At 43.9% G+C, this 144,179-nt stretch overlaps 2 protein-coding genes and 1 pseudogene across 2 annotated transcripts in view; 1 reads left to right on the forward strand and 2 right to left on the reverse strand.

Annotated features, from left to right (window-relative positions):
* Positions 1–35,861: 35,861 nt before the first annotated feature.
* SP100 (SP100 nuclear antigen) lies at positions 35,862–110,500 on the reverse strand. Its single transcript, XM_054570869.1, has 25 exons — positions 110,369–110,500; positions 85,260–85,422; positions 84,908–85,076; positions 83,195–83,278; positions 81,796–81,858; positions 78,732–78,878; positions 78,214–78,297; positions 75,508–75,654; positions 74,614–74,697; positions 71,925–71,978; positions 71,188–71,280; positions 69,997–70,050; positions 69,296–69,376; positions 65,238–65,351; positions 64,037–64,090; positions 52,555–52,602; positions 50,536–50,640; positions 48,177–48,319; positions 45,994–46,032; positions 42,960–43,001; positions 39,667–39,782; positions 37,885–38,005; positions 37,547–37,618; positions 36,848–36,991; positions 35,862–36,062 (listed from the first exon to the last, which is right to left on the reverse strand). The coding sequence occupies exons 1-25, from the start codon at positions 110,398–110,400 to the stop codon at positions 35,940–35,942; spliced, it is 2,376 nt and encodes a 791-aa protein (XP_054426844.1). The 5' UTR covers positions 110,401–110,500; the 3' UTR covers positions 35,862–35,939.
* LOC129068491 (V-type proton ATPase subunit D-like) lies at positions 101,286–102,318 on the forward strand (annotated as a pseudogene).
* A 14,632-nt stretch (positions 110,501–125,132) lies between the features above and the next one.
* Positions 125,133–144,179, reverse strand: part of LOC129069137 (nuclear body protein SP140-like protein) — a 43,210-nt gene continuing 24,163 nt past the window's right edge. Inside the window, exons 10-17 of the mRNA XM_054571660.1 lie at positions 135,376–135,480; positions 133,442–133,584; positions 132,257–132,304; positions 127,757–127,872; positions 126,968–127,076; positions 126,585–126,662; positions 126,230–126,361; positions 125,133–125,472 (exon numbers count right to left, since the gene is read on the reverse strand). Of these exons, the coding sequence (XP_054427635.1) occupies positions 125,395–125,472; positions 126,230–126,361; positions 126,585–126,662; positions 126,968–127,076; positions 127,757–127,872; positions 132,257–132,304; positions 133,442–133,584; positions 135,376–135,480 (809 nt within the window). The 3' untranslated portion in view covers positions 125,133–125,394. The remainder of the gene's footprint in view (positions 125,473–126,229; positions 126,362–126,584; positions 126,663–126,967; positions 127,077–127,756; positions 127,873–132,256; positions 132,305–133,441; positions 133,585–135,375; positions 135,481–144,179) is intronic.

The raw sequence follows: 144,179 nt of genomic DNA on the forward strand, positions 1-144,179 counted from the left end.
CTTCAAGGCCCCCCCCACCTTCATGTCAGCCGCGTTCCTGGGGGAGATGAAGGTGCTCCCTGCCCTCAGCTCTTTGTCGCCGGCAGCTGGTCATGAAGCAGCCTGGTCGAGCCCAGCAGAGCAGGGAGAGGAGACCCCCTGGGGCTGGGGTGGCCCAGGCCCTTCCTGGAGGAAGGTGGAGGAGCCAGGGGGACGTGCGCCTGGTCCCAGCCTGCCCCTTCGCCTGTGGGCGCTGGGCGGCCAGCTGCCTGAGCCCTGCTCTCAGGACCACTTCCCTCTGGCCAGCGGGCCCTTCCTTTCCTCATCAGCACCAGTGGGGGGCCGTTTCCCCTTTGTGCTGAAAAAGCCCCGAGGAGGCACCGTGGGACCAGCCGCCAGGCTCCCAGAGTCTGTCCAGGAGCCTCTTCCTTCCCCTGCCAGCCTCGCAGCCCCGAGGCCCTCTGCAGGGCAGAGTCCAGGTGAAGGCGAGCCAGCAGGCCCTTCTCCACGCCCTCCCCAGGCCCACCTGTGCCCTGTGTGAGTGCGGCCATCCAGGTGGGGGTGGCATGCCCCCTGTGTCTGACGTGTCGCCTGCGTGTGGGGGGTGCAGGGGTGAGCGTGTGTGAGGGGGAGGGCACACATGCCGCGAGCACCACCTGTGCTGGTTAGTGAGTCTGCCCCCTGTCATAGTCCCCAGGGGGCCGGCGGGAAGGTGGTTGGCAAAGGAAGAGGGCAGTGATGTCAAAAGCCTGGGACACAGAGGCAGGTGGCCTGGGAGGCCTTGCTGGGAAGACAGAGGGCCCGAGGAGGCTGCCCAAGGCCACGCCAACTCGCTGGGGTGAGGAAGTAAGTGGCAGGGCCCCAGCTCCAAAGCTTGCCAGCCACAGCCAGGCCGAAGCCTCTGGCTGCACACCCAGGGGCCTCTCGGGTGGTCCACGGGGCCTGGGCTTGGCACCGGCAGATGCAGGAGGGTCACATGGAGGGAGTGTCCCTGCATGTCCCGGTATGGCTCCCCTGGCAAAGTTCTCGCCTCCCACCCACACTTATCCTCCTTTGTGGGCCGGTTTCTGGGCTCTTCTGAAGAAAAGTTCGTGGGATTGCCTTCCCTGCCGTTCCCTCCCCTCCCCCCGCCAACCTGCGACCTCTCTAAACCCCTATCTTCACTTATCAGACACCCAACACCTTATTTCTCATTTTCTGAATGACTCTGCAGTTCTAGAAACTAGAACCTGCTGTGTTCTGAGAAGGTGCTTTCTGCCGCCCCTGGGAAGCGGGTGACACAGACCTCGTGACCGCTGGCTGCCTCTGGCAACCTGCAGCAGAGAAGGGTGGAATGAGAGGACTCAAGGCCTGAAGTCGATTAGCTCAGCAGGTTGGGGTTACTGACAACCGTGGGGCGCTTTGAGAAAGCTGGGTGGGCAGGTGGTGTGGGGTGGGGGGTGGGGGGTGGAGGAGAGTGGGAGGGGTCCGGAGGGGAGTCTGGAGGGGGGCCTGGCTGTATTCGTGCCTGGGAGGGGGGGACTGGTAGAAGAGAGATGGGAAACAAGGACTGGGGGGGGCGGTGGGCTCCAGGGAGGGCAGCAGAGGCCTGGCCAGATATGCAAGGGACACGCCGGGCCAGGCAGAGCTAGTCTTAATGGGAGCTGGAGAGGGGCCAGTTTCTGAGGCGTGGCTGTGGCCGCCAGCACCGTGGCCAAGGCTCTCGGGGGCACACCTGTGACAGCCTCTGAAAGGCCTGCTCAGTGCAGGTGCTGTTTGCTCCACTTCGAGACTGTTGAGGGATCACTGGAGACCTGGGAGGAAGCAGGTGGCCCGAGCCTCTCCCTGCCAGGCAGGTGTGCAGGTCAGGTGTGCAGGTCACAGGAGGGTCAGACAGAGGAGGAAGCGCTGCTTTTAGAAGAGACTGGAGAGGACATTGCTGTTGCAGGGCCCTGAGCCTGTGCCGGGAGCCACGCCTGGAGGGCAGCGGGCGGCCTGGGGAGAGATGACCGGCATGCCCCGGAAAGGGGCCTTGGGGCATCTCGTCTGGTCGCCACCGGCTGTGGCAGAGAACTGTGCTTTGGGCACAAAGGCCACTGTGAGGACAGAGGCCCCAGTGTGGGGAGCAGAGGCTACCACTACCCCGCTGCTCTCTTTTGGGGACCCTCCCCAGCAGAAGGCTGGCTTCTTCCCTTCACAGAGCGGTTCCTCCCAGAGGCCCAGCTGGACCCTGCCACAGGCAGGAGAGGAAGGGGAACAAGGCAGGAGCTCTATTTTCACCCCAGCAGGAAGCAGAAAGGCCCTTGCACCCAAAGAAGCAATGGCAATGAGTGTGGGCCCTGGAATCCTTGGTGCAAGTGACCCTGAGCAGGGCTGTGTGAGCCGCGGACAGGGACACCGGGGGCAGGGATGGAGGGCAGGGCGGGAATGGCCTGAGGAGTCAGAGTGAAAACGACAACAGCTAATAGTAGTTAGGGACTGGTAACTGCCCCTCCGGTCACTACGGTCATGAAATAGGATGTTGGGAAGAGTTGGCCCTGTCCTGGCAGCGGGCCAGGGTTCCGTCGGCCGAAGCTGTCACCACGGTGGGAGTGGACCTCCAGCCGGCTGTGCCAGGGGCTCTGAGGTTTGAGTGCCAGCCTATTTTGGAGTGCAACTAGATGGCTTTTTGTACCCTTTCTGTCCCCTTCCCTTCCCTGCCCCTCTGGGCAGGGCTGGAACCCAGCGGACCCGCCCTCCATAGCCCGCTGCCCAGAGCCGGGACCCTGTGTGGTGGAGGGTGGCCCTGCTGCCTTCCACTCTCGCTCCGTGGACGCCACTGTGTCGGCCCCGCCCAGCCACAGGGGATCAAGATGAATTTTCACTTTGTCTGCGTGTTTGCACCAGGGGAGAAACCAGGAGATTATGGTCAGGGACACAGTTTCCCTCAAGGGGGCTGCTCTGGCCAAATGCCTTCATTGCTCAGTGAGGGGATCTCGGAGTCGCCTCGGTTACTTAGGGGTGTCCGGGGCACTTTGGAGATTCCTAATTCCTTAGCAAAGCTGCACACCTTCCCCCTGTGCTCCGCTTATTCGCTCTCACTCCCACCTGTCCCTGCCTCAGGCCTCGGGGCCCAGGCCCTGGGAAGCCTCCACGAGAGAGCCCTGGACTTTGCTTTCGTGGAACCCCACTGCTTTGTGCCTGCTCTCTCTCCTGGGAACACCTTCCTGCCTTAAACCTTTTTTTTTTCTCCTAACAACTACTCTGCCCGAATTTTTTCAATGTTTATGTCACTATCTTCTAGTTTCCTTTCTCTTTTTCTCTCCCTCCCTCCCTTTTTCTTTCTGGAAATGTTTATTGTGTTTTCCGCACAGGGTCACACCCTGGGGATACCTTCTGTGACTTCCCACCTGGGAACCTTCACGTGGCCATGTCATCGTCTGTTCCTATCTGTCATTTCCTCAGCGTTGTATCTTCAGTACTCAGCAGTTCCTGAATTATGTTAGATGCTTCATAAAGATTAATGAAAACATCTTTAATTCGTATAGCAGCAAATCCTATTTCAAAGCTAGATTCAAGTGTGTGAATCAAAAATGAGTCAAGTCATTCTACAACTCAGCCTCTCTCTCAAGCCCCACTTCGGCCTCATGGCGGACACTTTAGCAGGTCCAGGGAATCCACCATTTCTGCTACCGCCCTCCTTCACAGTCCAATTTATGTCTGATGTATTCTGTTTTCCTCTTCTCCTTCACGTCTCTAGAAGCATCCAACATGATGTGCCTCTCTAAAGGGTCTGGACATCGGGGAAGAGGCGAGTCCTTGCGGGGACATCCACTCTGTCCTTTGGCAGTCAGCATCGGACCCCAGCCTTTGCTGAGATGCGTTCTTAACATGTCACAGAAGGTAGAAGGGGACAACCACTGAGTATATGTGGGGGCTGGTGGCTTCAGGCATATCGAAGAATCACTTCCCCCTTGCAAATGGCAAACCTCAAGATCCTATCAAGAGAACTGGGGTCTTACAGGAGAAGAGGGTGCATGTGCGTTAGTGTCTGTGCCCGTCCCCCACCTCCTTCCTCAAAAGTGGGGCGGGGCCAGAAGAGAGGGCTCACTTGACTTGGATACCACACCCTTTACTGGAAGAGCACAGCAATGGGTCTTTGAATATGCAAAGCAGGCTGGTGGCAGGAAGTAAAGCACAGAATTGCTCTGCATAATAAAGCAGGGGAAATATTTTTTGGAGTTGGGGGTGGGTCAGGGCATCAGCAAAGGGGGTGAAGGGCGAGTCTAAAGTACCTGCTGGCTGAATGGCCAAGAAACTTTTGGAGAACAGGGATGCCTACTTTGTCATTGGGGTGGGGTGGGTCATCTGTCTTCTCAAACTTTCAGAAAAGTAGGCTCTACTCAAATTAGAGTGTTCACCCTGGAAATGGAAGGGGAGTTCTTTTATTCCCAAGTTCACCCTCCCCTTGCCTTTGGGAAGGCCCTGGGGGTTGTCGCCATGCTTACCCTGAGTCTGCGATCCTGGCGTGACCAACAGTGATCAGTGGTCCCAGTGGAGCAGAAAGTTCTGGGAAAGGGGTCACGTGGACAAACCTGGGGTGTGGAGGGGGTCTACTCCCCCCCTCCTTTGTGATTTTTATGTATGCCAACAATCTGTAAAAGAAAAATTGTTCCCAGACTGGTCTGGGAGAGAACTATTTTTGTGTGATGCAATTAACAATCTCCTTTTTGGGAGAGACCAGCATTCTCGACAAAATGCATAAGCACATTTCTGATGAGCTTTAATGGAATTAAGACCAGTGGGAAACCAGCGTCCAGCCCACCCAGCTGCCCTGTAAAAAGGAGCAGGGGACATGCCTGTGTTCATGTAAGGAGCCGTGGAAATGTCTCTTCCCCCTCTCCTTCCACAAAGACAGACTATAACACATAAAAATGCCCTAAAATAAGTTAAATATGTGGTAGAGGGTCCACTTGAGTCTAAGCTGGGTCTTCGACAGACACAGACTCATCAAGACCTGTCTGGTCGGACAGGTCTTAGGAGGGAGCTGGACATCAGGCATGTGGCCCTTGGTTTCCTTGTCCATACTGTGGGAGGCTGCCCCGTGCCCCTCAAAGTCTGTGTTCATCCAATAAGATTTGGAAAAGTAGAAATCGGCTTGCAAGTTAGACATTGCTGTCACCACCCTCTGATTCAGAGAGAATCTGCCTTAGGCTGGAAAAGCTCAGGAGCCCGTTTCTACAGTGGGCGCCCTACCATGGCCCTTCCTTTTAATGGCAACTTTTCAATCACCCGCCTTCCAAACGCACCTCACCCTGCGCATTTTCTCTCATTGTGATTGCTCCTTTGAAGCCCTGAGAAGGGCTTGGCCTCCCTCCTCCCGGCCACAGCTTCCTGGTTCTCCTTGGGGGCCTCCTACCCAGACTCCCCCACATTGAACCCAGCACGGGTGCTTCGTTTACAGCAAAGCCAAGGCCACCGGAGCTGGAGGTAGGAGAAAAGAGTTAGTCACCTTTCCAACCCATGGCTGTCCCTGCCCAGCCTCTCCCCCCTCTCCCCACCCCCAGCCCAGGCACAACGACGCCTGTCTCTCTGCTGATTATGAGAGAGCTCATGGCTGTCAGATCTGCTTGAATAAGCTCTTTTGTCTCAGAGAATTTTCCCATGTCAAACATTTAGTCTGTTGTGTTATGGGTCAGTGAGCAGGGAGATAAGTCTGAATTCTTAAATAACCTTGTGAACACATGACATCTGTCTGAAAGGCAATCAAACAACATCTGTCACACTGCCCCAACTTTCAAGACCCTTTTCTTAAAAAAAAATCATTATTTCATGTTTTACATCCTAAAGAAATACATTGTCTTTTAAAAATTCAAAAACTACAGAAACCTATATTTTGAAAGATGAAAATGTCTCATAAATCTGCACCCCACCCTGCCAGAAATTAATTGTTAATATAGTACTTTGATATATATTGCCCAGATTTTTTTCTCTGTACCTATTAACACAGGTAACATTATCATTATCATCCTTATCGCTCTTACCATAAATATGGTTTTGCAACTTGCTTTTCAAATTAAACATATTTTGAACTGGTTTCAGTATTTAGGATCTCATTTTTTAAGCAATTGTACAGTATTCATTGCATATGAGGTCTGTCCAGAAGGTATCCGGCCGTATACTATGAAAAATAGGGACATTTACTGAAGAAGCTACAAGATACGAGAAACACTGTACATAGGAGAATGACGCCTCAGCCCCCTTCAAAGTGGGCACCTGGGGACCTCACACAGTTCTCTCAATCACCATCAGTTGCCTGTTGTATTTTCCTGAATCTCATCGATGGCCTGAAATCTCTTCCCTTTCAAAGGTGACTTTTGTTTTGGGAAAAGCCAGAAGTCACAGGGCACCAAATCTGGATTGTAGGGGGGCTGAGTCACCTGGGTAGTTTGATGTTTTGCCAAAATACTCTGCATGAGACATGATATGTGAACAGGGGCATGTTGTCAGGATGAAGCTGCCAATCACCAGTTGCCCATCGCTGTGGCCTTCTGAATCTTCTGAATAGTTTCTGCAGAGGAATATTCAAGCTTAAAACAAAATTTGATGCAGATTCTTTGCTCTTCTTGCTCAGTCATTTTGAACATCACGGCCATACAGTACACACGCTCACTCAACAGCATCTACCACCCCCCAGTGACTAGTACAGTGAAGTCGTCATTGTTCATGCATGCATATTCCAGTCCATTCTCCTTGGCTGCCAGGTTACATCAATGTCATGCAGGCCATTCTTGTGATATTAACAATGGCTGGCCTTTTGTCAGACAGACCTAGTATATGAGTCATCATTTATGCAATAAGTTTCCAATTAGTAGATACTTGGAATTCAACCCCTTTCAACATCGTTTTTCCTTTATATAAACAATACTGCAATGGATAGCCTTACACATATGTTTTTGTATACTTGTGAGTATTTCTATGAGTATAGAAGCAGAAATGCTGGGTCAAAGATACAAACACTTAACATTTAGTAGGCATTGCCAAATTGACTGAACCAAGCATTGTTACGGTTCAGTTTGTGGATTTCTTAAAGGTAGAAAATGCTACTGGGCACAAGAAGCAGCTGTTCATCTTGAATATATACCCAAGAGAGTGTTTCCCAAGCTGCCTGTGAGACTCGAGGCATCTTTGCAATGCGAGGACTAACCTAGGAGAGGACAGAGGTGTAAACTGTTAGCCTGGGAAGCACGGAAGTCATCAGCTGAGTGAATTCCAGGAAAAGAGGGGCCTGCATGGCATGCTTATCTATGAAATTGTCTGTCTACAGTCCCTCTGTCTTTTGGAAACAGCATATCCCCTTGGGAGAAACCTCTCCCCACTCCTCAACTCCAGCTACTGGGTTCTAGCAAGGGCTGCCTACCTATGCGACTGTTTGCGTGACAAGGCGGGAGTCAGTAAATGCAGTCTCCAGCTGATTAGAAGCCTTTCCCAGCACTTTCTGAATGGGAAGCCAGGGGAGAGAGGCTGTGTTTCAGGTGAGGGGGGTGGAAATGTGTGTGTCCAGAGTGGGCCAGGGCTGTGATTCCTGTACTATAAGGAAGCACGTTTGGAGCGACTAGAGCTGACTTCTAAATAGAAGCCGAGACAAGAGGCAAGGAAAGCCCGGTGGTGCTGCTGCCTCTCGCCGTCCCCCAGGCCTGCGGGCTTCCAGGCCTTTCCCTACCTCTGATATAGGCCGAAACATTAGTTTTGCCTATTTTTGACGTTTGCATAAATGGAATCCTATGTTTGTATCCATTTGTCCTGGTTCCTTTGATGCAACACTGTATGAGAGCCATCCATGTTGCAGACAGCAGCAGGTTTTCCCGTTCATGGCATTAGGGTGTCCCAATGATTTTGAGTAGTTACCCATGAGCAGAACTGCAAGGTCACGTGGTAACTCACGTTAAGGTTTTGAGGAACTGCCAAACTGTCTCCCAAAGCGATTGCACCATTTTACGTTCCCACGAGCAGAGTAGGTGGGTTCCAGCTTCTCCACGTCCACCTCAGTACTTGCTCTCGCCTGTCTTTGGGATCGGTCATCCCAGTGGGTACGAGGGGGCATCCCTGGGTAGATGGGATTTGCTTTCCCCTGATGGCTAATGCGGTTGAGCATCGTTTCATGGGCTTAGTGGCCATTTGTAGTTTTTCTTTGGAGAAAAGTCTGTTTCCCATTTTAAACTGGGTTGTCTTTATTAATGAGTTGTAAGTGTACTTTAAATATTTTGGATATTAGGCCTTTATCACAGGAATGATTTGCAGATGTTTTTGGCCGTTCTAGGTTTCAGTTGGGTTTTCAAAAGGTCACTCTGTCGCTCTCTGGAGAGCAGATGGTAGGGCATGGGGAGGGCTGGTGCTGGGAGAACAGAAAGGCCAACGCAGCCGTCCAGGTGGGAGAGGAAGGTGGGCGGAGCCAATGCGGACCCTTGAAGGCCCCTCAGCGCCAAAACCTCGGTCTGCCTCGGGCCTTGGCGTTGCCTTTGGCTGTCCCTGGCTCTGACCTGCTTTTCTGCCCAGTTTTGCTCACCTCTGCCTGATTTCAGTTTATGTCCATACCCCGTTTCCCCTTCAATTCCCTTATATAGTAATGCCATCTTACCGGATTGCAGGCAGTGCCGTGAACCCCTCGCTTCCCCTTTGTACAGAGCACAAACCTAGGGAAGATGAGGAGGTGGCAGACGGGAAGTGGGTGAAGAGGCTCCTGGCTTCCGTGGCCTCGGAGGAGCAGGCTCCCAGTCCTCCTCCTCCTGCCTTTCCCCTACTGTCTTGCTCTGACTTCTGGTTCCACTTCCTGGATTCCCAGTTGCCCGGGATGCGCTGAGAACCAGAGGAGTGACTCAGAGGGATGTGATAAGAGCTTTGGGGGCCAGGGCACACAACCCTGAAAACACAGACACTCCATTCGTTTTCAGTCTGTGGAGCTGCACCTTCTGAATCTGCCTGTCGCTGAGCTTCCAAGTCATGGGTGCCCCACTCCCGTCTCTGGGAGGTAAGAGTCGGGGCTCCAAGGCTTGCTGGATACTAAGTCTGTATATAAGAATAAACTGAACTTTTACCCACTAGAAACAAATGAATAAAGATAAAAAATTTAAATTAGCATCATGTAGAACAGGGCTTACAGTAGAACAGGGTTGGGAGAAGGGAGAAGCAAGAGAAGAGGCCCGTGCAAAATTTAAGGAAGTATTCATTCACTCTCCCCCTCTCCTGCCTCACTCTAGTCCTGGCTATAAGAAACGATCAGAAAATATCAAATAGCAAGGAATAAGTCTGATGAAAGATGTTAAAATTTCTACAGTGAAAACATTGAACATGACTGCGAAAATTTAAAGAATGCTAAAACAAGTGAGGATCTATACATCGTTTATGGGTTGGAAGACTAAATGTCATTTCTTCCTAAATTAACCTATACATTCAGGGCAATTCCAGGGAAAACCCTAGTTGGTTATTTTGTGATCGTTGAGAAGATAATCCTTAAATTTGTATGGAAATTCAAATGATTTACAATAGTCAAGACAATTCTAAATAAGAACAAAGTGGGAGGACTTGTGCTACCTGATTTCAAGATTTCCTATAGAGCTACAGCAGGTAAGACAGCCTGGTAGTGGTACAAGAATAAACAGACAGACAGATGGAACAGAAAGAGAGTCAAGAAACTGTCCTCAAGTTAGTAAGGGACAACTGTTTTTCAGTAAAGGATGTAGGTCAATTGAGCATTCATATAGAAAGATTAACCTTGACCCCACTTCACACAATATACATTAATTAACTTGAGACAACTCCTAGTCCTAAATGTGAAAGTTAAAACAGTAAACATGACGGGCTGGAATATCTTGACTTTAGTGGTGGTTATGTGACTGAATGAATGTGTTAAAAGTTGGTCTACCTTGTGACAATTATCCAGCTATCTATTTGTTTTATGTCTTTTAATCTAAAAATTATACTTCACATAGGTGCCTCGTTAGTGCAGTAGGTAGCCTGTCAGTCTCATAAAAATTGTACTTCAAAATAAAATTTATTTAAAAAGCAAAACAGCCCTGACTTGGGGCTCAGTTGGTTGGGCATTGGCCTGCAGAGCTAAAGGTCACCGGTTCGATTCCGGGTCAGAGCACATGCCCAGGTGGTAGATTCAGTCCCTGGTCAGGGTGTGCACAGGAGGCAACCGATCAATGTTTCTTGCTCACATGGATGTCTCTCTCCCACATGGACGTTTCTCTCCCTCCATTCCCCTCTCTCTAAAAATAAATAACAATAATAATAAAAAAACAAAACAAGTGTCAGAACTGTATATGAAAATGATTGAGTTTTACTGTCTATACATTACACTTTCATAAGAAAATATAAAAACAAAGTAAGTAAGGCTACTGGGCTGTTGGGAACTCGTTACCCGGACGTAGATTAGCCACCAGCCCCAACTCTGTGAGCTGTGAATCGGGCAACCTGTGCCCCACTGTGCAACTCATTCCAACCCAGGGGCACCATGGGAGGAAGTGGAAAGTTCACTAGGCAGGAAGAAGCCAGAGCAGTTGTGTGATGAGTATCTGATCTATTTAGATTTCATTTCAAGGTGTGATGAGCATGCAGAAGGGAATGGAAAACCCTGCTGCCACCAGCCCCTGGGTTTTAGGCAGAAAACTCAGTTATGAGTAAAAACCAGAATGCCAGTGTGAGTCACAGGCTGAGTGGATGAGCAGGAAGAAAACAATCTTTCTCCTAATGCCAACTCCAGCCTGCTCTTTGAAACCAGCTTATCTTTTCCGGCTGTTTTGGTTTGGGTCTCCCTGGAGACATGAATCTGAGCAGAAGCAGTTTATACGGAGGCAACCCCAGTTCACACAGGTAGGGAGTGAGGAAGTGAGATAGGGAACGCACGCCCATGTCCCTAGAAACCCGAAACACTAATTCGAAAGAATATAAGCACCCCTATGTTCGTTGCAGCATTATTCACAATAGCCAAGCTGTGGAAGCAACCCAAGCGCCCATCAGTAGATGAGTGGATGAAAAAGCTGTGTATGGATAAAAATACATGTATGGAATGGAATTCTACTTGGCCATAATAAAAGAATGAAATCTTACCATTTGTGACAGCATAGATAGACCTAGAGGGCATTATGCTCAGTGAAATAAGTCAGTCAGAAAAAGACAAATACCATATGATTTCACTTACATGCGGAATCTAAAGCACACAACAAACATATAGACGCAGACTCATAGATACAGGGAACAGAATGACAGTTGTCAGAGGGTAGGGGCGATGGAGGGCTGGGTGAAAAACGTGAAGGGACGGAGGAGTACAAATTGGTAGCTACAGAACAGTCACGGGGACATAAAGTACAGCACAGGGAATATAATCAATAAAATCACAACTATGTGTGGGGCCAGGTGGCTACTTGAAAGGGGGGACTACTCAGTAAAGTACACGAGCTTCTAACCACTATCCTGTACATCAGAATTCAGTAGAGACTAACATTGAATGCAAATTGTAATTGAAAAATTAAAAAATATATTTTAAAAAGAAAAGCAAGTTTTCAGGCATCACAGAGCCTCCCCCACGGTGGGTGGCTGGCCAGGGAGCCGCGGCACTTAACCCACACCCTCCTGTGCCTTGTTGGTGGAGGACCGCTTCCCCACGCGTGAGCTCTGCAGCACCTCCTGCTTGCCTGGCTCCGGGGGTGGGCACCCTCCCCTGCCAGATAAAAGCCGTAGCCAGAGTCACAGGTGTGCCAAACCATGGCCTTCCTCACGGCAGGGGGCACGGGTATGACAGTGTCTGCTACCACTGCTTAGGGTCCAGGGGGGCTCAGTGTTCCAGGCTATTTTAGTCATGAGAAAAAAACTCCTTTTAGCAACCAGTAAAAGTCTCATTGGCTCTAATATTTGATATGTTATTGTATTTACTCTCGAGCCTACTTCAGCCGGGGCCTGCCTTAGACTGGGGACCAGCAGGGGAATGGTCTGATTGATTTTCTTTCCAACTCAGTCTTTTTCTTCCTTTACTACTTGCTCTCTTTGGTCTCTGCAGGGCTAGACTGGTCAGCGGAGGGGAGGTAATTAGGGGCAGGAAAGGCTTTGCTTGACGGATTGCATTGTGACTCGGCCCCAGTGTTCTCTGCATGGGGCAGAGGCTCAGTTGCTGCATTATTTTCTCAGGAACATTTGTTGGGGAGCTTTTCAGGGGTTCTGCCATTGCTGGGTTTCTTGCGCCCACAGCGGACTTGAAGTAGGCAATGACTCCTCCTGCTGGCCAGCTGATCACCAGCACAGGGCTCCCTCTTCTGCTTCCATCTGCTCCCCTGCTAGACTTCCCTGTGGTTCTCTTGGGCAGCCTCCCTCAAGAGGATCTGTCTGGCTCCCTTCAGCAAGCCCGCTTCTGGCCAGTGGGAGATGCATATCCATCCTTGTCCCATCTGATTCTTGAAGTTGGCCATTCCCATTATACTCATATCATTTCCTGAAGTTCCCAGGTTCCTACAACTCACAGCATTTAGATTCTCTGGCTGTGGTTCCAGCTCGATGTCCTTCATGTCTAATCTCCAAGGGGTTCTCTTCAAGCCCCTCTCACTAGCTTGAGGTGGTGCATGCTGCCTTGCGATACCAGCTTGTCAGCTAGGAAGCATTAGGTCACAAGTGGCGCTTCAAACCCCCAGAAATGTTATAGGAAAGAAGTGAGCCAAGGCGGGGCTGCTGTTGGCCCACTGAAAAGTCAGAGAAAAGGGGACCTCGGAGACAGGTTCGGGGGGTGAGCCTGGGACGAGCTGCTGCTGCCTACTGCTTTCCTGGTTGCAAGTCCCATGGGGGCCTTTAGAGTTTAGGAGAAAGAAAGCCCAAGTACGTGCCTGAGAAAAGGTAGACCTTTTAGGGGAGGTGTTGGGGGAGATTTCAATAAATAGTTGTCAGCTTTCCAGCTATGCCCTTTAATATGCTGATTCATCAAAATGAGTGTATAGAGGGGTCAGGGTCCTGCAAAGAATATCACCAAAAAGAAACTGGGACCAAGGCAGGTCTGCCCTTGTAGGATCTGGAATGTGTAAAACATTTGCGCCTAGGTGTGCTTGGTTAGGGAAGATAAGACATTGCAATTTATTTTCTGGCTGTAAATTGCTCGACCTGTTTGTTTAGCTGTCTCAGTTTCCCCACTCCACTTGCCATGGAATTTCCCTAGCTTCTTGCCATCCTCCCTCATGTCCACTGCTCTTGTGCATGTAGGTTAGCCCGTCTTTTACATACCAGAAGTAATCAGCTCTCAAGAGAGTACATAATCTGGTTCACTATCCAGTCCTTACCCTGCTTTCTCCCACCTTTATGTATGTTCCCGCCTTAATTTCAAAGGCATCAAAGAAGCTGCAAAAAGTTACTCTCCGGAGCATTTGAGGTATCGCTCCCTGCCCTGTGTGTCAGCTTGGCTCAGATAGATGCAAATATTCTCTCCAGGTTTGGACATTTCTTATATCGACAATGACAGCCGAGAAGCAGCGGCCCCAGCAGCCCTGCAGGGCCCTTTGTCCTGTGGTGTGATTCTCCACGATCCTGTGAACGACATGGTTCAGACTTGTGAAGTGCCCACAATACGTAATGCAGTTGGCAAGAGGTTATATCTGACTTTTTTTTTTTTTTTAAAGCAAACTATAAAGACAATCATAATTCAGAAGCCTCACTGCTGTATAAACTGGCAAGGACATGGCTAGAATCTCTAAAGGGTGGCAGCAGCCGAGAACAGCCATGACAACGGGGGAGCAACAGGCACAAGGGAGAAGGTGGCAGAGAAGCAAATAAGGACGGTGTAGAGGCGCAGATGGGGCTCCTGGGCATTTAGCAGAAGAAAGGCCAGCGAGAGCAAGAGGGAGAAGCTGGGACGGAGCGAATGATCCTGGGAAAGAAGAGACAGCGTCTTGTGCTGGGCAGAGTCCCTGCCCTCTGGGAACCGGCCGGGCTGCAGGCTGGAGGACTCAGATATTCTGGGCAGTTACTGTCCCCAGGGACGACCCAAGCCGGGCGGGCGCCGGGGGACCTCAGGGCGCTGCCACCGCCCCACCCCCACCCCATGTTGGGCCGGTTCTGAAGCACCAGGGGTAGTTTCTCTGAGTTCCCAGCAGGATGGAGCCTCGGAGGCCCGCTCCCTCGGGAGCAGGCCACATGCTGGCGGTTTCCTCCCTCCCCTGTCCCAGTGTGAATCCTAGACTGCCGCTCAAATAACTGCCCTGTCCCCAAGTTCTTGCCTCTCTCCTGCCAAGGGGATGCAAAACCTTACTTTTTTACCCATCTTAGGTTTGAAGCTGGGGCTCTTTAGCAACAGATTATGGAGAGAGAGAAAACCAGGTTGTTAGCTCAGGCAGTGCACGAAACCCCAGCGGAGGGTAACGTGAGCAGGTGGCTAAGAATCCTGTTTTATGAGCATCTTCAACAAAGAACGAAATCCTGCAGGGGAGCGACAGGACAAAGGAGCACAGTTTTCAGCCTGGGAGGGTGGCCTGCTGTGGGAAGGTAAATACACAGGAGGTCACCGACCAGGGAGGTCTGTTTGCAGATTCCTCTGGTGCAGTTAAGAGGCCAGGCGGATCAGAGTCTGTCTCCAGGACAAGAATTTCTATCCTGTAGGCAGAAAAGGGGAGGGCAGACAGAATTTTTCCTGTGTCTGCTGCTGCTTACGGTCCTCTAGCTCAAGATAATTTTTTTATGTCAAAGCAGTGTAGAGGTTCAGAGTGAGTCACCTCCACTGTGCCTGTGATATGTGGATAATTTTGAGTTACAGGCAAAAGACCCCGTGGGCTCAAAACACTACCCCCACCCCCCAACCCCGCATGCCAATCCCCTTAACTACCTAGAAGAATTTAAATTAGGGGCCTTGCCCACAATAATAGTTATCAGAAATGACTTTTTATGACCTATCAGGGCAGGGCAAACAACTAACTACTAAACATTTACTTTTCTTATCCTGTAAGGAACTTCCTTCTTCGCCTCTGAGACCCCAAGGCATCTTATCTCATCCTTAGCTCAGAATGTCGCCTATGACTTGTGGATGAAAAAGGGGATCTATGGAAGTCAGTCACCTCAAAGGGTGGTCTGGTTATAAATCCTTACCCGCGCAGGTCAGGGTGCGTAGTCATGCTTCAGGCATATACCTTCTAAATAAAAGGTTTATCTTTGCCTTAATTTCAAACACATAAAAAACCCCACTTCAAACGGTTATTCCTGGAAGCACGTACCTCAGTCTGTTGAGATCTTGATTCCAGGTGTATTCTCTTCTTGGGTCCAATAAGCTTTAATAATTTTCTACAGGTTTGGACATTCTTACCTCGACATTCGTTTTCTCCTTCTATCTCAGAACCTCTCATGTACGTGGGGTTCCCACGCATAGGTATGTAATCAAATTCGGTAATTTTCGCTTGTTACTTTGTCTCATGTACAGTTAATTTTTACACCGGCTGGAAGAACCTGGGACGGCAGAGGGACGTTCCGTCCTCCCCGCCACCGGCTGGGCCCTACGCGCCCCGAACCTGCCTGGGAACGGCATCCTGGGACGGCTCCCAGGAGTGGGGGAAAACGCGAATTTTTGACAGGTCAGACTCTGGGGTCTCTGCCGGCAGAGTGGTGAGAGTCCTTCTTTCTTTTAAACTTCAGATTATGTGGATAACAAGGGGTTCCGTAACACAGCGGACGGGAGGGCCAGCGACAGAAAGTCGCCTCACGGGGCGACCTGACCATAAATTCCTGACCGGGCAGGTCAGGGTGGGTCGTCACGCCCTGGACACACAACTTTCCGGGGAAAAGGTTTATCTTGGCTTAAACGAGCCCTGCCCGTTGTTCTTGTGCGTCTAGAGTGACACACATTGGAAACGCGCGTGTAATCCTCTATTTGAAGCTTCAAGAGATCATTAAAAATATCTTTCCTATGTATTCGGACTTATTTTATAGCTGGCTTTTTTTTTTCTTCTCTTCTAATTGTGTGTGCAGAAGAGTCACGTGGAAGTATCCAAGAGCCCTCCTCTCAGCCATCGTAGTACAAACAGGAGGCCGCCTGTCCCGGCGCTCGTCGCCCCGAGGCACGATTTCCCACGTTAATTCTGAGACCTGCAGAGTCTGAACGAACTTCGAGGGAAAGCCAGCCTTTGCACGCACGTCTGCGGATGAGCCCGATGCGGTGGAAATCCCTACTGGACTGCTTCCTGCACGAGAGGAAAACTCTCCTCAGGCCACCCCTCAAAGATTCTGGGTCACCTAACAATGCCGGAGCGAGGGCCAGCGAGGCTCACCGACGCCACCGAACTGCGACGCCCTGCGCAGCACGGGACCCCTGGGGTGAGCCCACCAGGGCGCCTGCGCTGCGCAGAGGCTCCTCCCCGGGGCTGCCCCCCGCCCCGTCCCCCCAGGATCGGTTGCCCGGCCGCGCTGGACGCCCCCCTGCCCGAGCCCATCTCCGCCAGTCCGGATTCGGGGGCCTGCAAGCACCGTCGTCACCCCAGTGCTCTTCGGGTTGGGGAAGCAAGTGTCCTTTCTCTTGAGGAGCTAAAGAGAGTCTGTCTCTCATTTAATCAGCAAAGATTTGTTCAGATACTCAATCAGCAAACCAATAAAATGCCAAAATGAAAAGCAGTCGTCCGTTTTTCTTGTCCTCTTCCTTCGCAGCCCTTACGCGCCCCAGGGGTGTTCTGTCCCATGGGAGGCGGGGAGACGCTGGGGCACAACCGGCCCGCGCGGGCACCCAGCGCCGGCTCCGGGTCTGGCTTCGTTCGCTAGGTGGTCCAGGAAGGGCTGACTGCACCAAGTGACTGTTGATTTTGTTTTTCTCTGTCGGGTGGATCTCCTTTTGTCTTGTTAGGTCCTGAGAGCTTAGACTTCGTGATCAAAACCCACTGATAAAGTCCTAATGGAGGCTGTAGTTAAGAGTGTAAGAGTTGATGGCATTAAGATAAAACCTATTTTGAATAGGCTTTACAAGAAGTGATTACATTTCTTTTACCTGACTGTTGCGGAAGGGACTCTGGGTCTCACCAGGGAACGTTCCCTCGACTCATATTGTAAACAGAAAACATAAATCCACCCTTCCAGTAATATTAATTAGGTATAATTAGATATGCTAAATAAAAAAATTAAATAGCTTCATTGAAAGATAAAAGGTGTCTAGGACAAAAGACTCTAAAACTGATCTTCCCCCTTAGAGGTGATTGTCCTTTGATATCTTTCACTCCTTGTTCTGAGGCCAACCTAAGGGCAATAATTCCTGGATTTCTTAAACCCAAGGAGGATCCTGCCTCCTCCCCCAGAGGAAATAAAAGTGCATATCCAGAGGGAAAGATGCAAATCAGAGATGGTGTAGTTAGACAGGTAGGTCAACCTATGATACCATTAAGTCACAACCCAATTTTGAGAGCCATTATTTATATCTTGCAAATCTTGGCAAAACCAGGTAGTACGTTCTAGAAGCAGTTCAAAGCCTGCCTCCCACTTTATCATTCCCAATTCCTAACATTAAAGAAAAAAAAAAAAAGGAAGACAAGGATTATTTTGAAAGAATGAACTGCTTCTCTGGCTCCAAGGACAAAAACAAATCTTAATTGTCTTCTCCACAAATATTAATATAAAAAGGCCTTAACTGTCTGGGTGGGTAGACTTATTACTTGTCTCATGGCAGCAATTTTTAAGTGAAGGCTGAGAGGTCTCTGTGTTGTCTATGTGTTCATGTGTGTTGTGTGGTATTTCCTACCTCTGGATGATAGTGCTGATTTGTTAAAAACCTCTAGTCAATCAACTTAAACAAGTGTCTATAAAAAAATTCTCAAAAATGTGACGGAAACTAACCTAAATGCCTTTCAGGACCATGTAACCTGGGAAAATACTTGATATTAAAGCTGGTTTGAGAATGGTTTGGTTAAATAGAAATATCTTTAGAGTTATGAAAGTTAAATATAATACTTTTATTCTACCTGGCTTTATTAGTTAAATAAATTCTTGCTATCTGTGTTGCAAAATATGTCAGCAGAAAAAAAAATACCTTGGAATAATAACTGACTAATGTCTCATGAAATTTTCATAAGTAATCTAAACATCATTGTTAAGAACTAATAAATTAAGTAAATGTTAATGGGATAAGAATTCTTTAGGTGGACTCTTTAGCAAATTATATTTTATGATATGCATACCTTAAAAATAGTTTCCCAAATCTTTTGCTAATCTGAAAATTTAGTTTTCTTAAATTAAATTAAATGCTAGAGATTAAATGATAGAGTTAAATTCTAGAGATTAAAATATCTAGATGATTTTCTAATAAGAAAAAAATGAAACATTAATTATTAAATGTAAGTTTATTACTTTTGTTTCCCTATCGCAAAAAAACTAAAAAGATAAATTTGGATCTATTAACATTTTATACCATGCTGAGAAATTTTCTATGAAAAAGCACTTGTTCATAGCAATTATAAGTAGTACTTATATATTTGATAAGGTAAAAGAGAGTTCATAATTGTTTACTTAGTTTTTACTAGAATTTAAGGTTTTTAAAAGTTAAAAATGCTAATATCTTCTACTAGAAATAATCCAAGGGGTAACTCAACTGCATGCAAGAACAGTTGAATATGTTTTTAGCTAAGAAAAGGTAAGAGGAACGAGGATGTATTTTTGCTAAGGAAAATGAGAGTAACTTTGTTTAAACTAGAACTTCTGGTTCCAAAGGGGAAACTAAAGGTACATAAAAAGTGGGAGAACACATTTTACGCTGTGTGATCAAGCTGACTACAAACAAATGGCTACTATGAGGGTTTTAAAAATTAAACTTTAATATCAAAGCTGTGCTTGTGTAAAGCTAACACTTGATTTTTCTTTTATCTGCTAAAAGATTTGTCTTTTCTAGTTGTCTGCGGAGAAAGCAATGATTCTGCATTTTGTCAAAATACTTTTTTTGTGAGTGTTTTCTGTTGTCTTAATCGGGTCCTTGATTACTTAAGAAAACTGAATCTTAATAGTAAGACCTAAGTTTTTTTGATAACAATTATGTGTTTGTCTTTGAAATCTTTTGTTGTTACTTTGGAATAGCCAATGATTAATTATTTTATAAGGACATGATTCTATTTAGTCAGATGTGCAAGCCTTTTGATATATTTTGACAAACTTCCCCAAAATTCAAATTATAAGTAGTCTTTTCTTCACTGGGAAATAACTCTGGAACACCTCAGAATATTTGTTTTCTCTCCTTATAAAAGAGAAACTGAAAACTAATTAGGCTTGTTAGGTGTGTTACGCTGCATTTGTCCAATAACAGTCACATCACCGGAGGCTGCCCAGTGACGTCTAGCGTCCTTAGGGTGGGGCAAAAGTAGGCTGACAGCTGTCCGTACGGAAAATAATACAATGACTAATACATAATAATACAAGGATCAGCTCTGAGTGCTGTGTCCTCACAGCTGTCAACCTAATTTTGCCCCGCCCTGTCCTGTGTGGGTAAACAATGGCTATAAACTAAATGACTGGTTGGGGCAATGGGAAACCTAGGATGGCCATTGACTTCTTCCAAGCTCCCTGGTAAATGCCATCCCCCCCTTTTTTTCTTTTTCTTTCTTTTTTTTTTTCATTCCTTCATCCACCATAGCGCATTTAAGCTGGGATTAAAATATCTAGATGATTTTCTAATAAGAAAAAAATGAAACATTAATTATGAAATGTAAGTTTATTACTTTTGTTTCCCTATTGCAAAAAAATTAATAAGATAAATTTGGATCTATTAACAGCTGCCACTTAGTATGGTTTATCAATACGTTCTTGTCGTCGCATGCATGCTTTCGGGATGGGTTGAAGCCTTCCCCTGCCACAAGGCGGGTGCCCTCACAGTGACCAAGAAACTGGTGGAAGGTGTGTTTCCCTCTTGGGGTGTGCCTTGCACAATTCCAGCGATTGAGGCGCCCACTGCACTGAGCAAATCACAGGAGCCTTGACGAGGGACGGCCCTGCAGGCTTCTGGGAGTTATCACCAACCCCATCAGCCTCAGCTATCAGGCAAGGTCGCGAGAACGAATAAAAAACAGTAAACTGGGTTTGAGGCAGTGGAGGGGAGTTCTCTCAGGCCCCAACCCTGGGAGCATCTGCCCATTTGTCCCTCTGCACAGGGCCCCTGCTGGCAGCGTTAGTTTATACTCCTATCTTTTCCTCCCCATCAGCTGCTTCTTTAGAAACTATACATTTTCCTCCAATTCAACTCTTTTCAGGCCCATTAGACTAAGCTTGGAGACCACCTTCCAGGGCCAAACACTCATTAATGCATTCCCTTACCCTTGGAGCATTGCCGTGCGCCAGGAGAAACCCTGTGCAGTTTCTTTCTGTAACGGGCAGGCTGAAATTTGTCGGCAGAGCTGCTCTTCTGGCCCCCACCTCTTCGCTCCTCCCCAACAACCTTACACATCTTAGAGGGCAAAAATGGCTTCAGTGAAGTTATTTTTTCCTTCCCTGTAAAAAGCCTTTTCTCACAGGAAGAAAGAGTTGTACATGGGTAGAGAAAGACAATTGCAAAGCCATCTATGGGGATCAGGTTGAAATGATTCTGCAGTTTTGAGGGCAAGCGCCTCTGGTCAGCATGGCTGTCTTAGATCCTACCCCGTGCGTTCTCTGGCTCGGGATTTCAGAAAGACAGCAAAAGAATTTAGGAACACGGGGAGGCCGAAGATGAGCTTCCGGTTCCTCTCCTTCAATGAAACTTCCCCGAGCAGGGCTCTGGAAATTTCCGCATCTCTGGTCCCGCCTGGATTTCCCTTTGGTTCTGTTCGGTTCAGCCGGTTCTGCTTGATTGCCCTGCCGGTTGCTGTCCTGCTGTGTCCTGCCCTGCGTGGTAGCTGCTTCCGTCCACCGGGGGCTCCATGACTCAGCGGCAGGAATGTCTTCATCTCTGGCCTTGCAGCTGCTCCAAATGGGCAGAGAGATGAAGAGTGTTTGGCTCCAGTGTGCGCTGTGAAAAGACCTGTTATTTAAACATTTGGAAACGGTTTCCCCCTATTTATTCCTTTTTTGGAAACCATAACATAAATATTCACCTGTCCGTGGACTGTGTTGGGGTCAGCTGGGCAGCAAGGGCCTCGTGACACACAGGTTAGGGAGATACGACCTAGTGACACTTAACATGGGGTGGGGAGGTGCAACATGGTGCTCACAGTTGACACTCTTCAAAAAGTCCTCTGGAAAGAGTACTGATAAAACACGTTTGAAAGCCACAGTGCTTGTCCAGGAAAACACGTACGATAATAAAGCGTTCTCAGTGTTTGCGCAGGGGAGGGACATAGTAAGGATTCCTTAGTCCCTTGGGATTTTAACCTTGAGGATTTGCGACACGAAGCTCTTTTGTTTACAGGCTGCTTTCTCTCCACAGGGCGGGGAAGCCGGCACTGCTGCCTGGTTGCCCCTGGTGGATGCTCTCTGTGGATATTATTTCCTGGGGTCACAGCCATCATGCCCTCTTAGTTCTGGTTGTGAGTCCGACAAGAGCTGCCTCATTCTCTGTACAGGACCCTCAGGACCACACAAAGTTCGGGTTCTGTCCGCTAGCTGCACAGTCCACAGAGAGAGCCCCCACGGGTAGGGAAGACCCTCTTTCTGTCCCCTCTGGTGTGGAGCCACTTCGGTCCACGTCTCCTCCAGAACAACGGTCAGCCACTGGGTGTTAACTCAGGTGAGAATATAAGCCTGTGGGGTGGTGCCCTCCCCACAGCGGTGGCCATTTATAACAACCCACCTCATGTCTCCCCTTAGAGGACAGCTGTCTGCTGTGGTCAGGTTCCCCTTAACGCCCAGCTTGTCCTTCTCTGTCCAAGCCTCCTTGCAGGAAGTGCTCACAGAGTGGAGAATCTGTAGGGCCAGCCCGTGGAAGCCACCAGGCTCTGCCCTGGGGAGGCTGTGCACGCGGGTGTCTGGGCACCCGCTTACTGCTCTGCAACCTCGGATTCCGGCTGTGCGCTGCGCAAGTCCGCGGAGGGGAGCTCATCTTAGCTGAGCACCGAGCTTGAGCGGACATCCAGAGGGCGCAGTGTCTTGTTCTGGGGGAGACCTACGCCCAGTGTAGGTCTCAGGTACCTGGGAAGATGGACAGCTCAGAAAGGGGGCTGGAAAGAGTCAAGGACACAGGGCCTCCCTCACAATTTGAAAGGAAACTTCTCTGTCTAGGTCATAACTCTGCTCACGAGCATACGAACTGCTAAACAGGAAAACCGTCTCATGCACGAATCGTTTCTGTTATTCCACCCTTAAACAGAAGGAAATAATTCTACTTCCAATCTTGATTTGGAACTATTTGGTTAGAGAGCTGAGAAGAGAGTTCTATTTTCCCCCCAAGACGGACAACAGGATGAATGGAGAGGGGGAAAAAAATGCAAGATACTTCGAAAGGGGACTGTGCAATAGCAACATTATGCCACCGGAGGGCAGTGTAGACCACCGTAGAACCCGGAGAGAAGGCGGGCTACCCAGTGATGCATTCGTTAAAATGCAAATTTAAAATGAAGTTTCACCTGCTAAAATTAGAATAAAAAAAATCACCGGGTAGTAAAGTTTTTCCTTTCATTCTGCTCTGTGTGCTCTTGATGAGGACGAACCCCTACCGAAGGCTGTTGGAGCCCGTTCCTTGGAGGACCCCCTGCCATCAGGTCGCTGATTGGGGTGGGGTGGGGGGTGAAGCAGAGGTGGGGGGCGGGGCCCTTGAAGGGGCTCGAGGCAGCGGCTCTTTACCCACTGGGTCAAAATCATGTTCATACTTTCGTAAAGCGGATAGGTAGCTTTTTGAGAATCCCGGCTGAGGTCGGCCCATAAGGCGGAGGGTGCTTTGGGAAAGCGGCTGGGCGCCCGGCCACCTGACACGGTGCCAGCCGCTGACTTCCAGTAAGAGCGCTTGTGCAAGAAGGAGGGGCCCGCCCGATTTCCTGTCCCCTGTTTACTGGGTCAGCTCTCCTCGGGCCTGACCTTTGGGTTGTTACCCAGGAGCTGGTTCAGTGGCTCGGCCAGGGTCCCGGGAGGGGACTGGGCCAGGTCGCGAGTCCTTGCTGCAAAGAAAAAGCGAGGAGCCAGAGACGGGAGTTTCTCCTCCTTCTGAACCTCTTCACTTTTGCTGCCTGATAACACCATTCAGTGTAACAGCCGAGCCTCGATCTCGCCGGCTGCGGCCGGATATAAGCTGCGGAGGAACAGAGCGCGGGAAGCCTGGCGCCAGGCGGACAGCGCGGGCTCCTGCCACCGAGTCTCTGCGCTGGGCAGAGGGAAAAGCTCAGATGCGGCTCCGAAAAGCGGCTGCTATTTGTCATGACACCAGTTATCTACGAGCGCGCACTCCCGGCAAAAATGAGCGCTTCCCCCACCCCCACTAAACTTTCTGTTCCCAATCACGCTCAGCTCTCCGGAAAACACAATGCGACAGCGTAGTTGAAACAATGAGCACAAATCTACAAATTCAAATAATGAGCCCCCTCCCATTACCATTTAAAAAATTGTGGTAGAATATATATAACAGTATTTATCATTTTAATCATTTTTAAGTGGCCAGTTCAGTGGTATTAAATACATTCATGAGCCTGTGTAACCATCACATCAACAAACCTTTTTTGTCATTCCCAGTATTACGCTCCCACCCCCTCGCATCCCCGCCCCACAAGACCTTGATAATCTATATTGTACTGTGTTTCTAGGAATTTGCCTATTCTAAATACCTTATATAAGTGGAATCACACATTTGCCCTGTGTCTTGCTTATTTAGCATGTTTTCAAGGTTCATCCATGCAGTGGCATATATTAAAAGTTTATTCCTTTTACGGGTGAATAATGTTCCATTGTATGTATACACATTTTGTTTATCCATTCAGGTGCCCCTGGACACTTGGGTTGCTTCCACTTTCTGGCTATTGTGAATAATGCTACTGTAAATATTCATTTACAAACATCTGTTTGAATCTTTGCTTTCCTTTGGATTTGTATTTAGAAGTGGAATTGCTAGGTCATATGGTAGTTCTATGTTTAATTTTTTGAGGTGCTACCAAGCTGTTTTCCACAGCGGCTGCACCACTGTACATTCCACCAGCAACACATGAGATTCCAACTTCTCAGCATCCTCACCAATACTTGTTACTTTTTGTGTGTGTGGGATAAAAATGTAAAACCATTTTTATTATAGCCATGCTAATAGAAATGAAATAATATCTTGTCGTGGTTTTGATTTACATTTTCATAATGACTCACGGCGGTGAGCATCTTTTCATGTGTTTACCGGCCCTTTTGTATGTTTTCGGAGAAATGTCTACTTCGTTCAAAAAAAAGTCCTTTGTCCATTTTTTGAATTGAATTGTTTGTGGTTTTTGTTGTTATTGAGCTTTGGGAGTTCTTTATACATTCTGTTCTATGTACGTTTATATAATCCCCTATCAGATACATGAATTGCAAGCTTTTCCTCTCATTCTGTAGGTCGTCTTTTCACTTTCTTGATCATGTCTTTTGATGCACAAAAGTTCTTAATTTTGATGAAGTCCAAGTTATCTAATTTTCCTTTTGCTATCTGCGCTGTTGGTGTCATACTTGTGAAATCATTGCCAACTCTAGTGTCATGAAGATTTTCCCCAGTGTTTTCCTCTAAAGGTTTTATATTTTTGCCTCTTCATGTGAGGTCTGTGATCAGTTTTGAGTTAATTTTTGTATATGGCATCCATCCATGGGTCCAAACTTACTCTTTTGCATGTCGAGATCCATTTTCACCAGCATCATTTGTTGAAAAGACTATCCTTTACTCATTGAACGGTCTTGGCATCCTTGTTGCAAATCAGTTGGCTATATACATGAAGGTTTATTTCTGGCCTTTATACTCCATTTCATAGATCTATACATCTGTCCTGTGATGAGTACCATACTTTTTAAATTACTATAGCTTTTTAACTACATTTTAAAGCTGAGAAGTGTGAGTCTTCCAAATGCTCCCCCTTTGCCTCCCTCCTCCCATTCCCCACCCCCTTTCCCACTCTGGCCCTCCAGACGGTACTGTGTGTCTCTGGGTCAGGTGTCTTTGCTCCCGGCCAATCCCTTCCCTTTCTTTCATCCAGCACTCCCTCCCCATCCCCCCCCCCCCCCCAGCCAGAAGGAAGAGCTGTCAGTCTGTTCTTGCAACCATGCCTCTGTTGTTATTTTGTTTGTCACTTCTCATTCTATTTTTTCCCTTAGGATGTGTTCAGTAGCCCCGAGTAAGAAGTTGATTTTCCATGAAGCCCTTTTGAATCACTTCAAGGAAAATAAGGTGGAGATAGCGAATGCAATAACAAAGCCATTTCCTTTCCTTGAGAGCCTCAGAGACCGCTCCTTCATCACCGAGACAATCTATAATGTAAGAGAAGCGGACTGTGTCTCCCCTTGATAACCTGGCCTCATGTTAATTTATGTTTAGCATCCTAGATTCAACATTGAGCCCTTTATGCTTTTCATTGGAAGCCTCTTTTAAGTTAGGTCATTATCTAGTAAGGCTGAGAATGACAGGGCACGAAGACATCACTAAGGACACTTGTCCCCTAACTGAAGCCCTTCTGCGGGGCATCCTGGCCTGTGTGTGTGGGGGGGGGGTGCTGGAGGGTAACCCTGATATGGCTGGATTGAAACCCCGACATGCTTTGCAAATGCACAACAACTTGCACAATATAACAAAATTACATAAAATTAAAACAAGGGAAAGAACTGGGACAACATTCCATGATAATACCCACTCAACTCAAATGAAGTCCTCAGGGAATTTGTGCCATTAGAAATCAAATTTTGGCCTTGTTGTTGTCTCCTCCAGAGTGTTTAAATTTTATTAGGTGGTTCTGGAGTCTTGGGATTCAAGCAGATTTGGTTAGTGGGTCCTCCCAGGGACACAGAGGAGGAAGCCTCTCTTCCAGGCGTGACTGGGCTTCGCGCCCTTTGCAGCAAGGCAGGGCCATCGGCCTGCTTCCTGAGGCCCCGTCAGGGCTGTTCACCCCGGGCTGCTGTGGAGCCAAAAGAGCTCCTGTAAGACCTACCCTTGAAACGGCCCAGGCAGGATGAGAGTGAGGAAGTCGAGAGGAAGGGCTCATGTACGACTTTAAGCAGCTGATCAAGTGTTTTAGAAGTTCTAAAATGGTACATGAAAAATGGTTATCTACACTGAGAAAGTGGAATAGGCATTCTAGGCAATGACTTCCTCGATGTCTGTGTAACTTTTAAAACAATTACTTTATATATATTTTTTCCACTGCACTTTTTTTAAAGGAATGTCAAGAAGCCTGTAAAAACTTGGTTCCTGTAGGGAGAGTGGTGTACCATGTTCTTTGCCAACTTGAGAAGACGTTTGATAGGTCACTTCTGCATACTCTGTTTAGTTGCGCGCATCTGAAGGAGTATCCTGATTTAGTCCATATTTATAGAAGCTTTGAAAATGGTAATTTTCTCTCTTCCCTTTTGGGGTTAAGTCTACTTTTCATACATTCATTCTCCCAGTCACTCATTTCACAAGCATTTATGAAACATTTACCATGTCCCGAGCCCTGGACTAGGCAATGTGAACAAAACTGACCTGTTCTCAGGTTTCATCATTAAAATAATCTGCCAAATGACTACTGTGCTAGGGCCTGATTTGTGTTTAATTGTGTCCTTTTTTCTTCTGGGAATATCTAGCCCCTTTACAAAGAAAATCCCTCCGTTCTTCCCTAAGGATTGTACAGTTCACAGACACGTTCCACTAGATAGAATTTATACTGATGTAGCTTTCATACCTCTCTGGTATCTTGTTGGGTGATTAATTACTTTTGTAACTTTTCTACTTACTCCACCATCTTTAAAACCCCAGAAGCTTATCACCTGTAGAATTTCAGTGGTTGTTGTTTTGCTTTTTCTTTTCACTTTCCCAGGGAAATGGACAATCAACACCAAGTCAGGAGCCACTGAGATTCAGTGACCCAAGGGCTAGAAGTTCCCCCACTGAGGGACGTGGATTCATGGGTGGGCTACATGTATAATTATGTACATGAGTGGGCTACATGAGGTGGTGTCCCTGATCACTTACCTGCAACCTCTAATATATTTTCCTCTGTTCAGTGATCCAAGGCAAATCTACTTCCTGGAAAAGAGACCAAGAAAAGACATACAAAATGCCCAGCATTCAGCCAAGCTGTGAACAAGGTAATTATGACAAGATACAAAGTCTTCTTTCTGCTTACTAAGAGGACAAGCAGGCAACGGAACCAGGAGGAGACCGTGGTGCTGGGAAAGGAATACCAGAGGAACGTGGGGTGGAGAGATGAGCGTTCCTCTGAGTTGATTCCCGAGTGACTCACCTCTGTATGAAATTCAGGGGTCCTAGCAAGAGGCGGCAGAGAGACTCTCTGATCAGTAACCTGGAGGGTGGAATAAGAATCTATGTGTAAATTGCGAGTTTCCACAGGAGACCGTCAGTGAGAATCTGTGAAGGGCTAAGAACTATGGGCCCAAGGTTAGCATCAGAGAGGAGACACTTGATGATGGAAGGAAGGTCTGATTTCAATGTGGGGGATGTTATTGAAGAGCAGAAATATCCAAGAAGAAAGGCAGTCATATAGAAAAAAGAGAGAAAGTGGTAGAGGTGTGGGGAAGGGGGTATGGGTGCTTTAAGAGAGAGAGGAAGAAAGAGGGGAAATAAAAGTCAGCAGACAGTGGTCAAAAGCACAGTGCAAACAATATTATTAAGAGCTCACTTGACTGAACGTCTGGCAGTTGTAGGCTTAGGGCTCATGGCTGCATTTAGAGGTTAGAATCACTTACATGCCTGTTATGCAGAAAAGGAGACGGAAATCGAGGGAGACTGCGTGTGTAGTTGACCTGGGGTCAAATAAGCAAGGATGAACCCAGGCATTCTGAACCCAGAGCCTGTGTTCCTTTTTCTTCTTTAGATGGAGGTAAAATTCACATAACATAAAATTAACCATTTAAAAATATACAGCGTTGTGCAAGCATAACCTCAGCCTAGCTCTAAAATACTTTGAGCCCCTCAAAAGGAAACCCCATACCCTTGAAGTCGTCACTTCCCATTCCCCTCTTCCCAGAAGACACTGATACAACTAAAAAGTGTATCTTTTAGTTTCTGTGGGCCGAGTGGGGAAAATCACAGATGGAGAGAACAGGAGGGGAGCCTGAAATATAGGCTGGGGGAGGTGCAGGGGCAGGGAGCTGGGAAGGAAAATAGATATCAAGGACTGAGCCAGAAAGTGTCCTAGAAAGAAGAGAGGCAGGAATGTGTGACAGGAGAAGCCAGGGACCAGAGGCCAATGGAGCCCAGGATGCAGAAATCCCTCCCAACGTGACAAGCAGCAATGCCCAGAAATTAGATCCTGGTAGAAAATTGAGAAGGGGAGAGAAGGAGAACAAGGTCTAACAAGACGGAAAGAGGCAGAGCATCCGAGGTGGTGTTCTAGTGGCAGGAGTATTTCTTTACCAGGAGGAGCTGACGTTGGTTTCTGCCTCAGAGATCAGTATGGTCACATAGTTATGTTTTTCCTGGCCACTGGCTCTGGTCTCTTCTTTCCTTTGATGTCTCTTTAGTGCCCAGTAAACCCAAAGCTCTTGGAATAAAAAAGGAGAAAGAGTCAGAAGAGTTGCCCAGCCTACTGCTGAATGGACAAGGTAACTGTGATTGAGTCCTACATTTTAAATAATCAGTTACCTGGTTAGGTTAGGTAGAGGGAGGAGGGGCCACACACACACACACACACACACACACACACACACACACGTTCAGTCTCTGGCTACTTTGTAAGGTGTGAAGGAGGCTAGCAGTCTGAGGCATGTGAGAGGCTTAGGGTACAAATTTTTTTTTTTTAATTAAGGAGATGGTTTTATTCAGGCTTTTACAATGAGGAGAACATTCATTAATGAGGAACATCTCAAAGAAAAGGAAGGAAACCTGGGGGTTCGCAGAGGCAGGTAAACAAGGGAGTCACCTTAGAGTCTTGTGGGCGCCATGAGGAAGGATGGAGAGGACACTTCTTGCGGAAACTCTGAGGACAGTGTGGTCCTTTGTGGTTGGCTGGTTTGTCGTTTTTGAAGCACAGAAGGGTGGGGAGACTTCTTAACCATCACTCTGAAGATTTCCGGGGTTCCCATCAAGTTCAACCTCGTCCGTCCGCCCGTTTGTTTAGGGCGGATATTATTTGTCACCGAACAACTCAGAGGTGAGCAGAAACCTCCCCGCAGGATGGAGCAGGGCCCAAGAAACAGGCCCTCCCGGATTCTTGCCCGTGTCGTTCCTATAAAGCTAGTTCAACCACCTGTTGAGACGGGGTGGCAAAGGTCAGCTGTTTTAGTGCTGTGGAGATGAGACATCTGAAAGAGGGATGCCTGAAATAGGGAAATAATAGTCCAAAAGTTGTATTAAAGTAAAGAGCCAGGCGTGGAACCTTGAAATTAACCAGTCCAGTGGCTACTAGAGTTGAGCAGTAGAAAACTGTGTTGCACCACTTCATGAGTTCCTTGTCTTGTGCTTGTTTCTTGTGGAATCAAGTCTTCGCAGCTCAGTGTAATTTACACTTAGAGAACTTCCGTGAGTTCCTCAAAGACGTCCGTGTTCTTGGTGATGTGGTGCATAGTCTTGGCTACCTCCCACCCAAGGGCATGCGTGACCCATCTTGTTGGACTTCCTTAGCGGCGCAGCAGCAGCTTTTCCAGGGAGATTTCTAACCCTGTGCATAGTCTGCTGCGGCGCTGGTTCCTTCAAGGGCAAGGCCAAGTCCCCAGGCTTCGGCTCACAGGGCTTCTTCGTGTTCTGGGGGGAAGGCCACCTGCAAAGCATCCCGGAGTCTGATGAGGATCTGAGCAGTCAAGTTTGAGTTTGTGGTGATGCTGAGTGAGGTGAGTGGCAGAGAAATTTGAAACAGCAGATTGGAAGATTGTAGTTGGATTAAAGAAAACTGTAAGGCTGGGCACATTGCAAGCCCGGTACCAGGCCAGTTCTCCCAACAGGGCTGGTACCTGTTTCCCATTGGCTCCAGAAAGTCAACCTTAGTTCCTTAAAAGTATCAGGTCATTTCTGAGAAAACGAGCCTCATTCCCAAACATAATATTCTAGGCAAAGCCGTGGGTTTGTAATCAACGTTTCTAATTACATCCTCCACTGCCTTTGTGTTGAAACTCAGTCTTCTTAAGGTACAAAATTTAAAGAGGCCTTCACTTGCACAAACCTAAGAGTAAGTGCCTCCTTAAATTTGGCAGCTCAGGTCTCCTGGCTGCCTCACGCTAGCCCTGACCTGGAGGCAAGAGAGAAAAGAAAGCTGAATTCCTCAGTGGAGGAAGGCACTCTGGGTAGAAAATGTGAGGAAAGCGAGTGTAGAAGAGGAAGTTAGAGTGGGCCACTGAGTCGGGAGTCATCAGAGTGGGTCCACTTTTACCGAAACAGATATGCGATCCAAAATTTTCTAGGTTGGTGGAGGGTTGGCAACGAGATAATTTTGTATCTTACTCATCAGAAGTTGTCATGTGAACATTTAAATAATATGTGTAACCGTAAGACTTGCAAGTAAGAGAGACGATTGGGGAAGACCTTTAGAGGGAAGAGGTAGCCGGAAGGGGCGCTGGTGTCATGGCCAAAGGCAAAAGACGAGACTTACGGCGACGGAGGGGCAAGGACAGTCCACAGGCAGACAATGATTGCGAGGGGAGAGGCAGGCAGGAGGTCAAGGTAAACCTTAGAGAAGCAGAGACGAAGGGGAGGAAGTGAGAGAGAGAGAGAGAGAGCAGAGAGGAGATCAACTGACAATTCTTACACCAGACAGTGGCAAAAATTATACCCAGAGAGAAACATTGCGGGAAAGGGAAATGCCAAGAAAAGAGAAAGTGGGGGAGACGCACAAAGGGGCCATGAAGAAAGAGCGTTCAGTGAGGTGAATGTAAAAATGGTAGAGGTCAGCGGGACAGGGAGGAAGGAGGCCCTGAAATACTTGGGATTTGAGGGAGGGTCACGGGACACAAGCTTCTGGTACAGGGCGTTGGCCCCTTTAGCAGTGAGTTTTCAGGGTAAAGTGTCCGCATTTTTCCAAGTGACTTTTGTAACTTGTTCAGATTAAATAAGTCTCTCCAGACTGTCTCATCTGTCATCCGTGTATGGCTTTTGTCAACATTTATAGCCAACTGACCCCAAGTACATATGGCCAGACCAGACCTGTCTCCTCAGCCTATTCATCTAAGAGCCCAAAAGACATTTCCAGGGAAATCTTCCAGGAACCTCAAATTTAGTGCTTCCCAAACTGACCTCATCGTCTTCTTCCATGAAGCCAGATCCTTGTTCGCCTTCTTTGCCAGATCCCCTCTTCAGTAATGCTGCCATTGCTGTCCCGTTCGCTCAAGCAGGAAACTCAGGGGACTCAGGGCGGTCTCCTCCCGAGTCCTCCTCTCCCTCACACCCCCACACCCCGTCGATCACCAGCCCTGCAGCTTGACCTTGGCAGTATTTTCTTCCTTCCTTTTTTTTTTTTTGTTAAGATTCTTTATTTATTGAACTTTAGAGAGGGGGACGGGAGGGAGAAAGAGTGGGAGAGAAACATCTCTCTGTTGCCTTTTGCACATCCCCAGCTGGGGACCTGGATCGCAACCCAGGCAGAGGCCCTGACTGGGAATCAAACTGGTGACCTTTTGGTTTGCAGGTCAGCCCTCAGTCCACTGAGCCACACCAGCCAGGGATTGACCTTGGCAGTATTTTCAACCTGACCATTTCTCATCGCAAATGCCGTCACACTAATCAGTTCTCTGACAACTTTCCCTTGCACTTTAGCCGGTAGAGGTTATAGAAGTGCGGGGGTGTCCACGCTGCTGTCCTGTCTAAACCCCAGTGACGTTCACAACACTTGGGACTAAGTCGATCCTCTTCCTGCAGCTCCCAAACCCTCCTCTGCCCCAGCCTCTGTTCTCTCACTCCAAGTCTCAGTCATGCCGGCTGCATTTAGTTGCTTGACTTGCCTTTGTCCGCGCTCTGACCTCTTTGTGGGTCTATTTTCTTTCCCCTGACCCCCTCCCTAATCTGGCTTCTTCCTGTTTACAGGACAGTCCCTCCCGAAAGCCATTTTCTGTTTCTTGAATGGGACTGGTTCCTCTGTGTGTGTGTCCCCAGAGCACGCTGGACTGGCTGGGGGACAGCATTCACACTTCGTCATCATAACGTGGCTCGTTTGTGCCGTCCCCGGGAGACTGTGATTACGAGGCAGGGACTATCTGTCCTACTCTTGCTGTGTCTTCTGACCTAGCACGGTGTCTGGCACGTAATAAGAGCTCAGTGAATATGTGTCAGGAAATGCCCTGACTGGTGTGGCTCAGTAGGCTGGGCATTGTCCTGCAGAGGGAAAGGTTGCCGGTTCAGTTCTGGGTCAGGGCACAGGCTTGGGTTGTAGGTTTGGTCCCCGGGTTGGTCGGGGCGCGTAGGAGAGGCAACCAATCCCTGTTTCTCTCCTTCTCTTTCTCCCTCCCTTCCCTTCTCGCTAAACATAAGTAAATAAAGTCTTTAAAAAATTGTCAGGAAATGAAAGTGCTCATATTTCTGTGCTCTAAAGGCTGAACACATGTTTTGGCAAACATTACATTACGGATGTATTTATTGGGAAAGTTTTACAAAACAGTTCTAAAAAAATCACACTTATGTATATATGTAATAAGCTACTTTTGTGGAAAGGAACATAAATTGGGAATAAACAGAAAATTCAGCCAAGATGATTATCAGTTAGTGAGTGAGAATAGCTGGTAAAGGGAAAAGAGAAAAACCAAAAGGTAGAAGTCAAGGTAAGAGGAAAAGCACTTAAGAAATAAAGAAGGAAAAACATGGATACATAGATTCAGCATAAGAGTGAGCCTCACAAGTGACCTGGGAAGGGAGCCACGAGGCTCTTTGAGGGGGACAGGTGACGATTCTTCACGAATCATTACTTATTCTAGGGGCAGCACTCTCCACGTATGAAAATCTAGTACAACCTTGTGCTGTGTGTCTGGTGTCTTGTCGCCCCAAAATGAACAAGGAAGTCCAGCAAGCAAGGCCCGCATGCGACCAAGCACCTGGAATAATCAGTAAGGCTGGCTAAGGGAGTCTGTCATGCGATGACACAGCATCAGTGTGTCACAGCAGAGGTGACCGGAGGTGGCCCGGGGAGCCTGGGGCGGGGGGGGGGGGGGGGGGGGGGGGGGGGGTGGAGGAGGGGGAGGCCATGGTGCTCCGTGCAGGGAGCTTCTGGTTCACAGGGGAAAGTGGAGGAGAAATGGACAAGTACTGTGAGACCTGGGAGGGGAGAAATACTTAAGAGCAGCAGATAGCAACCGGGCACAAGGAGACAAAAGACACATCATGAAGTGCTGAAGGGAGGAAATGCGGAGATCAGGACAGAGACGCAGGCGCCACAAGAAAGAGAAGCAGAGGCAGAGAGGTGGGGAGAGAGAGAGCGGGGAGGGGAAGAAGAGACTGAGCAGTCAGGAAACGGAGAGCAAAACAAGCAAAGCCGGCCCCTGGCGCCATCCGTCCTCACCCCAGCGTCCTGTGACTGACCGAAGCTCCGGCCACCGCAGGCCACAGGACTCCGCGGCGGGACTCGGCCGCCCGGAGCAGGGACCCTGCCTAGAAGCTTTGCACGCTGCCGGGCCTCTCCTGACATCCCCGTATCGGGGGTGTCCTGCCGGCTTTCAGATTGTGTTCCTTTGTGCAGGGATCAGCAGCGAATCCAGGGCGGAGGAGGAGGCGCCTCAGGAAGCCCAGAGCCCAGCGCCGGGGCGTGGGCCGGGTGAGGAGGATGAGGACGGCCGGCCTGGCACGTGTCTGGATGAAACAGGTAGAATAAAATGTTCCCCAAAATTGCTCCGTCGCGTCAAGCCCTACCAGAATGATGGCAGTCATAAAACAACGGCCCAGGGAACTAACGTGACACCTTTTGTTTTTCAGATCCAAGCCACGAATCATAGAGATAAACTAAATACCTGGTTGGGCAAGTCCCTTCCAGCATCCCATAATAAGTCTGCCCAATCCCAGAATGCTTTGCCTCACTGATGGATACCAGGACATCAGTGTTCCAAAAAAGGAAAAAGCCTGCTAAAATGCACCCTGACTGGTGAACTTCAGCGACATCGTGTTCCCACCAATAAAAAACTCCTAAGCCCCGCATTTGGGGTCCAGAACCTGAGGCCTTACCTCAGTGTTCTCGCCCTCTGCCAACCCTCGATAAACCTGGCTTTGCTTTTATCAGTGCCCCTGGTCTAAATTCTTTTATATCAGGAGACAAGAACCCAAGCTCCACAGCAACATGGATTTAGAGTTCTTCCTTCTTGGTGTGTTTTCCTTGGGGTGCACTCCCCGGCCAAGGGTCCACGTAACCCTGGGATTCCGCTCCTGGCGAATGTGGGAGGCAAGGCCCTATACACTGGCCATGCATTTATCTAGTGACCCCAGAGCAGAAACAAGATCGCATGCCTATAGTGGTGTAATAAAAATCTGTATTTGGCTTTTGTCCCTAGTTCCTGGCAGGGAGCTCCCAAAACCCTTAGAATATCCCCAGTGATAATAGTGACTTTTAAAAACCAACCGCATGATCAGAGGATTAGAACTTTCAGCTCCACCCCCTGACATCTGGGGAGAAATGGGAGGTGAAAGATTAAGTTCAGTCACGGATGGCCAATAATTTAATCAATCATGCTTATGTATTGCAGCCTTGATGAGGTCCCTAAACAACTGGGCTTGGGCGCCTTTGAGTTGGGGAATATATGGACGCGCTGGAGACGATGTGGAAGGTCTGGGCTGCTCCCCCAAGCCTTGTCCTCTGCGTCTCTTTCCTTTGGCTGCTCCTGAGTTGTTCCCTTTATAATAAAACTGTAATTGTAAGTAGAGCATATTCCTAAATTCAGTGAGGCTTTCTAGCAAATTATTGAACCTAAGGGAAGGCGCCCTGGGCACCCCAAATCTGTAGTGTGCTGGGTAGAAATGTGGGTAGCTTGGGGACCCCATTTATGGCTGGTATCTGAAGTGGGGGAACAAACCCTTGACCTGTGGGGTCTGTGATAATTCTGGGCAGTTAGTGTCAGAAGTGAATTGTTGACTATGACAAGTTTGAGCTTTTAGAAATTATAAATTGTTAATCAGATATGTTGTGCAAAGGCAAAGGGGGGTAGGATTGAGGGTGGGAAGTGGGAATGGGCGGGGAGGGGGGCAATGGAGACAACTGTACTTGAACAACAATAAAAAAATAAATAACATGAGTTGCGAACACCACACACACACACACAAAGATACATTGTGTATCTTTCTATAAGATACACATAAATTCTATAAGAGTGGCAGATTAAGGTCAATCATGCTATTAGGACAAAAGGCAATAAGGCAAAAGGATAACTACGTGTCCTGACTCATAATTTACTATAAATTAGGGCCTGACTTTGTGAAACTACATGTTAATTTATAGATGTTTGTCTAGTAGAGATGCAAATGATTTGTTTAGTAGAAAGATAACCCCAAAGATTGTGATTTAATTGGCTTGTAGGGAGGACATGAGCTGGTTTTGGCTCTAATGTGGGAAACTTGTTTCAGCCAGCTTGGTTTTCCTGGCTAACTTTACAAGCCTGCTGTTTTTTTTAGTCCTGTGTTAGTAGTTCACACACATTGCAATAAATAAGGAAAAAAAGGAAAGAAAAAAGAAAAAAGAGAAATCAATGAATGTTTTATGTGGGGAGGAGGAAAGAAGAGAAAACTTTACTTACGAACATAATAAATAAGTCAAATAAGTAGAAGCACATGATATGATCCTTTACAGAAAGACTCAATATTTTCTATTGTGAACTTCACTCCCAATTATTCAATAAGAGAACTGGACAAGGCAATTTTAAATTTTATTTAGAAAAATAAATGAGCCGAAATGGTGACAAAAAAATTGAAATAAGTGTGATATGATGTTTGTAGGGTAGCAGGTGGCGTGGGGCCACGGGCACAGGGCCGCCCCCTGCTGGCGGCTCTAGAGGGGAAGCCAACAGGGACAGTATCACGACATGGTGGGCGTGGACTGAGAGCTGTCCTTGCTAGTTTTCTGAACTCCAAAAATGTTTCTGAAATCATCCTCAAATTTGGCCTCCAGTTGAAGTCCCAGCCTGATGAACTTATGGCCCTGAAAAAGCAAAGGTGGAAACAGTAAGAGCCACTGCTAATGAGCTTGGACTCCCAAGGTTTCAGACCACCCAGATCTTCGTTTTAGGCTGCCCCCAAACATTAAGTGAGCCTTCGTCCAGTGAAGAAGACCTTACGCTCCCTGACAGCGTGATCATTTCTCTTTATCTGGAAGACAGAGAAGCAAAAATAGTGCTGCACTGCAGCCTAATTCTTCATCAGAAGATGACTGATTGATTTAATCTGACAAAATTCTAGTTATTTGAGTTTTGAGCACAGCACATATGACTTGCAACAATGGGATAGCATGGAAGGGTCTGTGGCAAATTCACGGTGCCTTTTCCCTTTATTCTCACCTCTTGTTATTTAATCCTCCTTAACTTTTTGATGCGGCACTAGGGGATTTGGATGTAAAGAAATCCAGGATTTTGAAATTTGAGGAAGCTGATTTGGTATCTCCCTTTAGAGAAGAGAAACACTAGTGCCTTTGACGTGCACTCTGCTGTGCAAGGGATGGGGTCTGCAGTCCCCTGCTGGCTGCAGGAGGAGATCGGCTGCTGGGCCGTGAGCAGACTCTGAGGCCCTAAGGCTGTGGTCTGCCAGCACGCCTCTGGTTTGTGAGCATTTCCCCCTCTGTAGTCACAGGGCGGTTAGGATCCTTCCAGAATTTTTACTTGTGTGGGCTTGCCGCACGATGAGGGAAGTCATCACATTTATCTGGTATAAGACAATGAAAGGCCAAGTGTCTTAATTGAAAGAAAAAGGGATTCAGGGACAGCCACTTACCTTGTAAAATGTCCTGTGGTTCTGAAAGATGAGGCGCATGTCCTGCATAAACTCCTTCACTTGGCAGTACAACTTCCAAGTCATCTTTTTCCTGATTTTGTCTAACCACATGCACTTCTTCAGGCCCTGAAGTGCCTTTTTACTCTGTGGATGAAAATGCCAAAGGGTAGGCTGTTAGCATGGTTCCAAGTCTACATTCTACAGACTCTTCACTGCTCTGAACTGGGCATTCATGTTCCACTCCCCAGACTCATATGTTGAAACCCCAGCCCCCAATGTGATGGTCTTAGGAGGCAGGGCCTTTGGGAGATAATTAGGTCATGAGGGTGGAGTGCTCATGAGTGGGATTAGTGCCCTTTTTAAGCGGACCCCAGAGAGCTCTCTCCCTGCTTCCACCATGTGTGGCCACAACACGATGTTGGCATTCTGCAATGTGAAAGAGGGCCCTTGCCAGAACCTGACCATGCTGGCACCCAGGTCTTGGGCTTCCAGCTTCCAGAACCACAAGAAACACATCTCTATTGTTGAAGCCACACAATCTGTGGCACCTTGTCACAGCAGTCTAAGCTTCTAAGGGCTGACTGCACAGACTAAGAAAGACATCCATCAACAAGACAGTGATAAGGGCAACTGACACCCACTGCATTCACATTGCAAATTTGACAAATGCCAGTGTTGGCCTTTGTTGCTGTTACTTACATGGTATGGTTTTGTGGCAAAAAAGGGGCTTTCTGAACAGGAATAGACCTTCAAGAGGAGGAATTCACATTTCTGCAAAAGATAAAGGTGATCTTAAGTGGGAAGCAGCTTGGAGAGAATGAACTCTTCTTCATGTTCAGACAGAATGCTCCTGTGGAAACACAGGACGGGCATCTCCTTTGGAAGACAGATTTTGGTGAATGATCATATGATCAGAGCACAGTGAGGGACAGCAGCTTGCCTCTGGGCATCATCCCTCCAGCCCCTGCAAGATTGTGCCTCTCCTCTCCACTGAACAGAAGGGAGGACAGAGGCTGCATCTTCACATGGCAACTCACCAGCTTCTCCTCATTCAGCATCTGCCTCTCCAGGACCTCCGATTCCTGATAACATGGTTGATTTTCTGGGCACTTTTCCCAAATGGCCTTTATCTGGCAGAAGATGCAACTCCATGGGTTCCTGAGAGGCAGGACATAAAGTGAGCAGGGGCAGGTTCTCTGTGAAGTGGCCACCACTCCTCCAGCTGTTAAAGTCCTCTGTTCAGGAACAACTATTGGTTGCCACCTTGCAGCCAACTTTGGTCTTGGAGGCTCCTCCACACTAGAGTCCCATTGGGCTCCATCGCCAAAGACACCCCTCCCATTAGTAGGCTACTGAGTTAGGTGTCATGGTGGACAATGGACTCCCATTCATCTCAAAACTTAGGTTTCTCACCTGAGCCACCAGGAGTGTGGTAATGAGCCCGGGCTGCCACAGTAGAGTGTGGGGAATCGGCAGCGAGTCTTGGGCCTCCACCAACCATCAGGTCATAGGAAAAGTCAGGACACCAGCTCTTGCCTCTCAACTTTGCTGAATAAGCACAGAGCACAAGCCACAGGCATCCTTCCCTCTGGCCAATGTGGTCTGGCCTTATCTACGCCTAGAATCTGTGCTGCAGAGACTTCCTGAGAAGGAAATCTACTGAGAGAGTGTCAGATATTCTATTTGCCCCTAGAGCCCTTTCAATAATACCAGGCTCTCTGTGCTGGGAGGCTCTCAATGATCAGGTGAATACAATGATTCATCTTAGAGATGTCATTTAGCCTCTCTCCTGGCCACCCCAGTCCTTTCTCAAGAGGCCCATTATAAATTAAGATGTACAAATTGTCAGTTGTAAAAACAGTCATGGGGACATAAAGTACAGGAGAGGGAATATAGTCAATAACATTGTAATAATTATATGGTGTCAGATGGGTACTAGACTTATTGGGGGCATTAATAGGTAAGTTATACAAATGTTTAATTACAATGTGGTACACCTGAAACTAATATAATGCTGCATGTCAACTGTAATTGAAAAAATAGAGGTCCATTACAAAGAGCCCACGGTGTGGGGATGGGGACTATTTGTTGGTCCAACCAAAAGAAGGACTATCTTCTGGCCATGTAAATTGCTGACCACAGAGGTTCACGCTGGATCCCTGAGGTGGCACCACTCCCTGGGAGCTACCGCAGAGCAGGTGGGTTATGTTAGACTCCTCCCATTCCGGAGGACAACGCTCTGTCCTCACGGAGACACACACATTTCTGGAAGGCATCCTCTGCTCACACCACGACTTAAAGATGCCGGATGCCAGATGCCTCATCAATCTCCCAGTTAGTCGACATGCCATAACCTCTGACCAAGGAGGCATTTTACAGCCCAGGGAACGCAGCAGTGGACTCACCCTCAGAATTCATGAGTCTCATCCTGGACCCTGTCACCCAGGGTCAGCTGGGAATGGCCTTCTGAGGACCCATCACAGCTCCTGCTTTGCCAAGTCCGTGATGTTCCCAAGGCAGGTGATTCATGCCTTCCACCAGCAGCTAATGTATGGCTCCAGGACCCCATCAAAGAGTGTGGGTTGGGGAACAGAGCCAGGCAGGTGGCGGGGACACCTCCTTCTATTACGCCTAATAACTACTTGAGGAGTTTTTGCTTCCCAAGAATCTGCTGCTGCTAGCACGGTTAAGTAGCTCTGACATGTGAGGACCCTGCTTCCTCTGCATCAAGACACATCCAACGAGAGACAAAGCTTGCAGGCTGTGCGCATGCTTGGGAAGAGCTGCACCACAGCAAGAGGGGATCGGGCCTCACTCACATGTCAGGATCAATATGATGGATGTGGCATTTCATATGGAAGGACCTTGGACAAGTATCACAGCAGAACAGCTTTCCTCTTTTACAACACACCTCACATTCATTGGCGTTTTCTGGCTAGAAGGGGAGAGAATGTAGACATTACTGGAATCAGTGAGACTCTGGAAGGTTGACAGGTTGGGATTCTAGAACAGACAGACTTTGCTTGTACCAAGGTGACACTTGTAAGTTTCTCTCCACAAAATATTAAGGAACAACACCAAGTAGAGATTTTAGAAGGCATTCTGGTTTGCAGTGACGTTCAGGAGGAAGTGGCTGTATAGATGAGGACAGTTTTCCTTAGGAAGGCAGAGATTCAGCCAGCAACAACAAAGGGTGCAATAAAGATAACGGGAGAAATTTATGATTCTGCTGTAAAAACCTGGCTCAGTAATACACTCTTATCTAGTTGTCTATATTGTATCATCTAAACTGACTCATCGAAGAGTGCTCTACTGAGAATTTAATATGATGTCATAAACTTCTGAAATATCACTGCACCCCACTTTTTTTGGGAAGACCATGGGCACAGATGACCAGGTGAATGTCAGGGAAGACAGTGCTCTTCAGCTCTGGGGGCCTGGGGAAGATGCCCCATGACTCAGCTTGGCATGTAAGGTGTGGAGGCTCCATCTCTGAACAGCCAGAGAGTGATGACCTGGTGCTTTGTTCTGTGTAAGGAGGATGGAGGAGCCCATAAAATTGATTGATGCTGGATCTTCCACCAATCTTAATATGTGGGACTTGCAACCAGATTTGATTTCATTTAGTGAAGTCAAAAATTTGGCAATGTTTACATTTAAGTATTGTGGAATGAAAAAATACATGTTAAAATTGTAGAATTTATAGGTGAAAATAAGAATTGGTCAAGGAATGACCCATTTGGAGGGCGAGGGAAATCACGTTTTCTGTTTTTTTCTGTGTGTGTGACATTCTATATGGCAATAACGTGAATTTCTACATACTAAAATTTCTATATGTTGCCCTGGCTGGGTGGCTCATTTGGTTGGAGTGTCATCCAAACCAAAGGGCCACGGGTTTGGTCTCCAGCCAGGGCACATACCTAGGTTGTGGGTTCAGTTCTCAGTTGGGGTGTATATGGGAAGCAATGATCGATGTTTCTCTCTCACATTGATGTTTCTCTCCCTCAAGCTTTCCCTCCTTTCCTCTCTCTCTAACATCAATAAGCATGTCCTCAGGTGAGGATAAAAAAATAATAGTAAAATGAAGTTTCTATGTATGAGGTTCATGTGTCTGTGATGGAGTTGGAGAAATGTCCGGAAAGATTTGGCTTCCTTTTCTGGGACCAGCTGAGCAGAAAGAGAGTAGTTTGAGGAGAACTGTGTGGAAGGGAAGCGTTTCACCCAATGGATGGGTAATAGCCCTGCACCCAGATGAAAATGTCCTGTCTATTCCATGCATTAGAAGGAGGAATTCTAGGACAATATAGGTACAAAATAATGCACAGACTTGGGGACTGGCCTGTCCAGTGACAGATGGTTGAGATGCCGATGGGTGGTGAGGAAGTGGGAGGTGCCTGGGAGGGCCATTCCATTTCTTCCTTCTAGAAACACCACGCTTTGCCCTGTGACACTCCGCTCTCTTGGATTCCCCCCTAACACTCTGCCCCCTTCCCTGAAGCCTCCTCACGTAGAATGGTGGAATTCCGTGGGGCTCTGTTCTACATCCCCTCGCTCCTTTCACTACTCCCACGACCACGCCTACCATAGTTAGCCTTAAACTTTAAAACCTGTGTCTCCTTCTGAGTCCCTAAACAGCCACACTCTGCTTCCCATCATCTCTAGTTAGACGTCTTTCATCATATCTAAAATCCACTCTGTCTCCAACCACATTCCTTGTCTTCCTGCCTGGAATCTATTCCCTCTTTAGCTCCCCTCTCACCAAATACCCCATCATTCGTCCAGGAGCCTGGAAGTGAACACAGATTCCTTCCTTTCCCCACCCAGACATCCACTCCATCACCAGTGCTGCAGGTCCCACTTTTAAAATATCTCATCCTCGGTGCTTTAGTGAGGTCCGCTGCTAGAAAGATGTGGAGGGGGCCCTAATCATAACACCATCTTATTAGCCAAAGGAAAGTGGCCCCCTACTAGGGTTACAAATCATAAGTCAGAATATCATCTCTGTATTCAGTGAGCTTAGGTGAGTTGGACTTTACCTGAATTTGTGAATTCTCTTCGTTTATAAATGTCATATAAAAAGAAGAGGAACAAAAGTCACATCTATGAGGAACTTCTAAGCAGCAATACGTCTTTTGCTCATGTTCTCTCTTCTAATAGGAAAACTTGTGGAGTGGCTTGTTAGAGGCCTCCTTGGGAACACCCCCACATGGGCCTGGCTTGGCCTGGCTTGCCCTGTCATGGGGTCATGTAACTGTTTTTCCGTTTTGTCCTAACAGATGAGACTCACAGATGCTGACCACTATGTTAGGCTGCAGGTCAAGGTTTCTGAACATTGGGTATTGTTGGGATGACTTCCTTCCTTCCAGTCTGAAACAGGACTGCCTCTGCTTTCACTTGAGCCCAGGGAAAAGTGGCCACAGACAAACCACGGATTGTGATGCAAGGAACAGTGACCTGAGAGGCAACGATGTCACCACCTGCCTCTCTGGGTGGCCTGCAGCCCCCAGCCTCCCCATGCGTTATTCTCTCCTGTTAGACAATGAAGTTGGGGGAGGGAAGCTATAGGGGCTCCATAAAGGACCCACCTGCCCTGAATACATTCTTTGCAGAACTCATGGCAGGGTCTACACCTTAAACTTGCCAGCTTGGCCTGGCCTGTTCCTTCTGGCCTGCATGAAACCATCTCATCACTGCCTGAGCCATGGGGTGGATGTTTGGGATTTTTCTTCCCTTCCCTCTGCCTTTTTAAAAATGCCACTACCTTCTCATATTTCTCTTTACCTCTAATCTGCAGGCCAGCCCTGCCCATTTCCACTTCAAGAACCCTCCTCTAGAGACCTTAGTAGCCTAGAGCTCTGTCTCTCATAGCAACAGGGAGACAGGAAGGTTTCCACTGAGCAATGGAAAGGATGCTTTTACACTGGAGACACCCAACCCCAGAACCATCTATCTGATGTGGGTGATGCATCTGCTGTACTCTGCTCATCACACACAGTGACATGTTCCAACTGAGTGTGAGCACACTTCAGGAAAAGGTGGCATTGACACAGATAGCGTACCGAGGAAAAGGGCCTGGATTATTCTGGGGTTACAGGTGGGATTTAATACTTACGTATGGGTCAATAAAGCTACCACTGTGAGACTCTGGAGTTGTCTGTGGAAAGCAGAGAAAGGTTGAGTGACAATATTGAATATGAGCTTTCATTAACCCAACATCTGAACAGACTTTTTATGTAAAGGATTCATGCCCCCACCCTCCCTTTGTTTTGCATCTCCTTTTATGGGTCTGTATATCTAACTGGAGAACAAAATAACATTAAATTGTGTGTCAGTGATAGTTTGGTCCAACTCAAGTTCCGTTCTCTGGCTCTCAGATCCAAGGTGGCTTTTGTGAAGCCAAGTAGAGAGGGAGTCTGGCCCTCGTCTTCACAGATGGAGCCGGAGCTGCAGTGAGAGACTCAGGCTGACTCATCGCCTGCAGCCCCAGTGACCACAGGGCGCAGAGTCCTGGAAGGCATGCAGATGTCCCTGCAACTCCACCCCCTTCCACAGCTCTCTGGGCACAGCCCTAAGGATAAAATGAGCACAAGGTCCCAGTTCTACACCTCTTCTTCTTGAAGATCAGCACCTGTCCACTGTCTCCCGAATCCCAAGAGCTGCACTGACCTTGGGCACCTGCAAAATAACTTGGGCTCCATCTAATGTAGAACAATGACTGCCCTAGCTTTTGCTTCCAGCCTGGAGCAGAGGGGCCATAGACAAACGACCTAGTGGATACAAGGCAGAATGACCTGAGAGATGGCCATGTGACTGCCTGTCTCTCTGGGTGTCCTGGAACCCTCTCCCTCTCTATGAGTTATTCTCTCAGGTTAGACAATGATGTTAAAATAACCAGATAAGGTCAGTTCTGTCTCATTATCTGGTTTAAAGGGTCATTCTCCCCTCCATCTCTAATGTTTTAGTGCTTAAAGGGTCCTAGTCTCATACACTGTAATGTTTGAAAGAAGCAACTGCAAAAACATCATATTATAAAATCAAGTTTCATTAGAGTTAGTGAAATTAGTGAAGTTAGAAACTATAGAGGAGAATCAAGATGGCGGAGGAGTGAGTGGAAGTCACACTGATCTCCTCCCAGGAACAACCTGGAATTACAACTAAATTGTGGAGAAATCACCTGGAACAAACAACTGAACAATAGTGAGACAGGAACCTTGTAACCTCGGAGAGAGAAGAATCAACTTTAGGGCAATCTAACTGGTAAGGAGTACAGTAGAGATTCCAGAAGGCGGGCGGGCCACCCACAGGCAGCAGCACCAGGATATTGAAACTACCAGTTGGATCCCCCTGAGAAGAGCAGGGTCTAAACCAAAAGTGGGGATCTCTAGCCTACAGCACCAAAGACCAAAAAGTACACAGAAAACAGCCAGCTGTGAAAAGCGGCAGGGTTGTTCTCTGCCAGAGACAGGCAATTGGAGACACAAAGAGCCTTCTAAAGGGCCAATGCAGAATCTTAAAGGAAGCAAGGGAGAAACAGGTAGTAACATATAAGGGCGCCCCAATATGGCTAGCAGCTGACTTCTCAACAGAAACACTACAAGCCAGAAGGGAATGGCAAGAGATATTCCAAGTAATGACAAGCAGAGGCCTGCAACCAAGACTGGTCTACCCAGCAAGGCTCTCAATTAAAATGAAAGGCAAAATAAGGAGTTTCCCAGACAAAAGAAGGCTAAAATAGCACTTCTCCACCAAGTCAGCACTGCAAAATATGCTAAAGGGACTGCTTTAAGGAAATGAAGAAAAAGAGTCTATGAATACCCAGTTCCTTTCATAGCTGCCAATACTTGATATTACCAATATTTTTTAATATGTATTAATCTGATTGTGACAATGATATGTTATTTTAATTATTCATTAATTATTTGTTGAAACTAAACCTGTTTTTGTATATTTCTTGCCTATTTCTATTACTTTTAAAAACCTTTAAATGACTTTTTGGTATTCTTTATCCATTTTTTGATTAAATGTTTATAGAATTTTTTTCCCTAAAAAAACCCCAAACAAACTGTTAACCCTTTTTTAGATGTGTTGCAAATACTTTCCTATTCTATTACTTGTCCTTTAACTTTTTAAATACATATATTACTGTACAGCCTTAAATGTTTAATATAGTCCTATTGTCAATATTTTACTTTATAGCTTCTGGGTTTGAATATTTTACTTCAGGGTAAGAAAAATATAATTTTTTATTTTCTCCTAAAACTCCTTGGATTCTACATATTGATTTTTAACTCACCTGAATATTTCCTGTATAATGTGTGAGATAGGGCTCTATATTTGTTTTATTTCAAGTAATAACGGTCCATGCGCCTTATTTGTTGAATAAGCCGTATTTTACCCATTGATTTGAAATATCAACTTAATCATATATTACATTGTTAGACAGATATATACATTTGTCTCTAGAATGCTCATTATATTTCATTGATCTACTTGATTATTTCTGTGCTGGTGTCATGTTGGTTTAATTGCTGAAACTTTATAATGGTTTTACATTTTAAAAATATTTTATAATTAACTTTGACTAAAAAATAGATAAAATCAATCTGCATTTAAGAAAGAAAGAAATAAAAAGAGAGAGAAAGATGGAACTTCTACCTTTTGCGACAGCATAGATGGAATTGGAGAATATTAAGCTAAGTGAAATAAGCCAGTTGATGGAAGACAAATACCATACGATCTCACCTATAAGTGGACTTTATTCAACAAAATAAACTAACGAACAAAATAAACCAGAGGCATGGAAACATGGAGCAGACTGAAAGTGACCGGAGGGGATGGGCAAAGAGGACAATGGTGGAAAGAAGGGGAAGGGACTAGACAAAGAACATGTGTGAATGACCCATGGACATGGACAACGGAGTGGGAATTGACTGTGGGAATAGGGGGTGGTGGTGGGACGGGTGGATGGAGGTAAAGGGGGGAAAATAGAGACAACTGTAATAGAATAAACGTGATTTACAAATTAAGAAAAAAATGACAACCACCAACACAATAAAAAAAAAAAAAAGAAACTATAAAATGCGGCCAGAGAAAAGGAAAATCGATATGATAGATGAGAGAATAGCTGAAAGTCCTATGATAATCACCTTTTTTCTTGTCCGCGGTGGGTCTGGTAGAAATCCTTCCTGGAAAAGAAAAGAGATTACAAACTGTGTCCACTTTGTACTTTTGTACTTTTTCTACTGCTTCGAGCTTGGTGTTTCTGGCCACCTCCCAGATATGTTCCATTGTCAACAACATACATTCGAGGTATCTTCATGGGAAACAACTTCCCTTCCCAAATCTGTGACATGCTGCCTTCTGTTATTGAGACTCAGCTTTAAAAGCTGTACCCTCTATCTTGCTCTCCTTATAAAGTCTTTCCAAGTTTTCCCCTACAACCTCTTCTACACCCACCACTTCCTTTCCATTCCCCCCAAGATCCCTCTAGTTTGTGTCTTTATACCTCACACACTTCAGCTGCTCCATTGGCACATACTTGGTGAGTGACAGGTATCATGCCCCGCCAGTGGCCTTGGGTACACAAAGGTGTCCAGGCCTTCGGAGAGATAAGGGAGGAGCTGGCAAGCCATAGGTAAGGACAATAGAGTGTAAATCATGCTGTCAACAAAGTATTTTAGATTCCAGAGTTGAGTGAGTGTGGTAGATTGGATAATGGCTCCCAAAGATGTTCATGTCCTAATCCCCAGGCCTGTGAATGTTAATTTACGTGTGAAGAGAGATTTTACAGAAGTAACCAAATTAAGGATCTTGAAAAGAGAAGATTATTCTGATTATCTGGGTGGGGTCAAGGTAATCACAAGGGGCTTCTTAAGGGGGGGCAGGAGGATCAGAGTGGTAGGAGGTATCATGATAAAACAAGAGGCTGTCGTGATTAGTGGAAGGCACCATGAGCCAAGGAACGTGGGTGGCTTCTAGAAGGTGATAAAAGCAAGGGACACATTGTCCCTGCAGTGCACCCTGCTGACACCTTGACTTGAACCCACTGAGACTGATTTCAGACTTCTGGCCTCCAGAACTGTAAGATAATAGGTGCGTATTGTTTTAAACCCTAAGTTTGTGGAAAGTGGTTACAGCAGCAATGGGAAACAAACACAGTGAATGTGAAGGACTTCAGAGAATGTGCTGCTGGACCTTGGCCTTGCAGGTTGAGAGAAGGTATGTCAGGCAGAAAGGTGGTGAAGGTCATCTGAGATTTCCATGGCTTTAAGTACTCCACCCTCTAATCCATATTGCATTCTCCGATCAGATTAATATTTCTAAAGCATCATTTCAACTATTCAGTCGCTCCCTAACTGAAACCTCCCATGATCTCCCCTGTGATTAAAGAAGAGTTCATTCTCCTTCTGCTGGCCTCAACGGCTCTGCAATTAACCCAGCCTGTGTATTGAACCTCATTACCCACAACTTCTTGACATGTCGTGGGGAGGATTCTCGTGCCATCATTTTTATGTGAAATGCATTGTTCCTACATTCTTGCTTGTCAGAACTATTTTCCTTTTAAGGCCCAGCTCAGTACAAACCTTTCCATCAGACTGTCCTCAACCTCAAACTCAGAAGGAACTTCCCCTCCCCTGAGACCCTGCCTCTCGTCCTGCCGGTGCCTCCACCAGTGGTCCTGTGGTTCAGAACATGCAGTCTTCCTCCTGGTTAGGGCCTGGGGCTCGTATCTTACAGTCCCTGTGACTTTAGATGTCTCTCAGGAAATATTGCTGAGCCAAGGGCTTTTCATTATCATTAGGGTGGAGCAAGGAAGGACCATCTGCGGTGAGGGATAGACACAGTCAGAAGGCCCGCCTTCACGTGCCACAAGGGCCTGGTCTGCTTTGTCCACATCAGGGGGCTGATATGAGGACCAAAGGAGGCGTTTGAGAAGGCCACTTAGGTATACTCTTTTTCAAGAATGAATTTCAGGTGGCCATCAAAAGAAATAATGCTGAAATACGAGGGGTATTCCGTAATCCAGGGAACGCCCGCAGTGGTGTATATTTTCAGATACACAGCTCTACTCTGCTACTTTAACCAACCACTAGTGACAGAGTCAGGGCCACGATTTGCTGTCTACCTTCTACAGGGTAAGAGTTCTTGCACTTCGAGGATTAAGTTGTAATAAAAGCCAGCCAAGAGAACACCTGAGTGGAGTGTTAGTAATGACATCATTGTGACCTGTGCAAGGGAGGCCATGACGGTTTTCTGGACACTGGCAAAGCCTGGAGTTGGTGAACCATGACACTACCTGCTTGCTTTTAGCCCTTTGTCACTGGGGTACCTGGATCAGGTTCTTCAGGGGCCAGCCGCCGCAGCGCACGCTCTGCCTCCAGTTCTTGGACTTTTCGTGGTTTCCTTCAATTTCAAATTCCTTGAGGGTGAGCTGCTTTCCATCCTTCATCTCCACACACTTCGCTGAGATTCCTGCGAGACCAAACACAACAAGCTGAGCTCCCTCTGTGGCCAGCAAATGCCCCTGACTGAAAACCCCAGGACTTGGCCTCCTGCCATGTGGTTCTGGGGCCACCCATTTTGGGCTTGGAATCAGTAACACAAGAGAGCTGAGTTCCCACTCAGGGGCCCCACGGGCACCGGAAAGGTGAGGGCAGAAAGGGACTTCCTGCTGTGTGTGCACACTTCTTTGTGTGCTGAGAAGAGCAATAATTATTACCAACATTTACTTTAAAGATTTAATTCATTTATTTTTAGAGAGAGGGGAAGGAAAGGAGAAAGAGAGGGAGAGAAACATATCTGTGTGGGTTGCCTCTCAGGCGCCCCTCCCCCCCGGTGGGGCCTGGCCCACAACACAGGCATGTGCCCTGACTGGGAATCGAACTGGCAACTCTTTGGTGCACGGGCTGGCACTCAATCCACTGAGCCACACAAGTCAGGGTGCAACACTTTCTTTTCAAAAGCACTGAACTACCATATTTTGCCGTGCATAATGCGTTCCCATATTTTTGGACCAAACTTTCAGGTAAAAAGAAATCTTGTTTTAATTTTTTAAACTCAATTATTTATTTATTTATATGTAGAAACTTTTTTTTTGGCATTATAAAGGAATTTTTGCATTTATTTTTGAACATGCTATGGTACAAGACATTTTATGTAACAAATAATTACAAAACACAAGAACAGATACAAGGTATTTTCAGGTACTACCCGTGTATAATGCACATCCTTATTTTTCCCTCAGAAATTTGGGCAAAAAAGTATGTATCACACACAGCAAAATATGGTTTATTCAAAAGAGAAGCAAACAAAATGAATGGCTCTAAAGAAGAATGACCGGGACCCTTTCCCTTCCCTTCCTGAGAGCCTGGATAGAGCCGGGGGCAGAGGGGGCAGGTGAGGGCTCCCAGGTGGCCACGTGGCAGCCGCCCCCACAGCCACGTCTGCCTCGTCTGGTACAGTGTCGATCATCCAACCAACGGCAATCAACTATTTCTCACATTTTGGACTCATGGTTATTTTACATGGAAAGTAATTATGGAAATGTTATGTAGTAGGAAAAGTTAAATTACTCATACGCAATAGAGTCATAGGGCACACATTTATAATTGTTGGCACTAACCGTGGCAGATGGAAATTTGCGTTGTGCTTTAATAATTATAATTTGCAAATTGTTCCATTTTTTTTCTCCTAACAGTATGGTCAGGGAAGTTTCATTTTTATTCCCATTTTGAAGAGGAGGAGATTCAGGATGCGAGAGAGGCACAGCCTGGCCCAGGTGAAACAAGCACCCTTGGTATAGCAGAAGCTTGAAGTCCGGCCTCCGGATTCTAAATCCTGTGCCCCTTCTGGTCTGCACCAGGTGGTACAGACGTCACAGGGAACGTGACCGCGACGTTGTTGTTGGATTTCTCCTATGTGAACATTTCCCACCCTGGTACTGAAGCCCTTGCTGCTGTATTGGGTGCTGGGTGGGCGGAACAGGGACCTTTCCCATGGAAGAAAGGGGAGACAGCCCGGTAGGCTAATGTGTCTCAATTTTGAAAAGTGTGGAAATGCCGCTTTCCCTTCGGCCTATCTAAGATGCTGTGCAGAAGAGACCTAACAAAGTGGGCAAGAGACAGCTGTCTTTAGAAATGCCTGCTTCCGAGGTCAGCCCTTGGCTGACGTCTGGGAACTCGGATTTCGGGAACCTGGATTTCGAGAACCTGGATTTCGGGAGAGGTCCCCCACTTCCCACACATTCAGCTTATGCCAAACACCTGCTTTTCTTCTGGGAGCTTGGAATTTTGGGAGGCGATGGGTAAAGTATGCCTATGTAACTGACTCCTAGGCTCAGGGCAGCTTCCCTGGTGGACCACATCTCACACGTGCTGTTAGAATTTGTTGCTGGAGAATTGTGTGATTGTGTGACTCCACTGGGAGAGGACACTTGGAACCTGACCCCTAGTTTCCTTTCGACTTTGTCTCACATGCCTTTTGTCCTTTGCTGCTTTTGCTTTGTATCGATTTAATAAATCATAGCAATGAGTTTGACTATATGTTGAGTCCTGTGAGTGTTCTTACTGAATCACCGACCCTGGGGCTGGGCTTGGAGACCTCGATGTAGGTGTTTAGCCCTTGAACAATATAACGTCCACATGTGCGCTAGTTTCCAGGTGAAAGGCATGGAAGACCAGGAAACTCACCCTGTTTCATTTTCTCCTTATACAAAATCCCCTTTGCCTGACCACAGGTCACAGGAAGGTTAGGAGGTCGAAAATCCATATTTTTGTCTCTGGGAATTCTTGGACCTGCAAGGAAGCATGATTATTATTATTATTTTCATTCCATCTTCTACAACTGTGCCCTTTCTCCTCACCCATCGTAAGATCTTTCTTTTATAAATTAAAATGTGCTGGAGGGAGTTGTCCATGAACTAGGTCTTTCTTTTATGGCAGGTTAGACACATAAAGATAATGTCATCCTCCACTCCCAGTCTCTGAAATCCCGCACAAAAGCCTTGTGTGGAAGGACCTGAATTCCCAAGCTTATTGGCCACAACTACTACTGCACAAAGATTTTTCTTCTGTTTTTGAGGAAGAAGTCTAGTCAGTCATATTATTGATTTGAAGGTATGTGGATGGAGAAACAGCCCTCGGCTTTTAGCTTTGTCTGCTCGGCTGAGGCACCCTCTGGGAGAGCAAAGGGCAGGATGACAATGGAGCACCTAGTGTTGCTGGTGGAAGCCGGGCTCTTTCACAGGACTGCGAGGAAAGCATTCCAGGGACCTGCACATGGGAGATGGTGGTGTGGCAAGACGGTTCATTCGTGTGGAAGGCTGCCCCTGTGTTTCCTCTTTGTTCCTCCCACCGTGGAAAAAGTCCTACGTTGCCTTCAGCAAGGCCAACACAAAAGCCAAGGTCCAGAGTTTCTGTTTCATGTTGGAGGTTAGTCCTTTGGAGACCATGCTGTCAGCCGCAGGTCCCAGTAGCTGCTAGACCTGCATGGTTGTGGGCTCCCAGACAAGAGGAAATGTGCGAATGTGTGGGCGACTGAAGGTGAAAGAGAGAGAGAGATTGATTCTTTGTTCCCCTGGGATTATATTAGCCTCGGTTTCGGACCAACTAGGTGCCTTTTTCAAAATAACCAATCAACTTCTCAAGTTTTCACGGGCTTTTTGATGGGTCCACCCCCTTGTTCGACCAATAAGCCTCTATGGTCAAGCCCCTCTCCCTGCACCCCCCTTCAATCTGGTACCAGAGGGTAGGGAGGAAGGAGTGTAAATCCCCTTAGGTGAGCAATGCTGTAATCCCTCCAGTGTGAAGGTATCACTTCCTGGTGAAGCAAACAGGCTCATACTCCCCAGGTTCTTAAACTCAATCCTCCCTTTGCTTTCTTTCTTATTAATAACTAGTTAACGGCCTAGGGTGACATTAGCAAGAACAGTGTCTGTGTTCCTTCTGTGCTCCCTGCCTTGTTTCACTTCTCCTTCAAGTGAACTTGGTGGCTTTCACTCTGTGACCCCCAGGGCAGGGTGCCCAAGAGGACGCTGCAAGTCGCTCAGGAAGAGGGCCCCTGTGCCCTCTTGGGGCACTGGCCTCTGATTCTGCAGTTGTGAAGGTCTGAACATGAACTTCAGTCGCAGCAGCACCCGCTCCAGTCCCTCTGGCTAATGTTGAGGGGATCCATGAGGATACCTGCTAGGGCTTCTGTCCAGCACGGGGAGGATGGGCCACCCCTGGTCCTCTCGTAACCAGTGCTGTTAGAGCTGGGAGGGCCTAGGAGGCCACTCACCCATTTACAGAGGAGGAAACTGAGGCAAAAGAAGAAAGAACCAGCAAAAATCACACAATCAAAGCAATGTGAGGACACAAGCCTTGTTTTACCACCCAGGGTCCCCCTTGGTGGGCAACCGGTGTGTCCCTATGTGGTCAAGAGCTAAACAGCACATAAGTCCCACCCTTTTATCAGTGCAGTGAAGGGAGCCTTGCACAGGCCCAGGCAGGCTTGTGCTCCCTCACAGATCAATCGATTCACATCAGTAAGGTGGGTGTTATCAACATCCTGCCATATTGTTGAAGTTGACCAAGGCGGATGCCTACCCTAAGGTTTGTTACTGGCTCTAAAAGCTAATTAAGAACTTGATTGGTCTCTTAGAAAACAGAGTATAAAATAAAAAATTTAGAGCTTAATTACTAAAAAGTGTATTAATCACTTCTTTTTACCTCTTTTTCTGTATCTTTTCAAAGGCCCAGTTTTAACTGCTTTTGTCCCTGAGGGGAAAAAAGAAAATAACATAAATACAAAGCCAAAGCGGGGAAGGATTGAGGGTGCGAGGTGGGGGTGGGTGGGGCAGGGGAAATTGGGGGCGGGAAAATGGAGACAACTGTACCTGAACAACAATAAAAAATTTTTTTAAAAAGAAAATAACAAAATGCCTCTTGTTTATAAAATTGCACTGCAAATAGTAGTGCTGTGGAAAAACACCATTCAAGTGGAAACTCTTCAGGAGCCTGACTAATACTTCAATAAAAATATCAAATGCCTAGATCAGGATTTAGAAACTTTTTTTCTGTAAAGAGCCAGGTAGTAACTATATTTAAGGTCTGTAATTACTGAACTCTGCTCTTGTATTGTGAAATCCTTCATAGATAATGCATAAATAAAAAGAGGTGGCTGTGGATGTGTTCCAATATAACTTTATTTATAAAACAATGGGCTAGATTTGTTCTATGGGCTTGAGTTTGCTGAACCCAGGCCTAGACTTCGTTATAAAGATGATACTTAACTGAAATTCATCCTAAATTTCTTTTACTAATATCTCCAGATTATTCCAGATAAATTTGTAACAGTGTTCTATGTATTTCCCAAGCAACAGGGTAAGAAAAATAGTGAAGCTGAACATTCCTGCTGAGTGCTTGCTTTGTGCTAGGAACCACCCTTAGACCTTAGTTCTATTAGCTCAGTTCGTTGTTAGAACAAAAGTATCAAATAAGAACTAACATTATCTTCATTCACTAGGTAAGGAAATAAATGTGTAGAGATAAATATTCAAATTAAAGAAGGTATTGGAGATTTCCTCTGATAAAGAGACAGAGGTAAAAGGTAGTATATAAGGTCTCACAGATAGGCCTCATGGGGAACTCTACCAATCAGATAGCTGCTACAAACCTAATCTTGCAAGCAGATTTTTATACTAATTATGGTGGAAAAAATGAGCAAAGACTTAAAAACTAACTCAATTAAGGGTAACTTATAGAAAGGGATGCCCAAGTTCTAAAAGTTGTAGAGGTAACGATAACACAAAATGTCTTGGAAGGGTCCAGTATGCCTGTGACTATAACCCGGGTCTGTTCATCAGTAGCTATTATTGGCAAACATACATTCTCCTGCTCTTAGTTTCTCTCTGTTTAAATCCTTCTGGGTCTTGTGGGTGAGCTAGACCCCCTTTCATTAAAACCTTCAGGTTTACAGATGGTGTCAGGGTAAACAAACAGACGCTCATGTTCTCCAGCCAGTTTTTAGCATGAAGAAATTTGGGTTGAATACCAAATCATATGTGTCAAAGTGCTGAGGAGCTTTGCTTTGTGATGGTTCTTGGTGTGTTAGCAAGTTCCAGCACCCTGTTGTTATCTTACAGCTAGGAAGTAAGATGCCTGGACAAAGTAGGATTTAACTTTTCTTGGGTTGACCATCTTAATAACACTAAACCCACATTAGCCCTTATAAATAATAATGTCATCAGAAAAGTTAAAATCAATATAAAATAATTTTCTTAATAGTTTGGTCTACTCATTTTGGGCAGAAAAATATATCCGGTTGCCTCAGAGTATTAGCAGAAGCCTCAACATCTAAGAAGAACACAATAGGAGCCCAGTACACCTATATCTTAAAGAAAGATGCTGGTGTGGCCATGCTGCACAGAACATGGAAGGGGAGAGCAAAGCTGGTTCTGCCAGCATAAACCTTCCCTACCACCAGGCCTAGTGAGAGAAGCTACGTTTCCTTGGCGAGAATCATTGGACACTTCTCTTTAATTCAACAGAGAATGTGTTAAAAGACACACACTGAAGATGGACTTCTGTCCTTGGCGATGTCAAGGAAAGAGAGACTGTTAGACTTGTCTCTAAGAAATGTAAAGGTGAAGGTCATGACCAGAGCATGCTGCAGTTGGAGAAAGGCTGAGCTGGGAGCCAGCAAGGGAATCAATAAAGAAGCATGATTTCCATGGCCTGATTGGGTCCCTGTGGATGGGACCTTCTTGAGAAGTACTCTGCCTGAGAACCACCTGGAGGATGAAGTAACTGCAGCAAGGTGCAGACTTTTCAGAAGTACTATCCAATGTCTCAGTTCCCAAGCAAGTTGGCCACCGTCTAACTACTGAGAGATGGTAACATCTATTGAGTCTGCTACCCTAGGAGAAAATTTCTAGCCAAATTTCCTCTCCTTCACTCCCACCCCAGCCAGTTTTGTGGCCAAAAAAAACAAGAGTCCTGGACTGTAATTTGTCTGTAATTTGACAAATCTGTCTGTAGATGTGAGCCAGGGACTGGCTGAATGGGAAGCAGGATCGCGATGGGGCTGCCTAATAGGAGGTTTTGTCTGCCTTATCTGCTCCCCTCACTTCCCCTCCACATTAGCTTTCTTCTGGCTGAAAGGGAAGCTCACTGGGATTCTAGAGTCATCTCCTAATTGCACAGGGAGCAGGCTTTGCATCTCAGAGCCTCTACATGGTGGGGATGGAGTGGGGCAAAGAGCTGAGAATCTGACTCCATAGAAAGAGAAGTAAAAGTTTAAAAATGACCTTCAGAATGAGGGGCTGCTGCTCCTGCCCTTCCAGCCAGCACTAAAGATTAGGGGAATCCATCAAAGACACCTCTTCGGTTCCCTGTTCCCCATGCAGAAGAAGGGGCTGTCCACGGTGCGGTGAAGGATCCATAGGATGGGAAGCTGTATGTGCAGCTCGGACAGCCCTTGGAGGGCAGGCAGTCTCTTTATTATTATTTATTATCTCATTTTATTTTACTTTAAGGATGAGTAGGAAGAGGGAAGCACGCAATTCCCTCAAGGAGGTAGGACATGAAGAAAGACAGTTATATGACTTGTGAGTTACACAGTGATTTATGGCTACTGCAGTTGGCCTTTGACCAACTTGGGGGGTTAGGGGCACAGATGCCCACTGAGCTGAGAGTCTGGATGTAACTTTTGACTCTATAGTTGGCCTTCACACATGCAGATACAACCAGCTGTGAATAAAAAACAGTATTTTCCATCTGCAATTGGGAACCTGCGGTTGGGAAAGCAAAAACAGTTTTCAGTCCGCATTTGGTTGAATCCCCAGGTGTGAAACCGAAAAAAATCTTAGTATAAATGGACAGACATTGCTCAAGGGTCAGCTGTGTTTCCAGCCTGGAAGTTGTCGGTTCAGCAGGGGCAGCCCTGCGGTGGCCTGTGGGCCCTGGGTCTTGGCTGCAGATTCATCACCAAGGTACTTGTTGGAAGTGTTACCATCTTTCAATCCATGATACGTTTGTGAGTTGACTAAATCTGATATACTTCTTAACAGTTAGTACAGCTACCTACAGTGAGTAGGGAAATAGCTTTGTTACTAAAAGCAGAGAGTAAAGCATGAGAATTTAGCTGTTTAGTTATTGAAATGTATCCATCTTTAAAACTTTTACATTTTGGTTTGCTTCTTTTCCATGGGACTCGGTTATTCAGAGTTTGGATTCCATGTCTACTTCTGTTTTTGACTGAAAAAAGAAAACCCAGATGCTGTGAAAAGTTGCATTTAAAGCACATGTAATAGTGCTTTACAAAAATCCCATTTACTATAACTTTTCAAGAGCCTAATGCATAAAGAAAAAAAAAAAAAGAAACCCATAGCCTTATACTTATTAAGTCTTAGATGTTTAACGTGGGTTCATCTTAGATTTCATTTTCTTTATCGTCACATTAAGCTTAATTCATTTATACCCACATTCATTAAACAAAGAATTTAAGACAGAGTTTCATTTGTATTGTAATGAATGCTGAGAAGAGTAATGAGACTTAACAGTTATTAACTGCTTATTATGTGCTAGACATGAACAAAAGATCCTTACACCTACTAATCTCTTTAGGAGACAGAGACTTTTACTATCTCCATTACCAATTAAAAAACAGAAAGGTCCAGAAATTAGAATAACTAAGTGTAGCAATGTAGATTCCCTTTGGTAGAAAGGCAGAAATCAAAGGCAGCAATACAAGAATCTGCACTGTCTAGAGAGGAGCGATGACGAGGTACGTAGATGAAGTACTGGCCCTTATCTTTCCCTGGAATGAAGGCTTTTGGGCTGAAAATACAGTGAAAGTGATATTATAGGTTTGGACAAAAAATTAAGGTATAAGAAACTAACGAATTGAATATTACCCAAGGAGAATTTGTTCATAAAATTTCAAAGAATTAAGAAAACATACAAAGGAAATATTTCCCAGTTGAAAAAATGTACTTCAAGTCTTAGAAAGCCTTAGGGTTAGAGATATCAAAGAAGAGTTGATTGAAACCTTCTCTCAGGTGAATATGCGCTCAGACTGAGCAGGTGGCGAGGCGTGGGCGGACAGACGGCGAGGCCTGTGCAAGCCGATCTCCTGAGGGCCGTGTTCGTGCCCGCTGCTCCCCAAGGCAGGACCACGAAGTGCTCCCTGTCTCTCCTCTCTCTCCCTCTTCCTCTCCCTCCCTCCAGTTCTATGGTAAGACTACAATCTGGACTTGTTCAGCGGTAGACATCTTAGACAAACACATTCTCTTTGTGCCCCTCTTTTGTCTTTTTCTGGTACTGTCGGGTTCACCTTTCATCGAACCTGTTGAGGCCATAGTAAGTTAAAGGTATAAAGGTGGTCTAGTTCAGCTTACCAGAGCTCTCTTTCCTGGAAAATATGGGGCTTAAGACCTACTAATAATATATAGCCACTGGAATTTCATTTGAAATTGTTCCTTGTGAAGTTTCCTGCTTAATCACTCCAGAGGAAATAGAGTGGCTGTTTTTGGGTTCCCCATTCAAAAGCTATTGACACCACAGACTTTCTATAGTAGCTGAGGAAGGTGTTCCCTTATCCCTCAAGGCACGTGAGAAAGTTTCAGCGTCAAAGTATGTGATCTGTTCCCCCAAGAATTTGAAGGAGGCAAAAGAAATTTAAAAACGCAAGCCTGGGAAGTCTGAGGAGGATGAGTATATTGGGAGCCAGTGACATGCTCACTGAGAGTAGGGCCATAAAGAGGCACGTTTCTCACGGTCCTCTCTGGGGAAGGGAGGGGCTCAATTAGTTCTTCTTAAGAGATACTCTTTCTAGGAGAACGATTAAGATGAATGAGGTCTGAACCTCATTCATTACAGCTGGGAGACTAGAGGGAGGTGGTAAGCAGTCAGCTGGAGCTTTTGCATTAGAGGAACTACAGCTGAGAAATTCTCTCTGAAAAGGAGGTCTCTGAAGAGCCCACAAATGTGACACAGGCAGCCACCATATCTGGGGAACATGAATATGTCATAAGATGGCGTTTCCGCTCCTTACGACTGCTTTCTCTTCTTCCTCTCCGAACCTGAATTAGCTAAAAGCAATAGATACTGATTACAATTAGAGAAGAATTGTGGATGAGAGAAGAGGTTGGCCTCACCCCACCTCCTTGCTACGTAGTTTCCAGTTTTAACATATCAGCTCAGGCTTTTTAGTTTTGAATGAGAATATATCACTGCTGCTGAAAGGGGCTTGCACGGCTCTGGGACTTACCTAAGACTTCAGTCTGGGGCAGGAAAAAACTATTTGAGAGTGTATTTTTCAAAAGGAAGCAGGAGAAAAAGCAAATGTGATTTCTGCTTAGACTACCAATTCCAACTATTTTAATAACCAGGTAAGATAAAGAAGTTTCATAAAAGCTCGGAGGAGAAAAATCTTAGACCTGGGTAAGGATAACCTGGGAAATAATCCAGATGCTGAAGATAAGCATAGAGATAAAATGATAGAGATGCTAGGAATATATCTATATATTTATTTGTGTTATATTTTAATGTTTATATTCATATTTATTTCACAAATAAATTTATAATTATTTATTTACTATACAGGATCTGGCAGAAGGCCTGCTTGAGTGTGGTTGGTAGGGTAATAATATGGGTGTCATAATTTATAGTTCTAATTTGAACATTTCACCTAAAAAGTCATAGGGTTTGCTTGAGTGTGACAGTATTATGTTAGAGAATTACATGCTTATGATTTTGTAGTAAAAGATTTTGTAATAAAAAAGGGGTGTCATTTGTGCTGGACCCTGTATAATATATTATGTCCGTAAAACAGGGTGACAGAAATACTCAGAGGGAATGAAAATGAAACAAAATATATGCAGATATATTTTGACTCCAGAGGAGAAAGCCCTACCACCTGCATAGTGCCATGCAAACTTAGTAGCAGTATTTTACACGACATGATGCTAGAGAAGGAACAAAGGAAAGAAAGCCCATAAAAGACACATAAGTAGAATTGGTGAAGGAAGGGAAAAAGAAGAGAAGCAAAGACAAGGAAGAAAAGGAGGAACGCGATGGAAATGAAAAACTGTAAGAGCCGAGTCAGGGAATGGAGAGTCATCCATGATTTCTACCCTTTGCCGCACAGTGCGCTGCATGCTCTGGTGAAGCATGGCTTAAATAATTGCATTTCCCAGGCTTAGTTCTGATGTGATACCAGGGTTCTGTCTTCTGCTTAACCGATTCAACTTCTTTCTGCCTCTTTCTCCTTGCTCTGTCGAGGGCCATGTTCCTTAGTGACAGCAACCCTTCCTAATGCTACTTCCTGGTTCCTCATTTCCCACAGAGGGGTGGCTTGTCTCCGCCACAGACCTCTGGGCTGCATTCAGGTTCCAGCCCTTTTTCTTGCCAAAGGGTCTTGGGTTGACAAGAAGGCCAATGGGGAGCTTGAATTTTCCTCCTTATCTGAGGAAATCAGTGATTTTGAATGAAAACACAGAGGATAAATAGGCAGATAGCTATTTGTTACCCATAATTATTCTTTCTTTCTTTCACAGGAACAGAGTTGCAGATAGGCCCATGGCTGCCTGACTAGAGATGATATTTCTCAGCCTCACTTACAACTAGCTCTGGCTATGCGACTAGGTTTTGGGTAACTGTGTGTGAACAGAAGATTCTGAGTCTTTCAGTGAAAAGAAATAGATGGACGGTTTCCCGTTCCATTTCTCCTCTTCCCCCTGGTTGGGAGACAATGGCAACCAGGTCGGCCTTCCTGGGCTCAGAGAGGGAAACTTTATGTTGAGAAAGGCAGGTTCTTCCTGCCACTTCTGGACTGTTTGATGAAAGAGAAACAAGTTATGTGGTTTAAGTCACAGTATTTTAGGTTCTCTTTGTTCCAACATTTGAAGCCGTTCAAACATTGTTTAGTGTTTGAAGATGTCAGGGCTGTGGCAAAGAGAGGGTCTGGCAGAAAGACCAGGTCTGCTACAAGCTCGCAGGTATGAATCCTTACATTTGTTCTTACCTTTTAGGAAACAACTAATTTCATTTATGTGTCTTCTCTTTTCTCCTTTAAACAGAAAAGAAAACAATCATTTAGGATTATACATAGAGACTTACAAGCTTTATATATCAGTAAACTTCAAGTATTTTATTTTTGTCTTCATTCAACTTTTGTGGGGCTAAATTCCCAGCTACCAACACACCCTCTGGGTTGGCACCACGCTGAAAACAACAATAGCAACGAAAACAACCTACCTTTACACAGTACCAGTCATTGACTGCGTGCTTTCATTAGTACATATTCACATGAGGCTTTCTCATTCACAATAAGAAAAATGTAAAAAGCACCTGAAATCAGGCAGAAGCTGACAGTACATGAGAAGAAGTGACAGGGAGATCAAGGCACAATAAATCTCAGATGTCCTGTGATTCAGAGGCTTGCCTTGAAAGCTGGCAGAGGCTGGTTCATGAGCTTTAAGGATAGAAGCCGTCTCCATAGCATCAAAGTGCAAGGTGAAGCAGCAAGTGCTGATGGAGAAGCTGCAGGAAGTTATCAGAAGATCTAGCTAAGATAATTAATGAAGGTGGTGGTTACACTAAACAACAGATTTTCAATGTGGAAAAAAACAGCTCTGTACTGACAGAAGATTCCATGTAGGGCTTTCATAGCTAGAGAAGAGAAGCCAGTGAAGGCTTTGCAGGGGTGTCCAACCTTGTGGCATCTCTGTGCCACACTGGAAGAAGATGAGTTGTCTTGGGCCACAGAATAAATACATTGCAACATGTGATCACAAAGAAAATCTCATAATGTTTTAAGTAAGTTTATGATTTTGTGTTGGGCCCCATTCACAGCCATCCTGGGCTGCATGCGGCCTGCTGGCTGCAGGTTGGACCCCACTGCAGCTTCTAAGGACAGGCTGACTCTCCTGTGAGGGACTGATGCAGCTGTGACTTTAGGCTGAAGCCAGTGCCCATTTACCATTTGGAAAGTCCTAGAGCCCTTAAGAATTATGCTAAATCTACTCAGCTTGTGCTCTACAAATGCAACAACATAGCCTGGATGATAGCACATCTGTTTACAACATGGTTTACTGAATATTTAAAGTTCACTGTTGAGGCCTACTGCTCACAAAAAAAGATTCTATTTAAAATATTACTGTCCATTGACAATGCACTTGGTCGCCCAAGAATTCTGATGAAGATGGACAACGACATTAATGTTGCTTTCGTGCCTGCTAAGGCAATATCCATTTTGCAGCCCAGGGGTCAAGGAGTAATTTTGACTTTCCAGTTTTATTATTTAAGAAATACATTTCCAAAGAATAGAGCTGTCATGGATAGTTGTTCTTCTGATGTATCTGAGAAAGATGAATGGAAAATCTTCTGGAAAGGATTCACCATTGTAGATGCCATTAAGAACATTCTTGATTCATGGAAAAATGTCAAAATGTCAACATTAACTGAAATTTGGAAGAAGTTGACTCCAACTATCCCGGATGACTTTGAGGGGCTCAAGACTTCAGTGAAGAAAGTAACTGAAGATGTGGTGGAAATAGCAAGAGCACTACAAATGGAATTGGAGCCTGAAGACATGTGACTGAATTGCTGCAATCCCATGATAAACCTTTAACAAAGGTTTAAGCAGCTCCTTAAAAATGAGGAGCTGCTTCTTATGGATGAGCAAAGACAGTGGTTTCTTGAGATGGAATCTACACCTGGTGAAGAAGCTGTGAATATTGTTGAATTACCGCAAAACATTTAGAACATTTCATCAAATTAGTTGATAAGGCAGTGACAAGGATTGGGATCACTGAATCCAACTTAGAAAGAATTTCTACTGTAGGTAAAATGGTATCAAACAACATCACATGCCACAAAGAAATCATTTGTAAAAAGAAGGCTCAATAAATGCAGCAAACTTCACTGTTGTCTTATTTTAAATAATTGCTGCAGTCACCACATTTAGCAACTGCTGCCCTTATCAGTCAGAAGCCACCAACATTGAGGCAAGACCCTCCACCAACAAAAAGATTATGACTCCCTGAAGCCTCAGATAATGGTTAGCACTTTTTAGCAATAAAATATTCTTTAACTGGGATATGTACATTTTTTCAGAGAATGCTATTGCACACTCAAGAGACTACAGTATAGTCTAAGCATCTTTTATGTGCATTGGGAAAGAAAAAAAATTAGCATGACTCATTTTATAGCAATTTTGCTTCATTGCAGTGGTTTGGAACGAAATTTGCAATATTTCTGATGTATGCTTGTAGTACATTTTTTTCTTAACTAATTTGGCAAACTGTATTTTTTGCCATGTGGCCACTGAAGTCTCTGCTCAGTTAGTCAGCTCATGATTGGAAAGAGATTTCATGAAATACCTAGAACTAATAGCTCTCCTAGCCTTTGTCAATGGGGCTCTGTACAAGCGTTGGTGATGCCTTTGACATACAGCTAGGCAGTTCACAAGTCTCCCTCAGCCTTTGCTTCCTGCTTGCACACAGCCTCAGGGCTAGCTCTGGGTGAGAGCTCAGGGCTTCCTCAGGTCTTTCCTGAGTGTGAATAGATATTTTTTATGTATACGATTTAACAGTGTCGAATTGAGAAATTTCATAAGAAGGTAAGTCTTGTAAAATGTGGAGCTGTGTCTATTTGTAACCATCACCAATTTGTTCTGTTCTCTGTTAATATAAATTTGTCCATGGCAGAGTTATTTGAAGGGGTCTTGTAATACTCCCTCAAATTGGAAATTATTGTTACTTCTCATGAAACCAGTTTCCTAAGACAGTTAATTCTGATTGATTGTCTCAATAAATTTGGGGACGGGCCATACTATTTTAAGTGATGCCTGAGTCTGTAAACTGTATAAATACTTGTAAGATTTCATATGAAATCAGAAAAAGGTCCTTGACATTTCCGATTTACTCATATAAGCAGGTAATAAAATGACCATAATTTTCCTATTAAAATAATGATTTTGAGAGTCTTGTTTAATTTAAATTCATTCCAGCTATTCTGTAATGGGAAAAACAAGATATTCATGGTAAGAAACAGATTTGTACAACACATAATTTTTTTTAAAAAAAAGGATAAGATTCCACTAAGAATTCTTAGTGGAAGAACATTAAATAACATATGAATAAATGGGTGGAAATCTCTGTTCTGTCCAAATTAATCTGCAAATTCAATGCAGTTCTGTGCAGAGGTCCCAATGAACTTGGGGAGGAGATGGGTGAAATCTTTTTGAGTTGATTCTAAAATTCACTCCTAGTGAGTCATCAGGATGGTGACCTCTGAGATCAACTTTCTTTTCTGTATCTTTCAATTATAGAACAAAAGCTAGTAGATAGACAGGCAAAGGCATGGTGTGATCAAGGAGGTATTCCAAATCATGAAGTAATAGGGGAAGGGATATTTTAATGATTCCCACTTCACATATATGCAAAGAAGCAAAACTCAGGGATTATAGATGCAAACTTTAAAAATAATCAAATATTTCAAATATAGAAGTATCAAAAATTGAATAATATTTAAAAAATATTCAGCTAGACATGACTATTGTAAATATGACAGGAAACCCAAGAATTAGGTGACATATTTGACTATCTATAAATTTATAACTTCTCTACAACAAAAGATTACATTAATAAATCAAAAATAAAAACAACTGGAACAACATACAAGACTATATATAAGAATATCTTAAAAAAAAAGAGTTCCTATATTCATTCAGCATAGTAAAGCATTCTATGTAGAAGTAAAACAAATGACCAAAACCAATAAAGAAATGCTCCACCACATTAAAAATGAAAATAATGCATGTTAAATCACCCTTAAATAAGACTTTCTTAACTCTTAAAAATGTTAAATGTTTTATTGTCTAGGTGTGATATATTAATTTTAAGAAGCAAGAAAAGAAAAAGTATACATAGAATTAACCTAGTTAAATAAAACTATATTCCAAAATGTACTCATACATGCATAAAAAAATTCTGGAAAGATATACACTGATGTTTATAAGCCACATATACTTTAAAATCATAATAAAAACCAACATATAGATATGGGCATTTTGAAAAATGTAGTTACTTTAAAATGGATTTTTTTGGTCTTATGGAAGGCATGGAAAATAATTATAATAAACTTTAACATTAAAAAATAGTTAATCTGTAACATAAATATCAAGTAAATTCTTATTCTCTCTTACTTCTTTTTCCATTGTGTTTTTCCAAAGTAGAATTCCTTCCAGTATTCATGGTATCTGGAAAGTAACAGGTGGTGGTCAGAGAACTATAATTTATATATAAAAGTTACAAATCTTACGACAATTCACATTGTGGAAGGCTTGAGATTACAATGATGTCTGCGCATCTAAATGATATTAAACAGCCCTGACTGGGTAGCTCAGTTAGTAGAACATCATCCTGATACCCCAAGGTTGCAGGTATGATCCCCGGTCAGGGCACATACAAGAATCAATGAATGACGCATAAATAAATGGAACAACAAATCGACGTTTCGCTCTCTCTCTTGCTCGCACCCTCTCTGTCTCTCTTTCTCTGAAAAGAAAAACTTAAATGAATCAGATACAAATTGATATCTAAAGTCTTTATTTCTCTGAGGCTTTGAAAAAACTCTTCATTACTTATTATGTGTACCAGTTTCCTGATTTATGAAACAGGTAGGCAGTAAAAGTTACCCTGTTTAGGCTTTAGATTTCTTAATGATTAAATAAGATCTTATTTGCAAAAGTTAATGAGAAATCACTATATCAATCCATAGATTCTGGAAGACAGCCTTCAAAACTGTATGTTGAGTTTAAGAATAGTTATCTGAGGTCTTTTTCCTGATAGGTAGCAGGACCATTTATGTGTCTTTTGAGGTCTTTTCAGGGTTGTGACACTATTATCCTCCAATAGAAGAACACCTAGATTTCTTGTCTCCATGAGCAAAGGCAGAAGTCACTATATAAATCCAACAACTGATATACTCATACAGTACACGAGATACTGCTGTTTTTTAATCAGCGTATTTCTACTACACCATCCACATAAAATAAGCAGGATCCATTCCGTTAAACATGACTGTAATCATCATCTCCCGCTTTCCTGCTGTTCCCAAATGGGCCAGGTCCAACAGATGTGGAGAACGAGATTCTGACACGGACTGGATCCCTTCCGTACCCACATGTGCCCGGAGTCAACTGCAGCGGAAAACAGAAACTCTCATTTCAGACTCCTGAGACCCTGCAGCCTTGGTCCTGTGACTCTCACCTTCAAAACTGACCTACTTGCTGTTGGTGATCTGCTTCACGTGGCCCTTGAACCCTGCTCACCTATCACTGACATCCCAAGGGTCTGTGGTATCCGCTGAATCACCTCCACCCCAAGACCCTTGGGTGGCTTTACCCATATCAGAAGCTTGGCTACTTTCAGTCCTTGCTTCTTGGCCTCTGGGCACACCTTTGGATAAACACATGACACAGGAGCACTTCTCATTTCCAAGTCCTTGGAGCTCTTCTCCTATGTTATGATTTGTAAAACATTTTAAATTGCAATTTTATTTGCAGCCCTTGCCCACCAAACATCCTTCTTTCCGCCACCCCTACTTCAAAAGATGGCTCTACCTCTGAAATATCTTTTTCTGTTGCTCTTTATCATCCCTCCCTTCCTTTCAATATGTTTTTTCTCCATTATCTTTTCCTCTTTGCCCCAACCTGCATCTTTGTTTTTCTATTTTTCATTTACATCCTTCTCCCATCTATTCCTGAATGACATTTTTTGGTATTTATTTGTATAAAAATTTGTATTTTTTTATGTGATGCTATTCTTTTTCAGAAAAACTGTTACATTTATATGTCCACACAAATGTATATATAATTATTAATTTTTTTGGTAAATAGTCCATGTAAATACTCTAAAAAACTAACTTTTGCCAGACAAATTTCCAAATGTTGGCATACAGAGAGTAAACTATTCTTTCCATTCACTTAACAAGTTTGCTAAGCTTCTCTCATGTATATGCCAGGCGCTGAGGTGGATGCTGATAACAATGTAGGGCATAAGACTACTGAAGCGTCAATGCTTGTCAATCTTCAGAGCAACCATGACATAGACACATAAAGAAGTGAATATATTGAAACTTGAAGAATGTTAGAACACAGATTACACAGAATACTCTGGAGTGGAGATAAGGCAGAAGAACTAGCTTAGTCTGAGATGAGGCACCTCTTCCAGAAGATATGCCGCCAAGGCAGGAGTTAGCCAGGTCAGGGAGGAAAGGGACCAAGACAACAGCCCCAAGTGGATGGAGAAGCATGTGCAAAGGTCCACATTCCACAGATGCAAGGAATTTCGGATGTTTCAACGTGCAGTAGGAAAGTTAGTGGCAACGATGATGATGAAGAAAGAAGCAGGAGCCTCGAGGTAGGTGGCTTGGAGGGTCAAAAGAAAGAGAATTAACTTAATCCTAAAGGAAAGTGTAGGACATTGGATTTTATGTAGGGTAGCAGCATGGGCATGCTTTGGAAAGATCAGCTTAGCTCAATGACTTAGGATACGTTTGGTGGGACCAAGATTAGAAGTGGGGGACAAGGAGCAGCCTGTAGCTCTAGCTCCAGTGAGAAGGGAGGCGGACACCGATCAGAGCGATGGCGTGGTGGTGGACAGGGTGGGGACATTTGAAAGGAAGAGTTCATGGACTTAGGTTACAGAGGGCTATGTTGATTCGGGAGATGGCAATGTCACTGGCGACTCTGAAAATATGAACTTGAAAGAATGGGCAAATTAACAGTGTGTTTTAGAGCTGGGGAACACAGGAAGCAGAGCTGGTTTTAGGGAAAAGACGAAGTGCTCAGTTTTGGAAGTGTTGAGTTTCAAATTGAAAGGCATCTAAGTGGAGAAGTCTTAGGCCTTCCAGACCTTGTCCAGAGGCCTTTCTGACACACGGATGAGTGAGTTTAGGAGCTTAGGAGACAAGGCTGGGCTGGAGGTGTTTGTTTAGGAACCATTAGGTGGTGGCCGGTGACTGAAGCCTTAAGAGTGGATGGGATGCCTGGTGAGGTGTCCAGTAATCTGGGCGAGTTCCAGGGGCCACTTTGATATCTGGGGACACCTTACTCTGAAAACTCACTGCTACTGTGAATCACCCCATGTGCCAACGTTGCCTCTGTCTCATGGTCATCTCAGATCCCACAATTTCTCCATCTTCCTCCTCTCTCTCTTTCACATCGGCCCCTCTTCCCTACCATTTTTCTCTCATATTATAATCCTGTCTCTACACAGTTCTTATTGTGCCTCATCTAATTCCCCTCCATTTTTCACCCCCTGTATGTACCTCATTCCCATCTATTTTTCTGTATTTCTATCTCTGGATCTGGTTTTATTATTGAAGTAATCTTTCCACGGTCACTTGCCTTATGTTTCTCTTTCTTTTAGTCTACTTCTCTCAATCTTATCTTGATCTTCTGGCTGTGTTTACAATGGCAATCTTTGTCTTTGTCTTTATATTTTCTTCATCTATGTTTGGCTTCATCTCACAGATTACTACTTTCATCGTCATCACATGCCTGCTCTTTTGACATCGACGGCACTGTTGACCATTATTTTTTCAGCTAGTTCCCTATGAGATTTCTATATTGCAGGCCTGTCAGTCAGTCTTGGACTTTATTACCATATTTCTGCTAAACTTCTGAGACATGTCTTGAAAGTCATTCCTCTTCCCCCTAAAAACCCCCATCTGGTGATACTTGGATTTCATGTTCACTTAGAAAAACGTGAAGTTTCCTCAGATATCTTTTCATTTGATGACCCCAGCCTATCTTTCCCACTCTTCCTCCTTAATCACCCCCTCAGGGTCGCCTCCACTCAGGAGTCCTGCTCTTCTTTCTCTCCAGCCCCCACAAGTCAGATGATGTTGTCCTGGCCTGTGCCCACGTCTGTCTGTAAATGAGTGTGGGCTCATGTGCAGCAATGATTTTGGGGAGAGGTAGGGAAAGGAAGAAAGAGCCTTTCCTCTGTGCAGACAGGGAAACAAAGATAACTGATAAGCAGTATCACGGTTGGTTTCCCCACATGCTCACAGGCTGGCATCTCATCTGACTCTCTTCCTCTATTCATTTGAAGAGATTTCAATACACAGGACACTGAAGGAAAGTAAGAAAGTGACACACAATAGATGTGACCAGGGAACACACTTCAATGTGGTCAGGCTGAATTAGGTTCACAGCTCAGATGAGCTGAGGAAACATACACCTGCTCCAATGACTATACCTCACCTACAGCACGAAGTTGTTGTTTCTTTTTCTATTTAGTCAGACCTCATTGTCTCCTTATTTCTCTGTTTTTTGTTCATTGCTCTGCCTTGCATTTTCTAGTTCCATCATGGCAGTTCTGTGAGCTTCTCTGCCTCTGATTTCTGTTTCTCTCTTTTTAAATCAACAGTACTGTTAATCTCTACTCATTTTTTATTTCTCTATTTTAGCTTATTACTCTGGGTGTTTTGTATATCATGTAGCTGGCTCTATTCCTGCCTCTTTGTTTCTATAGGATTTCTATTTCACCTCTCCATCTCTCTCTCTCTCTCTCTCTCTCTCTCTATTTCAATATCCACACCAATATTGGTTCTTATACACCTACCTATATATACATATATATGTGTGTGTATATATAGAGATATATACTCACAAACACATGTATATATTTATTTATTTATTGTTGTTGTTAAATAAGTTTTATTGTATGAGACACTCATGCATTCCCCTGTGAATTGCCAGGTCCCTTGTACCTCCTCTTTGGACTTTGATCATGTGCCAGAACTCTTATCTTCCTGCCTGTTACATAAAAACCTCACCCTTTTTGAACATTATAGATGTGTACATCAATCTCCTCACCCCAAAATGGGGATAACAAGAGTTAGCCTGCCTAAATCTTAAGGATTTTGTGATGACAAAGTAAGATCTTATTTGCCAAAGTACTTTAAAAGAACATGATATAATCCAATTACAATGTGATGGAAATCTGTCAAAAACTATACTAAAGTTTGAGAGTGATCTGAAACTTTTATTTCTGTCTATAATTACATAGCAGAACCAGTTCTCTACTGAGATTTTACAATTGAAAATGATATTGGTGTTAATCAATACATCACTATAAACATCTAAGATCTTAATGTAAGCAGGCATGAGAGAAAATATTAAAAAAGATGTCATCATTTTGGTAATTATTTCTTCTACAACAGAGTTATATAATTACATACATTTAGTCAATAAGACTCATATTATTATACATGGATTTATAATAATCCTCTGCCTCCTTCCATTTCCTAAAATGCTGAAAGGAGTTCCCAGGTTAACCGGGCATAAAGGTCTTCAAGGTGCTCGGAATAAAAATGCATCTGGAAACAGTAGCTTTTTAATTCAGATTCCTGACATTCGCAGGCCAAGGCTTGGCATCTTAATCTTCTTTACCTGACCATCTTAGGGCTGAGCTAAAAGTTTCCGGAGACTCTTCTTCATTGTTCGGTTTTGAAGAGTCACTAGTGCTGATTCCTGCAGAAAGAAGGAACATTCCATAGCAGCCTCTGTCTGCGTCTTAGGAACCCACCCAGCACGGAACCCTCGACAGGACAATTGGAAAAGGGAAGCTTGTGTAGGGGGGGTCGGAATTTTTCTGCAGCTGGGCCACCCTGTGGCTCCATCTGACCGGTTGATCAAGGTGGCTCCAGGATCATCCCCAAAGACAGGGGACAACTTTGTCCTGGAAGGCATTCCCTTTTGTCACTGTTTCTTATACCTTTTCCACTTGTCTGCACATATTTCTTCTACCTCTACTCTGTTTCTTATCCAGGGGAACCGTGGAAGCAACATTTTCAAGACTCCAGAGCCCCCATTAGGTGGGCCCTAAAAGATCATGTGGAGCAGAGCACCCCTCCTCCTGGAACTCACTTATCCTTGTGAGCGAAGAATGAACTTGTATTGTTCTTGTGCCATTGAAATTTTATACCAGTTAGCACAGTCCACCCAATGCAAAATGTATAATGTATATCAACTAAAATCCCAACAAATTACTTTTTTATTTAAGGGATATAACCAAAAAATTGACTGAAGCTTTTGTAGCAAAGAAAACTATTTATTACATCAAATAATAACAAAGTTTTAATTTTTCTTACGTCTTTGCTTGTTACTTATCCCATAAGTAGATTGATTTCCAATATCCAGAAAATCTAGGAGGCAAAGGAAAACACAACCAGTGATCCATAGCAAAAGCAGTTATATCTTATGACTCCTCACGTTGTAGAAGAATTTGGAACATAAAGATGTGGAGATGATTATTTCTGTCTCTTCCCATCTAAAGGAAAGAGATCACTGCCAAATGAAGCAAAGGCCCATAATCCTTTAGCCCACATGTAGAATCGAAGAAGTTTTGAAAACCAACCATTTTTCATAGATTTTCTGATAACTAATTTGGCAGTGAATCTGGACTTAGCTGCCATGAGTCTATGTAAACTTTTTATTGATTAGACTTGTGAATTCTCACAATTTGCTAAAGGAATATTAATATATTGTAGTATACTGTAGAACTGAATTGTGCCCGAAAAACTTTTGGGGTGTTTTGTAACATATAGGATATAAACTGCAGTGTCTTTCTAAAACAATAAAATATGATTTTACTTCTGGCTTCAGAGGCTTTGAATAAAAACTTATGGATGTTTGCTAGGTGTCCAAGCTGTACATTCTGCTTCTTCCACTAACTTAGCATGTGTGATCGATAACAGATTGTTGTATGTTTATTTATGAGAGTTACCCCATCTGTGGAATGAGGAGAACAACAGTCATCTGGTCTACATTTTAGGTTGCTGTAAATGTAAAACAATATATATTTTTTTGTAAAGCTATTTTGGAATATCACTACATAGGCCAATGTCATATTGGGGGTCATCTGTCAAAGGCTCTAAATGAAATTTGATGGCAATAACCAGAAGTGTTTTCTTCTGTCAGTAATGAGAGAGTATGACCAGAGTCTATGGAGGTTTGAACAGGTTTGTGACAAAGTTGGCCCACAGCTGACTGTCACACTTTCTCTGCTCTCTACAGAACAGGTGGTGAGCAGGGGGCCCTCACTCTGTGACCCACCGCCCTGGGGGATGACCCGTCTGCGGACGGGTAGCAAGGCGCACTGCCATCCAGCAGCAGCCGTCTCTTTAAGCCTGAACTACGATGCTCCCTTCCTTTGCAGCCTTCTGAGCCGCCACGCGAGAGCAAGGCAGGAACGGGCTCCCGGGCGGGGGCTGTGCTCAGAGGGGCAGGAGCTCTGACCTCAGCCGCCTGCTGTCCTGGAGCCCAGCGATGGCGGTCCTTACCTTCCTCATCAGTATCACTTCTCAGCGCAGGGCTCCAGACTCCAGGGGGTGCCTCGTCCGCACTGGACTCGGAGTATCCTTCATGACTTCTCTCTGCAGGAGCAAATGTCCCTTGAAGGTCTCAGTGTATGACAAAGAAGCCAACAGATAAAAAACTTGGGAAGCTCTGGAAACCCAGGGCTAGAATGTCCCTTCCTCAGACCTCCGTGATCTGCCTTTTGTAGTCACATGACCTGCAGGTCAGTATTTTATCCCTCACTGTCCCCTGAGCCCGGGGACGGAGGTATTTCATCCCTGCTGGGCATCTCCGCTTCCTCTTGGCCCTCTGTTTTCTTTTCCCAGATTCTCTTTCTCCTTTTTCTTGTCTGGTTACCGATCTGTTGTTGGTTTTGTATCTGTGCTCATATTTATTTTTAGCTCCACTCCTCTCCCTGGAAGAAGGCAGCTCTCCCCGGGGCTGCTTCCCGGAAAGTCTTTGTGAAATAGAGCCCCGCCCCCGCCCTCTCACCCTCCCAGGAACGTTGACTGGAAGAAAATTAGCGCTCTGTTGCGTTTGAGTCTTTGACCTCCTCTTGTTTATATGTTACAGCCATTAGCCTGATTTATATGGCAGTTAACATCCAAACTAAAGTTAAATTTATATTTTACTTTGAAGAACATTAAAAGAAGTTAGAATGGCTATTTTTGTAGAAAACACTGTTCATTTATAACTATGAAGAATTCTCAGGTGCTCTTACCACTTTCCCAAGGTCTTTTCCTGCAAATACGTGATTTTCTGAAATCCATGGGCCCTGTAAAGTAGGAGGGAAGAAACATCTATGTTATACAAAAGTCCTACAGATTTTATGTCAAGTCATACAGCAGGTAGGGTTTGTGATAATTTCAATGCTGAGATGAGTTTTTTCCTCTTTCCTTCAACTGAACCCAGTTCTGGTGCCCAGGGTCACAATGCTGGGCTTAGGCCCCACTCTCCCGTTTACTCTCCAAGTGAATTTGCAAGTGACCTTGACACATTACCATCCTGAGTGTCCTCAGCTATAATGCTGGGATAACCTAGGTACCCTATTTCCCTATTAAGGTTTTTGTGAAAACAAAATGAACCGTTATTCATAAAAACCCTGGGGACAACCACAACTAAGCTCATGGTTTAACTGTCATTTGAGTTTGAGGGTAGTTGGGCTGAAGCTATTTCTCTGCCTATGATTAAACAGCATCACAAATTATTCTTTGAAGACTTTTGAAGTTAGAGACTAATGACAATATTGTTAGCAAATACGGAAATACTGTGCTTACTATGCTCTGTAGAATATAAAGCAAGTTGCTGGAAAATAGGTATATTATTTCAACTCTTTAGTATTAACAGATAAGACAGTGCATAGTAAAAAATATAATTTTACTAGAATATTTTTTGCTGCATTTTCAACAAATGAATTGATTGGGCTCATCTAGTTAAATAATAGTTATAATGCCATTTCCCAATACAGGTACAGAAGTGAAATGCAGGAAATGATATCCTAGAAGTAACTGAATCAATGCATATGGAGGATGTCAGAATAAGATTCATCAGGAAACAGAGCTCTGGGTTTAGATTCTAGATATTTTTCATACAGGAATGCAGTTCTAATATTCTTATGCGGAGCAGTCTTGGGCGCTAAGCAGGTGGCTTCTTAGGTCTCTTCTTCTTCACTTGATTCTAAGGAATCAGTCTATCAATCACTGCACAAAGGAATAGGATTAGCTAGGTGTCTCAGTGTGGACCAAAGAAATAATTCAGCAAGAAAAACCCTAAATAAACTTGGAAACACCTTGAAAACCCATGTATATCAGTCTTCACGTAGACCATCTGGTCTGTCCTTCTAAGTCCCCTGTCTTGCTGGTTAGTGATGCTCCATTCCCTGTCCCCAGAGCAGAGACAACTCACTGCTCTGTTTGAACCTGACCTCCCTGCACTTCTCTGTCTCCCTCCTCTTATCCCTCTATTGTCATTTCACACTTTCTTCGCCTCCTGTTTCTCATGTGGGGAGACCCTGGAAATCTTGTGTTGAAGTCAGAGAGCCTCCTTCCCCACTGGTGTCCCCTGGGCTGTTTATAAGGCTGAGAAATAATCTTCTCTTGTGTCTGAGACATAGATATATGTTGGGACCACTTTTCAGTGCAGTTTGCCTACACTAAGGGACAAGTTAGAAAGTATACTCTTGAAAAACTGAAGTAAATTTACATTTTACTTTGAAAGACCTAGTAGAGCAATTAGAATAAACGTATTATTTAAAATACTGGTCTGTGCACTGGCTGGGTGGCTTGTTTTGTTGGAGCATCATACCGTGCACCAAAAAGTTGTGGGTTTGCTCCCCAGTTGGGGTGCATATGGGAGGCAACTGATTGATGTTTCTCTCCCACATTAATGTCTTTTTACTCCTTCCTCTCTGTAGAATCAATTAAAAAATATCCTTGGGTGAGGATTAAAAAGAATATTAATAAAAAAATAAAATAATATACTTGACTTTGGAATATCAAGATCAGGTAAAAATTTAATTCGTCCTTAGTAAGATCTTTTCTTAGTGTGTTTTCCTGAATAGGCATGTCTCTAATATCCTCAGAGAGTAGGAAGGGGAACCAGGGACCAGCCCGGGCCGCGGAGAGCAGCAGCTCTCATGACAATGCGTGCCACACACAGGATGGAGGGACCAACATTTTGTCCACTGTTTTGCTCTAATTTTGCAAAGGAAATAATGTAGAATCCAGGACATTAGCCTTTGTCTTTCCCTGTATCTCCATGAGACTTTGTAAATGATGTGAAAGACTTATGTGATTATATTTTGTCATCTAGGAAGAAGGATAACAATATCCATCCTGCTTACCCCTCATGGATGTTGTAAAGGAAATAGTAAAATACCGTTTGCAAGGGTCCTTGGAAAAATGACTACATATGTCATGACTTGCTGAACAGTTCTGTTATGTTTTTATTTCTGCGAACACTAGAGAGTTGGATGATTTATCTTCAGACATGTTTCAGACTTTGTGACCAGATGACAATATGACCTTCCAATAAAGAAATAATAGGTTTCTGTTCTCTATAGAAATTACTGTAGAAATTCAACACTTTATAGGCATAGCAATTAATTAGTAAAAAAAAAAACTTACCACTTGGTTAGCATATTTCTACTATACCATCAATACAACTAACATGCATACCCATTGATAGATATCATCCTCAAAAATATGCATATGTTTACTTAATAGTTATGTATATAATGATTTCTTATCTTTCTGCATTTCCCAAAAAGGTCAAGTAAAATAAATGCAGAGAATGGGATCCAGGACAAACTGGATCCACGGTGCAGCATGAACTCGGAACAGATGCCTCAGGAGACAGTAGCTCTTAGTTCAGGTCCCTGCAGCCCACGCCTTGAGCTCCCACTTCCTTACCAGGTGCCCTCGTCAGTGCTGAGCTGGAAGCTTTGGGGGGCTCGTCATCATCACTGGATTCTGTGGAGTCATCACTGCTGATCACTGCACAGAGGACAAAAACCCTTAGGGCCTCAGGGTGGGGCCAAGGAGCCCACGGACAGGAAAGCCCATGACAAGCGGACTAGAAAGACCTAGAAGCCAAGATAACTCAGGTCCCCCCGGTCTGTGCCCTAAGGTGTGTGACCTGCAGGCTCCTCCAGGTCCTGCACAGAAGGGGTGAGGTTCAGGCACAGAGGGCAGCTGTGCCCGTCCTGCAGCCCTTCTTACCCCACGGTCGCCCTGTCTCCCGCCCCCACCCTCTACCTCCGGTCCCCATCCCGCTTTCTACCTCAACTCCTATGTTCATTCTACCTCTTACCTCCACCCTCATTCTCCCTGTTACCGCCACCTTTACTCTACCTCTTCCTTCATTCTCATCTTACTTCTTCACTTTTCCTCTTGGCTCAGCCCATGTCCCCTCATTGGGCCTGTCTTCCTGGCGATGGTGTCTCTCCATATCTTTTTTCTCTTCATTGGTTTCTTTCTCTACCTCCTCTCAAAACTATTTTGGCTCTCGTATTTTCCCTTTTAAAATCTTATTTTCTCTTTTCTTCATCTCCTAACGCCATACTTCATTCTCTTGCTTTAAAAATAGTCTCTCGGACGATAATACTTGTTCCTGCAGTTTCTGTCTTTTGGTATTTTTCCCGGGAACCCCCTTCTGCTAAACTCACAGCTAAGGTGCTGGTTCCCTCCTCCCCCTCCTGCAGGCTGCAAGGTCGCCTGGATCTCTTGGGTGGACCCCGATGACATGTCCCAGACCCTAGCCCCGGACCTGAGATTCACATCACACATCCTTTCAGCTGGTCTTACCTATTATGTCAGACACCTTGTTACATTTAGTCCTTGTTTGGGTTTGATTTTCAAGTTCTGAATTAAAAAATGGCTTTTCCTTCTTTATATCCACCAGACACACAGAACAGGAATTTAGTTTGATTCCTTGGTTGGGTAGCTCTGCTCCTGGACCAAATTGCAAGAAATCAAGAATTTCACGTGTCTCCCCAAAGGGAGGGAGCCCTCACTGCCGTCAAGCCCCGCCCCCCGCGCTCCCTTTTCTGACTCGGCTTCTCCTTCCCTTGTGCCTCTCTTAACTCTGGGTTTTTTAGTTTTTACTTTTTTTTTTTTTACCTACTCTTATTTTTCTTTGATTTTTTTTTTTTTGCTTTTTCAAAAATAAGAATCATAATTGTAGTAAAACATACATGGATTAAAATGGGTAAATCATAAATTTTGATATGTTACAGAGGAAGTATATCTGAGTAACCACTACTTTAGTTTAAGAGTAGAAGGTTACTTTCACCTGGAAGCCTCTTAGTGATGTCTGTCACCAACTGTCCCCACCGATCTTGCTCATGTTAACTATCACTTTGACTTTTAACATCACAAATGATTAATGTTGTCAGTTCTGAAATTTATATAAATTTGTATAAATGGAATCATGTCTTCTCTCTGTGTGTCATTTGGCTTATCTTCTCAACATTATGTATGTTATAGTCATCTGTATTTATTTTGCATATTTTTCAGGGCTGTATGGTATTCCATTATAGAAGTTATCCATTAAAAAATAAAACCAGCCCTGACCAGTGTGGCTTAGTTGGTTGGGTGTCATTGTGCAAAGCAAAATGTCACTGTTTCAATTCTGGGTCAGGGTACACGCCTGTGTTGCAGGTTTGTTCCCTGGTCGGGGCATGTATGAGAGACAACCGATCGATGCTTCTCTCTCACATCGATGTTTGTCCCCCTTTTCTTCTTCTTCCCATCACCTCTCTCTAAAAAAATAAATAAATAAAATCTTTTTAAAAAAGCCATTGGAAGATTACATCAAACTGTTTTCCAAAGTATATGCAAAGGCAGAGATTTAGTGGCGCGAGTTTGCCCAGTGGGAAGGTGCGCGAGGGGTGGGAAGACGCGGCCGCGGCGGTGTCCTTTCATCCCCACTGCGCGGTACGGGCCTGCTGCTGCGGGCCACAGGACAGTGCTGGGTTTTGAACAGTAGAGCCGCCTGACCTGGTCTGAATTTTTGAAAACCCATGGACCTGACGTGCAGAGAAAGGGCTGAGGGGAGCAAGGAGGAGGACGGAGCCCAGCAGCAGACCGTTCCTCTACTGAAGTGAGAAGCCATGGGGCCCGGGTTAGAGCGAGTGCGCTGGGAATGGAGGGAAACAGCCGGGCTGGGAGATTTCAAAGTTGACTTTGACAGAAGTGGCAAATGAACTCATGGTGTTTCAGTCCACCAAGTTGTGGGGCCCTTTCTAACTCAGCAGTAGATTAGCGGTACAGCCTTCACATAGACATGCCCATTAGATCTTTCGGCACTTGGTCAAATGAGCCCAGGTGATCTGGGCTGGAGATCTGGGCTGGAGATGTGCACTTAGAAACCAGCAGGTCATAAATGGTGACTGAAGCCACGGAGAGAGTGAGATGCCTGGAAAAGGGCCTGTTTTTATCTGAGAAGGGCTTTGGGGACATTTTGATCACTGTGGACAGCTTACCTTCTCAATGACGTTAGGAACAGACCCTTCTGCCTTCTTTCCTGTGACTGTTTCCTCACACCAGGCAATGCTCTGTCCTCTCTCTCTCTGCCTGGTCCACTCTACCAGCTGTGCATTCATTGTCCTTTACTCATTCTTGACATAGGTCTCCCTGTGCCTTTGCAAATTTTTCTATTTACTTGTATTAATTTCCTTCTGTATCTTTCTCTCTTCATACTCATTTCTCCACACTTTTTATCAGTTTCCCCCAGGACTCAGCAGGGTCTAGGGTGATTCAAAGGAGGAACCCAGGACACAAGAAGGTGTCGAGAATGAAACCCTCCTTCTCTGTGTCCCCAGGTCTCCCCACCTACTCTAGGCCTGACCCTGCTATACCCTGATTTTTTAGGTTATCCTAACCCTGTTGTTTCCTGCTTTCTTCCATTCTATCCCTACTCCTTAATTAGTAATGAGACCCACGTATTCCTCTGTATCAATTTTGGCTTTCCATATACTGTCCTGATCTCAAGCATTGAAATCATCCCTCAAATTCTTCCCCGGTGCTTCTGTCCCTGCATCAAGTCCCCCCCTGTGCCACTTCATTTCTAAAGGTCCTCCACCTGGGCTTCCTCACTTGAAAGTCTAACCAGCAGCATCACCCATGACTTCCACGTTCCTGTTATAAATAACTTCTAAAAATGAAGTGCAACTTATTTCTTTTCACCATCTCCACGACATGGCAGTGTTTGGATTCCATGCCAATATATGTGAACTCTATCTCACTCTTGCACTTTGTTGTTTGGTGTCTCCCAGTCCACCTTCCCCATCGTCTCTCTGCAGGGACACCCCTCCGTCGGAGAGCTGATCTCTCTGTCTCCCCGGCCTCTCCCACCTGTTAAAAGCAGCCAGAGGCTGTGCACAGGCTGTGTGTCCTGGGTGGTATTAAGGTGGGTAGAAGGTGGTTAGTATGGGAGGACAAAGGAAAGCTTTTGCACTTGCAGAAAAACAAAGATACTTAGATCATTAAGGTAAGGTAGGCAATAATTACTTTCTTCATTAGGGGGCAAAGGGCTGGGTGTCTCGCTTCTTTCATCTCCATTACCCTCTCGGGTAGGTACTTGTCCGTAGGATCCTGAAATGAAAAACACAACAGCGGAGGTCCACAGAGGCTTGCTCTGCCCTGTTACCATGTTGTTGCACTTTACCAGCTGCTCTTTCTTTCTCCTGTTCCTGCTTACAGCCTGACCGCATATATTGCTGCCTTCATTCAATGGAAGTTTGTACTTCATTGATTCTACTGCCAATCTCTCTCTGACTTTTGTCTCTCTCTCTCTTCCCTAGTGAGGCTCTGCCGCTCACCCTTTGTCTCTTGGCTATTTCTCTCTTTCTTCCTCCAGGTCTCTCCTAGCAATACAGCAGGCTCCATTTCTGCATTCTGTGTCTTTGTGTGATTTCCCTCTCTTTGTTAATAGATGTCCCCTTGAGTCGTGCCTTACTTCATTCTCTGTGACCAGCAAGTACCCCTTGGCCCCTCCACACTCATCAGACCCAGCCACTCGGTCTTACCTGCTGGATCAGACTCTTGGTCACATTGTTCATTTGCTTGTTGGCTTTCAGGCGCATTGTCGTCATTGGTTGTACTTCTTTTCTTCGCATTTATTTGTTCTGTTTCAGAGAGGTGCTCTGAGAGTCCATTTTCAGGCGGGGCTGTACCTAGACCACGTTTTGATTCATAGATATTTCATTTGCTCTCTGCATTAATCAGGATCCAACAGGAAAATCCAAAGCTCCCTAAGCTTTTAGAGCCCACGGAATTTAATTCAGGGGATTAGTTATACACTTGGAAGAGCTGAGATGTCCAAATGGAAGGATGCAGCAACCCAAAGAAGGGTCAACAAGAAGCTATGCCGGGGACCAAGAGTGAAGTCATGCACCAAGGTTACTGGGTAGGGACAAGCTGGACCATGGCTGCCCACTCGGTAGGAGGTAGAGTCATGGGAGATGCAGCTACTGCTGGAACTGAGGCCCGAGAAAGTGACAGCAAAATACCTGGCTTCTCAATTGCTTCCACTCTCCAGTCTCTTGCTAGGGTCTCCCAGGTTAGGAACCCAGCAGGAAGCAGTACAAAGGGCTTGGCAAGCAAGTCTGCAGGGGTCTGTGGCCAGAGATAGGGGGCAGAGCAGAGCAGGAAATGATAAGGAATGAATCTCTGAGTAAACCACATAGGACCTGCGCACCCCCTTCCCCACGGTGAAACTTCTCTGCTCATTATTGATTCCATGGACCCTCTCACTCTGTTCCCACAAACCTACATAATTTATGAACGGATAAATATTTTTTCAGTGCAGTTTGGATTTTTATTTTTAGTGCTGCTTTCTAAGCAGAGTAACTTATGTGAAGTATGGTTTACATATGAATTCCCACAATTTTAGCATAGAACTTTTGCCATGGTGCATGTTTTGTGCCACATCCACAGTTCTCTTGGCCTGGTTGGCGGGGTGGGCGGGTGAGGCACAACTTTCCCTCGCCTGCGCATGTCGCAGTCAACCGCTCCTGCTGGGCCAGACTCTTGGACACCCTTATTGGTGGTTTGTTTGCATCATTTGGAATGTAGGTCGACATTTCTCTATTTATATTCATTGCTCCGGGATCTCATTCCCAGGCAAGCCTGCCCCCAGATTGGGCCACATAGTGCGATACAATGTCATCGCCTCCTCCCTCTAGGCCCTACACACACAGACACAGACACAGACACACCGAATTCCTTCTCTGCTCATTATGTGTCACAATTCCTTCCTCTCACCCTTTCCTGTTCCCACCGGCTGCACTGGTAGGTACATGGCTAATAAGGATTCATACATTTTAAACGATATTTTTAAATTCAACTTTCTGAGTAAATGTGACTTCCTAAAAGTATAACTATGTTTTCAAAAATCACCCTGGAATTTTTTCTTTTATAAAAATGTACTAACCAACAAAACAAACAAACAAGTAAAATATAACCAGAGGCATTGAAATAAAGAACAAAAGGACAGTAACCAGAGGGGAGAGGGGAAGAGGAAAGCAGGGAAAGAAGGGGAAAGATCATCAAGGAACGTGTGTAAAGGACCCATGGGCAAAGCCAAAGGCGGGTAGGATTGTGGGTGGGAGGTGGAGGTGGGTGGGAGGGGGGAGAATGGTAGGGGGAAAATGGAGACAACTGTACTTGAACAACAATAAAAAATGTACTAATTTAGAACATCCTTTTTTAAATAGCACATCCCATGGAAGCTACAGATGACGCCTTCCATGCTGCAGGAAGTTCACCGAGTCTCTTCCATGTCACTCATTTCCCAAGTAGACTCAGGGAATAAAGACATGAAATTTATTATACACTAGTGTGCTCTAAGGTGGGGAACCTGTGTCCTCCATTTATTTTCCTGGGCCTGAGGCTGGTATTGCTTTAATCACTGCTCCACAGCCTGGGGGACAATTAAATCCAGCATGGACACCTGTGAGGAAAAAATCCCACAGTTCACTGCAGTGGTGAGTAGCTTAGACTCTGGCCCAGACAAATAATGGTAAGAATTAAACATGGTAATATTAACAAACGCATGGAAGACTGATGAAGACACAGGCATGACTGTGAATGCTTTACATACATAACTTGTTAAAAATCCATCCGTCATCCTGTGAGGTAGGTACTATTACCCCCTCTATTTTATAGATGATGAATCAGAGGGACAAAGAGGGGGAGTCACACCTCCAAGGTCACAGGGCAGAATTTGAAGTCACCCGTGGGTCACCTGCTCTGACACTGCCCTATGGCAGAGTTCAGTTCCCTAGTTTCAGTGGCTGAACTTGCACAAATAGCCTAATTCTCTAGGCTGATCCTTTGTCTTATTAAAAATGCAGATGCTACCCCATCATTTCAAGTGTTTGAGAAGATTAAATAAAATATTGTCTGTATTACCATAAGGGATATTTTGACTGATCAGAAAATTAACTTTCTATGATTAATGTCTTAAATTTATAATGTTTTAAATAATTTAATGACATTATTAAGAGTGTTATAGATTAAGGGAAGGCCAAGAGCTGTCAAGAGTAGTTATTGGTTGCTAAAGTACCAAAGTGTTTTCCTAGAGTCTGGTCACATGTTTGGTGGGCAGCCCCAGGCCTGCTGCCCAGAGATGATGGGAAAGTGTTTGCACGGGACGCACACGGTGTCCACGGTCCTGTGTGAGGGACCCCCCAGGTGAGAGGCCCTGGCCCAGGGGGAGCACTCACCGCCCCTCCCCCACTCCCCTCTGCAGTGCTGGCCACCGCTGGATGTGACCTGAGAGCAAGGCTGCAGCCAGAGTCAGGCGAGGCAGAGGCAGAGGACTGTGAAGCCAGGTGCATGGGCAATAGGTCCAGGCCCAGGGTGGCAGGAGCTGGCAGCACATGGCTTTAAGGAGAACGGAAGGAGCGGCCCTCCCAGCAACCAGGAAAATGAAGGCTTTGTTGTCTACATCTTTCGAGAAGCTGCAGATGCAAAGAATGACTATTCTGGACAATCAGCACTAAAAAAATGCAGCCCTTACCCCCCACAACACATGCCAGAATGGGACAAAGACAGCAAATTATCACAAAACTGTCACTAGGAACATACCATTGTGATTCGAGGAATGTGGTCTGCTCCAGAGCAGGCTTGGGTGTGAGTTCTCACCAGTTCCTGGGGGAAGAAAGTAGAAGTTCATTTCAGAAACTGAAGTTTATTTCAGAAATGCCAAGCTCCCGTAATTCCCTGCTAATCCTTACAAAGTAGGACTTGAAGATCCCCTCCCCTCAGGTGTCAATATGAGGCCACATGGACCTGGAGGGTTCCTCCTGACTCTTGCCATTAGACCCGACTCCTTCTTTGGGCTGAGAGGGCCTTGGCCAGTTGTTTTCACTGAGGGTCCTCCATGAGCACCTCAGGGAACTGGCAATAGCTTTTCTTTGTACCCATGACCATAGCGAACCTGTCTTTGTCCCCAGAGCTGCCCCTGACTAGTGACCTTACTGTAGTCCCTACAAAGCCCTAGTGCCTCATCCCAGCTCCCTTTACGCCACACCCTCCTCCTGCAGGTCTGTGTCTCTGCCTTGTTTGACCTTTTCATGAGGTTCTGTGTCTGAGTCTCCTGCACTTATCCCAGCTCTTCGTATTCTTCTTTCTGTATGTTTCTCTCTGCATATGTTTCCCTCTTTTTGTTTCATGCTTTTGTCTTTTCCATGAGATTATCTGGATGTGTACAGGATTGAGAACACAGGCTCTGGGTTTAGATTGTCTGGGTTAATCCTGCTCATTTGACCCCAGACCAACTACACACATGGTCTCCCTAGATTTCAGTGTCCTAATTGCAGAATGAGCATGTAAGTAAGACTAACTTCTAATGGCAGCTGCGAGCACTAAGCACACAACCACTAGAGTAAATGTTCAGTAAGTGAGCTCTTAATAATATAGTTGTTTTGTTGTGTTTTAACCTTTTCTCCTGTCTTTCATTTCCCCTTCTTCCCTCTCTCAAACGCCCACCTCTTCTTCTCTACATCTTAGCACTTCCCCTCGCCTCTCCTCCTATGACTGCCCATCTCTTTGAATACGTCTGCTCTTGAACAGCCTCCCCCTTATTTAAATCAGTCCTGTTTTCTGTCATCATCAAGGATCTCTTACGTGATATTGATACTGTGCCCACAGTTCTTAGCCCTTCACATCCTCACACTGATCTTCTCCTGCAGGATCTTTCTAAATCACAATTACTTCCAGGTCAATCTCCTTGTTAAGTCTGGTTTCCTGACTCATTTGGTTCCTGTTCCTTTGTCCTGGTTATTGGGCGCATGGTCACTTGTCAGAGCTGCTCCTTTGGGGTCAGCCCATGGTTGGCCACTCATACAAACACCTCTTCTTGCCTTCTACAGGCTCCTCAGCAGTTCCTGCCTGAGTCCCAAAATCCACTCAGGACTCAGAGCCCACCTCCCTTTTTCCTTTCCCCTTAGCAGATGAGAATCAGTTTTTATCCAGTTGCAATCACCTTGTTCAATGCTCAGTTGTGCGTTAAGGTTTTCCACACTCTCTTCTTCATCACTTTCTTGGTGATAAATTCTCTCATGGATCGCTGAAGAAATGGAGAGAGAAGACACTTAGAGAATTCCATCAGTGACCAGGGACATCATCTCAAATTTACGCACTAAGGAATTTCCAGATCTTGGATCTCTCCGAGCTCAGTGGGTTCTCATCCTCATGGTAAAACTCCCCATCATTGCTGGACAGGAAAGAGAATCCCCAACAAGAAACTCTTTATATTTCTCACACAGAAAGGAGCCAGTAGAATGTGAGAATAAAGGAATTGTGAAAACCTCATGAGCCTGTTAACTCATGTGAAAAAAATTCATATGGCTGGGAAAGCATATATCACAATAAATCCTGGAAGTGAAATGAGTCTTCTGAATTGTTCAAATGGTAATGAAGAAACAGAGGGATGCCTCAGTAGGTGAACGAGCATCCTAGAGAGTACCACGTGTATAAAAGAAAAAGCCCAACAGCTTTAAAGATGGGCCTGGAGAAGAGAAAGGTTGGATTTAATTGGGTCAGGGAGGATGAGTGTCTCCCAGAGACAGACAAGAAGACACTAGTGGGATTAGACAGACCTGGGGCAAGGGGCGCAGATTCCAGAAACAAAGGAAGGACACTGAAGCTGCAAGTGGGAAGTGAATATTTCAGCCATGGAGGATGTCCCCAGATGCCTGGACCAGAGGCAGGGTAGGCTGCTGGTGAGGAGAGACTAGAGCACCAGCCCAGGGCCTCTGCAGGGAGGTGACCCAGCAAATGTAAGGAGGGAGGAAATAAACCAAGAAGTCTGTGTGTGGGTGGGTATCCATGGGGGTCCATGGAGGACAAGACACTGGAAGGGGGTAAAGGCCACCCAGGCCATTGACGGGAACTCCTCCTGAGACCATGCCCATTGGTTGGTTGATGGACAAGACCGTGGGAACCATGGATGCTTTGTCATCCCAGGAATAAAACCACTTCTCCTTCTTTAGGAGGAGATTTGACTTTGGGTTAATTTTCTTGCTCATTACTCTGGAAACCTGATTAAGGTGGCCTTTCTTCTGTGTTACTAGGCCAACACTGGATTGAGGGTGAAAAATGACAAGTGACTGTAAGTAGATAAATTGCGTGTGTACTAGAAGGGGCTAGATGTGAATTACAAGCCATTTTTGGTCTTCCTCCAATGTGGTTGCTTTTGTAACTCGGCAGTCCCTTGTCATGTCTCTGTAAGTCATGAATACAGAATTGTTACATGAGACACTGACTTCCCTGGTCATGGTGTGGCTAAATCAGGGTAGATCCTACACTAACAGACAAGCTGTCACTTGAGGCAGGTAGCAGTCAACTTGGTGGACTGCTGTGTGGACCGCTGCAATGGGTCACACAGAAGAGCAGCAACTGATATTGCCTTATTGGGATGCTGTGTTTCTTGTCATTTGTCCTTCTAAGTAAATGATGTCACTGTGGCTTTGGTTGTCTTGTGACTCTAAATGCTTAATTAAGAAGACCTCAAGGTGGGTGTTTTACTGTAGCTGTTATACCAAAGGTTTAGAGAAGGATCATGATATGTATGTTCTCTTAACTGGCATATCCCCACTGCCCAGCACTGTGTGTGACCCATGTTAGGAACTAAATATATACTTATCGAAGAAAGAATATCCCTGTATGTGAAGAGGTAGGTAATAAACCTAATTACCATTTTCAAAGCTTTTATAAATGTTATTTAATTCAGGATATTCCTGTTTGTTAACCTCGCTGAACAATGCTTCCAGCAGTGGCAGGTCAAATGTCTTCTCCAGTTGACTGAGAACATTGTATACCACTTTCTGTACAGGGACCAGGTTTCTACAAGATTCTTGACAATCCTTAAAAAATAAAAATGGAGAAACTATAAACACAGTCTTCTAAGTTACAGAAGAGCCCTTGAAAGTGATTTTATTGTTAATATCTTTCAGTTTCCTTACATAGATATTTTCTCATGTAAAGTTTTAGATTTCTACTGATTTATATGGCTACTAAGTGATTGTAACATAATAAACCTTACTTACCTCATACATTTTTTCGGTGATAAGTTCACGGTCACGAAGAACCTCAAGGAAAGGAAATTCTTTTTTTATTGTACTTGCAATGTCGATCTTATGTCTTTTGAAGTGGTTGAATACAATCTCATAGACAAGCCTCTCCTCTCTATTCCTGTCTTCTGTGGACATCCTAGGGAGGAAGGAGACCATGTGAAAATGGTCATCAAGATTTCAAGATGCTTGTGGAGGCTGTAACATTTTATACATTGAGGAGAGGCTGCAAAGAACTGACCTATGTAAAGTAATTGGTCCTGAGTAGAGAGGAAAATAAATGGAATTAAAACAATAAACAAAGATTTAAAGGAAGAAAAAAGTATGGAGATTAAGAAAGACTTAAACACAAAACTGAAGAAGTCCAGTTCAGTCTGTCCCAATCAAAGCCATTGTAGAGCTATCTTCACATATCTGATTTTTTTTTTTAATTAAAAATTTTAAATCTGTACAAAATCGAGATGACAGGAGTAAACAGGTCATCCACAGAGAAGTAAACAATAATGGAATATCAATAGAATCTAACCTTGAGCATGCATCTTAATTAACAGCAAATAGAAAATAAATCTAAGAAATTTTAAAAAAAGGTGTTCCCTATCTGACCAATAGCATTTAAGAGATGTACCATCCTGCATTATAAATGAGTAGATGAGAGATTTCAGCCAAAATCTATAGAACAACTTGTGGTCATAGGAGCAGCAATTGCTATGGTAGGTGAAGGATGCTCCCAGAGGTGAAAAGCAACCATGTGCCCCATGGAATCTTGAAGGCAGCGGAGATTGAAAGGGAGACAATGTGCTGAAAACTGATGTGTCATTTGGAAAATGAAGAACAGTGTACCCTCTAGCCCACAGCCTACAAGCTGCCCACCTGGAGCTCGGCAGCCTCAGAGACAAAAACATTGCTGTCCTTTTATCACCATATGTTGGTGTTGCCTGTTGCCGGATTTCACACATGAGGCAGGAAGGCATCATGTATGCTTTTGTGTCTGACTTCTTTTGCTCATCATCCACGTTTTTGGAGGATTGGAAGTTTGCTCCTTTCTATTATAGAGGGTATTCCATTGTGTATTTCTACCACAATCTGTTAATTAATTTTCTTTTTGGTGAACATTTGGATGGATTCCAGTTTGGGACCAGTGTAAACAAAGCTGCTGTTCTCTTTGTGGCAGGATGCGTTCATGCCTTTGGGGAAACAGCTAAGATTGGATGTCCTGGGTCATTGTGTAAGAGTGTGTTGAAACATTACAGTTGTCTGCCAAGTTGTTTTTCAAAGCCCATGAGATATAGCCTTTCCAATTTTAGCCATTCTAATGTTTGATGTAGTATCTCAAATAGCTTCAATTTATATTTCTTTAATGACTAATGATATTAATGACTTTTTCACATGCTTATTGGCTATTCACATATCTTATTTTGCGAAGTGTCTGTTCAAGTCTTTAGCTCTTTTAGATCACTATGTTGTCTTTTACTACTTATTGATGTGTAGGAGCTTGTTATATATCGTGGAAAGAAGTGTTTTGTTTGATCTATGTATTGGAAACATTTTCTCTCAGTTTGCCTTTTATTTTCATAACTGTCTTTATTTTTTATTTGTTTTATTTTATTTTTTAATTAAATTTACTGGGGTGACATTGGTTAATAAAATTATGGAGGTTTTAGGTGTACAATTCTTATAACATTGTCTGTGTCTGAGTTTTATTCTTATTTTTCATTTTCTGTTTAACCCTTTCAGCTTTCTTCCCCCAGCCCCACAACTACCTCCCTTCCCAGAGCTGTCAGTCTGCTCTCTACTTACGAGCCTGTTTCTATTTTGTTTGTTAGTTTATGCTGTTTATTAGACTTACACAATGGAATACTCCTTGGCTGTAAAAAAGAAGGAAATCTTACCCTTTGTGAGAGCATAATGGACCTGGTGAGCAATGTGCTAAGTGAAATAAGCCTAGAGAAAGGCAAGTATCAAATGATTTCACTCATATGTGGAATCTAATGAACAAAGTAAATTAGCTATTATCTTTTGATGAAGGAACATTTTTAATTTTGATGAAGCCAAATCTATTTTCTTTATGGTTAATAACTTTAGTGCACTAAGAAATCTTTGCCTACCCAAAGTTAATGAAAATATTTAAAAAGCCTTTTACATATAAGCATAGGTATTTTTCTGGATTTTCTGTTCTGTATCATTGATCTATTTGTCTGTCCTAAGCCAATAGCATATTGGCTTGATTACTAGAGGTAATAGAAAGTCTGGGAGTCAGGGAGATTCTTTTGGCTTTTCTAAGCATTTTGGTTTTCCACATGTCTTTTATTATTTTTTACTCAACTGGTATTTATTGAAGGCACTCTATTTTATTTTCAATATTATTTTGTATCGGTTTCAGGTACACAGGATAGTGGTTAGAGAAGCATATAGTTTACAGAGTATTTCCCCCAATATTTCTAGTACCCACCTGGCACTGTATCTTTGAAAATCAATTTGTCAATTTTTATAAGAAAAGCCTTTTGTATTTTTATAGCTTTTTTGTATTGAACTGACAGATAAATTTGGTAAGAACTGACATCTTAACAATATTAAGCCCCAATCTGTTTACATTGCATAAGCTCTCTATTTAGTTTTTCTTAATTTTGCCTAGAAGTGCTTATATTTTTTAGTATAGAAGTCATGACAATTTTCCTTAAAATTTTTCCTTAAAGTGTTGAGCTGAGTGGTGAAGAAAATTTAAGTTAAATAATTTCTTTAAATATAAAAAGTTGGAAAAATACGGTTTCAAATTCAACACTAAAAATACAGAAATATAGATTGAAAATCAAAAATAATCACTGGTTGAATGGAATCAGACTTTACAACCTTTGAAACACTAAAAAATAAGAAGAAACATAGCTTGCATTTTTAGAGACAAAAAACAAGGAAACAATAAGATTGTAAAAGTTAAAACAGATAAAAAGCAGTATACAAACATTATTTAAAACACTAAATGAAAATTAAAAAATGATAATATTGAGAAGCATAGGATCAAAAATTGAATCCAAGAAGAGACACAAGAAGGTCAGAGTGACACAAAGTTTGTTAAAATCAAAGATGGGCACATGGTTGTGGGGGTGGGAGTGGGTGGAGGTGGAAGAGGGTGTAGAGGAGAGAAAGGGCGATGGAAAAAAATAAAAATCAATAAAAAATAAGAAGATAGGCAAGCAAGGCTACTCAAATGTGAACAAGACAAATAATAAGAATATTCATTTCCATATCAAAGCAAATTCAAGAAACAAATAATAGGACAAATGTTTTATGGATAGCAAAAAACGATTCACTTCTAGTTTTTCACTCTTCACATATACAAAAAAATGATCAAAACATATATATATATATACACACACAAAAAAATGATCAAAATATACAGGCTATGAAGAAATTAGAAAGAACAATTTATTATTTAATTTTAAGGTCTACAAAAATGAACACACCATTTTTCAATGACCTTGAAATGTATATCAATATGGATTATAGCCTTGGCCAAAAAAATGTGTTAGTAAGTTATAATCAGTAGAAACTAAACCGATTGCATGTTAAAGAAAATAAACCACCCAGAGATTTTTAAAAACAAAACAAAAACTATTGTGTTGGGTCAAAGATGAAATAAAACTTGTGGTTTGAGGCTATAATGAAATGAGAAAGAGTAATGATGGTTCAACCTTAGGAAATCTCTTTATATAAATCATTACATCAACAAACAAAGAAGAAAAAAAAGTATATAAATATATCACTAAATGGCATTAAAAGAGAATTTGATAAGACCCAAGAACTATGTTATAAAAACTATAGAAAATAAATGCTAATACAACATAAAGTCTTCCAAAATAACAAATTACAGTAATATTACAGTAAATGTTAAATTAATAGAGTCATCAAAGTAGAAAAAATGACAGGGATGCTTATCATTACCGTTGTGTGTGTGTGTGTGTGTGTGTGTGTGTGTGTGTGTGTATGTTTTAGCTAATGTAATAGGATAAAAAAAATGAAGTAATTGGTATAAATGCTAAAATAAGATACAACATTATATGTCCTGTGATTATATACATTAAAATCCAAAGGACCTGACTAAAATCCATAAAAACTAGAAAAGAAATTTACCAATGTGCATGAATAAAAAAATAAGTATCTGAACTTACAGATTTTATTTGGAACAACATAAACTGAAAAGAAATGAAATAATACACCAGCTACTATAGCAAATACGTACTTATATTTATAAACATCTGAAAAATATGGACCTATATGAAGAAAACTATTGAAGGAAATTAAATAAGATCTAAATAAAGAGATTTAGAGATATACAAGGTTCCCCCAATTAGAAAAACAGCAATTTAAAAACATTAATTCTCTTGATATTATTGTATAAATGTGGAGCAATTGCAATTTATAATCCCACTGAAACTGGATAAAGTAATATAAAAACTTATAGGAGAAAAAAATATGAGCCCAGCCAATAAAAATACAAAAATAAAGTAGGTAGAGGGGGATTTAATAGATTTAAGTCTAAAAACCCCCCAATACAGTGTTAAAAGACAATGCAGAAAAATATTTTCAACACGTGTGACTAAGGTTAATATATTTGATAAATAAAGACTCCAACCTATTGATAAAGTATGACATATAATCCCAAAGAAAACGGAACTGAACAGTCACTTAGAGAAAAGAAAAAATGTCCAGTAAACATTTGCATACATAAAAACTAAAACATCAAAGAGAAACCATTTCTCACCCACTAGATTGGCAAACGCAATTTCCTAAGTGACAATGCCACGTGGGTAGAAGTTCAGAGAAGCAGACATTCATTGCTGGTGTGAGCCTGAATCGTTCAAACCTTTACAGAAAAGATCTGGCAATGTTTACTAAATTTTAAGATATACTCCATATTGGTCCAGCAGTCAGCACCACTTTGGGAACTCATGTTATGGAAATAAAAACACCAGCGTGCATCTTATAGAAACTAGAGCTCCAGAACTCCCAGCAGTACCCTTCGCCCGCCCCAACTGCTGAAGTAAAACACGTTCTTACAGTACTCAAGGGGCCCGAAATAATCCAGCCCTTCTCCCCTCTCCCCTAGCTCACTTCCTCTGGCCAAACCTGCCTCTCTGCTGTTCCTTGCCTGCATCAGGCACATTTCAGCCCTCGAAACTTGGAGCTGGCTGTCTCCCCTGCATAGCGTGTTCATTGTCCAGGTATCCCTGTAGGGAACTAACTGCCTCATCTCCTTAAGGTTCTTGTTCTGTGTCACCTTCTCAATGAGACTTGCTTTGACTGACTTACTTGAAATCGAAACCAAGACCCTTCACCCTGTCCACATACTCCCAACCCCCTAATCTATCTCTCTTTCCATGTCTTTTCTACTCCCTAACATACTAAATTAATCACTTATACATTTTAGTTAGTGTTTATTGTCCTATTCATTGTGTATATTTTCTCAAAAATGTATATGCTGCAGGCATGGGGATTGTGTCTGTTTTGTCCCTTGATTTTTTTGAGTACCTAATACACACACAAAGTAGTAATAAATGCTTGTTGGTTAGATGCTCATAAGTGCAAATACTTTTACTGGAACATTTTTCTTCTAACAAAATACAACAATAACAACATTACACTGACCCCCTAACCTGAAAACAGCCTGATGGTTCATTCAGCTAAATGGCTGAATAAATTATGGCAAATCCATACTGCTGGATACATAGTTACTTATTTCTAGCATTGGGATGGAAGGGCAGAGCTTTATTGATGAAAGAAAACATTAATTTCATATTAATATATTCTGATCCCATTAGACTTTGGAACAAATTTTGGGAGAGGCAAGGAATGCTACACCCCAGACTGTTAACACTGGCTTAGTGAAGAATATCAGGACTTCACCCAGGTCCCTTTGGAAACTTCTTTTATCATTTTTGGCAATATCAGAGGAAATATAAATAACAGGGCTAAAATAACAATACTTTAGAGTAAATATATTTAAAAACCTTATAGCTTATGAGATAGCATTGTTTCTACAAAACAACTGAGAAAGCTCAAAATTTAATATTCAAGTTTTCTAAATAAAAAATAAAGGTAGGAAAAAATAAAATATTTGAGAATAAACTTAACAAATGGAGTGCACATCTATATGTTGAAAACTTTAAAACATTGCAAGAAAAATTAAAGATCTAAGTAAATAGAAACATCTCATTTAAGGATTGGAAGACTCACTATTTTTAAGATGGCAGTTTTCCCCTAATTGATATATAGATTCAATGCAGTTGTTATCAAAATGCCAGCAGGACTTTTTGCAGAAATTGCAAAGCTCATCTCAAATTTTATGTGGAAATGCAAAGGACCCAGAATAGCCAAAACAATCTTGGAGAACCAAATTGGAAAACACTTTCTGATTTCAACACTTATTATAAAGCTACTTTAATCAACACAGTTACAATGCTGGCGTAAAAATAGATACATGGATCAATGGAATGGAATTGAGAGTGAAGTAATAAGCCATTATGTTATTGGTCAATGTTTTTTCAACAAAAGTGTCAAGACAATTCAATGAGGAAAAGATAGTCTTTCATCATATGGTAAAAGGATATTTAGATATCAATATGCAAAAATATTCATTTATACATTTACCTCATACCATATACTAACATCAACCCATGTGAGAGCAGGTCCAGCCCATGGGCATGCTTCTATATGGTCATTAAAGGCCTTATGTTTGTTTTAATGCTCCACTTTCACAGTTTTAAAATTCTTAATGATTTGTGATCAAGGGTCCTCCCACTTTGATTTTTATGGGGTCCCACAAATTATGTTGCATCCTGTATAAGAGTGAAAATGATAAAAACTTATCAAAGAATATATAAGACATAGTCTTTGTGACTTTGGGTTAGACAAAAAGGTAGTTACAATAGCAAAAGCATTGCCCATGAGTGGATGAATTGATAAATTGGAACTTAACAAAATTTAAATCTTTTGTGCTTCAAAAGACACCATAAAGAAAATAAAAAAAGTAGTCCCAGTCTGGGAGAAAATATTAGCCAATCATATTTCTAACAAACAACTTGTATACAGATATGTAAATAATTAATACTTAAACAAGGAACCCAATTAAAAGATGGGCTATTGGTTTTAATAGCTATTTCTCCAAAGAGACATATGAAGGGTAATAAGCATATGAAAAGATGCTTAACATCATTAATCGTTAGGGAAAAAGCAAATTAAAAATAAAACATGAGATATCAATGCATTCCCCCTTGACTGGCTACAAACAAAGACGTAAAATAACAAGTGTTAGCAAGGTTGTGGGAAAACTGGAAACTTTATACATGCTGATAGACATATCACATGGTCCTTTGGAAACACTGTAAGATAATTTCTTAAACATAATGTTGACATATGACCCAACAATTTCACTTCTAGGTATCTACCTAGAAATGCAAATGTTATGTTCACACAAAGACTTCTATATGAATATTCATGGCAGCATTTATCATAGTAGCCAAAAAGCCAAATATCCATCAATAGGTTAGTGGATAAGTTAACATGGTATATTCATATAAAGGAGTACTATTTAGCAATAAAAAGTAATGAAATACTACTACCTGCAACAACATGAATGAACCTCAAACATATTATTCTTAGTAAGAGAAGCTAGATGCAAAAGACCACATAATGTATGATTCCACCTATATGAATGTTCCAGAAAAAGGAAATCTGAAAAGAAAGTAGACTAAGGAAAAGTAGACAATGGGGCTGGAGAATAGAGTAGGGATTGACTACAAATAGCCATGAACGAATTTTATGGTGGAGTGAAAATGTTCTAAATGTGGATTATGGTGATGGTTGCAGAACTCTATAAATCTACTAACAATCTTTGAATTGTACACTTAAAAACAGGTGAATTTTATAGTATGTAAAATATACCTAATAAAAATATTAATGTATAAAGGTAGGCATGCTAATAACCGAATAGACTCAGTTGAAGGAAAGTTAGCCATATTTCTTTCTAGAATGCAAGAAAAAAGAGGAAAAATATGAAACAAATTAAGACATGCTGTATAATCTAATGTTTCAACATTCTGCCAATTGAAATTCTAGAAGGAGAGAAATAAATGTTAATGAAATAAACTGACATAAAACATAGAAATATGTATACTGGATAAGAAACAAAGTTTAGCTATACGTATACTAGTTATAAGGGACATATAAAAAATAAAACAGCTCAACAAGATTGAAAAAGCATACTAGTCTGATCAAGATGGAGGCTTAGGTAGATATACTCTGCCTCGTTGCACAACCAAAAGAAGGACAACAACAAATTTAAAAACAAAAACCACCAGAACTGCCAGAAAATCGAACTGTGTGGAAGTCCAACAAACAAGGAGTTAAAGATGAAACATTCATCCCAACCTGTAGGAGGGGCGGAGATGGGCAGCTGGGGAGGAAAGAACATGTAGCAAGGCGGTAGCTAGTGGACTGGGAGGTTCCATATTTTCATACAGATTAACCAGGAGGAACAGCTGGGAAGTGAGACAGACTGCACAACTCAGGGTTCCAGTGCAGGAAGAGAAAGCCTCAAAACCTCTGGCTGTAAAAACCTGTGAGAGATGTGGTGGTGGGAGACACTCCCAGCCTCACAGGAGAGTTGTTGGAGAGACCTTAGAATGTACACAAACCCATCCACCTGGGAGCCAACACCAAAAGGGCCCAATTTACTTGTGGGTGGCAAGAGAAGTGACTGAAAGCCGGCCAGGAGTTGAGCAAGTGGCATTGTTCCCCCTCTGTCTCCTCCCCAACATACAGAGCCACAACACAGTGAGCTGGGTTGCCCTGCTTTGGTGAATACCTAAGGCTCTGCCCCTTACAATGTAACAGGAGTGCCGAGACAAAGAAATATGGCCCAAATGAAGAACATATCAAAATCAAAACTCCAGAAAAAAAATAGAACTAAGCAACGAAGAGATAGCCAACCTATCAGATGTAGAGTTCAAAACACTGGTGATCTGGATACTCACAGAAATGATTGAGCATGGCTGCAAAATAGAGGAAAAAGTGAAGGCTATGCAAAGTGAAATAAGAAAAATATACAGGGAACCAACAGTAAAGGGAAGGAAACTGGGACTCAAATCAACGATTTGGAGCAGAAGGAAGAGATAAACATTCAACAAGAACAGAATGAAGAAATAAGAATTCAAAAAAATGAGGAGAGGCTTAGGAACCTCTGGGACAACTTTGAACATTCTAACATCCGAATCATAGGGGTGCCAGAAGGAGAAGAGGAAGAGCAAGAAATTGAAAACTTATTTCAAAAAATGAAGGAGAACTTCCCCAATCTAACAAAAGGAAATAAGCTCAGAGTCCCAAAGAAGTTGTACCCAAGGAAGCACACACCAATGCACATCATAATTACTTTACCCAAGATTAAAGATAAGGAGCAAATTCTAAAAGCAGCAAGATTAAAAACAGAGTTACCTATGAAGGAGTTCCCATAAGACTGTCAGCTGATTTCGTAAAAGAAACCTTGCAGGCAAGAAGAGGCTGGAAAGAAGTATTCAAAGTCATGAAAAGCAAGGACCTACATCCAAGATTAGTCTATCCAGGAAAGCTATCATTTAGAATAGAAGGTTCGATAAAGTGTTTCCCAGATAAGGTAAAGTTAAAGGAGTTCATCATTACCAAGCCCTTATTAGATGAAATGTTAAAGGGACTTATCTAAGAAAATGAAAGAGATCAAAACTATGAACAGTAAAATGACAATAAACTCACAACTATCAACGACTGAACCTAAAAAACAAAAACAAACTAAGCAAACAACTAGAACAGGAAGAGGATCACCAAAATGGAGATCACATGGAAGGTTATTAGCAGGGAGGGTGAAGGAGGAGAATGGGGGAAAAGATTCTGGGGTTAAGAAGTAAAAATAGGTACAAAATAGACAGGGAGAGGTTAAGAACTGTATCGGAAATGGAGAAGCCAAAGAACTTATATGTACGACCCATGGACATGAACTGAGGTGGGGAGGGGAGGTGCAGGGCGGAGGGGGTTAAAGGGAAGGAAAACAACGGGACAACTGTAATAGCATAATCAATAAAATGTATGGAAAAAAAAAGCATACCAAACAAAGGCAAAGTTAAGAGTGCTTTTTAGCAGAACTAACACCAGAAAAAAATATCGATAGAATTTAGGTGAAAAAGTGTTACAAAGAATGCAGAAGGTTACTTCATACTGATAAAAGTGTATACTCTACAAATCTACATGGCAGAAATAATGGTCTATAAAAAAATCTTTAAAACACAAAATGTAAATATTTTGTAGCTATGTAGTGTCAGAGCTGGAGTTCAGAGCACCCCCTCCTCAACCTTCCTGCCTGCCGCCCCATTTCCTTCCCTTCTTCCTGACTGGCATTAGATAGACAGCATTAATCCCGACACTATACTGCCTTTCAAACATGAAGAAGCCTCAAAAATGATGTGTGTTAGGCCACAAAAGGAATAACAAAGATTCTCAAATGAAACAAATCTTAAGGAAAACATTTTTTAACTGCATGTGATAAAATCAGAATAAACAGTGACAAAGAAAGAGCTCCCTGATCTACCCACTGAGATGTTTTCAAAGCTCCTTCCAAACCCCTTTAAAGAACAAATCAAAATAAAAATTACAGATGATTAAGAACTAAGCACCAATGAAAACATTACATATAAAAACAACTAATATACCCAAAATTGCACAGAGGTAAATATTCATGACCTAAAATGAATTTATTAGAAAACAAGAAACATTGAAAATAAAATTATTTTAAATCAAACTATTAAAAAAAGAAATCAAGGATATCCTTCCAAGGAAGTTGAAGACAAGAATTATTTTTTTAAAAAAGATTTTATTCATTTATTTTTAGACAGAGGGGAGGGAAAGGAGAAAGAGGGAGTGAAACATCAATGTGTGGTTGCCTCTTGTAAGTCCCCTACTGAGGACCTGGCCCACAACCCAGGCATGTGCCCTGACTGGGAATCAAACCAGTGACCTTTTGGTGCACAGGCCAGCACTCCACACCACTGAGCCACACCAGACAGGGCAGAGGACAGGAATTATAAAAGAAAAAAAAATACTGTAAATATAATAAAGAAAAGGAGGATGTAATTAAATCTCAAAAAAAAAGATAAGGTTAATGAATCAATACAATTAACAGGTGGTTCTTTGAAGAGAGCAACAAAATGGAAGGTTTGATCAAGAGAATGAAAGAAATGACATAAATGAACAATGTTAAGAATAAGAAAAAGGATATATCTATCTCCAGTTAAGGAAAAGATTAAAACTTTATAAAAGAAATCCTTGCATACTTTCTACCAATAAATATGACAATCTAGAAAAAATGATTACTTTTTAGAAAAATATGAATGATTAAAACTGAGAGTCAACAGAAGAACTTAATAAAACTAAAAGTTATAGAAGAAATGTATAATGTGCTCCCAGACTTGCCCTAACCCTACCCTCTGCCCACACCCACACGCAAAAGTATGAGCTTCAAACAGTTTTATGGACAATTCCCACCAATCTTTCAAGGAACACGAAATGTGCAGATTAAATACACTTTCCATTCATGACAGAATTTCAAATCACCCCAAATCATCATGACACTATTATATTTCTGCTATGGAAACCAGGTACATACAAGGTAAATGCAAATTGTACCTCAATGTTACTTTAAAACACATGAGGTTAAATCCTCTAGTGAAATACCAGTGAGTCCAGTCCAAGAGCGGATGAAAGAGTAATGTGATATGATCAAGGATCTCAATAATTTTTAGAAGGTCACATCAGAAAATCTCTCTATGCTTTTGGTTAAACCCGGCAGATCAAACACACACCCATTTATCTGTGTTCCCTCTGAAACCCCATTAAATCACCTGCCAGAAAGTTACACTGCAGAAAGCAGCAAGGATGAAAGAACAGGAGAGAGAGAACATCAACAACCAGATGTCAAACAAGCATTTTGGAAGATGGGATATTCATACGCAAGTGGTAGCCCATTTCACAGAATGAAGGAGTAAGAAAATTAATTGGACCCCTGTCTTATGCCATTGGACAAAAATCAACTTAAAATGGATTAAAGACTTAAACATACGACCTGAAACTGTAATGTAATATACAGCATTGGCACTATAGTTAATAACACTGTATTGTACATTTGGAAATTGCTAAGAGAGTAAGTTTTAAAAACTTTCATCATAGGAAAAGTATTTTTGTGACTACGTGTGGTGATGGATGTTAACCAAACTTACTGTGGTGATCATTCTGCAACATCTACAGATACTGAATCATTATATTGTACACCTGAAACTGATATAATGTTATTATCTATTATATCTAAATTTCTAAAATCTATAAATAAAAAAACTAAATATACTCTTACTATAACATCCAGGGACTGTGCTCCTTGGTATTTACCAAAAAGAATTGAAAAATTATGTCCACACAAACACCTGCATATGAGTATTTATAGCATTTTTATTCAGAATTGCCCAGATGTGGAAGCAACTGAGATGTCCTCTAAACGATAAACTGATAATCTGTGGTATGTTCAGACAATGGAATATTATTTACTGTCAAAAAGAAATGAGCTTTCAAGCCATGAAAAGACAGGGAAGAACCTTAAAAACATGTTACTAAGTGAAAGAAGCCAAAGTGAAAGGTTGCATAGTGTTTGATTCCAACTACATGACATTCTAGAAAAGGCAAAACTTTGGAGTCAGTAAAAAGATCAGTGGTTGCCAAGTGTTAGGAGGAGGGGTGAATAGGCAGAGTTCAGAAAATTTTTAGAGCAGAAAAACTACTCTGTATGACATTGTAATGTCGTTATACATTTATCCAAACCCACAGAATGTACAACAGGAGTGAAGCTGAATATAATCTATGAACTTTGAGTGGTAATGATGTGTCATTGGAGGTTCATAATTGTAGCAAGCGTTTCATTCTGGAGTGGGGGGATGTTGACAATGGAGGAGGCTGGGCATGTTTGGGGGAGAGGATGTAGGGAGGTCTTTGCTTTCTACTCCAGTTTGCTGTGAACCTAAACTGCTCTAAAAAGTAAAGTTTATTTTAAGCATGTTTTAAAAAAAAATCCAAACTGAATTTGTAAAACTTTTTGATGTTGTTCTTGGCAATAATTTCTTGGTTTTGACACCAAATGCACCAGCAACAAAACCAAAATTAGACAAGTGGGACTACATCAAACTAAAAAGTTCTGCACGGCAAAGAAACCATTGAAGAGCTAAAAGGTACCCTATAGAGAAAGAGAAAAGATTTGCAAACCCTCTATCTGATAAGAGGTTAATATCCAAAATATATAAAAGTATATCCTACAACTCAACAACTACAAAAACACCACCACCAACAAAAACAAAACAAACCCTCAATTAAAAAAATGGGCAAAGGAGTTGAATAAACATTTCTCCAAGAAGACATACAAATTGCTTCCAGGTATATGAAATGGTGCTCAGCATCACTATTCATGAGAAAAATGCAGATCGAAACCACAATGAGATATCATCTCACACTTATTAGAATGGCTCTTATTTAAAAAGAAAAAAGAACTAGTATTGGCAAGGATGTGGAGAAATTGGAGCCCTTGTACACTGCTGGAGGAAAAATGTGGCATGGCACTATGGAAAACAGTATAAAGATTCCTAAAAATATTCCTCCTTTGAGATGTTTAATTATATGAATTAAAATCAGAATCTGAAAGAGATACTTGTACCTCCGTGTTCCCCTCAGCATTACTCGCAATTGCCAAAATATGGAAGCAACCCATATGTTCATTGACCGATGAATGGAAAAAGAAAACGTAGATGACACTTATAATGGAATATTATTCAGCCTTAAAAAAGAAGGCAATGCTTCCATTTGCAACAACGTGGATGAACTAGAGAATATTGTGCTCCGTGAAATAAACCATTTTCAGAAAGATAAGTACTGCATGAATCCACTTACATGAGATATCTAAAACAAAGCCATAGAAGCAGAGAATAGAATGTTGGTTGCCAAGAATGGAGGACAGGGAGAGGGGAAATTGTTTTTCAGTGGGTATAAAGTTTCAGTTATGAAAGCTGAATAAGCTCTGGAGAGCCACTGTAAAACATCGTACCTATCGTTAACAGACATGAGAAGGTTTTAGGAGATGATGGGTACCTTGGTTGCGGGTGATCGTATCATGAATGTATGGGCATATCCAAATCCATGAAGATGTACACATTAAATGTATACAAATTTTGTACTTCAATTATAGCTCAATAAATTTAAAAAAATATAATTTCTTACACAGGGGGAAACTAGGAAGAGGCAAGTGGAAGGGCTCAGGAATCAGAGGCAACATTACTTCAGGAGACAGGTAGGGAGGTGAAAAGCGAAACTGGCATAATGAGGCTTGCCAGTCGTCTGGAGGCATCCACGGGTTACACAGAGCCCTGATCGGTTGTTCCAGTCTCATTCCTAAACGTGGCTAGACACCCAGTGGACACCTGATGGAACCTTTGAGAACAAAAAATGGGGCAGGAGCTGGGAAAAAATTAACTCTGAAAAGAACCTTGGAAGAAACAGATGGAATTTAAAAAAGTATCATATTCAGTAATAGAGATAAAATATTAGATTTATTTAAAAAAAAGGGGATTTCTTGCCACCTTGGTGACTCCTCTTCCTGAACATACTGGACTGGTTCAGGCCGACCTCTAGCCTCTTTTCCATCTGTGCTCATTCTCTATGTGATCTCCCTGAGTTCCATGGCTTTGAATACCAGCCGCACATGGACAATTTCCAATGGGCTCTCTACCTTATATCTCTTCCCTGGATTCCAGGTTTATTTTCCACTTGGATGACACTGGTAGGCTTTTCACACAGAGCAGGGCAAGAACCAATCACTGACCTCTGAATCACCTCTTGAAAACGTCTCATTCTTCAGTTTTTCCAAATGTAGGATTTAACAAGCACACATGAATGCTAAACACTATTCCAAGCACTTACATATCTTTACTCGGTGAATCCTGTCAGCCCCTATGAGGTATATGCTCTTATTATCCATGTACAGATGAAGAAATTGAGGCACAGAGATGTTAAGGAATTTTCTCCAGGGCACATAACTATTAAAGGACAGAAAGAGGCTTTGGATCAGAGTCCAGGCCCTTTGATCACTACATGGTATTTCTATCTAGGCAAATGAAAACCTTATCCTTCAGTTTCTTTGACTGAAATTTTTGGAGTCTTCTATGGTGCCTCTTCTCTCACACCTAGCATGTCATCCATATTCAGTTGTCCTTGGCTCTGCCATTGACCTATGCAGAGTACCCCACCCCTACGCTGTTTGTCCATTGTACCACCCTGGTCCCGGCACCGCAGCCTCTTACCTGGGCTATCAGGGTAGCTCCTAACTCGTCTCCCTTTCCACCCTTGTCACACTGCAGCTGTTCTCCAAAGCCCCAAAAGCAGAAGAGATCTTTTAAGAACCAAGGTTAGGTTATTTCACTCCACTGAAAACCCCCCAAGAGCTCCCCATTTCACTCCGAATGCCATCTGAAGTCTTGACCATAACCTATGAGAAACCACATGACCTATCTCTCCAGCCTCGTTTCCCACCATCTCTCTTCTAGATCACTGCCCTGGGGCACCCTGACCTCCTCGCTTTCTTCAGACTTTCCAAACAGTCTTCTATTCCTGACCTTTCACTGGCCGTGCTCTCCGCTGAGCACATTTCTTCAAGACTCTGCATGGCGCATTTCCTCGGTTGATTCAGGACTCTAACCAAATGTTAGCCTTTTGGAAAGCCCCCCAAGGACATCCTGTCTAAAACAGCCCTCACTCTCATTGCACTCTGTCCACGAACCCCGTATGGTCTTCCTCTCCATAGGCTTACCACTTTCTGCCATTGTCATGTATTTATTTATTCTTCTGTTTGGTTCGCTCGTCTCACCCTTATATTCTGGTACCTAGTTAAGGGCTGAGCGCATGGCGTTGGGAAATATTTGAGAATGAATAAATAAAGTATTGCAATAATATATAGGAGAGTATGGTTCGAATTCTGGGCACATGAAAGGCAGTCTTAAAAAAGACACAGGAGGATAACACTGGCAACTTGCAGTACATACAATTTTTGTAATGTAACTTTTGAGCAAGGTGGAAAGGTAAAACTAAAGATTAACCTATGTAATAGATCTATCAAAAAATTCATCAGAACACCCAGCGAAGTTCCGTAGAGGAAGACACTGTCGCTGGTTCTGTGGCAGCCATGGCAGAGGAGCCTAAATGAACAGCCGTTGACAGAAGGCCGGGCAAAGACCGCGTTCAAATCTTTCCCTCACTAATGACTGACGATCGTGAAGGCTCGATAAAAGGAGCATCGACAGGTCAAAACCCCCCGAAGAAAAAATCTGATGCCTTCTCTCTTTGATTTCAACAGATTCTAAAGAAGATCATAGAGCCTAAAATGTTGATGGGTGAAGTGAAGAGAGAAGCTGCCTTTTCACTTGCTGAGGCCAAGTTCATATCAGGGAACTTCAGCACCACAGTAATGCAGAATGTAAATAAAGCCCAAGTGAAGATTTGTGTGAAGAAAGATCATGTAGCAGGAGTCACTTTGCCAGTATTTGACCATTACCGTGACCTAACGGATAGTTATGAACTGGTTGGTTTACTAAATTAAAGAGAAATTACGCCAAAAAAGTGGAACTACTGGTGGAACTAGCTTCACAGCGGACTTGCTTTGTTACTTGGGATTAAGCGATTAAGATAACGCACAGGCGTGTCAATGCCTTTGACCAAGTCCTCGTTCCCCGGATTGAACACACCTGTGCTTCTGTCGTCCCAGAGCTGGATGAGAGAGCGAGAAGAGTTCTATAGGTTAAAGAGAAAACAGGAGAAGAAAAAGATTCTCAAGGAAAAATCTGAGAAGGACTTGGAGCCAAGGAGGGCAGCTGGAGAGGTAATGGAGGCTGCCAATCTTCTGGCTGAAGAGAAGGATGAGGGTCTTCTGCATAAATAATCTTTCTTGCTCTGGTTCTTTCAGAAGCCCTAATCTGGCACCATTTTAGTTCACAGTGTGTAGCTTTGGTTTGTCTTTTTCCTTTTTGACCTAAGAATTTCAATGGTTGTAAAATTTCCCTGGATGTCCATCTATGGGGTTACCTTTGCAGAATCCTAATTTAGCAACCACTTATCAAAGATGAGGTTCAGAGACCCGGCCCAGGAGCTTGTAGAATTTTTCGGGCAGAAGAGTCCCCCAGCTCCGTTTACATCTGTGTTACAAGTGATTGGCGTACCAACCATATTAGGAAATTCCTCTTAGGAACCAGCGGCGGTTCTCTGGCCAATACACGCCGGCTGGCTCCCCGGGAGCGCCGCTGTGCGTCCCTACCCGCCTGCACACCTGGGCGCGGCTGTGGGAGACAGCGGCAGCCGCCCTTGCCTTACCGTGGTACTCCTCTCCTCGAGCTTCATGGAGGCCTTCACTTATTTTACTTTGTGCGACTGGCCTCTGTTCTGCCTGTCATGGAGCAGTTTTGCCAATTTGACTGTGACAGTGGTATAAGCAGTAAAATGATTAAAAAAGTTCACCAGAGAGTAAAATGGAATGGTTTGAGGCAGACCAGAAGTCCAGCCTAGACCAATAGAACTGCTAGAGAGAATACAAAAAAGCCCCCCTAAACAACAAAACACCCCAAACTCCAACTATTTGAACTGGGATTAGAGAGATACAGAGCAACAGAGACAGGAGGACTTTGGGAGCTGAGGAGCTAAATCTGTTCTTTTCTGGGGGCATTTGCTGATTTTGGGAGCCGAGGCTGAGATGCTGGGCCAAGGCCAAGGAATGCTGCTCTGAGCAGGGAAAACAGATGAGCTCGTGATGGTTGTGCAGGGCTGGAGGCTTGAAGGGCCCCAATGCATAGCCAGTGCCCTCTCCCAAGATACTTGGTAAAGTTGTTCAGGTCAGGAGGCTGGAGGAGCTATGTCAAAAAGTCTCTGAAAGCAGAGCCAAGTGCCTGCAGGCCCACCATGCAAAAATGGCAACGGCAGTTATTGTAGAAGGTCCAGAGAACCCACAGGGAGAAAGATGAAAGCCCTGAAGGGTATGGTGATCTGGCTCCAAGATCTGTGGTCCCCTTGCTCCCGAGAGCACTCGTCATTTCTGGACACAGCTAGCGGCTGAGAGTCTGGACTTGGCGGAGGACAGAAAACGCTGTGGCCAGAGGACAAAGAAATAACAGAATTTTTGATGGTCATGTGAGGTTGGAGGGCAAAATTAGAGACTTCAAGGAAATAAAAAAACTTCGTTGGTTTTCTCCTCAAAAACTTTTCTCAGTTGTAAAGCTGCCTGAAGCAAGAGCCCGAGATACGACAGAGCCTTGGAAGAGCAGGAAACCTGAGGGCAGTCTCCCAGTTGAAAGCCTGGGATGTCCGCAACCAGAGGTATATTAAATCTTATCAACAATGCAAACCCATTTTTGACTCATTTCATGCTCTGATGTACTTCCAGGAATCCACTTTGTTCCCTTTCCCGCACAGCAGAGGAAAGGGGGGCCACTCTCTTGTGGAAGATAACATCTAGAGGTTCTGTGTATTGTGTACACACTGTCTCTCAATCAATAAAAAATTAATATACATGTCAAAAGACAGAATTATAGGAAAAAACCAAGAAAGAAAAGATAATGGAAGCAGATAGTCCACAGATTGGAATTAGTGCGCACACACACACAAACTATGATTAAAACGCACAAGAAAATGTATAAAAAGACAGTAACTAGAGAAAGTTGAACAATCCCACCAGAGAATTAGAGCCCACAAATAATAATTGAATGGATATTTTAGATTGAAAAAATACAATTTCTTAAATTAAACTCAGTGGGAGGATTTAGCAGTATATTGATTGGGTACAGAAAAAAAGACAAAATTAGTGAATTGGCAAATAAGAAGACGCAGATCAATAGCGGATATCCAACTAAAGCACGGAAATTTAAAAAATGGAAATATCCAGAAAAGCATATAAGAAATATGTGGGAAACAGCTAAAAGATCTCATTTGGGGGAGGGCAGAAGAAATATTTGAAGAAATAATGGCTAAGAATTTCCCAAAATGGATAAAAGACGTCAACTCACAAATCCAAGAGAGCCTGAAAACTCCAATGAGATAATTGCAAAAGAAAAACAAAAACAATAAAAAAACCCCAATAAAACCTAGACTCATTGCAGTGTAATTGCTAAGAGAAAAATATCAGAATCAGGGAAAAACTTCACGAGTTGCAACCAAACCTCAAGCCATAACTTTGAAAAATGACAGTTAATCAATCATTCAGCCGATCAACGGCCTTAAGTTAGTGGTGTGGTGAAGCTGGATTAAAAAAATTCTCAATTCCCTTCAGCTCCCATATACCATATAGCTTTCTGTTGTAGAAACTGAGAAGTTTGAAAAAACATTTAAATGTTATTAGTCATTGAAGAAGGGAAAATACTGTAAGGATTTATTATCAACAGTAAAGGAGAAGGAGAAACCAGGGAGTTATGGGAACACAGAAGCCACTTTTGACTTCACTTCAGGGCATTTGCTGATCCCAGAAAACCAGGTCCTCAGGTATGACAACATTAATGTGTGACAGGAACAGAAATGAAGTCTCGGGTCCGCACCGTGTGGAGAGTCTAACAGGAAGTCCAGACCATGACCATCAGTCACACCTCCACAGCGGGAATGAAGGTGAGAGGGCCGTGCTGGCTGGGAATCCATACCCAGGAGCCCGCTCTCAGACCCTGGCCTTGTGTGACAGCGTTCTCAGATGGGCTGTGCCCTCGGGGACCTGGACGCGGCAAACAGAAATCCTTTCCAAAGCCTAAATTTCACTGCAGGCCTAAATTTCACCGACAAGTAATCTTTTTTTCAAATGCAATTGATGTGGATCAAAAAAATTCCCAGCGCAGTATAAGCAACATAACCTTTGGGAATAGAGTGTGAAAGGGAAAAATAGTAATCTTATAATGGAGAAGCCTGCAAACACCGCTTTCACTAAATGCTCAAGGACAATAGCCCAGGTGGTGACTTGGGCTGACATGTCCCCTGATGTGATGTGTTAAGAAGGGCACTTAACCTCAGGGAATTTTTTCATAAAACCCATAACCCCAGTCTAATTATGAGAAAAACATAAAGATGAACCTAAATTGAAAGACATTCTACAAAATGCCTGACTAGGACTTTGAAATTGTCAAGGTCATGAAAAACAAGGAAAGGTCACAGACCAGAGAGAATAGGTGACAAGATGATCAAAGGTGACATGGTACCTTAGAGGGAATCCTGGAACAAAATAAGGACTTTAGCAGAAGAACTGGTGAAAGTTAAACAGTCTGTGTTTACAATGAATATCACCTCACACCTGTCAGAATGGTTGTCCTTAATAAATGAACAAACACCAAGTGCCGGCGAGGCTGTGGAGAAAAGGGAGCCCTCACGCACTGTTGGTGGGAATGCAGCCCAGGGCAGGCACTGTGGAGAACAGTATGGAGTTACCTTAAAAAATTAAAAATGCAACTGCCTCATGACCCAACAATTCCACCTCTGGGGACATATCAGAAGAAGTTCAAAACACTAATTAGAAAGAATATATGCGCCCCTATGTTCACTGCCGCATTATTTACAATGGCCAAGATGTGGAAGCAACCCAAGTGCCCATCAATAGATGAACAGACATGTGGTACATATATGCAATGGGATACCACTTGGTTATAAAAAAGAATGAAATCTTACATTCTGTGACAGCAATGGATGGACCTGGAAGGTACACTAAGTGGGATAAGTCACTCAGAGAAAGACAAATACCACACAATGTCACTTATATATGGGAAAAATAAACAAAGAAGCCAAGCAGAAGCAGACTCATAGATACAGAGAATGGGCTGAGGTTACCAGGGAGGAGAGGCATTTGAGGACTGAGTGACACAGGTGAAGGGAATAAGCAGTACAGACTGGTAGCTCTGAAACAGTCATGGGGATGCAGTATACATCATAAGAAACATAGTCAATAATATTGTAATAACTCTGTATGGTGCCAGCTGGGTACTGGAACTATCGGGGAAGACTTTGTAAAGTGTATGATTACCTAACCAATATGTTGTACACCTAGAGCTAATATAAAATAATATTGAATGTGAACTGTAATTAAAAAAAATTTTTTAAAAAAGATTTTACTCATTTATTTTTAGAGAGAAGGGAAGGGAGGGAGAAAGCGAGGGAGAGAAACATTGATGGGAGAGAGATACATTGATTGGTTGCCTCTTACACACAATGCCCAGCCAACTGAGCCACACCAGTTAGAGGGTAATTAAAAAACTAAAAAAAAAAATCACAATTGGAAAAAACAAATAAAAAAGTGTGTGGTTTAGTTAACACTGATGTAACAATGTTGGTGTTCAGTTTTGAGAAATGTATCACAGTAGTGTAAAATGTTAACATCACAGAAAATGAAACTGGGTGTGTAGTATATGAAATCTTGTATAGTACCTTTGCAACTTTTCTGTGAATATGAACACAGTAGTTTATTTATAAAAATTTTTGTAAGTGGGAACAGCAGAAAAAGTAGAAAACAGGGCCAGGAACACCTCATACACTGAAAATATCAGATGCCAACTATAAAAACTACTTTAATCCGTGTAAGTTTTCATATTAAAAAAGAAAACCTACAGCAAACAACATCCATAATTGTACAATGAGAAAAGCTTTCTCTTTGGGATTAAGCTTAAGATACAAATGATTACTATCATTACTTGTATTTACCATTATACTGGAAGTTCCACCCAACAAAATAAGACAAGAAAAAGAAATAATAAGTGTAAGGATTAGATTTGTAGAAACAAAACTGTCATTATGAATATATTATATAAATTAATATATATACATGTATCCATATGTCATTAGAATTAAAAAAAATTTGGCAAAGTTTTAATTTTTTTATCTTGATAACAAGCAGAAAGTTCATTTTAAATTTTGTAGATTTAATAGCTTAATGGTATCATGATATCAAATATCCATGAATTAATCTAGCAGAAGTACACGACCTCTAGGGGAAAAAGAGAAATTTTATGTGAAAATATTTTTAATTAATAGTATACATATACTAAATTAATGAGATAGAAAACGATATTATAAAGACATCAATTCTCTTCCAATCGACCCACAGATTCACTACCATCCTGAAATAAGTCCCAACAACGTTTGGACAAGCTGGTTTGGACATGCAAAGGGCCAGGACCCTTTGAAGAAGGAGGGGATGGGAAGACGTACTCTGCCAGCTGTCGCGCGCTCCCATGAAGCTGCCGTCACGATGACAGTCAGTCCGGCACAAGGAGAGGCTCTCCTAGGCCAGTGGCAGGGAGAGAGCGCAGAGCAGACCCTGCGCATGTGGGCGCTGGGCACTGGACGGGGCAGCGGGGCAGAGCAGAGGGCACGAGGGTGGTTAGCCAAGGGTGGCACCTCAGAAAAACGGATGAGGGAAAGGATAAGGCCTTCTAACTATGTATTAGATGCCAGGAAATTCAGTCTCAGAAAGACAGGAGATGTAAAAAAGTTCACCCAGGTGAGGACGGTGCCGAGGGCAAGCCCGAGAGAAATGGACGGTACAGCCACGCAGGCAGGTGAGAAAGAAAGTGAAGGACAGACACCAACCTGCAGACAGGGTCGACCTGGAGGGACACCCAGGGGTCACGGAGGCCGTCCCCAAGGCACTGAGTGTCACACAAACACCTACATAAATTAGGCGACGGTGCAGATGGGCTGATTTAGTAACAAAACTTGATGTAAAGTAGAGCTTGCAGAGCTATGGAAGGAAATCAGGACCATCGCCCACTCCAAAAAAAAAAAAAAAACAAAAAAAACAAAACACAATTGACTTCTTAAAAAATTAATGAGAAACCAAAAAACTACTAAAAATTACAAAATTTTCATAGAAGAAAGGTTTGAGACAGCCACTATGAACAGAAGGTAAAAAGCTAAAGAGATGATTTATTAGGGACAGATAAAGCTGGAAGGCTACATTTAACTTTCCAGTGGAAGAATAGTTTTGTCTCCAAATTAAAAAATATGTTTTTGGCCCTGGCTGGTGCCGCTCAGTGGATTGAGTGCCGACCTGCGAACCAAAGTGTTGCCGGTTTGATTCCCGGTCCAGGCACAGACCTGGGTTGTGGGCGAAGTCCCCAGTTGGGGGCGAGCGAGAGGCAACCAAGCATTGATGTTTCTCTCCCTCTCCTTCTCCTTCTCTTCCCCTCTCTCCAAAAATAAATAGAATCTTTATAAAAAAATAAAAAAATAATATGTTTTTGAAGACACCAGTGAAGAAACCTTCCCTGAAGTAAAGGTGGAATTGAATCTGCCACCTTTTGAATGCAAGAACTCTGGTTAAAGACAGCATGCATGGAATTCATCAGTAACTTTCAGCATCACTTTTATTTATTTGTAATAAACAGGGTGCATCTATCTTATAAAATCAATACTCTAAGTTTTTAACTCTAAATTTGAAAGCTTTCATAAGCTAGAAGTCGCCACAAATAAAATTTAAGAAAAGGAAACTATATTTATAACTTTCAGAATATTTAGCAAACTCTCCCTTATCATCAAAGAAAAGACAATCAGGTCAACTTATAACATTGACCAAAATAAACCAACAATTCATAGAAGAGGCCATTTAAATGGATGATAGATACGAAAACCTATTCAACTCTCATGTAACCAGAGGGTACAAATTAACTAAATAAATCTGCTTATCTAGCACCTTTGCAAAAATGGGTGTTGGGAAATGATTTCGTCTTATTCACTATTGTTAAGAGAATGTATTTGTTCTGCTACTTAGAAAGGCAGTTTGGCAGAATCTATAAACAAATAAGTATTAGTATTCTTTGCCTCAACAATTAGATTTTTTTTTTTGGTTATTGACACAAGACAAATTCACATATATATGTAAAAAAGAGAAAAATATATAAACGACCTAAGTGCCTGTCAGTGGAAGAGAATGGTTTTAAAAATTATAGTGTATTGATTCTATGGAATAGTACGCAGCTGTTAAAAAGAATGAGGGAGATTGATATATTTATTAAAGCGTAAAGACCTCTGATATGTTCACTGTTAAAATAAGTGCAAATGGAAAATGGCATATATGATATAACCCCATTTGTTAAAAAACAAGACACAAAGTATGTGTTTAGGAAAACAAGTTATATATGTAAATGTGCAGAAAAAGATAAGGGAGGCTGTGCCCACAATCCTCAACAGGACCAGGACTGAGAGCTGTGGAGGGCAGGGGTGGGGGGCGGGGCCTTGTTCCCTCTGCACACTGGCGTGTCATTGGAAGCTTACGAGCAAGAATGTAAAATCTAATTCTTTTGTATTAAAAAAGTAAGCATTTCTGACCCATTACTAGAGAGAAAGATAAGACTTCTAGCCTTTTCCTTGTTAGAAGTATAAGCCATTCCAGAACAGAAAATCAAAGTACAAATGAAAACACTCAGATTGCTCTGGTCTTTGGAGTCCTGGATCTCCTCTTTCTTTAGATCAAGACCCCTGGAGGGAGAAGCCAGCCTGTAACCAGAGATGGGAATGGGCCCGGTGCTGACCCATCCCCAGGTTGAGTAGGAGACCAAGGCTCCCAGATTTGAAGTCAGATGTTTACCTTGAATTTTATATTTCCTAAAGTACCTTCTTTGAAATGACCTAGGTGAAGGTAGTGGGGGTCTGAGGGAAATGAGAGGGTTCAGAGTTCATGAGAAAATAACAAATCGCTGCCCCAAAGCGTCAGAAAGGACAGCCGAGTCCTGATGGGCCCTCCAGCTGAGCAGCAGGTGTGAGACAAGGGTCCTGTGGCTGTTGGCAGCTGCACCCACACCAGGGGCCGTCCCTCTGCAGGTTAAAGATCCGATTTCCTTATCATGTATTTCAGTCCGTCATTACACAGCACGTGAGTGTTCCTGTAAAGCTGGACTAAGGTCAAGGCTTAGGCAAGTGTCTAAACCAGCATGAAAGCCGCAGCACAGCCAGAGAGGCAATTAAAGGAGGAAAGACAGACTTACCTGGTACAGATGTTGCCGCCCCTACCGGCCATGGTCCTGCCCTGGGCCCAGCCTGGGCCTGGAGCCTGGCCTTCGAACCCTCCGGTGTCCCCAGCCTGGTTTCAGTATAACTGCCCAGCGGTGAGCAGGAAGTGTGTAACAGGCTTGCTCAGACAGGGCTCCACCCAAGAGGGGAAACGAGAAGTGAAAGTAACTTTCCGAGCGTTGTCAAGCATGACTCCCTCCTGCAGCTTCACCCTGGTTCTCAGCCATCAGGGCACGTGGCAGCAGGAATGGAGGACAAAGGGAGACAGTCAGAACCGGAGGGTTGGGGGCAGGGGCCCCCAGCAATGAGCAGGACCGGCCCCCAGGAGTCCACTTGTTTGTGCAAAGACACCAAAAACAAGGAAGTAGCTCGAGCTACAGGAGCTGAAAACCCGGGAAGCAGGAAGGCAGTGACTGAGGAGGGGACCTGAGAAATCACTGGCAGGAGGAAGCGGCAGCAGCAGCCACAGCAACCACTGGGCTGAGGATGGAGACCCGAGGCGCCTCTGTGGAGGCAGGGATGGAGTGGGGCCCTGGGACCTAAATGGGAACACTCAGGCCCCGCACCAATGCCCGCTTCTAGGAGGTGGCCCCTCAACTAGGAGGACCCCTGGTCTCCCCGCCTGCCCTTCTTTTTGGGGAGACGCTCAGGCTGGGAGCCCTGAAGGTGAGTCTGCTCCTGGCAGGTCTCCTGGGGCTCGTCCTGTGGGAGAGGCTGGGGCTCTGTGCTCCTCCAAGTTCAAATGTACAGGGACGGCTGTGGGTGGGGTGTGTGTGGTCGGCTGGAGCAGCCTGAGGTCTTGTGGCTAAGCCCAATTCTGGGGGTTAGGTTTAGGAATTTTGGGGGGCATGCATCTGAGCCATTTTTCCTGATCCTGCTTTTATCAGGATGAAACTGGTATTTTGATCCCCATCTGTCTCAACTTTTTGCCTGTTAGTTGGTTTGGAACTCAGGTTGTGGAAAGGCAAGTGTTTTTTGGGGGACCCATGAACACCTTAAGGGAGTCAAGCACTTGGGTGTATGTCTCGCTTCCCGAATTCTTGTTCTTCTGTGCCCTAGATGTGGAAAGAGGCAGGCATCATACCGCCTGCAATTGCACGGTGGTGTGGTCTTCATGGCGCTTGGTGGCAATATTTCACCTTTTAGGGGCTGGGGTGAGGTGGAGCCCCCTTCTCCCACTTAGCAGAACCTTAGGGACTGGGCTCAGCAGAGGTACAGCCGTGGGCTCCTACGTCTTCCTACAAAGTTTGTAAGAATCCGGGAGGATTGTTGGAGGTGAAATGTGATTTCCATAGAGAAGGCAGTGAGTCCTTGGAAAAGGGGATGGGGAGAGAAGGAACAAGTTAAGGGGTGAGGGTTGGTGGGGGCGAGAAAGAGAAGGGGACCACCGGGAGCACAGCAAGTCTATCTGGGCCCCTTCCAGAGGGCCTAGGGGCTCTCCATGGGAAATGCCCCTGAGGAAGGGCACAGTCCTCGCGCAGCCCGAGGAGGAGGCTGGCCCAGGGCCACGCGGCCCGTCCCAAGCCCCAGTCGCCACCGTCACCCGCGGCCGTTCATTTGGAGCCCTGGGCTTCACCTCAGGGGAGGTAGTGACCGGGGTCCGCGTGCACAGCAGAACAAGGACTGATTCCCCGTTACCCTGGTTATTGCTGCACAACATCACACTCCCTGCGCCCCCTGAAACCACCTCATGGCTCTTTCCCATGACTGTCCAGCCCCAGACACACCGTGTGGACACAAACCAAGGGACTGCCACCACATTTCTCTTTTTAGCACTCGAGTGTCCTCATTACCATGGGCTGGGTAGCCCTTTTCCCGCCAACTTGGTTTCAGCCACGTCTGTACTTCCTTCCAAGTGGTCCAGCTGGTATTACTGCCTCCTTAGAAGTGGGTTTTGCTGCCTGTTCAGAGAATCCCTCTCCTCTGAAGCCTGTGTCTGTCTAAACCCCTCTAAATTAGCAACAGAAGCACCATTATTTCCATCTAAATAAAGGTGAAAGGACTTAAGGATTGGGTTCTGAGATAATTTTGATACTGGGCGGTCCATGAGCACAAAGGCGAGCTTATGACCTGGCCAGAGAGCTCTTGGTTCAAAAGTGAGAGGTCCTGAAATTGCGGCCCCTGCCATCCCCTCACAGCCCCGGTCTCCCAGGAAGCTTCATTCTGTCCCGGGAGCCCTGAGGGGACCCTGCCTTCTCCACCTTCCCAGAGACAGGACTGCTCCAACCTGCCTCTGTGCAGCCTGAGGTGGCTTCTCAGGCTGCAGCCAGGGACTCATTCAGAGGCCCCTCCCAGGCATGTTGATTCTACTCCAAGGCGAACGGTTTAAAGCAATTAAAATTACTGAACAAGTTTCAAAAATGATTGGCATAGAATAAATATTTAAGAGCAAACGGGAGGCGACAAAGAAGTTGCGGGCTGCACAGAGACTGCAGGCAATGCCCGCCACTCCCCAGCCCCCACCTCCCTGGGGGGTTCCCTGCGCCTTCCTCCGCCATGAGGGTTTTCTGCCTCCTGGAATCTGAGTGTCTTAGCTTCACCCAGCTATTACTGACTTAGATGTCTAACTACTTGACCGAAAGAAAAAAGGTTGACCTTTTACGGGATCCACGATGTTTAATATTCTGGGAATCCTGGTGGAATCTCCATGTTTTTCCTAAGTGAGTCCCCCCTGGCACTGCTGCCGTCACTGGCAGGCCTGGGACTAGGCAGCTCCACGTCCGATTTGCCCCATAAGAAGAAAGCAAGGCTGTAGGGGTCAGCCCCGGGCTCAGGAAGGGGGAGGAACGTGTCTCGGGCTGGGCGCCGCAAGGAGCAAGGATGCGCCAGGGAAGGAGGCAGTTGAGTGAACAGTGAAGCCTTTGCAGAGTCCCTACCCCTAATATTTCTGCCAATCCCCCCACCCCTTCCATCCATTACTAATTGTCGTGACATGTAATGGTTCCCTGGACTTTCCTGGGTGTTAGGATAGCCATGTGACGCACGGGTAGCAAGACCGTGCACTTGGTGGCTCATTCGGATCATCTCCACTCAGCACACAGAAGGATCCCACCGGGCAGTGGACGTTGCTCCTTTTGGCCAGTAGTTTGTGCTTCTGTCGAGCAGAGCATCCGTGGTGCGGACCTCAGAGTTGCTGAAAAGAGCAGAAACAGTGCAGACGGCAAGCGCAGCTCCACGAAGATTCAGTGGTTGTGAGACAGGAGGTAGAAAGTCATAAGGAGGAGCCACCATGGGAAAAGAAGTTGAATTGTCCCTGCACAGAGTGACTCAGAGGGGTACACGCACAGAAGTGTTCAGAACGGACCCGGCACCCCTAGTGCATTTCTCGTGTGAACAGGAATAGGAATGGAGCCACCTTAGAACGGAGCTGGAGCTGGCAGGCCAGGGGAACTGCCTTGCATGTCTGATGCCTCAAACCTCTGGATGTTAAAACGGGGCAAAAAGACCCTTGGGCTGGACTAAGCAACCTTCTGTCCCAATGCACTGTTTGGAAAAGATAACAATAAAGCATTATTACAGCTACTAGACTGATGACTACCGGAATGAAAATTACAAACATTGTTTAGAACTACCATCACTACGTTATCTGCGCCAATGGAAGTGCCTGTCTTCCACAGATAAGTGCTCCTCTTCTCTTTTGCATAGATACCCATTGCCTCTCCTAACCAGGACATTATTTGGAGTTCTGCCTGAATTAATGATTTCTGAATAGCTATTCTTCATGATTTCAATAAACGTTTGGGGGCTGTCACCTCAAAAGGTCTTTTTGTTTTAAGTCAGCGCAAGCAGGGCCAGTGCACACCTGCCGAGCGGTGTCGTGAGGTGATGTGCAGGGGAGGGGTGGAACCTACTGCCCCCACAAGGGCTCTTGCTAGACACCGCTGCGATGGGGACAGCTGAGGTGAAATGCCTTGGGCACTTGGAGGGCACCTGTGCTCGCGGCAGGGTCCCGCACAGAGGGTGAGGGGGCGTCCTTAGACCGCCAGCTGTGACAGCTCTGGCCCGGGGAAACTCTGATAGGAGCTCTCCCGCAGGGCTGAGTCCTGGTGCCCATGTTTCTCGTGTTCCACATGCTGTGCCCAGAAGGCTGGTCGGCATCTTGGAGGGTCCCAGCACACCAGCACAGGATAGCTATGTGGGACTGGCCAGGTCATCAGGAGGCCCTAGGTGCACATAGACATGGAGCTCCACCAGGTTCTGCTGGACAACTTATGTCTCACCTTGGAATGAGGCTTGTCAGGCGCAGGTGGCCTCTGGGGTCTCCACGTGCAGGAGCGTCACAGGCAGGACCGCAACCAGCATGGCTGTGTTTCTCAAGGCAATTACACCGAGTTGAAAACTCTCCCAATTTATTTTATTTTGGGGCATAAAGGGAATAGAGGGAAAATTCCCCAGTGGTCAGACACCATTTCCTCAGATATTAACAATTTGAGAATGGCCAGTGGTTCGTGCAGTGGATGACACCCTACTCTCCAGAGAAGAAAAACCTCTCTGCCCTCCCCATGCACGACATCTGTATGCACACCATCTGTGTACATGTCATCTGTGTGCATACCATCTGTGTACATGTCATCTGTGTGCACACCATCTGTGTACATGCCATCTGTGTGCACACCATCTGTGTACATGTCATCTGTGTGCACACCATCTGTGTACATGTCATCTGTGTGCACGCCATCTGTGTACATGCCATCTGTATGCACGCCATCTGTGTACATGCCATCTGTGTGCATGCCATCGGTAGCCGATGAAATTCCCTCCCCTGAGATATAGACTATGGAGCCATGGTAAGTGAGGGGCTCACATACCTGAGAGCCTGGATTCCAGGCTGAGCTGTAATGACAATAATGATTCCCTTGATCTGTGCCTGCACAAACCAAATATTGGACGTTGTGTCCTCACCCACTGGGGTGCTTGGGCAGGTTGGGTCCGGAGTTACCACTTACCATCAGACAATAGTACAGTGTAGTGTTACTGTGCAGACTGGGCCCATCCATGTGGCGCCCTGGCGAAAGACCCAGCAATTGAAGCCGGTAGAAACAGATCTTGATTTACAACGTTCCAGCCTTGGGAGAGCTTAGAGCACCTCAGTTCGGAGTCCCTCTTCCCACGAGACCCAGCATTTCCCATGCTCCCCACCAGGCTACAAGGCAAAGCGTCCCCATGTTCTTATCCTAAGCCGGCTGGGCAAACAGTTCTCCAGTCCCTGGAAGGTACCACAGTCTCCATCCTCACCCATCAGCTCTCTCCTTCAGCGTGTGAGGAATGTGGTCACCAGTCTATAGGTAACTGTCCAGAAAAGGCACATGTCCTGAGAGTCCGGGTGAAATCCAGGTGTAGCAGATCAGGTTCTTGCAAGGAAGCCCTTTGCAGCTCCACAGTCAGCTAGAGCAGGCACGATCATAGCAGCCGCATCTCCTTATCAGTCCAGGCCGCCTCGCCGCCTTCCTCACTATAAAATGCGTAGCTGCTTGCTTCCTTTTCCCTTCTCAGTGCTCTCTTTCAAACTGCATGCCAAACCCCCCCTTACTACAGACAGCATACCTCCTCCCTCACCCTTACTCCCCACGTGGCCAGAGAATGGCTGCTGCGCTCGAGTTTAAATTCTCACCCTGCACCTCCTCCATGACCTCATTTCCAACTCCTCCCACAGCGGGTTACAGCTGCCCGTTCCCCTATCTCCAGCCTTTCTCTGGCTGCCATTGTTAATCCAGGCAGGCGTAGCCCAGTGACGCAGAGTAAACCTCCCCCTGCTTCTCAAACCAGCCAGTGCTGTAACCGGGGGACTGCCCCGAGTCTTAACGCATGTGCTGTCGGCTCCCGGGCTTAGTCACAAGCCAGGCTAGATTCAGAAAGTCACGCCCATCTCCCTTGCTTCAAGCGGCTGCCACAGCTGTTTAACGTAACAACGGAGCTAGCCAAGTTGCCATAGTTATGCAAAATCTCCCAATTGCCCTGCTGCTTCTCCCATCCCCCAAGCCAGGTTAGTCTGGGGGTTTCTCTGTTTTTTGGAGGACCTCTAGCTCAACACCCATTTCAACTGTAGCCCAGGGGTTGTCTTGTATTTCCTGAATAAGCAAAAGTGAAGAGAACCAGCCTGTTCCTGGACACACTCCCGGCTGCATGAAGAGACACAGACTTGGCCAAAACTTCTGAGAGCAGACGAGTCCACAGGCCCGCAGAGTGCACCTCCCTGGCCTCAGTCTCCATTCTCAGAGACCCTAAGGAGTGGCCACAGACACCAGACAAGCCAGGGGTGGGGCGGTGTCTTTTTATAGCAAAGACCTGTGCTCCTCACGCCGGGCTTCTGAATCTTCCTCCCCATCCAGACACAGCCAACTGCGGGTGAACCCTTGGGGGTGGGGGATGTGAAATGTGGTCCTCCCTCCCTCCCCCGCAGCTCTGGCAGGATGCAATTAAAGGTGGCAGACAAGGGACTCAGCACAATAGCCACCCCCGCCCCTGAGCATTCACACCCTTGTTGCCAGCTAAGGGATGGTGAGGTTACCACTATATGAACTTAAAACGCACTGTTTTGTATGAACCAGCGTGGACTCTCTGCTTCTCACACCATGGACTCAGGGGAAAACTTGAATGGCTATTTCAGGCCAGAAAATCTAGTTTTGATGGAATTTAGGAACAAGTGGATTCACGTCAGATGAAAAACTCCAGGCCAGCAGAGCTGAGCAGAAATGCTAGCTGGAGGTCTGACAAGTTTCTGATGAACTACACTGTTCTGCAGAGCCCCTACTTTATTGTTGTGCTGTTTTGTTTTGGGGAAGCAGCAGAAATTATCCTCAGGCTGAGTGTGTCTTTGCCAGCAACTTATTTAACACAGGTTTCCTGCGGGAATCTCACAAGCCAATAGCATACAGGATACTACCTCTTAAAAAGCAAAATAAAGAAACAACATGCTCCAAATAAATGACAGATTAACCCTGCTCTTGTTCCAGGCAGGGGGAGATGAAGGAGTAAAGTTCCGATTTAATATGAAGCATGCCTTTTTACACCGGGAGGTACTCAGGCGAGTTGGCCTCTAACTGAATTGCTGATGTTTAGCTGCCGGCACAAAAGAAAAAGTCCCCGGTTGCTAAAATACTTTGCTGGGGAACAAAGATGCCGGTGTCGGTAGGCGGACTGATCCCTGTCATGGGGCCTCTGTTCTGCATATCACCACTGTCTGCCAGGTATGCAGAGTGAGTGCCCCAAAGGTTTTGAGGGGGTTTTTAGGGAAGTGAAGAGTTGCACCATCTGAACCGAAAGTCTTTTCAAATAGTCCTTAAATAGTCCCCACAGCTCTCAGTCCTGATAGTCTCCATGTGCCCTTGCCGGAGTTGCCTTCCCACGTGTTCTGACTGAGACGTCCTCAGAGGGGACCCTCAGCTCCCGGGCTGCTCGCTGCCTATCAATGATGATGGATGTGGAATGACGACATCCTGGCATGACTGACTTTGTTCTTATAGCAAAGCAACTTTTTTTGGTCTTTGTCATAAACAAGTGGATCAAAACAACTTCACTTCAGTAATAAACAAATGGATTTGAATCATATTCAACCAATACACAAGAACCGCTGTGTCCAGGCTGGAACTGTATTTACTTACTACGCAGCTAATTGAGGACTCTTACAAGAACCTGAACAGAATCAGGTCATTGTTTACACGGCTCATCTCAAATTTCACACCATCTCCCCTGCGGCTCCATCTCAGTTTACACTCACCTCAGTTAGTCCCAGGCACGTGCCAGAGACTTGGAAGGGGTTTATGCACAGAATTTGGGGTTTCTCTCTGTGGCTTTCTCTATTTAGGATTTTCCCTACTCCCCAGAAGCCTGGTGCTCTCAGCTTCTTCCCCGGCTCTTCTAATCAGAGAGAAGGTGGGCTTTCCACCAAACTTTAGGCACCCCATGCCAACCTCTCAGAGCCAGGCGATAATAAACAGAAAACATTTCGCTCTGGCTGCTTCCCCCATGTTTTGTTCACTTCACGGAAGTCTCAGGCTGCTGTTCTTTGAATTTTGTCCAGAGTTTCTCGCTGTTTGCTGCAAGAGGCTGGTTGGGTAGGGGCGCACTGCTATGGATCAGAAGCAGAACTCTCTCTGTCCTCATTTGTAAGTGGCAGACCAGCTCTGCCCGCTCCCTGACCCAGCCCTGGTCTGGCTGCTGGAGACCCCAGGGGTCCAGCGCCCTGAGCCCCTGCCCACCACAGAGGAGAGATGCTGCCGTGCAGAGCGTCAGGGGCACGTATTTGTTAGGGAACATGCAGCCAGGCTAGATACGCTTTGTGCTTCTGTGCTCATGGGAGCGCGGACACACGCCTTGTTTATAAATGAAATAACAGAGCAAATAATATGCCTGGAGAAAAAAACAGGGTTTATTCTAGAATTTCTGTTGGAGTTAATACTTTACAAACCATCCATAATGATGACACATATAAGTTGTTGCCGTGAAGCCTAAGAATGTGTGTTCTTTGCTAAAGGGAGAGATTGAATAAGGGTTATCAAATTTGTTTTTTGTTTGAAGGATTTATTTACGCAGCCATCTCTTTCCGGGGGTTTCAGGCCACAGCCTTCTCTCTGCCTCCTTCTGCTCTCTCTCCCTGCGCATGTAAATCGGGAAGGAAAACACCCAACTGTGTGTGTACAAGGGACAGTTTGGCCTATTAGGAAACACAGACACGGAGCTCAGCCCCTGAGCTCTGACGTGGGCCCTTGTGAAGCCTCACAGGGACATCTCCCACCCAGTTTACACAGAGACCATTGGAGGATATCAGGTCTCCTCCTCTCAGACATAAAGTGCTTCTCTCCCACAAGCAGAGCAGGTGTGTGCTGACGCCCAGAGGAGCCCCTCTGGGAGGTTCCGTGACGGGTGGTTACCGAGAGCCCCAGGGCCTCGGGGGCTCCAGGTCCCCCTGCAGCCACACTCCCCCAGGTATGACCACCGCTGAGCTCCCAGCATCTCAGCAAAGAGCCCACATCTGAGACTAGGAAAATGGGACAGGCAGCTATGACAACTTAGTGGCCTGCTTGTTCTTGTCTCTCCAGTGGCAGCGGTGGACACTCCGCCTTCTAGCATGGTGACCACCTCAGCATTTACCTCCACAGCACAGGGCAAGGGACCACAGTCAACCTGCTCCATTAAAAAAGCCTCCGGCTCATCGGCCCCTCTGACTGGCCTGGGACTGTCCCAGTCCTCCTGTTAGCCAGCAGGGCCCTCCTCTGGGGTCCTCTAGGTGGGTGTCACCTGTTAGTCATGGTTTCCCTGGCCCTCCGGCCAACTTCCCCCTATTCCAAAGACCCTGCTTTCTATGGGTGGACTGCTCATCTACTTTGCGTGCAGGAGTGGGGGGCTGTTAGTCCAGATGCTGGCCGTTCAGCAAGCTGGGCCAGCCAGCCTCTCTTCGGGCAGTTGGAATCTTTAGTGAAGTTTGTTAAATAGTTAAAAAAAAACAGTTGGAAAGCGCTTCTTCAGTAACAACTTGGTCTGCAAGGATTTTCTCCCATTTAATAGATTACCTTTTCAATTTGTTGATTTTTTTTTATTTTTGTGCAGAAGTTTTTTTAGTGTGATGCTGTCCCAATTGTTTATTTTTACTTCTGTTGCTTGTGTTTTTGGTGCCACATATATAAAACCGTTGTCAAGGGCAATGTCAGAAACTTTTTCCCTTTGTGTTCTAGGAGTTTTATGATTTCGGGTATTACATTTAAGTTTTTAATCCATTTTAAGTTAATTTTTGTTAGTAGTGTAAGATACGGTCCAGTTTCGTTCTTTTTTCATATGACTATCTACTTTTCCCAACATCATTTATTGAACAGATTGTTCTTTCTCCACTGAGTATTCTGGCTCCCTTGTCAAATACTAGTTAACTCCATATAAATGGATTTAGTTCTGGACTCTTGATTCTTTCGCATTTGTCTGTGCATTGTTTTTATACCAGTACTATACCATTTTGATTACTAAAGATTTGTAACGTAGTTAGAATTGGGAAATGTGATGACTACATGTTGCTTGGTTTTCTTTTTCTTTTTTTAAAAAATCATGTTTATTCTATTACAGTTGTCTCAGTTTTTCCCCCTTTACCCCAATCCACCCATCCCACCCCTACCCCCCCGCTCCCACAGTCAGTTCCCACTCTGTTGTCCATGTCTGTGGGTCATTCACACCTGTTCTTTGTCTAGTCCCTTCCCCTTCTTTCCACCATTGTCCTCTTCCCCCATCCCCTCTGGTCACTTTCAGTCTGCTCCATGTTTCCATGCCTGTGGTTTATTTTGGTCTTTCGTTTATTTTGTTGAATAGATTCCACTTATAGGTGAGACCACATGGTATTTGTCTTTTACCAACTGACTTATTTCACCCAGCATAATTGCTTGTCATTCTAAGGATTCTTTTGACTATCAGGATCCTTTGTGTTTTCATAGGAATTTTAGGATTTATTTATTTATTTATTTCAGTAAAAATGTCCATTGGACTCGTGATAGGGATTGCATTTCAATGTATTTGTGAATTTTTCAGCTTTCTTCTTGTTAATGATTTCTAGTTTTATAACATTGTGGTTGGAAAAGACACTATATAATTTTTATCTTTTTGGATGTGTTGACGCTTGTTTGTTACCTAACATGTAATTTATCCCAGAAAAATGTTTGTGAGTGCTTGAGAAAAATTTGTATTCTGTTATTGTTAAGTGAAATCTCCTGTATATGTCTGTTAGGTTCATTTGGGCGATAGTGTTGTTCATATCTGCTACTTTCTTATTAATTCTCTGTCTAAGTGATCTAGCCATTGTTGACAGGGGGTATAAATATTATCCCCCCTGTCACTATTATTATATCCACCATTATTAATTCTTTTCTTACTGTTTTGTACATGTTTTGTTCCTCACTTTCTTCCTTACTGCTGTTACGATCCCCACAAGTATGAGCTCAGAAATTAGAGTTTGATCACACACTCTTTATTATTTGGCCAAGTTTTACCTGCGCAGGGGCCACCTTTCCCTCGAAAGGAAAAAGGCGCACCGCTGTAAGGGTACACGGGTTTTTATAAGCAGAGCAAGCAAGCAAGATACAAGGGCGAGAAGTGGCAGTTAGCAATAGGCAGCTTCTTTCTTTTCTTCTTTTTTTTTTTGCTGATTAGGTTCAAGGCTGTTACTGGGCCCCCTACTCTTTCTCTGGTCAGGATGTGTATCTGAGGCAAGGCTCAACCCTCGCCCTATGCCTCCTCCTCATTCTTGTCGACTCTGGCCCAGCTGCATGGGGGCTGCACCCTGATATGTTTTTCTTGATATTTGTTTCTCCCTTATCCTCAGCTCTGACCCTGCTTTTATGGGCTATTTGTCTGAGTCAAGGCTCAGCCGTTGTCCTATCTTGTTACTAAGGGGGGGCTCTAATTCTTCCCTTCATCTTGGGGTATTGTTTGTTCTAGTTTCTTGTTTCGGCCCAGGCTTGACCTAGTGTTAAAGTTTGGCCCCTTCACTGCCATCCTTTGTGATTTCATAATTTGTGCCAGATTGCTTTGCCTCCTTCATCATACCCTTTTGTGTTTGTATCACAAGTTTTTCTTTTGTGGATAGCATGATGCTTACCTAAAATATCTTACCATTATAATTTTTATTTTAAACTGATAACTTAAATTTGATTGCATAAAGAAAATGTAGTCTTCTGGTCAAGATGGTGGTGCAGGCAGACATGGCGCACCTCCTCACACAACCACATCAAAATTACAACTAAAATACAGAACAACCAACATTCAGAACTGTCAGAAATGGAGTTAAATGGATTTGTGAAAACTACAGAATTAAAGAAACCATATCCATCTGGACTGGTAGGAGGGGTAGAGACATGGAATGGGCTGGTGCCATATCCTCACGTGGTGGGTAAAAATTTGGAAGCAATATCTTGGGAGCGAGGAGTCCCAAACCCATACCATACCTGGCCACCCAGCCCAGGGTTCTAGTGCCAGGAAGATATGTCCCCATAACTTCTGGTTGCAAAAACCAGAATTGAGTTGGTGGAAGACACTTCTGCAGCCCCAAGCAGTTCCTCTTAAGGAAACCACACACGAACTTACTCAGTCTCTCTCCATCTGAGCTCTAGCGCTGGGGGAGCAGCTTGAAAGACACCAGTCATCCTCATCCCCCATACTCTTGTTAAGGGGCTCCAGGCCTGGCACTAGCAGCAGCCAGCCCAGATTCACCACTTGTCTTCACCTGGGAATCTCCAAGCCCAGCACAAGTAGCAGCCATTTCAGATTGCTTTATAGCTAAGCCAGGGTGGCCCTGGGCAAAATCTGGGAGGGGGCTGAATTTGGCTGGCACCACCTGGGAAACCCCAGAGACTGCGCACCTAGTGGACAGCTACAGGTGATGTTGGAGCACCACCACCCTGTCCATGCATAGCTGATACTCTACAGAGGGGGGAAGCTGGTGATCAGTGGTCAAGTCAGACCTTGCAACTGACTGGCCTAGGTAAATCCCTCCCATTAACATGCCAGCAGCTATCAAGTCTCAACTACAAGAGGAAGGTATACTCAGCCCACACAGAGGGTGTACCTCAAGTACCCAGCTTGGGTGATAGGGGAGGCTGTGCCACCAGACCCTACAGGACACCTACTACATTAGGCCACACTACCAAGACACAAGTCAAATCAGCTCTACCTAATACATAGAAACAAACACAGGGAGACTGCCAAAATGAAAAGACAAGGAAACATGGACCAAATGGAAGAACAGATCGAAAGTCCATAAAAAGAACTAAACAAAATGGAGATAAGCAATCTATCAGATGCAGAGTTCAAAACATTGGTTATAAGGATGCTTAATGAGATCAACGGAACAGAATAGAGAGTCCAGAAGTAAACCCATGTCTCTATGGTCAACTAATATTTGAAATAGGGGGAAGGAGCATAAAATGGAGTGAAAATAGCCTCTTCAGTATATGGTGTTGGGAGATCTAGACAGCTACATGCAAAAAAAATGAAACTAGACCACCAACTTACCCCATATACTAGAATAAACTCAAGATGGACAAGATTTAAATATAAGTCATGACACCATAAAGGTCCTAGAGGAAAACATAGGCAGTAAAGTTTCAGATATTCCATGCTGCAATATTTTGCTGAAATATCTCCTAGGGCAAGAGATATAAAGGAAAGAATAAACAAATAGGAGTACATCAAATTAAAAAGCTTCTGCATGGCTAAAGAAAACATCAGCAAAGTGAAAATGGAACCAACAGTATGGGAAAACATATTTGCCAATGATACCTCTGACAAGGGTTTGATCTCCAAAATATATAAAGAATTCCCACAACTCAACACCAGGGAAAGAAAAAACCCAATTAAAAAATGGGCAAAGGAGCTGAACAGACACTTCTCCAAGGAGGACATACAGAGAGCCCAGATATACATGAAAGGATGCTCAGCATCACTAGCCATCAGAGAGATGAAAATTAAAACCACAATGAGACACCATTTTACACCAGTCGGAATAGCCAACATAGACAAATCAACAAACAACAAGTGCTGGTGAGGATGTGGAGAAAAGAGAACCCTAGTGCACTGTTGGCGGGAATGCAGACTGGTGCGACCACTGTGGAAAACAGTATGAAATTTCCTCAAAAAACTAAAAATAGAATTGCCTTTTGATCCGGTGATCATACTGCTGGGATTATAGCCTAAGAACCTGAAACAGTAAGTCAAAAGAACTTATGCATCCCTATGTTCATAGCAGCATTATTTACAATAGCCAAGTGCTGGAAACAGCCTAAGTGCCTATCAGTAAATGAGTGGATCAAAAAGCTAGTACATTTACACAATGGAATAATATGCAGCCGAGAGAAAGGAGGAACTCCCACGCTTCATGACACATGGAAGGAACTGTAGAGTATTATGCTAAGTAAAATAAGCCAGGTGGCAAAAAACAAATACCATATGATCTCACCTGTAAGTGGAAATTAATGAACAAAACAAACAAATGAGTAAAATAGAACCAGAGACATGGAAATAAAGAAAAAAAATGATAGTGACCAGAATTTCAGGGCTTCTTTCTTTCTTTCTTTTTTTCTTATCACAAAAAAAATCTCATAATATTTTAAGTAAATTTACAATTTTGTGTTGGGCTGTACTCACAGCCATCCTGGGCTGCATGCGGCCTGTGGGCCACAGGCTGGACACCCCTGGTGAGAAGGTTAGTTCTTTATCAGGGTCTTGTCTTAGACTCAAGAGGCCACTCTGAGCTTAGATCCAGCCTTCTCTGAATTTCTGCTGTTCTTAAAATTGGGGGCTGTACCAGGCCTTCCTTACTGTTGCCTTCCACGTGCAGTTGGTAATTAACATACTTATGACTGTCATGTACTTTTTAACACATTAGTGAGCTTAGATATAGCCACCTAAATACACAGTTTTTATCCTTACTATTTTCTCCTTTGTGAATGCTAGACAATTGTATCAGGTGGTATACCCCTTCCCCTATATCTCATTCAGGTGAATGTTTTTGCAACTGTACTTTATTAGCATCCCAGGTACTGTCAATATTTTGCTCGTGATCATCTGGCTAGACAATGATCCAACTCAGAACTCTATGCTTAGGGCTGGCTTGCTATGACAATTATGTGCTGGATTCCCTAAAAATAAAGCCTGAGATAAAGCCTCTTAAGTAAGTGATTTATTGTGAGAATTCTCTGAGGAGGAGGAGGGTAAGGGAAGCAAGGTACCATGGAGGGGAAAGCCAAGCAAGGATGTGCTCATAGCTGGACAATAGCGCTAGCCTGATTCCCTGGGGAGCACGGGAACATGAATTGCGGCACATGGTTGGTTCAGTGTTGGGGCTGGAATTCCAAACCCAGGCTAAAAAGATGTAATGTTCAGGTGACTCTGGCTCCATTTGGCCCAAAGCAATACATTTGAGAGAGGTGGCACCGGCAGCAAACCCTCACAGCAGGAGGGGGATAAGAAATCTGCCTGAAAGTGGGACTTTTCAGGGTACCAACAGCATCCACTACACCGGTGACCTGTTCTAATTTGTTTCTTGAATAGCAAAGACTGCTTTGAAATTCTTATCAAATCCTTCCTTTATTAGTTCTGAGTTGTGGAACTGAAAAAGAAAGAAACAAAGATAACGATACTCATTATCACTGTCATTAGATGCCATGCCATTGAAATGATCATGATTGTTGTCTTAAACACCCACGTTACATTAATCAGTTTAAGTTTAAAAACACAGGCGGCTAAGAGTAACTTTTGTTTTTTAAGAGCGTGATTACTTTTTGTTGACTAGACAGAAATGGGAAAGGACTACTACACCTGAGGACTCTTACTCTTTAGGTTTGGCTTGTTTCTTTTACTGAGAATTAGAAAAGTAAGCTAAGATCTTAGTAGAAATCAAATATCACAGATGTCTAAGTACCACTAGGGACGTTCCTTTTACGTTGTCACTTCTATTCCCCTTGGGTGACCCCTGTTACCTATATGGCCCATTCTCTGTAGTTTGGGATTTCTGAGAGGTCTGACTAAGTGTATTTGGGGAGAGACAAGAACGACACAACTTTAGGATGCACTCTTCTCCTGGGTTGGAGCCCAGAAGATGCGACTGTTTTCAGTGGGCACCTGTCACCTTTGAGGAGAAGAACGAGCTCTCAGGTTTCTAAGTTGGGCTGCAGGGACAGCTCCTGACTCGTTACTCAATCTGGGGAGCTTAAATTCTGAATTTTAAAAGTCACTCACTTCTTGAACCCTTGCTTGTACAGGCACATCATAAAAGATGAGGGAAACTAACATTTCCCAGCACCCGGAAATGAGGGCAGAGTGACTCAGAGAAAGAAAATGAAATGGAAGCAGGGAGACCCACTTACCTTGGGGTCCTGAAAGAAGAGGTCCGTGTCCTGCACAAAACCTTTCACCTTGGTGTAGCCTCCCTCATTCAGACGCTTCTTGATTTTGTCCAACATCCTAAGTCTCTCTAGGCATTGAGAAGCCTTTTCAACCTTGTGAAAAATATATCAATAGGAATCAATAGGAGAGTTGCTGACACAGTGCAATGGCTGCCTTCTGCGGATTCCCATCAAACCAGCAGAAATCCAAGGTGCAGATAAAGGCAGCCCGTGCTCTCCCTCCCGGGGGCTCCAGACCACAAATCCCAGAAGAGCCCATGTCAAGGTCAGGTAGCATCATGGAGGACTGTCAGCATGCTTTACTGTTGTTACTCACATAATTTTCATGTGGGATTTTCAGGAAAACGTCACTCTCTAAAGGGTCATAGATGTTTAGGAGGAGGAACTCACATTTCTGCAAAAGAAAGAGGCTGTGTATGAAAAACAGCTTGGAGAGAATGAGCCCAGAGTCATGCCCAGACACACCCTTGCCCATACCAGTCTTCTGGAACTTTCCCCAAACTGATAGTGCGCTAGGGCACTAACATGTAACGACTGAGTTTTCATTTCACTGTGAACAGGTTCTGGTGAGTTTTCAGCGTGGCTGAGGTGTGGTCCGAGGAACAGGCACTGTGTGGCACCTTCCCCCTTGCCTTGTGACTGACTGACTTCTCACATGTGAGCAGAAAGGAAAAGACTTGGGGTTTGAATCCAACTCACCAACTTCTCCTCAGGACCCATCTCCCTCTCCTGGACCTCAGATTCCTTGTAACGCTGCTGACTTCTTGAAGAATTTTCTATTGTGCAGAAGGTACATATCCAACTGCTCCTGAGAGGTCAGATACGAGTGAGCAGGGAAAAGCCCAGAAACAGCCACTGTCACTATAACTGCCACTGTCCTCCTTTCAGGAATGGCTGATGGCACAGCCTGGGGACGAAGGGGACACCTCCCAGGGTCTCCAAGTTTCTCATGTGATGACTTTCCTCCCACAGAGGGTAGCCACAGAGGGTGTGGGTGGAGGGTGGTGTCAGGGTGGGAGGTGGGCTCTCCTCTCCCTGTCTGGGCTGTTGGGAGCCCAAGGAGCCCTGCCCACCAGGCCTGAGTGCCGGAGACTGGATCTTAAACCATGAGGACTTCTGGCCTTTATTAGCTTTCTGAGAGTATGTTAAAATGAGGGAACCTATCCATGTTTCCTGCTTTTTCTGAATAAGCATAGAACACAAAAGGCTGGCATTTCCATTTCTGTGAACAGGAGTCTGTGCTGGGAAAGTTCTGGAAAGGACGGCAGCAATATGAAGGCCAAGGACCCAGCCACAGGCCTCGGTCTCCTGAGGAGAGATGAGGACATTCCCTTCCTGCTGCCTGTGTCACTCAGCAGCTCCCGGGACCATCCTGCTGACCCTCCGGCCCCGCTCTGTCCCCATCAGGTCACAAGGAGGAACCCCACAGGGGGAGTGAGCCTGGCAGGGGGAGGGGACCTAAAGCAGATGGGGCTGCCTCTCACAAACCTCTTAGTGTCCACCGGTGGGAGGTGACAGTTCTCATGAAAGAAGTCCCAACATTTTTCACAGCAGAAGAGCTTCCCTCCATCCTGGCAGATCTTGCATTTGTTTGGGTTTCCTCCCTGGAAGGTAAACAATGTCCACATCCCCACGGGCCCCTGCTGACCAGCGCGGTGGGAATCTGGGACCCTCGGCCTTTGGCGACCTGCAGGGGCTCGTGTGTGTTTCCCCTGAGCTGTGAAGGGGCAGCTTGGGGTGCAGGTTGCAGAGGAAGGATCCCTGGTCTGCAGAGAAGTTCAGGAGGACTGGCCTGTGTGACCAGACCAGAGAAGTTTTTCCTATAGAACCAGAGATCCTAACACAGAAAGACAGGCAGCAAAACAAGAGGATGATTTCATGGGAATCTGAATCATCTTATTACCTTGCAGATAGAACAAGTTTGAAAAAAGCGTTAAGTCCATTTGTCTACACCACAAAGACTAACTTGACTCATGGAAATGTGGTGTGTTGGGAAATTAATAAGATGAAACAAACTTCTAAGAAAACATTGATTGTATTTTCTTGGCTGAAGGTTCCCAATGAGTTGAAGGACATAATAAGGGATCCTGGACTGTGGATTCTGGGCCTGGAGGGCCCCTGGGATGGTGACAGTGCTTTTAGGTTGGAAAGACCATGACACAGACGGCCAGGTGGTGCCCGGGAGGATGGAGCTCTTTGGCTCTGGGAGCCTGAGGAAGGCGCCCCATGACTCAGCTGCGCCTGCGAGGTGTGGAGCCTACACCTCCATGTGGCCAAGGAGTGCGGCACTTGCTGTGTTGCATGGGAAGGTCTCTGCCCCTCCCACCAACCCAATCAACGGAAACTGGATCATTACCAGTCTCAATATGTAGCTTTTAATTACATTTAATTTTATTTGGAGAAGATAAAATTTGACAGTATTTTCAGTTAGTTCTTATAGTGAAATTCCTACTCATTAAACCCAAATAAGTTTGTAGAGCAGATATGAAGATATGCTGTATAATATACAAATACATAAATTTATGACAAAAACCTGGCCTGTGACTGAGCCCTTTGTTAATGAAGAAAACGTGGTGTAAGGACTTATATGAAAGCTCAGTGTCAGGTGCTGTTGTGACATTTGATAACATTGAGGTGGTCTCGGACATTCCTCTCCCCAGTCTGCTCCCCTGGTTAAGGTCCCACAGCTAAACAAAGCTCCTTGTTAAAGGACCACCACTAACCCTGCCCATCCTGGAACATCAGGTTTCAGTTCCCTGTCAGCCATGGAGTCTTGCACACAAGCCAGACACAAACTCCCAAGGAAACCAGGGACTCACACCTACCCTTCCAGCCCCTGGTTGGTTCCTGAGGGCTACCTTGGTGAGGCTTTCATGGCAGGGCTCTGCCCTCCTTTTTCAGTTTGGGTTGTATGTGACTAATAAACACTTGTCAAGCCATCTGTTGAGTGACAGATGCCATAACTTGCCATCCCCCAAACTGTCCAGTGGACAACACTCCCTTATCGATAGGATTTAGAAAAGGTGACTAAAACAGAAAACCACTTTTTAAAAAAATGAAAATCAGCAACTACATATGAATGAGGGAATTTTAGGACCTATATCTCCCCTTGGTTGCTCCCCTGGTTCTGCCTTGTTAGAGAATTGAGATGGCTTGAGAACTGCTTGGGGACTGATCTCTCCCAGATGGAAACATCCTGTCTATCCCATGGTCTGCCGGAGAAATTCCTCCCCTCCTGTGACCGTCTGAAGTGACACAAATGAGATTAGCATGGGGACTGGCCCACCCATTGATGGGTGCTGGGTGGGAGGGAAGTGAGCCATGAGGAGCAGGAGGAGGCAGGGGTGACAGCATCCACCTTCCTCTGTTGTGACCCCTTCTGCTTTTTCCAAACCCGTGTGGTCTGTGCCATGTCTCCCCTGGGGTTACTCCCTCAGCCTCACTGCCGTATCTCCTCCCCTTCTCCTTCTCCTCCTCCAACACTTAGACAGAATCCCTGAGGTTTCTACATTTGGCCATTTGGTCGGGCCCAGACGGTCAAATGCACTGTCAAAGCTGCACTTCCATTGCTATGTCCCCAGCTCCTAGATGTCCAGCCTATCTCCTGCCTTTGTGCACATCCCTGTGCTAACCCAGCATCTGCTCCCGGGCCAATGGCCTGAGCCAGTGTGGTTAGTAATACATGAGGATATTATGAGACGTTGATATGCCTGTAATATCTACCCTAGGAATGATTATTATTAACAGGACTGAGGGCACTCTTGGTGGATCAGTTGCCTCCTCCCCTCCATGGACTCTTGGCTACTGGTCATATGACACAACCCTCTGGGTCGCCATCTGTTGTATAGGAACCGTGCAAATGTCCCAGAGAACTCCACCACCTCCTGCAGCTCTTCTGGGGCACTGCCCTAATGATAAAATGAACCCAAGGTCCTCCATACCCCAATTCTTCTTTCAGAAGGTCACTGCCCTCTCCATTCATCCAAATCCCAAGATGGCACTGGGCTGACTTTTCAGAAGGAACTGACCACTGTGCACTGCACTTGCATTGCTTGTGAATGTTCAGTAGAATGACTTGGCCTCTTTCTCTTCAGGCAGCCTCAGATTTATCTCCACCCAGGGCACAGAGGTCATGGACAAGTGTGATTCCCTGGAAAATGACCTGAGAAATGGTCATGTCACTGTCTGCCTCTCGGGTACCCTAGAATCCCCTGCTCCCAATAATACTTCCATGTAGACAATGAAGTTGAAACAATCTTTGAGTTCAGGGATAGTACTTCAGCCTTCTTTATGGGCGTTGAGCATGTCTTATGCGCTCAATAACTATATGTTTAATGAGTAAATAAATGAGTATTTCACTTAGGAAAAGAGATTACTTGCTACCTTTTTAGCAAATATTAGTATACAAAAAAAAAAGTGTTCCATCTGAGTATTTCATATTATATGACAGCAGCTGTCACCAGGAAGCATAGTGGCTGTCATCAGGAGACAGGAAGTTGTTGTGTGGTGCCAAGGGTGAGACTCAAGTTTCCAGGAACCAGGGGCTCCATCAACAAGAGAAGTTCTGTGAGGTACAGAGGACCCACCAAGGTAGTAATGGGTCCTGAGCTCTGCCACTTTGGGTCATTTTGGTTCTCAATTAAAAAGAACACAAAATATATGGGAAATGGAACCTTGTCACTGGAAAGTGTTGCACCCACAGATAAGGATAGAACATGTGGTTTGGAAGTTGGTAGTTCTTTCAGGTAACCCAGACAAAGTAACTCTAGACACATGGAGAATAGTAAACACAGCTTTTTAAAGTAATCCCTGAGTAAGTCCAACAGTAATTTCTCTTCACTAAACCTAGTGGGTGAAATGTCCCAGTGTCTGGTTGTTTATAAAACCCAGAACATCAGATAATGTAAAGGCCTGGACCTCACACTCCCAGTGTCAGATGAAGTCCCGGTGGCCAGCTCTGTGCACCTAACGCAGAATTCTGTGAAAGTCCTGGGCGGCCATTTCTACCTGAAGTGTGTGAGAACGGCCCCTCCGACCTCCCCCTCCTTCTCAAGTTCTCATTCAGACCCAGTCTTGAAAACACTACCGTTTTGGCCTCAATCTACACGGCACATATTTGTTTGTTGCCCCCACCGCCTTCCTCCACAGAGGGAGAAACCACTTTCACAGATGGAAAGGAGGCCTGCACAGCCCTGAGGTGGAGGGAATGGGGGGCCATCAAAGTAAACCATTTTCCAGGTCAGCACCACACGTAGGCTACATCCGTCTCCCAAGAGCTCCCTCCCCAACAGTACCATCCTCATGAAAATTTTGCCAGTAATTTCTGCTTGAGAAAGAATTCTGTATGTCTCTGTGTATATTTTATTGAAGGACAGAAGAGGATGTAAAAAAATCAGAAAAGAAATATGCTCTTAGTTTCATATCTCATGAAGTAATATATGGTTTCATATATGTCCCAAGATAGACTGTCTACTAGACGGGTTCATCCAGATGATGGGGAGCAAACTTTTGCTTCATCAGATTTCATCGAAGTTAGGAAATAGTAACCTTTATAAAAAAAAAAAAAACAAACCAACCCAAACAAACCAGAGATTGAGTTGAACATGACCATGGGAGCTTATTAAGAAATGCTTTTATGTATCCCATAATCATGCTCGCTTTTACACCTTGGATATCCATACAATATCTGCATCTATAGCTCAAACTCAGCTATGAGGTCTTTTTTGGTGGCTCCTTACCATCCCCGTCTCAGATGGTTTACAATTCATAGATAACCTTACATGCAACCTAATATTCAGTGGAGCAACCCTGAAGGCATGCAAAATAAGTGAATAAAATAAAATAAAATAAAATAAAATAAAATAAAATAAAGGCACAGGAGAGGAGAAGAGGAAACTTAATGATAATACCATGATAGAGAAACCATAAAAAAATGCAGTATATATAAAATCAGTTATGTAATACGAACCTATATAAAGTAATACTCACCTTTTTGTTCCTGCCACATGTTGTTGGAGGTATAGGTAATTTTCCATCCTGAAAGATAAAAATATCTGAGTAAATGGGTAGCCTGTATTTATGCACTGTGAGTATGGTATTGCGACCTCCTTGTAAATATTTCTTCTTGGACATCACACTGCCAGCTCACTGAGAAACCATCTCCCTCTCCTCACCTGAACTTATTCGAGAATTCCTCAAGGGTACCTAGAAAATCATCTTCAGAACAGTTTTCCTTGCTCTGTGCTTTTTCCTAACTTTTGAGAGGTTTTCCTTCAGAATGTCTGGCACCTCTCACCCCCTCCCCATTCCACCAGTGCCACGCACACCTGCCTCCTCACACCAGGGCTATTCCACCGACACACACGGGTCCCACACCTACATAGGGTCAGGCACTCTGGACAATGCTGGGCACACAAAGAAGGACAAACCCTAGAGGGGTCTAGAGAGACAAAGTGAATGCATGGAAGGGTAGGATTAAACAGGGTGAGAAGGGCCTTACTAGTGAGTTCAGGGGGCCTAGGGAAGGGGTGACCAGCCAGGTGAGTCAGGGAACATTCAGGTAGGAGGGACAGGGGAGCTGAGCCTTGCAGGTTGACTACACGTTTCTTGGGCTGAAAGACAGTGAAGTCATTTCAGGGCCCCATGTGGTGTGAGATACTGTTTTAATATGTCATTTCACACCCCAGGAGACTCCCTGGTTCTGCACTGTCTATGTTATGAGTTTAAACTCCTTACTTTCACCTTAAATCCCTCTGCAAACAACCCCAATCGATGGATTATGCTGTGTCACAGGCAGTCCGTCTACCTCAACCTACGGAGTGACGTTTATCATGGTTCTGGTTTTTACACCATTTTTCATGAGTGCCTTCTGCCCTCTTGTTTGACTGTAGATGGTCTTCTTTTTTTCAGATCCTAAAGTTGCCTGCGTACCTGAGTCAGAAGGACCTTTCCCTTTTCCCAAGGCCCTGTATCCACCCGACAGAGCCCCTTTGAGAAATTGATGGGCTCCCTTGTACTGAGGTAGGAGCCTGGGGCACCTCTTAGCAGGAAAAGGTTAGAGTCAGGGGTCTCAGGGCTCCAGCCACAACTCAGCCTATACTGGGTGAGCAAAGAGTAACCTCGTTGTCAACCACAGCAAGGAAAGTCACACCTCCTGCCCCATCACTGAAATACCTCTATCAGCCGTTTTAGGGTTTTTCCACCGCAGGTCAGGCTGATCTTCCAGTTACTTGATTTTTCATAGCCTCCTCTGACTTCAAATTCCCTGAGGGTGAACCAGTTTCCATCTTTACTTCTTATGCACTTCCTTGTGACTCCTATAAGACAGGGGTAAGCTCGTCCTGACACCTCCTTGTCCTCAGAGCTCAGATGTGGCCTCCCACCACTTTGGATCTGCTGCCACCCAATCTGGGTTCCTGATCAACAGCCGGAGAGTTTGGCCTCCCCTTGTATGCTTCAGAGCCCCACAACCCAGCCTGCAAGTCTCCTCTAAAAAACTTCCTGCTTTGGATAAAGTCTCATGTGGGGGCTCTGCCACTCACAATGGCTCGAAGCAATTTTCTTTGAGTTTAATGGCACTATTGAGCCGATATTTTTCCATCCTTGAAATCATGGGTGGCTGATGTTAAGATAATTGTGAAATATTAATAAGTGGAAAATTGGACTTATATACAGAAGATAGTCAATTACTTAACAACATTATTCATTAGAGAAAAAGAAATCAAAACTACACGACACCCCTAGGACGGTCATAATAAAAGAAACAATCTCAGTGTTGGTGAGAATGCAGAGAAATTGAAGCCCTCAGCTTACGCCAGCGGGAACATAAACTGGTGCAATACCGTGGAAAATAGTTTGGTTTTTCTTCTGTAAGTTAAACATAGAATTACCATATAATCCTGCAATTCCACTCTAGAGTATATACCAAAAGAATTATAAAACTATGTTCATTAAAAAAACTTTACACGAAATAGCCTTATTCATGAGAGCTAAAAAATGAGAAAATCAAACTCATAGATAAATGCTATATTGCATATCCATACCAAGAACTAGTACAGTAAGTGGCAATAAAAAAGAATGAGGTATAATATGTAACCTTGAAAACTTCATGCTGAGTGAAAGAACCAGTCACAGAAAGGCAGATGTTACGGGAGTCGATTGATGTGAAATGGTTGAAGAGGCCAATGTAAAGATCAGAAAGTAGCATGGTGGTTGCTCAGGGCGGGCGATGGCTGGGGTGGGAACGGGCATCGACCGCGGAGAGACCAGACGTGGGCTCTGCCTCAGCGGGGGACAGGATGTGCTAACATTAGATGGTGACAATGGTTTTAGAATCTTGTGAATGAACAGAACAAACAAACGAAAACAGTGAATTCTATGCTCTAGATATGAATTGTATATACATGAGTTATATTTCAGTGAAGCTGTTGATAAAAGTTATGATGCAAACATTTATTTATATGGATGTTCTCATAGGCGTATTAAAAATCTGATATAAAGTTCATCATATACATAATAATTAAAAAGCTTTATAATGTTAAAACCACAAAACACTTTGTATTCATTATATGAAGTAACTCTGAGTCATACCAGGAGGCATGTTTGTACCTGTCACCCGTTTCTCAGATGAGAACTTTCAGGCTCGGGAAAGTCCCAGCCTTCACACTGCCGCTCTGGGCAGGGCTGAGGCTGGGACTCAGGGTTTCTGACTCTAAACCCTGTGATCTCCCGACCACACCTGACACCCTGTCCTGGCGGTGATTATCCAGAGGGGACACAGGAGGCGAGCTTGCAGGCGGAGGGCCTCTTCCCTGTTGTATCTGGTTCAAAGTAAAAAGTGCAGCATTTTCCACCCAGAGACGGACGATCCTGCACTTCTCTTTGATTCCTTGGGCTTCCTCATGGGCACTTGCATGTGGGAGTGAGCACTTAATATGCGCCATTGTTTAAAGTGTAAACATATCATCTTAGATTGCCTTTCCTTCTTCTTTCAAGACACAGTGGGGCCTCAACTCCTTGAACGATGGGAAATTCACATGGATAATTCCACTACTTCATGTGATTCCTCTACATAAGTATTACAAATTAAAGTAAACCTTGAAACCTACCTCGTTCCAATTTTCTCTTAATTAAGCTCCCCTCCAGCTCCCCACAGGTCACAGGAAGTATTTCAGCCTCCATATTCACATTATCTTCTTTGTGCTTTCCTGACTCTGAAAGAGAAGATTTTTCATTCTGTCTCATTTCACAACGGCACACATACAACTTTCTCTTGTGTTGAGGTCATTTCCCTAAAGTCATGGGGGTACTTAGGGAACTTTATTCCACAAATCTGCAGTTTCAGAGTCTTGCTTTCAGTGGCATTTTAGATACATAACCACAGAATGCCTACCCTGATTTCACCTCTGAAACCCCCCCAGTCAGAACGCTGTAGCAGAGACATCAGGCGTCCACACGACTGTCTCAGCCCCCTCCCCATGTGGTCACCCCCGGATTCTCAGGTGACAGTGGCACACACAGCTGCTGCCCTGGTAGGAGGGGGCTCTGCAGCGGGGCTATTTCCCTGCTCTCAGGTCGCTGCAGACAAAGTCCAGCCTGTGCAGGCCTCTTCCTGTGTGAGCTCTGACGCAGGGGCAGAGAGGACAGCGATGGGCCGACCTGATGGACACGGTGTCTGCTGCTTGTGTTCGCTGCTTTGCCTCATTCCTCCCCCACAGCAGCTTCCTCCAAAGCTCAGGAAGCTCTAGAACAATCTGCAAATTGCATGGCTCGCTGGACCATTTGCTGTCTGACAATATTATCAGAATATCAGAAGCTACACTCAATGCCCTGACCATCTAACTTTGTGGCATCTCCTCCTGTCCACACACTTCCCTGTTAGGGCTCTTTGGGCACGGAAGGCTGCTGTCCCCACTGAAGGCAGAGAGGGATCAGCTTCTTGCTGCACTGAGATCAGGACCAAAGTTGAGGGGGAGGGGGATTCATGGCGTTATAGAGACCGGTTCTGAAAATTCTGGATTCTGTTCTGACCCTTGCTGGGAATGATGCCTTGTTCTTTCCCCAAAATTCCTTGAATGTACGGTCATCAGAGTGCCCAGAAAATTCAGATTTAATAATGGTTATATGTTTTTCAAAAAGCCTTTGCCCTGCTTATGTCTGAATCTTCTGGATGAAAAGTCCGAGTAGGAGATTATGTAAAGAAACTGAAGTTACAGCCACTGGAATGGCACACACAGGTTTCGTGACAGTGAAGGAAGAGCAAAGATCCAGGCACCTGAAGAGGAAACACCGAGGAGGTATGGGAGGTGGAGAGGCATTAATGACATCTGTCACTCAGAGCTGCCCTGAGTCCTCCTTCCAGAAGGCAACCACCTGGTCCAGGTCTTTCACCACATGGATGCTGAGGGCCACTCAGCATCTGATAGGAGGAAACAGGGGCTGGTGCCAGTACCTGACACCCCATGCAGAGTGACTCTGGACAATGTCCCCACACTGACTCTCAGTCATTCAGTGGTGGGGCATAGTGGTGACAAATGCCATCTGGACACTATGAACAAAGAGGCCAGATTGGAGAGACTTCCTGTCCCCACCTCCTTCCAAACCCCTTCAGCACTGACAGAGCTGAGAGCTGTAAGGATCCCAGCTGGCCAGGGGCCCACCTTACCCCGGCGGCTGTGTTCCCCTTAGGAACCTCAGCAACGGCAAGTGCCTGTCTTTCAGGGTCGCCCTGCGTGCCCTTGGGATTGTACCTCCTGCGTGAAAGCCAGGCCTTCACGTGCCTCTCGTGCAAACATGGTGACTTGCACCATAGGAGTGATTATGGGAGACTTAAAACAACTTTGATTTAGGAAATTTGTTAAATACCGAAGGAAACCAACTGAGCGAGTTTGTTCCTAACCTCCGGTGGTCCCATTAATCATCGTGGCTGGTGGACCGGTGTCCTCATGGGGAAACTGCCAGGACCCGCTGTGTGAGGCCAATTTGTTGGGAGGCAATTGTCCTAGGCTTGCCACGTGCCCAGAGTCTCTTGTCAAGGATGGGTGAGCGGCAAACAGTTTTGGGAGCCAGGATTAATGTAGCCCTCCAGGTCAGAGGGCAAATTTGTTCTCTGACTAGTATGAAACAGAAAATATTCCCCACCTTAGAAATATCCCAGGGTAGTAAAGTCTCCCTCCTCTCCTCAGAGAAGATTTTCTTAAGTTCTAGGGTGATGGTAACATTCTGTCTCTTTATAAAGATTTAGATTTTGTAGGAGAATAATTTAGTCAGAACTGAAAGAAAGGTATAGTTAATACTTGCACATCTCACTGTAAATTTTATCTCAGAAGAAAAGGAGAAGAAATACAAATAATGAAGTCTAGTTAATAATATCCATGTGAAGTGTTTGAAGGAAGCCTACTCTTGTCTGCAACTTTAAAATGTTTCAGACTTGAGGATGGTTAGTGGGTGGACAGGGAAATGGACAGATGGACAGAAATGCGATAGAGCAAGAACAGTGCATGTTAATCATGAATCTCTGTTTAACATAAAATGTCCCAAGTTTTCAGTAATTTAAAAATTTTCATAATTCAGTAGTTGGATAAAGAGATTTTGGCAAGAAAAAAAGCTTATTAAGTAAAAAGAATGAGAGTTATAATACAAGGAGAATGTTAGCTACACAGGAGATTGTAGAAGACAATGGAAAATAAATGTTCACCTACAATTTTTAATCTTGATAAAAAATTGTTTCAAAATAAAGGCCAATTTGTACCTACTGCACTTTGCAAATTTGCAACTTAGACACCCTCACTAAAAAAATCAACACTTTATTCAGGTAGATCAAAGTTTAAACTGGAGAAGAAAACAAGGATGAGTGCATAAAATGATGAAAAATTCATTTATATAAACAGTGACTGCAAATTGGTAACAGTTTCAAAATTCGTAATGAAAGAACTAATAACAAGATGTTAAACTGCAAAGCTTAATGATGGAGATGGGATATTTAATTTAAGGTAATCCACAGTAAAATCCTTGACATCTTTTGAGATTAGGGTATGTTAAAGCGATCACAGAAATTTTATCTTCCATTTCAACACAAATAGAGAAAAAAGGATGGAATGTAGAATTCTTTCTTAATCAAACAGAAAGCAGGAAAGAGACACAGAAACTCAGAGAAAGTGTGGTTAACAAGAATATATACGTTCATATACATCAGGGATCATAGTAAGAGTAACAAATAAAACTTAACTATTGAAATACTAGGGTTATCAGAGAAGATTACAAAAAGCTGTGTCACTATAAGAAGCATAAAACAAAGCTGCATAGGATGGTTTAATGAAAATGGGTAAAAAAATAAACACAAAAGTTAATGTAACAGTATTAGCACCCTGAAAAAGAGATCTGGATGCAAAAAGCATTAATAGGAATGAAGAAGGATACTCTATCGATAAAGAAACAAATCCTTTTAAGTTATAAGGACTATGAAGAGTGTCAAAGTATTTAAAGTAAAACAACAGAACCAGAATGAGAAAGAATTGGCAAAAACTCAATCATTTGGAAAATTTAACACATGTCTATATACGAACCTGATGGATCAAATACAACATAATTTACTGTAGAACCAGTAGATTCAAACAGTGGTTTTGATTAAAAAAAAAAAAAGGTATATACAGGGAGAAGCCAGAGGACAACAAAGAGTTTAAACTGTATATAACACATTTCCAAATATTGATCACCTTAGATTCCAAAGGAACTTTCAACAAATTTTTAAGAGCTAATGAAGTCAATTCTTCATATTGTGTTCCAGGTATTTGTTTTTAATTCCTAATTTATTAACAGAATGTCTGCATTCTTGGAGATGTCGTAGTCCAGACAAAAATACCATAGTTCATAACTTCACTAATAGCTGACAGGACCACCAGATTAAGATTTGATGAGTCAGAAGTGGGAGGAAAGGAGCCACGGTTCATGTAGCCCTCCAGGTCAGAGGGCAAATTTGTTGATGTGTAAGATGTAGGAAAGCTTCTCACAAAAGGATAGACCTCTGAGGGAAGGAAGTTTTTGCTATTCATCATTTCTCTTTTGAATGGCCTAGAGCATGGACAATCATATGATCTTCAAAGTGGCTAAACTGAAAGATTGAAGAAGCTTCCAAATACAAAGGGCCTACATGGCTAAAAGTATTTGGAAAGAGAAAAACAAAATTATAGTCTTAGCATCTGATTTCCGGGCTAATTGTAAAGCTATAGTAATCAAGATTGTGTAGTACTGATGTAAGGATAGATATAGATAAATAGAACAGACAAGGAATTACAGAAATACATCAAGAATCATATGGCCAACTGACTTTCAGAAAGGATGTTGAAGCAATTAATTCAATGTCGAAAGGATAGTTTTTTCAACAAATGATGCTGGGACAATTTCATAACCATATACAAAGAAAAGTTCTTACCTAATGTTGTATGCAAAACTTAAATTGGATCACAGATCTAAATGAAAGCATTAAACCATAAAACTTCTTGAAGAAAACATGGGATCTTGAGTTAGGCAAAGATTTCTTAAGTAGAAACCAAAAATTACAGATTATAAAAGAAAAGACTGTTAAATTAGACTTCATTAAAGATGGAAATTTTGTTCCTCAACAGAGTGTCTAGAAAATGAAAAGGTAAGCCAGAGACTGTAAGACAACCATCAAAGGACTTGAATCCAGAATATATAAATAACTCTTTCACCTAAAAACAAAAATTAAGAGATAACCCAATTAAGTAAGCATAAAAGATTTCAACAGCCTCTTTACCAAATGAGATCTGTGGATGATGGCAAATAAATTACAAGATACTCAGCACAATAAATTGGTAGGGAAATGCAAATAAAAACCACAAGAAAAACATTACAGATACATTAAGGGTGGCTAAAATTAAAAAAATAACAATACCAAGTACTGGTGAATATGCAGAGCAATTGGAACTTTATACACTTTTAGTGTAAATGTAAAAGGGTGCATCATTTTGAAAAGTACTTTGGCAGATTCACAAAGTGTCGAACATGTACTTATGTTCATATCCCCCAGTAGTTCAACTCCTAGCATTTATCAAGAAAAGTTAATAATATGTTTACCTAGATATTTGTATGAATATGTTCCTATAGCTTTTTTGTAATAGTTTTAGACAGGAAGTAGTTCAATACCTATGAACAAATGAATGGGTAAACAATCTTCTGAATAGTCATACAATGAAATAGTTCTCAGCAATAGAAATGGAGTAAATGATGCACACAACAATATCAATGTGTCTCAAAAGTATTACGTTAAGTGAAAAAGAAAATACATAAATAAACTACATATTGTATGAACTCATTTATATGAAATTCCAGAAAAAAACTACATTGATAAAAATAGATCAACTGTTGTCAAGAGCCAGAGGGTGTGAAAAGGGACACCGGTGGACTTTTGTGGATGATGACAATGTTTCATGTCATAATCATGGCGCTGTTTACATGATGACCCACATTTATTAAAGTGATGAATTCTATTGCATATAAGTTGTATCTCAGCAAATCTGACAACAAAAGAAAGACATGCACATAACCATATACATATGGTTTCCTCTATAAAGGAAACCATAAAATTTTGTTGAAGAACAGAAAGGGAACTTGAATAAATGCATAGGTAATTCTCCTTGAAAATGTTTCAATTCTACCCAAATTAATCTTTAAATTTATTGTACTTTAATTACTTTTTATTTTCAGGGTTTATTTTTAAATTACATTTTATTGGTTATGCTATTACATCTCTCCCAATATTTCCCTCTTTGCCCCGCTCCCCCCACCACCCCTCACTCCCTCAGGCAATTCCCACACCATTGTTCACATCCATGGGCCATGTATATACATTCTTTGACTACTACATTTCCTATACTGTACTTTACATCCCCATGGATATTCTGTAACTACTTATTTGTACTTCTTAATCCCCTCATCTCTTCACCTGTTCCTGCCCACCCTCCTCCCACCTGGCAACCGTCAAAATGCTTTCTATATCCATGATTGTATCTCTGCTCTTCTGGTTTGTTTATTTATTGCTATTTTATTGTTCATTGTTTTGATTTTTTAAAAATAAATCCCTTTAACATTTTATATAACAATGGTTTGATGATGATGAACTCCTTTAGTTTTTTTCTTTTCTGGAAAGCTCTTTGTCTGCTCTTTGATTCTAAATGATAACTTTTCTGCGTAGAGCAATCTTGGCTGTAGGTCCCTGTTTCTCATGACTTTGACTATTTCTTGCCAATCTCTTCTAGCCTGCAAAGTTTCTTTTAGGAAATCGCTGGCAGTCTTATGGGAATTCTGTAGGTAACCAACTGCTTTTCTCTTGATGTTTTTGATTCTTTCTTTGCCTTTAACCTATGGCATTTTAATTATGATGTGTCTTGGAGTGGGTCTCTTAAATCCAGCTTGTTGGGGACTCTCTGTGCTTCCTGGACTTGTCTATTTCACTCACCAAATTAGGGAAGTTTATTTCCGTTATTTTTTCAAATAGATTTCCAATTTCTTGCTCTTTCTTTTCTTCTTCTGGCACTGCTATGATGTGAATATTGGAATGCTTGAAGTTTTCCCGAGGCTGCTTACTGTCCTCCATTTTTTGGATTCTTTTTTCTTCTTGTCGTTCTCATTGGTTGTTTTTAGCTTCCTTACGCTACGAATCATTGATTTGATTCTCAGCTTCATCCTTTTTATTATTGATTTCCTGTAAATTGTTCATTATTTCAATTAGTGTAAACTTCATTTCTGACAGGATATTTTTTATGCTGTTGAGGTCCTCACTAAGTTTTTTGAGTATCCTGACAACCAGTGTTTTGAACTCTGCATCTGATAGATTGCTTATCTCCATCTTGTTTGGTTCTTTTTCTGGAGTTTTGTTCTGTTCTTTCATTTGGGCCATGTTTCTTTGTTTCCTCATTTTGGCCACCTCCTTGTGTTTGTTTCTGTGTATTAGGTAGAGCTGCTTGACTCCGTGTTTTTGTAGTGTGGCCTAATGTAGTATGCATCCTGTAGTATGTGGGCCCAGTGGGACAGCCTCCCCTATCACCCAAGTTTGGTACTCCAGGTACACCTTCAGTGTGGGCTGAGTAAATCCTCCTCTTGTAGTTGAGCCTTGATTGCTGTTGGCAGGTTAATTGAGGGGATTTACCCAGGCCAGCCAGCTGCAAGGACAGGCTGTGACCAGTGACCACCAACATCTGTCCTCTGTGGAGGATGAGCTGTGCAGGGACAGAGTGGTGGTGCTCCTACGTGGTCTGCAGCTGTCCACTGGGTATTCAGGTTCTGGGGTTTCCCTGATGGTGCAGGCCAAGGTCAGCCCCCACCTGTGGTCTGCCTCAGGGCACCCTGCATGAACTGTAAAGCAATCTGAGATGGCTGCTACTTGCGCTGAGCTTGGAGATTCCTAGTGAAGCCAAGCTGTGCCTCTGGTGCTGGGCCTCAGTCCACTGAGCAAGAGGTATGGAGGCTGGGAGCTTGCTGAGGACAGCTGTTGCTTGTTTGAGAGGATTTAGTAAGTTGTGAATCATGAGCCAAGGCCACCTATTCATATGGAAAAGTCACTGTTAACAGCTTGGGTGGGCCCATAAGCTGGGTGGGACAGAGTCTCAGGGTATCCCCAGGGTGGGGAAAACAGTGTTAGCCAGGTTGATGGAGTCTCAGATATGGCACCTCTCTGCTGGTTCTGTGGCTCTTTGGGTGGAGGCTTCAGAAAAGGGACAAGGGCCTCTGCTTGCTTCTCTGTCTGGAAGAAAGCTGTTCCCCAGCTCTCGCCTTGATGCCAGAAACTTCAGTTCCTCCCTATATGCCACTAGTGCCTTTCGAGCTGCTACCCCAGTGCTGGAGCTCAGCGGGAGCGAGTCTGATTAAGTCTGTGTGTGGGTTCTTTAAGAAAGACTGCTTGGGACTCCAGAAGTTTCTTCTACTGACTCAATCCCTTGCTGGTTTTGGCAGCCAGAAGTTATGGGGAATTACTTTCCTGGCACTGGAACCCTGGGCTGGGGAGCTTTCTGTGGGGCTGGGACCCCCTGTTCCCCAGATAGCCCTCTGGAATTTATATCTACCACATGTGGATGTGGGAGCCACCTATTCCATGTCTGTGCCCCTCCTATCAGTCTGGATGGATGTGGTTTCTTAGTCCATCGTTGTCCACTTCCCTTTAACTCTATTTCTGACAGTTCTGAGTGAGGGTTGTTCTATATTTTAGTTGTAATTTTGATGTGGTTGTGCAAGGAGGCAAGCCGTGTTTACCTATGCTGCCATCTTATTGTACCTTTAAATTCCTAAAGGCATTGGGGACATTTTAAGAGAAAATCTTGATTACATTTAAAAGCCACAGAAAATCAGCATCACTGAACTTCTGAAATCTTTTTTTTCTGTCAACCCATCTTTTCTTTTTTGCAACAGAAAACATAATGAGTAGGAAAAGAAAACTTTACTTTGAATCTCTGTAATTAAACCAATTTGATATTGAATTATAAGCAGACCAGTTTTTCAGAGCAGAACACTATTCACAGGTCCATGAATATAAGGAAAGGCACATGAAAGGGCATTTCAATTCATGAAACAATAAAGTGTTGGAGTAATTCTTATAACTACTATTTCATGTTATACACAAAGCAGTGAATCTTGTGTGCATTGCAGATTTAAGTATTAAAAAGTATTAAGTATTACAAATATTGTAGAAACATATGAAATATTTTTAAAATCTTGAGATGAGAAATATTTTTGTGAAACCTGGAAACCATAAAGGAAAATTTTGACAGATTTAAAACTTTATAAAATTTTAAAACTTCTTTAGGACAAAATATTATATTACAAACCTAAAAAATAGCAACAAATGAGACAAAAGTATTAACAAACATGCAAAATATAACCTATGTGATATATTAGCATA

This window comes from Pteronotus mesoamericanus, unplaced genomic scaffold (assembly GCF_021234165.1).
Source record: "Pteronotus mesoamericanus isolate MK-2021 breed Mesoamerican mustached bat unplaced genomic scaffold, CSHL_Meso_final contig_1018, whole genome shotgun sequence".
NCBI classification, from domain to species: Eukaryota; Metazoa; Chordata; class Mammalia; order Chiroptera; family Mormoopidae; genus Pteronotus; species Pteronotus mesoamericanus.

Excerpts from the sequence above, each read along its gene's own strand:
- SP100 (XM_054570869.1), bottom strand. The coding sequence starts at position 110,400 with ATGGCCGGTAGGGGCGGCAACATCTGTACCAG. Across the intron at positions 74,698-75,507 it reads CAAGGTGTCTGACATAATAG|TGATCAGCAGTGATGACTCC; the intron begins GTAAGACCAGCT and ends TCCTCTGTGCAG. Across the intron at positions 52,603-64,036 it reads AAAACACAATGGAAAAAGAA|GGACAAAAGCAGTTAAAACT; the intron begins GTAAGAGAGAAT and ends TTTTCCCCTCAG.